Raw genomic sequence first — 103765 nt, 5'->3', positions numbered from 1 at the left:
TCATTAACTAATTTGATTTTCAAAAAGAAAGAAGAAAACCAAATTACAGCATCATAAATGAGAAAGATGAATTTACAACCAATGTAGAAATAAAGGAAATTATTCAGAGCTATTTCAGCCAACTTATATGCCAATAAAACTGATGATCTCAATGAAATGGATGAATATATACAAAATATAAAACTCAGATAAAGAGAACAGGAAGTAGAGTACTTAAATAGCTTTATTTTAGAAAAAGAAATTAATCAAGGCATAACTGAATTCTTAAAGAAAAAAAAAACCACAGCACCACATGGTGCTGTGAATTCTATCATGAATTCTATCAAACATTTAAAAAACCCAATTTATTCCAATACTACATAAACTGTTTGGAAAAAATAGGAAAAGAATTCCTTCTATGACACCTTGATTCTCATATCAAAGAGAGTCAAAAAAAGAAAAAAGAAAACTACAGACCAATACCCTTAATGAATATTGATGAAAAATTTAAAGATAAAATATTAGCAAGGAGACTACAACATATCACAAAATGTATACAATATGACCAAGCTGGAGTTATACCAGGAATGTCAGCCTGGTTCAATATTAGAAAAATCATAGACATAATTGACCATAATAATAGCAAAAGTCATATGACTATGTTAATAGATGCAGAAAAAGCTTTAGAGAAGACACAACACCCATTCCTGTAAAACAGCAACAGCACACACACACATTAGGAAGCATAGGAATAAATGGAGCATTCTTGAAAATAAATAATATCTATCTAAAACCAAGAGTCAGCATAATCTGCAATGGCAATACACTAGAAACCCTTCCATTAAAATCAGAGGTTAATCAAGGATGTCCATTATCACTATTACTATTCAATATAGTTCTAGAAATACTACCTATATCCATAAAACAAACCAAAAAAAGAAATAGAAAGAATAAGCATAATCAAAGAGTAAACAAAATTGCCACTTTTTGCACATAATAGGATGGTTTGCTTCAAGAGCCCTAGAGAGTCAAGTAACTAATTGAAACAATAGCTTCATCAAGTTGAAAGATATAAAGTAAAACTATGTGAATCATTGCCATTGTTGTATGTTACCAATAAAATCCAGCAGGAGGGGATAAAAAGAAATTCTATTTAAAATAATTACAGATAATATATAACACTTGGGACTCTACCTTCCAAAACACACATATGAACATAATTTCAAAACACTCTTTATACAAATAAAGACAAATCTAAATAACTGGATTATTAATAGGGGAAGGTAGCTGGTATAGTGAATGGGCCTGGAGGCAAGAAGACTCCTCTTCCTGAGTTCAAATCTGGCCTCACTCACTAGCTGTGTGACCCTGAACAAGTCACTTAGTTCTGTTTTCCTCAGTTTCCTCATCTGTAAAAAATGATCTGGAGAAGAAATAGAAAACCACTCCAGTATCTTGGCCGAGAAAATGCCAAAAGGGGTCACAAAGAGTTGGATATGACTGAAAAATGACTAAATAGTAATAAAAAAATTAGAGAAATATTAATTGTTCATGGGTAGGCCAACATACATCAAGATGACAGTGCTACCTAAATTAATTTACTTACTCAGTGCCAGAGCAATAAACAACTAAAAGATTACTTTACATAGCTAGAAAAAAATAATAATAAAATTTTTCTGGAAGAAAAAATATCAACATCAAGCAAATATAATTATCAATAATCTAATGTCAAGGAATTAATAAAAACAAAAGTGGGAAGGAAGGGATCTTAATAGTACCAGATCTCAAAAAAATATACCAAAGTCATAGTCATATAAATAATTTGGTACTAGGTAAGAAATAGGGAGGTTGGTCAGTGGAAGAGATTAGGTAGACAATAAACCAAATCAAAAGAGCACAGTAGCTTAGTTTGGTAAACATGAAGATCTCAGTTATTGGGATAAGAGCTCACTATTTGACAAAAACTCTTGGGAAAACTGAAAAGTAGTCTGATAGAAACTAGGTATAGACTAATATTTCAAAACATATACAAAGACTAGCTTCAAATGGGTACATGATTTAGACATCAGGGGTGATAATATAAACAAATTGGAAGATCATGGAAGAAATTACCTGTTAGGTAGAGTTCATGGCTAAACAGAGACAGAAAGGTACACGGGAGATAAAATGGACAAATTTGATTGAATAAAATGTGCACATTTATGCACAAGCAAAACCAATGCAAGAAAAATTAGAAGAAAAGTAGGAAATTGGAAAAAAATCTTTGCAGCAGGTTTCTCTGATAAAAAGTCTCAATTCTAAGATAAATAGGGAACTGATTCAAAATTATAAAATAAGAGCCATTTCCCAATCAATAAAGGGTCAAGGAAATTAATAGGTAGTATTCAGAAAAAAATCCAAGCTATCAATAACCAATATAAAAATGCGATAACGCACTAAAAATTAGAGAAATGTAAATTAAAACAACTCTAAGGTACTACTTAAAACTCATCAGATTGGTAAAATACACACACACACACACACACGAAGACACAAAAAGTGAAAATTATACCTTGTAGAAAGGATATGGGAAAACAGGTACATTAATTCATTGTTGGTAGGGCTATGAACTAGTTCAGATATTTTTGAAAGAAATTTAGAACTATACTGTAAAAGCCATTAAACTGAAACTTTTGACCCAGAAATGCCACTGCTAGGTCTAGATCCCAAAGAGATCAAAGAAAAGGACTCACATGTACAAAAACATTTATGTCATCTCTTTTTTGAGCTGGCAAAGAATTAGAAACCGAGGAGGTGCCCATCAGTTTGGAAATGGATGAACAGATTATGGTATATGAACATGATAAATACTAGTATGCTATAAGAAATCATGAAAGGCATGGTTTTAGAGAACCTGGGAAGATTACTATAAACTGATACAAAGTGAAGTGAGCAGAACCAAGAGAACAATTTATATAGAAACAACAAAATTAGAAATAAAAACAACTTTGAAAGACTTAGGAACCCTGATCAGTACAATAACCCACTATAATTCCAGAGGACTCTTGATGAAACATTTTGTCCACCTCCAAATAGAGAAGTGAGAGACTCAAAGCATAGATTGAGACATATTTTTTTTTGATGTGGGAATTTATTCTAAATAACTATTCATGAATTTTAGTTTTCTTTCTCAATGGGGATAGGAGAAGGTAGGAGGTGGGAATTCAGAACTGAAAATAAAATAAAATAATTTTTTTTAAAAGGAGCCATGTTTCTTTCATACTAGTCCAAAAACAAAATAAGACATAGAAACATCAAAAAGAAGAAAAACTAAGAACCCACACAGAAAAGTAAAAATCAACTGAAAGAAAAATAAATTAGTTCCAATACAATTTTAACAGTACCAGAGAACAATTTAAACACTAAATAAAACTATATATCACACATAATACAATAAATTATCCTAATAAGATAGTCTTTGAAGAACTCAGTTATGCAATTAAAGAGATTCCCTGTAAGAAGATGTGGAGTTCAGATGGTGTCACAAGGCAATCTTGCCAAACTTTAAAGCTACTCTTATGGGATAAAAACAAAGAAAGATGCTGGGCTTCCAAAAGTCCATTTTGGTGGCAAATATGAGTTTGATCCCCAGAAAGGAATAAAGGCAAAGTTAAGTAAAAATAAGACCAATATTGTTAATAAATATTGGTGCAAAAGTATTAAAAATACTTTGAAATGAATGATAAAGAGCCAGCCTCAAAGTTAGGAAGACCTGAGTTCACATCCTGTCTCTGACTCATACTGAGACTATGACCTTGGGTAATTTTAACCTCAGGTTCTCTAAGACTGTAAGTTGCAGAGAAGATGTGAACCTCCACAGGTTCAGGGAATTTCCTCACTTGCTAATTTTCTATGCCAATGAAACCATAAACGTGGTTTCCCATCCCTACTAGGAAATGGAAGATGACAGTACAGTTAAAACGTAACCAAACTACAGATGATCAGGAATAATAGAATTGTAGGAGATGTAAAGACAGTTCTACTGATGTGTTTCTACTTGGTTAAAATGTTTGCTTTAAGTTTTTATGAATACTTCATTCCTCATGTTGTGTTTTTTTAATCTGTTTCTACTGATACCTATTATTTATAATTTTCAAAATTAAAATCAAAACAAACTACAGTTGTATATGCTCAAGGAGATCCTACACAAGGTATTTCATGCACTTGGATACTTTGAAAGAATTTTTTAACCAGCCTTCTCTTTTTCCTATCCAACACTCTAATTAAGAATGAATGAAAAATAGAACATCTGTTACAAACTTGTATAGTCAAGCAAAACAAATTTCTTCACTGGCCATGTCCAAAAGGACATATGTATACATGTATGTATGTGTGTATGTATGTACACATGTGTCTCATTCTGCATTCTGAATCCTTTACCTCTCTATCAGGAGCATGTTTTATAATTAGTCCTCTGGAATCTTCATTGGTTATACCATCAATTTCTAATTCTTTCAGAGTTGTTTGCCATTACAACACTGTTATTACATGAATAATGCTCTTGTTTTTGTTCACTTCACTCTACCCTAATTCATACAAATCTTACCAGGCTTCTTTGAAACCTTTCCCTTTGTCATTTTTTGCAGGACAATGGTATTCTATAATATTTATGTACCATAACCTGTTCAGCCGGATTCCAATTGATGGTCACCTCCTCAAATTCCCATTCTTTGCCACTTCACAAAGAAATACACACACATATTATGTATGTAATGCATTACATGATTATACATATTTTATAATATGTGTAACTATAAATAAATATTTTTGTACATCCTTTGTTTTGCTTGGGACTAATCCCGTTAATCTGCCCTCCCTCTAACTGCCCCCTTTCCCTTCTTCCCTTTCCTTCTTATTTTCCTTTGGAGTGAAATGTATTTCTGCACCCACCTGTGTGTATGTATTCTTGCCCCCTTCAAGCAGTCCAGATGACAGTGAAGTTCAATTGCTGCCTTCTCACCTCCTTATTGGTATAGATGTTTATGTACTCTGATTATGTGAGGTTATTTCCCTAACCTTTCCCTTCTTGCTCCATATATTCCTTCTTCCCTCTCTTTATGATTTCCTAAGAGCAAAACCCCCTCCCTCCTAGAGTGACCTATTCGATTTTTGACAGCCTTTTCTTTTAGTGGATCCTGCATGCCAGGAAACCTTCAGAGACCTGCCTCTCTAGCGAAGTTGTACCAATGCACTGAATAATGAATTATCACTTGGTGTCCCTTCTATAGCCACTAGATGGGAGTAAGATATCAAACTAATTTCAAACTGAGCCAGAACCAAGTATTTTTTTTTATCCTCTGTTTAGAGCAGCTGGTGCCTCTGTGGTGCAATCTTGAAATAAATAGAGTGAGAGAAGAAAAGCATCTTTTGTCCTTTAGTAATGATTATGAGACATCTTGTTTACTGAACTCCAAAAGAAGCTTGCCACTGTCTCAGAATACAAACAAAGGAGTTTCTGGCCCTGGAAGCCAGGAAGGGGGAGCACCCGTAAAACTGTGAAGGTAGCAACTTCTATAACTCTCAGACATGGATCTGCCAAGTCGTTATCCAGGTCACTGAGGTGTCCTACGGGGGTCTTGGTAGAGCTGGAAGAAGTGTACTTATTTAGATCACTTACACTTACTGGTAAAACACCATTCCTTCAGAAATGTTTGTCATATAAATTTTGGGGAAGAAAGAAATGTTTGTTATACTTAAGGATCACTAGGAGCTGAAGGATAGTTAAGACTTTAGATGACAGACTCAGGACTCAACAAAACCTCATTATGACATATGGATCATGATTTAGTGAGTTCCATAAAGGGCTGAAATTGGAGCCCTGGGTTCAGATCCCATCTCTGACACATGCTTTATGACCCTGGAGAAGTCTGAGATTATAAATTTTAGATGCAGAGTGCCTCCAAGTCTGGAAGGCTTGTTGTCAGTCACATTCACATAATTAAATGCAGGAATATGGGTTGAGATGGAAGGTGATTTCTCACAACAGATCTGCTTAGAATTTTGTTTATGTCATTCTTACATCCTTACCCCCCTTTCATTTGTGTGAGAAAGATTTGGGGGGGGGGGTGGTAAGTTGAGGAAAACCCTGGGATCCCAAACCCATATAGACTTTTAGTGGTTTGTTGAATGGCAGCCCCTAAAAATGACTAAGAAGGGAGACAGATTGACAATCAGGAAGTTAAAAGGGACTTTGTAACCCTGAGTCCAATAGAGGCCTGGGATAGAATCATTGCTCACCATAATTAAGAAGAAGAATGTCTAAAGACAAACCATACGTCTGTGCACTTTACTTAGTAGGATGGCTATTCTGTGTTCCAAAAGAACTTGGGTCTCGGAAATAATAACTCTCCATCTGGAGAGAAAAGTCAACAGAGCTGAGACTCTGGAAACTGACTGATTCCCCTCTTAAATGGAGAGTAAGCAACTAAGGGCTTCTTAAGGATCTGATGATCCTTAAGTTGTATCAGTTGTATAAAGGACCTGCCTCCCTCACTGAAAAAAAGAAAAGAAAAAGAAAGCTAAAGCTTAAGCCTCTGGGCTCTAAGCTAAGAGAGAGATGGTAGAGCATATTTCCTATATGGGAGAAGCTGCATATCAGATAAGGGCCAGTTAGGGCCAGCAGAAGTTCCATACGACTTACATGCCCAACAAAGCAACATTCTCATGGGGAAGCCACAATATGATGGGGAAAGAGACATGCATCTGGTGTTACCATCTATGTCACCTTGGGTAATTCACTTCCCTTCTAAAAGGACTTCAGTTTTCTCATCTGTAAAATGATATAAAATGATCTGTAAAATTTTTGCTAGAATGAATGGTCTCTAAGATCACTCTTTACTCTATATCTATAAGCCTTTGAGCCTATGAACACTCAACACTTGAGACTAGCAAGAAGTAAAGCCCTGGAGAGACTGAATGTCTAGCAGAGAGCAGGTTTGGTGGGAGTTCCATTATGACCCCATCAGAAGATGTCAATGGTCCCACAGGATCCCTGGCCCAATGCATTTCCCATGCATGGCTTGGTCATGCACATGTGCCCTTGGCATGTCCACTCTTCACACTGATAGTGCCCCCAATCTGTGGAGTGTTTCATTGCTACTTTTTATTCTTCACACAGAGGGTTTAATAAACGATTTTTTCATTTATTTATTCATTCATTATTGCTTCTATCTCATTAAATGTATTTACTTTGAACTAAATGTGCCCTCCAGCTGACTAGTAAATCAAGGAGAGCCTGTAAGCCATGGTTTTTGAATGACTTGAACCTGGAGTATATTGATAGAGGAGGAAGCACATGCAAGTGAGGGGGGTCACCAGGTGCTACTACCAGTAACAATCAGAGTCTATAGAGTGAGTTCTTACACCTACAAAATCACAAGTCTTTGAATGAAGTCATAGGTCTGTGACACAAGCTAGAATGAAGGGCTGAATGTGACTAAATTTAATAAAAATAAAAATCAAGTCCCACACTTGGGCTAAAAAAATCAACTATAAAAGTATGAAGAAAGAGTTTTAAGGACTTCTAGTTCATGACAAAAATCTAGGGGTTTTGTGGAATGCAGGTTCAATATGTGTCAACACCAAAACATGATAGCCAGTAAAGTTGTTGTGATCTTGAACTACATTTTTAGAAACTTGTTGTCTTTCAGTTGTCTCTGATTCTTCATGATCCCATTTGGGATTTTCTTGGCAAAGATACCAGAGTAGTTTGCCATTTCCTTTTCCAGCTCATTTTACAGTTAAGGAAACTGAGGAAAACAGGATTAAGAAACTTGCCCAGGGTCACACAGCTAGGAGGGGTCTGTGTGTGTTCATCCTTCGTTGCTGAATAAGACCATGCCATCAGAGAAATAATGACAAGACTTGCACTTGACTTTGTTTTGAGTGAGGGAGGGCTGTGCAAGTCATCAGCCTCACTTCTCCTCCAGAACCATCTGAATCCAGTGACCAGATATTCATCAGGATGACTGGAGATGACCCAGGATGAGGCAACTGGGTTAAGTGACTTGCCCAAGGTCACACAGCTAGTGAGTGTCAAGTGTCTGAGGTGAGATTTGAACTCAGGTCTTCCTGACTCCTGTACTGGCGCTCTATCCATTGCACCACCTACCTGCCCCAAGGAGGTGTCTGAAGCTAGATTTGAACTCATGAAGAAGTCTTTCTGATTCTAAGCCCAGGGCTGTAACCACTTTGCTAGATCAAGACAACTGTCAAACTATACTCTGCCATCCAGACAACATTGGCAGTGTTACATTTAGTTTTTGGCACCAGAATTTAGGGAGGACACTGTTAAGCTGGACTTTATCCAGACCACAAGAATGAGGAGGGAATTTATGGTCAAGTGAGACTGTGGGTATAGAGTACTGTATACACTGACAGATTTGGTTGATGTGTTGGTTAGTTTTCTTGAATCGCTTTTTTTCCCATCTCTTTTTTATCCTTTTTTTTTTTTTTACAAGGGATGTCTTTCTGGGAAGAGGAGATGGAGAGGGATATATTTGGAAATGAAGGTGATATAAAAATAAAATAGATGAAAAAAATTTTTTTAAAGGATTGACAAAAGTAAGTTTCTTGAAAGACCAGCCTCTGAAGCACAGACCAAGCCTTAGCAACTTATGAATGCAAAAGTAGTCAGCAGCTTCTTTATCAATAAAATTACATTCTAAACACACATTCACTTTATCTTTACAAACAGTACTAACCACAGACCGTAGCCAGTCTGGGTACACTTACTGAAATAAAATTTTGAAGAAAACAGTTGAGGAAAGAGCATCTTCAGAGAACAGAGCTCCAATACTAAGGCATTTTACCAGAGCACTGACTCTGGGTGGGGGCCCAGAGCTAAAAAGAAAAAGAAACATACATATCCTCTGATACAATTACCCAGAATGTAGAAGAAGCATTAATGCAAGGAATCTAAAGCCATACACTCCACACACACACAAACCCACAAATGTACAGCTGGACCCCTTGGAGCTCAATTATGGAAAGGAGATTATTGTGGAAAGTCAAGGCAAATCCTTACGGAGGCACTGTACATGGGGATGTCTAGAAATTGTAGACCTACTGCTACCCATGCTCAGACACTTTCTCTGACTTCCTCCAGATTCTTTCTCAGTCCTTTCACCATTACAGAAAGAAATTATGGAATTACAAATATGTGTGATCTCAGTCCAGAACCCAAGAATGAATTGCAAGCCCTACTTTGTTGACACTAGCTTCTCAAAGATCAGGCCAGTGGAGGACAAGCTTGGACAGTTTCCATCAAGCTGGAAAGATTTTAAAACTTTTCCTGGTCCTGATGGCAAAATATACCTACTGTCTGTGGTTCAACAGAGATAACTGTAGAGCAGCTCATCACCAGCTCGTTGGTAGAGTATGAGTTCTTTGATCAAATCAATCTGTCAGACAAAGGAAAACACAAAATGGCCTCTTGTCTTGGGCAGCCTTTTTGTGTTTGAAATGACAATGACAGAGTGAATATGAATCACAGTCTTCTACTGTCACTAATCTAACTGCCGGGACACTATACATGAAGACCTTGCCTTATGACCAATGAGTTGTTGTAATGCTGAAGGGTCTTGTCCACACTGAAATTCAATTCAATATGACTAAATACCTAATGTGCACCAGGTGCCATAGTAGGTCCTGAAGATATAGAAAAAATAACAAACCGACCCCAGAGAACTTTCATTCTATTTACAGAAAATAGCATGTAAACACATAAGTAAATTTTAAAAAAGAGTATAGTGGGTGTCCCCCACTCCACACATGTGAAACTAGTTTCAGACCATGTACAATTCATGGACAGAATAAGATTCCTGATTGGCTGCTGAGCCACAGAGCTCTGGATATTCTAAAGAGGTTACTTTCAGTTGTTGTTCAGTCACATCCAACTTTTCATGACCCCATTTGGGGTTTTCTTGGCAAAGACACTGGAGTGGTTTGCCATTTCCTTCTCCAGATCATTTTACAGTCGAGGAAACTGAGGTAAAGAGGATTAAGGGACTTGTTCAGGGCCACACAGCTAGTAAGTATCTTGAACTCAGGGAGATGAGTCTTTCTCACTCCAGGCCTGCTATTCTTCTTTTTTTTTTCAATAGTTTTATTTATTTATTTTTAGATTTTGACATTAATTTCCACAAAAGTTTGAGTTCCGATTTTTCTCCCTAACTCTCTCCTTCCCCCACCCCATAACACCTTGCGTTCTGATGACCCCTTCCCTCAATGTGCCTTCCCTTCTATCACACCCCTCCCTTCCCTTATCCCCATCTTCTCTCTTTTCTTGAAGGGCAAGATAGATTTCTATACCCCATTATCTGTATTTCTTATTTCCCAATTATATGCAATAACAATTCTCAACATTCGTTTCTAATACTTTGAATTCCAACTTCTCTCCCTTCCTCCCTCCCCACCCATCCCCACTGGAAAGGCAAGCAATTCAATACAGTCTATATATGTGTCGTTTTGCACAAGACTTCCATAATAGCCATGTTGTGTAAGACTAACTATATTTCCCTCCATCCTATCCTGCTCCCCATTTATTCCATTCTCTCATTTGACCTTGTCCCTTCCCCAAAGTGTTTACTTCTAATTACTCTCTTCTCCCATTTGCCCTCCCTTCTATTATCCCCCTCACCCCACTTGTCTCTTTCTCCCCTATTTTCCTGTAGTGTAAGCTAGATTTTCATACCAAATTGAGTAAGCATGTTATTCCCTCCTTAAGTCATATGTGATGAGAGTGAGCTTCACTTTTCCCCTCTCATATCCTCTCTTTTCTCCTCCACTGAAAAAGATTTTTCTTATCTCTTTTTTGAGTGGTAGCTTGCTCCATTCCATTTCTCCCTTTCTCCTCCCAATATATTCCTCTCTCACCCCTTAATTTTATTTTTTATAGATTTCATTCCTTCTGATTCAATTCAACCTGTGCTCTCTGTCCATATCAGGCTTGTTATTCTAACCACTGTACCACCCTAACTGCCCCCAAAGAGTTGTTCTCCTTCAAGTTTTGAAGTGTGAAGTCTACTTTACTGTCTGGAGGGTTGGGTAGGGGAATGACTGCCTGATCTTTCACCCAGCCATGAACACATTCTGCCTGGGAACTTAATCCAGTTCCAAGAGAGGAGTCACTTTCATTTTATGTCTTCTTTCCTTTGGTCCAAGACGTTAAAAGAACTTGGAACTCTCCAGCTCCATTGGGCTACTCCTGTCACTGTTGTGCACTCTCTTCTGACTTCAGGTGCTTTTCTTCTGCCATAAACCACCTATGTTCCATGGGACCTTGGTGCCTTGCTGGAGAAGAGGAGGAAAATGGGGGGCTATGTCTGGCTCAGGTGGTGCCAGTGGTCTCTGTAAAAGCAACAGCATGAAATATTTCCCCTCTTTAGGCCCCAAGTAGAAGGACTATGTTAGCAGGATTGGTAGGAAATGAAACCCCCAACTTTTACCGGCTACTTGATGCACCCTTAATACTATTGGGGTGCTAGAACTGCTGAGCTCTTTTGATCTTGGCATATCTGCAAAGCTAAACCTCTGGAGAGATTTAATAGAGATCATCAGAATATAAACCTTATGGGCATTCAGTAATGAATATATCAATCTAGTACAAGTTGAACTTCGAAATACATAGACCATCTGGGGAATTATAAGCTCAGCAACATATGGATGTATCAATAACACTGCCTATAAAATAAAAAAACGGATTCTTAACAATGATCATGGGAACATAAGACACACAATTATTCCTAGAAAGAACAAACCATTCGATCACCTCTCCAAGGTCCAACCAGGCATTTGGGGACATGTATCTATGTGGATGTTCCTAGCAGAGAGAAGAAAGAGGTCACAAAGTCAGGCTTCGGCTACTCGCTTATAGCTTCTGATGAGGCAGGCATGGGACCCTGGGCACAGCACAGAATCTGCCAAACTCATCAAAAGTCAGTATCTCCTTTCCATAGAAAGCAAGAAAGGAGTCAGGAAGAAACTGGGTCACATATTTAGCCATGTATCCTCTCCCTTTCACCTCCTTGGTGGTGATGTGATCAGTGTTGGAAACTTTGCCAGAAAGAAGTCAGTTTTGAAGGAGGGGAGTCTGATCCCCATTAAGTGAATAGAGATCCTCCTCCCTCAGGCTCTGCCGAATTAATAAAAAGTATCACACCCTACATTCAGTTTCATAATCTTTTGTGTTTGTGATAGGAAGCTGCCTCCTTAGTCACATGATGACTGGGAATTATTCTTGTCCTTGAAGGAACTTGGTTGAGGTGAGGTAGGTTATCCTTCACCCACATTGATTCAAATAGCCGAAAGGCACAGTTGCCAGTTCAGTGGGAAGGGAAGAAGTTGAGATCAAACCTATCAGGTTTTTATGTATGACATTACCAAGGAAAGTATGGAGTTAAGGATACCTCACCACAATCCCCTATTGGTGTGTTGATCCCTTTACCAAGCCTACCCCATTACCAAATATGGGAAAGACTAAGAATATTCCATGTATAAGAAAAGTGTAAACATTGATGTGGAAAAATTGCTTTCTAAGTATTGGGGCTTCAATGTCCATCAAGTGGGCAACTTGGTAACATTCCTTTCCCAATCCCTAGAAGATAATATTGTGCTGAAAAGTAGCTTGGGGAGTCAAGTAAACTCAAGAGTTTGGAAAATGGGTGTTGTGAGAGTTCACTCCTTGAGTCAGTGCTGCCATTTACCTTTCCCTCTGTTTTAAGTAAATATCTTTTGTCTTACTATGATGTCATATGTTGTGTTATAGTTTGGTTGCAGAGATACAATGGAAATGGGGGCTCATGAGCTTTGGATTGAGATACATATGTATATAGTATGTGATGTGTGTGTTATATGTATTATGAGCATAACATGTACCCATACATACACATACACATACACAGATATGTATACACACTCATATGATGAATTCGGAGGTAGCCAGTGGAGAGCCTTTAGAGGATTCAATTACTTGACAAATACTCAAGATTCAAAATGACTTTGAAGTTTGAAAAGAAAGATTAAAGCTATCAAGATGAAATTTAACAGCAGTAACAGTAAAGTCTTGCATTTTTGGTTATTTTTAAAAAGCAGTTCCTCAGCTATGGAATAGGGAGAATATGGCTTAATGGAAATTTGCATGAAGAATTCTTAACATTTTAGTTGATGAAAATCTGAACAGGAGCCCAAAGTGTTATATAATTAGTCGATTAGCAAAACTTAGGTCATGTTAATAAAAATAGAGTGTCCAGATTATACTAATCAGCCTACATGTAAAGTATTCCATTCATTTCTGAACACCATATTTTAAAAGGAACATTGATAAAATGGTGTGTATCCAAGACTGGGCAACCAGTGGTAAACAGTCTTGAAACCATATTACATGAGAATTGCTATAGCCTTGACTCTCCCCTGAGACCTGCTCTCCTGATTGATGAATCCCAGGTGGGATTGCCATTTGTTGAGGGTCCCTAGCCATGCTTAACTACCCATTGAATTAACTCTACCTCCTCAGCAGCCTTGCCCAGCTTGGGATGACTCCACCTTGGGCTGTACTCTCTTGTTTGGGAGTCCTGGTTAAGACAATCATTTCTTTTCTGCCCAGGGCAGGGTCATATAGCTAGTGTTTGAGATGAGATTCCAGGATCAGTTGCTGTATCCACTGGGCCACCTAACACAACCATTTCTTGAGAAGCCCAAGTCAGTCTTGACCACTTCACACACACACACACACACACACACACACACACACACACACACCCCCACACACACACCCCACTCATTCTCCAATTGTTCCATCTCATTAGTGGCTTTGCCCATTCACAAATGCTCTCCTCCTGAAATCACTGCCCTCTCTCCAGAACCTTTTATTGTTTAAATTATTATAATAAAACTTCTTGAAATTAGGAAACATCTTGTTTTCTTGTGTTTGTATTGCCAGAGTTTAGCTCACTGTCTCACGTATAGTAAGTACTTAATAAATCTGTCTATTTATCCATCTAGCTATCTGATGAAAAAGAACTAGTATTATTTAGCTGAAAAAAAATAGAAGACTTGGGGGGATATGATAACTGTCACGAAACCTTTGAAAGTCTGTCCTTTGGAGGAAGGGCCGCTAGATGACACATTGTATAGAGTGCCAGGACAGTCCAGAGTCAGGAAGACTCATCTTCCTTAATGCAAATCTGGCTTCAGACATCAGTGTAACCCTGGGCAAGTCACTTAATCCTGTTTGCCTCAGTTTCCTCATCTGCAAAGTGATCTGGAAAAAGAAACGGCAAATCACTCCAGTGTCTTTGCCAAGAGAGCCCTAAATGGGGTCATGAAAAGTCAGGCACGAATGAAACAGTTGAGCAACAAAAATTTCCTGACTACAGGGCCACTGATCTACCCGCTGCTGCACCCAGCTGCCAAATGAGTCAGGCCAGATAATATCAAAGCTCTTCCCTTTAAGCTCTTCAAATCCTCTATGCTTATTTAGATTGGAGCATGGATGGGGAAGGCTTTGAAGGTCCCCTCCAACCTTCTCCTGGGACAATGTGCAAATCAGATTAAATTCCTGTGTGAAGCTAGAGCACCAGTGGTTTAGAGAAAATGTGAATGTGAAGAGCCGTGCTTATCTTGGCTGGCACAGACGTGCGGGTACCAAACAGAGTGTGAAGAGAGGACATGGTTTGGCAGCAGGGAAAGTGGATACTCTCCGCCGAAATGACAAGAAGTGAGAGATTATACAATGTGGAGGCACTCTGTGCTGGCTTGGTTGGAGAGTGATCCCAAACCCAAATGGAGCAAGATCTGAAGGAGGGCATGGGTGGAGAGCATGGCAGAACATCCAGAATCTGTTTCTCTAGGGGAGGTAAGCACTTGCCCACCATTATCGTTATCTTAGTTCACATTTCTGTGTTATTTTATGATTTTTATGGCACTTTACATGTATTATCTCATTTTAGCCACAACCCCTCAAGGGGAAGGGCTGTTATTATTTTTATTTTCTAGCTGGGGAGACCAAGATTGAGGAAGGTGAAGTGACTCAGACACAGTCACCTAGCCAGTAGGCATCTAAGGCAGGATTTGAACTCAAGTCTCTCTGATGCCAAGTACATTACCTTTCTGGGGCCAAATAAGCCTACTTGTATGTGGAGTGGTACCCCTGTCCTTCTCACTTTAGAGAATTAGGAGGGTTCTCTGAATTTAAATCCTGATTATGCCACTTACTATCTGTGTGACTCTAGGTGACTTCTCTGGGACTCACTTTTCTTCTCTGTGAAATGAAGGGGTTACATTAGACTTCCTCTAAAGTCTCTTTCAGTTCTGAGCCGATGAGCCCATGATCTGTAAAGCAAATTGAGAGATTTGGGAAAACAGAAGGTTATTTCCTTCAACTCCACAAGCTGGGACCATTACACTGTCATTTCCTTCTTATGGAGAGCTCATGGTTATGTGACAACCTTGTCTCCTCTCACAGCAAAATAAGGTCAGTTGCCATTCCTTAGAGGCAGGCCCTGTATTCATTACCAGCTAATCATTTCTCAGTCCTTTGGGATTCATGCTATGGGCTGGTTTGCGCCAACCCAGATGACCCTGGGAGTCTGGCTAATTTAAATCCTTTAAATCATTGACAAAGATTCAGAATTTCACTTTGGAAGCACAAAGTATGGAATTCCCTATTCTGAAGGTAGAGAAGCACTTGGGAAAGAAGCTCCCCACTCTTCCCCATTCTGCCTTTTCAGCCCCCCTTGACAGGTTCATGCACATCTGAACAGATTATACCACTGTAGTCTATCTGAGTAGAAAGGCTGCTAGTGAGCTGGCTCAGGATCCATCTGGAGTGGGGCTATTTTCATTTTCATTAGAATATGCAAAATAATTTTCTCTCTGAGTGATGAATTTGCCATGGGGATGCCTAACTTTTAATTACTGAAATTACTACCTGAAGCAGACATTTAAAGCCAAAATCCAATATCCTGAAAGCGTGCATAAATCCACAGAAATGATTGGAATTAACTCATATCCCCTCCCTTCCTATCCCAACAACCCAAGGTTTGGGATTTTATTGCCCTTCACTATTTTTAGCTATTTGAAAATGCTGTGGTTTAGAATTATAGCTGTTAGCACCAGCTGCTTCTCCTTCAGCTCCTTGTTCTATCTAGGCGGATTATATGCCCTAAGAAACAAAAAGACTTAAATAAATTGTACACCAGGTAAGGTGCTCCAGGCTTGGTGTCAGTGGGAACAATCTGGGAGAAGAACAAGATTTATCTTCATCTCACTGATCACCTCAATTAGCTCAGCAGCCCAGGCCCGCCTTGATATTTAATCCCCTACATTTCTCATTTTATTTGGGTAATTCAGATAATGTTCTTTATCAAATCACTGCTAAATGTGCACTTGACTAAGTGGGGTGGGGAGGACATTACTCCATGAAGCCTTGGGCCTAATTAATGGGGAAATCAGGAACAATAGGTTATTGCATCTTTCTAAAAATCAAAATGCACCTCAGAGCCCTTACAATGAAAAGCAACACCCAAGTAAGAGCACCCTGTGGAGAATTTATAGCTCATGGTATGCCTAACATTCTGTTTTTATTTAAAACAAATAAGCTTTTCATTCTGGAAGGGAGCTATGTTGTCATGGCTTAGAGAATTGTTTAATAATATGGTTGCGGAGAGGACATTTATCCCTCCAAATATTTACTGAACACCTAGAATGTACAATCACAGTGCTAGGTCCATTCATGACATCAAGTATTTCTGGAGCATTTTACCATTTTCCACATAATCTCTGGCATATTTTCACACACATTATCTTATTTCATTGTTATCATGACCCCATCAAATTAACATTAATTGTATTATATTGTACTTTTATTTATTTTGTGAACCATTTCCCATCATGATGGTGGAGGTTTTATTATCCCCATCTTACAGAACCTCAGAGAGGTGATGTGATTTGCCATAGTTAGTAGCAGACCAGGGATTTGAACCCAGGTCTTTGGACTCTAAAATCAGTGTGAATAAATGACCTCAGGGTGGACATATATGGTATGAGGGTGGAAATGGAGACGAAGCATGAAAGCATTGGGTACTGAAGGGAGAGGGAGAGAAAGGGTAACAAAACTGGAATACAGAAATATACAAAGAAGAGGTTAAGGGACCAAAAACAAAGTTTTACTGTGGGTAAAGTTGTTTTGGCTTTTGACTTCCTTTGGTATGCCCTTGTATTCACTGTTCATAATACAACTGATAGCGAATGTTACTTGCACATCACAGATCATAACATATAACAGGCCAAGGTAGATGGAGAAGAACTAAGTTGAGCCCAGAATGAGAATACTTACCGGAGGAAAACAAGAATTCCAATTCCCATGAGTCATATGTGCCCATGGAACAAGTTGATTGCACAAGGGCAGAGTTGAGCAAAGAGATAAATAAAATGAAGGACAGTATTTCGTTTGTGCCCATGAAGAGGAAAGGAGACTTTTAAGAATGGGCAGTGACAACTTCCAACCAACATGGCTGTCTGCCACAAAGTCATCTCAGCAAAAAACCTAGAGTTTACACCAGATCAAATAATCAAATAATCCAATGAGAAACCACAATAAGGAACTTTTTTCTTTTTTTTTTAATAAAGAACTTTTTTCATGCCAAAATGTTTCAAAAATATTATCAGAAGCTACTCACTGGGCAATAGGAAAGGAGACTGCTAGAAAAGTCAGTGTAGGTACAAGAAAACTATCCTGAAGTCTCTTGAGATACTGTACCCTGCAATGTATGACTGGAGGCAGCAAGAGTAAAGAGTTTCCCAGAGGAACTTCCAACCCCAGACTTGTTGAAATCCCACAGGGTGGATCTTGGAAGTCAAGGGAAGTGGTAGTGATCAGTCCAAACCAATTCAATCCAATCCAATAAACATTTATTTCATGCCTACTATGTGATAGGAACCATACTAAGCACCCAGGATACATTTAATAAAAAGAAAGACAATCCCTGACCTCAAAGAGGGCAATCTAACCAGAGAAGACAGCTAACAGGAAGGAAATGTGGAGGGAGCCCAAAGGTGTCCAGTGTGAGGGCATCTTGTTCCCTGGAACTAAAACCCAGGCAGAGCAACAGGTACAGAATGGAGAGACCAGGGTGGCAGTCGTCAGGCCAGAACGCTGAGGGTCACAGAGCTTTGCAGTCCCTCACTCTCCCTCCCAAGATGACAGAGAGAGCCCTGAAGAGCCTAGAACTCTGCACCTCAGAGATCCACAGGCGCTTAACACTGGGAGGTAAAGGTCAGCTCAAGAGCCTACGGGATGCAGAGTGAGACGAACCAGGGCCAACTATTCCACTCAAAAGCATTGCAGGGAGAAGAGGCTAGTACTGGCACAAATCTAATTCAGGAACTAAAGCAGTAGAAATGTGGATACCAAATAAAGACATTGATCAGTATTAAACATTATTGTAAATCTAGAGGGCCCTCCAACCTCCATAACAACTGCAAGTAGAAATTCAAAGCAAAAAATCAATTTTCCACAAAGACTACATCAAAATATAGATGAAGTGAAAGATTTTTTTTTTAGAATGAAATAAAACTCTGGAGGAAATAATTGGAAAGAGGATAAATTGCTTAGAAGAAAAAATCGTAAGTCTTACCCAAGTAACAGACTCCCTGAACACTAGGTTAAAACAAACAGAAATCAAAATCTCTATGAGATGGCAAGAAAAGTTAGAAAAAAGCAAAAGATTGAAAAAGTAGGAGAAAATGTAAAATATGTGATAACAAAAACAACTGGCCTAGAAAAGTAGGTCAAGAAGAGAAAATTTAAGAATCATCAAATTCTTTGAAAACCATGATTAAAAAAAAGACTGGAGACTACATTTCAAGAAATCATAAATGAAAACTGCCAGAAGGCAAAGTACAGATAGAAAGAGAAGGAAGGTAGAAGACAAGCAATTATTAAGTAGCTACTGTGAGCCAGACAAAATTCTTTACAATAATCAGTGCCCTTTACAGATATCACCTCATTTGAAAGAATCTCCCTGTCACCTTCCAAAAGAAATTCCAAAAGAAAAAGTCCCGGAAATGTCATAACCAAAATCCTGGAAGCATCCAGAAAGAGGCATTTCAAATACTAAGAAAAGACATTCCAGGTCAATAAGCCCTAGCAGCTTTTCACTATAAATTTAAGGTAGATATTGTTGGATAGGTTTACAAACAAGAATAACTTACCCCGCCAAACTGAGTATGGTCTCAAAGAGGAAAAAAATGACCCCATAATAGAATAGAGCAGTGATGTCAAACTGTAATAGAAAGAATAGCATATTGCTTTAGTAAACTACTAATTGACATTAATCGTGTTATATTTTACTTTTATTTATTTTGGGAAACATTTCCCAATTACATTTTTATATGGTTGAGGCTGCCCTGGAGAGTTCTGTGGTGTTGTAAGGAAGCAGTGAGTTTGACAGTTCTGGAATAGAAGATTTCTAATGATTTCTACTGCAAAGACTAGGGCTGAGCAGGAACTTTGAAGTACAAATACAAGACCCAAGAGAAATCTTTTTGTTGTTGTTCTGTCATTTTCGGTCATAACCAACTCTTTGTGATCCTATTTGGGGTTTTCTTGGCAAAGATACTGGAATGGTTTACCATTTCCTTCTCCAACTCATTTGACAGATGAGGAAACTGAGGCATACAGGGTGAAGTGATTTGCTCAGGGTCACACAGCTATAAAGTGTCTGGGGCCAGCTTTGATCTCAGGTCTTCCTGACTTGGTGCTTGGTGCTCTATCCATTGTGTCACCTACCTGCCTAAAGAACCCTAGTAAGGTAAATATATTTGAGCAATTGGAAGGGACTATATAATGATATAGTGCTAACATTTTCATACAGGGAGTCGAAACATGTGCTCATTAAGAACTTAGTCTTCCAAGAGTATTAAGGGAATCAAATAAGAAAAACATAGAACCTGGGATAGATTAATTTTCTGAAGAGCATAGGGGAAAGAGAAAGGATAAAAGGAATTTCTGGTATAGAAAGGAAAAAGAAGGGTAGAACTTGCTATTTCTCCTAATTGGGATGTTTGAAAAGAAGAGGATACAAAGATAGAGAAAGGAACAGGGGGAGAGGACATCAAATAAACCTCATTCTTACATGAAAGCAACAAAGTCAGGTGAACATATGTATACACACACACACAAACACACACATATACACACAATGGTATAGAAATACAACAAATTCAACAGGTAAACAAGTAGAGAAATGAGGGACAGGTTAAAAGTGAGGCTAATACCTGGGGAGATGCAATCAAAACAAACTTTCTGATCCTGAAAAGACGGTTAAAATGGAAAAAAAGGAAAGGAAAGGAAAGGCAAAGAACTAAAAAATCTAAAGGGGGTTCCAATTGACTGGAAAAGAACTGAACAAATTGTGGTACATCAATGTAATCGAATATTATTGCAACATAAGAAATGACAAAAAAATGATCTCAGGGAATCCTGGGTAGCAAAAACTTAAGTTGAGTAAAATGAGCAGAACTAGGGGGAAATCTGTTTACAATAACAACGTCATAAAGAAAAACAACCTTGAAAAACTTACGAATTCTGATCAATCCAATCGTGACTCCAGCGGACTGATGATGAAGTATGTTACCTCACACCCATCTCCTAACAGTGAGTTGATGAACTCAAGGTGCAGAAAGTGAGACATTTTTGGACATGATCATTTCATGGATTTTTTTCTTGGCTATAGTTACGTGTTACAGGAGGGCTTTTTTCTCCCTTTATTTTTAATTAGGGAGTTGGGGTACCAATAGGGACCCCAAAAAAGAGGATCGTTGAAACATGTTTTAAATGTTCAGAAGAGAACAGAAGGAAATTCAGAAGGAAGTACAGACAAACCAGACAGTTTAGAAGATAGCAAATTACAAACTTTTTAAAATACAAGTGACATAAAATAAAGATTCATATTTTCATATTTTTGTGTTTTACTATGTATAAAAATGCCCTCTTTTGAGTTTAAGTTCAAAATAAAAATTATTTTAAAACAACAAAGCACTAAAACCATATATTACATAACTGAAATGGTCAAGCTTGTCCTCAAAGAAGATATATGAGAATTTACCTCCCTCCCTTCTTTGCAGAGGTGGGGGACCATGGATATGCAACAGTGACTATTCCATCAGATTTGATTGATGTGTTGGTTTTGCTCAACTGATTTTTTTCCTTCTTTTTTAGTTCTTTGTTTTAGAGAATGAATCTCTGGATAGGGGAAAAGAAGACATGTTAGGAAAGGAAGGTGATAAAAAAAAGATATGAATAAATTTTTTAAAAAAGAATGAACAGTGGCAGATTTTTGTTACTCGATCTGACACAGGGCAAGGGGAGGAAGACTTCTTGGCTAACCTGTCAAAAAGATGGTGACCTGGCAAAGAAGTGACCGCCAGTACAGGTGGCATTAGAGAGAGCAAGTGAACTGGAAAGTAAGTGGTCAACTAAACACAAATCCCATCCTTTACAGGGATAGATTGGAGACAGGAAAGCTTAGAGGCAAAAAAGATCAATTACTCCTATTGCAATAGTCCAGCACTTACAGGTGTTGAAGGCTTGAACCACAGTGGCTGCCATATGAATAAAAAGAAGAGGTTGTTGTTCAGTTGTGATCAACTCTCTGTGACCTCATTTGGGGTTTTCTTGGCAAAGATACTGCAGTGGTTTGTCATTTCCTTCTCCAACTCACTTTTCAGATGAAGAAATTGAGACAAATGGGGTTAAATGATTTGCCCAGGGTCATACTGCTAATGTCTGAGGCCAGATTTGAACTCAGGAAAAAGAATCTACCCAGCACTCTACGTACTGTGCCACCTAGTTGTCCCACACAAAAAAATTAGGGGACAGATGTGAAATATGTTACGGAAACAGAATTGATGAAACGTGGCAATCAGTTGTAAACACGAGACCACCAGAGGTAAGAGTAAAAAATGACACTGAGGCAGCAAATGCAGGTAACTGGAGGGTTGGTGGTACTAATGGGGTACAGACTCTGGGAACCTCCTTGAACTCTCCCACTTAATCTGACTTTTCATACCCAAATCTGTTACCCTGAATCTAGCGTGGCCCTCCATTATCTGTTACCTCTAGATTGCCCCACCTGCTTCCCATCCAAACCCTCCATTGTCTGATACCTCTCTGATTGCCTACAGCTGTTTCCCACCCTTGATCAGTCACTCCAATCCCATTAAGATCCTCTTTGGACTCCTCCCCAAGAACCTTCCTAAACCCCTCCTCCCATCACCTTAGACTACTAGACCACCCCCAGATCCCTCCCATGTTCTTTCTGCATATAAATTCCATCTCGCCTACATGAAGGCACTCAGATTCTATCTAGCTTAAATGCAATCTAGCTCAGATTCTATTTAGCCCAACAAGTCTCACAAATGGTGGGACTTCTTAAGAGTCAACCCAATATGGCAAATCTTTAATAAACTTTGTTTTTCTTCAACTGCAAGAAGGCTTGGGTCAAATTCATTCTGGCAGGACTTGGGGTATCAGTAGTTTTGGGTCTCAAGTACCCCAAACCTCAACATTAGGGTTCCCTGACTTCAACAGTACCCTCAACAGAAACAGGGAACTTAGGAAGAGGCATGAGTTTTGAGAGGAAGTAAATGGGTTTCATTTTTTAAATACTGAGTTTAAGATGTTTATGGGACATCCAGTCAGAGATGTCTAGCAGGGAGTTGATGATTCAGTACTGAAATTACAAAAAGAGATGGGCTCTAAGTAAATAGATTTGAGAGTCGTCTACATAAGGATAATCACTTAACCCATGGGAATTGATGAGATCACCGAGAGAAAGAGTATAGAGGGACAGGACATGACTAATATTTCCAAAAAAAAAAAAAAAATGCCAGAGAAGGAGCAGCCAGATGGGTAGGAAGAGAACCAAGAGAAGGCAGTGTATAAAAATCCCAGGGGAAGAGAGGCGAAGATAGATGAGGAGTGAGAAAAGACCATTGGATTTAACAGTTAAGAGAGTGTTGGTAACCTTGGGAAGGGTAGTTTCAGCAACAGGGTTCAAAGTTGGATTGAAAGGGACTGAAAAGTGAGTGAGGGGTGTGAAAATGGAAACAATGAATGTAGCTGACTTTTTCTAAGAGTTTGGCTGTGAAAGGAAGGAAAGATCTAGGACTAAGGGAGAGAGATGGTTAGGAGTCTTGAAGAGAGAAGAAAAAGTTTGGAAGAAACTGTAGGGAGGGTGTTCTCACTGATCAGAGAAGAGTAGAAAGATTGCTACACTGAAGTAGGGGATGAGTTAAGATTGAGCAGCACACATTTTTAGTGGAGCTAATCAGTATGGTTGCATGACTTTTCCTCCAGCAGCATCCAGCAGTGAGGAGGAATAGAGATGTTGGGAGAAGGAGTACACTCCATGGCTGGGGTAGTTAGAGGGCAGGAAGACAAGAGATTTCAAATAGAATTGAATTTGGTTGACTATAAAGACAAGATTTCAAATGCAGGAAAATGAATCTGGTGATGGACTTGGAAAAAAGTGGAATTGAAGTACAGAAAGAAAAAAGATAGAAGAATAAAGTCATAGAGGAATTCCAGAGTCCTAGGCCAAAGGAGGCAGGGTGATGCAGTGGAAAGACAAATAAACTTATAGTAAGAAAATCTGGGTTCAAATCCCAACCTCACAACATGTGTGGTCAACTCTTGTGCATGGCCCATTCATGGTGTCTTTCTGAGTTGACTGTGTCAGTAAAGTTACAATACTTTGTTATGTCTCAGAGATATAAGCAGCCTTGGAAGATTACCTATATCATTAGCACCATGGTAAAATACAATAAATGATCAAAGTTACTTCAAAGAAAAATCCAGGGGTATGTTTTGCTGTCAGAAATATTCAGAAAATGAATGAGGCTGCAACATTCCCACAATGAGGTATAATTTGCCTTTCAATCCTTGCGAAGCAACACATCCTTCTACATGAGCTCTGAGATCTTTTTTCTCTAAGACCACCAGCAGGGTTGCTGGACAAACCAAATATATAACATAAGCATCATGATAGAGCTGGGATGTCACTGCCCAATGGGATGTCAGCAAAACTGTACGGTCCCAGTAATAATAATGCCTACCTGTCAAGTAGAAGAAGTAGGGGTTAGGGAAGACAGAAGAGAGAGTTATTTCTGTACATGTATGGGAGTTGCAAGCCATCTGCTCTGAGGAATTCCCCAGAGCCCACAAATGTTTTGGGGGCCCATACTAGTTCTTCCTAGGAAGGCCTCATGAAGTTCTCTCCCAAAGAAGGGAGAAAGTGTCATTTGACAGAATGTTCAAAGCACCCCAACGGACCTTTTCTTGATGTCAATCACCCCTAAAAAGAAATGAGTCTAGCATTTGTTAGGTACAACTGTATATATAGGTCATAAATTTGAAAAGCTACATAAATGCTTACATGACTCTATCCCTCTCCCTCAATTCCTATCTCCCTGCCAAAGTCTGCTCTTAGATCCTCTCTTTTAGAGTTACAAGTCATAGGTTGAAATCCAAGCTTTCATCTTAATAGCTTTTGTGATCATGGTAATTACTTAATGAAATGAAATGTGTTACACTGGAAAAAAAATATAAACTTCAGTAGCTAGCAATTCTATAATATCTCTATTTCTGCACAGCCATTTAGATAGCACCATGCCACTGAGAGATTTTCTTCAAAGAGAGAACTCTTAGAACAATCTCTTCCACAGCACAAGGAAGTCAGTGAAAGTAAGTTGTGAAACAGATATTTCTTAAGTGCCTGCAACAAGCAAGGCACTCTGCTAAGTTCTGAAGATACAAAAAGAGGAAAAACAGTCTCAGTTCTCAAGGAGCTCATCTTCTACTGGAGGAGATAACTTAGAAATAATTAGATATGTATGCAATATATATGCTGTAAAAGGAAAGTTAGCTCAGAGGGAATGTGTCAGGAAGGACAAAAAGCCTTCAGCAGAAGGTGCACATAATTATTGACATTCTGTCTCCTTCATGAAAAGGGAAGCTCCTTGAGGACTGTCTTTTGCCTTTTTTTGTATCCCCAGCACTTATCATAGTGCCTGGCAAATAGAAGGAATTAATAAATGCCTATTCATTGATCCATTGCTGTATCTTTATCAGGGCATATCCACTAACAGAGAGTATCTCTCAGTACTCCAACCTGGTGCCTCTTCTCCCTTTTATTATTTCATTTGGTGATTTCATCAGCTTACATGGATTCCATGATCATCATTATTCTGATGACTCTCAAATCTGCTTATCCAGCCCTAACTTCTCTCCTAAACTCCAAACTTACACCTTCAACTGTTTATTAGACATCTCAAACTCAATGTCCCTTAGACATGTTAAACTCAACATATCCTAAACTGAACTCATCGTCTTTCCCCAAAATGGAACCCAATCTCTACCCAATTTCTCTATTACTGTCAAAGGTACCACCATCCTTTCAGTCACTCCTCTAGAGCAAAAGCTGTTTTCTGTTTTTGTTTTTGTTTTTGTTTTTTTTGCTTCTCTTTGTATCAGCACTTAGCGCAGAGCCTGGTGCATAGGAGGCATGAAATAAATACTGAGAGTGACAGTGAGGAGTCAAGGAGGGCACCAAGGCAATGAACCTGGGTGACTGGGAGGGCAATTGTACCTTCAATAGTAGTAGGTAAGTTGGGAATAGGAGAGACTCTGAGGAGAAAGATGGTGTTTTATTTAGATATATGTTGAGTTTGAAATGTCTAAAGGACATCCAATTTCAGTTATCCGCAAGACAGCTGTTATGAGATAGGAGCTCAGGAGATAGATTAGGATATATATCTGGCAATCATCTGCAGAAAGGGAGGGATTGAACCCATGGAGCTGTTAAAATCACTAAGCAAGGGTGTACAGGAGAAGAGAAGGGTCCCTCTTCTCCAGATAGAGCCTTGGAGGAAATCCACCATTAGTGGGCATGATCTGGATGAAAATCCAGAAAAAAAAACTGAAAAGGAGTAGTCAGACCTGTAGAAGGAAAAGCAGGAAAGAGCAGTGTCATGAAAACCTGGAAAGAGTGAATAATCAGACAAAGACTGACAGTGTCACTTTGACATCTTCAAAGGCAGCATAAAGGTCAAAAAGGATGACAATTGAGAAGAAGTCATCAGATCTGGCAATTAAGAAATCATTTTTAACTTTGAAAAGAGTGATTTCAGTTGAATGGTGAGGTCAGAAGCCAAACTGTAGAGGGTTGAGAAAAGAGTTAGAGGAAAGGAATTGGAAGCATCTGGTCTAGATAGGTTTCTGAAGAAATTTAGTGGAGAAAGGGAGGAAAGATTTAGAATGATAACTGGCAGGGATGATTGGATCAAATGAGGGTTTTTAAGGATGGTGGAGGCATGTTTGTGCCAGATGCCTATCTGGAAAGGAGCCAGTATGCAAGGAGACATTGAAGAATAAAGAGAGTGGGAATGATATTGGGAGCAATGTACTGGAAAAGGCAGGAGAGGGAGAGATCAAGAGTTCATCCATTCTTGCCTTGGCAAGGAAAAGAGTCACCTCTTCATTCAAGGCAAGGTTGACAGGGATAGTGGAGAAAGACATCTAAATGGTATGGGATGAGAAGAAGAGAAGACAAAGCTCCTGTTGACTGACCTCTTTTTTATTTTCCAGTAAAATATGTGAGGTCTTCATTTGAGAGCATGGGAGAAGGAGCTACTGTGGAAGTCTTGAGGAGGAACATAAAGATTTGGAATTGTGATGAGTGAGAGGTGAACAGAGTAGAGAAGTGTAAAAGGATTACCTTGCCACAGTAAGTTCCCAATTGAGATTATGTAACATAAATTTGTAGTGGACCCAATCAACACAGTTTTGTGATACTCTATACCTATATGAAGAGAAGCAAAGGTGCTAGGAGTAATCTAAGGTTAATGTGATCAATGACAAAAAGAAATACATCGAATATACCCAAATAAGTATGCCAGCAACTTGTTTGTAGTAGCAAAAGAACTGGAAACAAAGTGAATGCTCACTGATCAGGGAATAATTAAACAAATTAAGGTACATGAGTGGAATATAGCTGTGCTATAAGAAACAACAAATAAAAAGACTACTGAGAAGCACAGAAATACTTATATGAACTCATGCAAAGTTAAATAAGCAGAGATTGGAAAATAATATCAATAATAACTCCTGCTGCTGGGGGCAAGGAGAGGGGGAGGCAGGGCTGATCCCTCTGGGTATGGATATCCCCTTTAGCCCAAAACTGGTTAAAATGTCCTAGAAATACTTGTTAGAGTCAATCAGTGAGCAAATATTGATTAAGTACTTATTATGTGCCAGGCAATGTGCTAAGCACTGGAAACAAATATAAGCAAAAAGATAGACAGGAGGTACCTGCCTTTAAGAAACTTACAGTAGAACCTTGATTTACAAATTTAATTCATTCTGAGATTCTGTTCATCATGCAATTTGTTTGTATTGCAAAGTGAATTGTCCCATAGAAAACAATGTAAAGTCAGATGATCGCTACCACATCCCCAAAAATATTCATATAAAAATCATTATTTATAATTTTAAGTAAGCTTTTCCTAATGTGCCTGAAATACAATAGCAATGATTAGTACGCAATATAAACCAAAAATAAAATAAAATAACCTGCACTTTACCTTTGAGAAGAATCATGGCTGCCATGAGGGAGATGAGTTATTGCTTGGAAGGAGAATCTCCTTCTATGAGAACATCGGGGATTTCTATTGGGCGTGTTCTCTCTTATGTTACTTTCACTAACATAAGACTAACACTACTGCCTTCACTTATTTTTGTTTTTTAGAATCACTTTCATGTTTTGACTCACTGATTTTTTTCCTTATGTTCACTTCTGACTAGGAATCTATCTAACGACATTTGGTTTTGATGTTTTTTTTCAGAATGTCACAGAAATGTGACATTGCATTATTGTTAAAAATGTTCGTGGCTCTCATTGCTACAGTCTTATTTGGGTGATTTTTTCAACAAAATTTTGATGTTTGTACTGCAAATTTGTGTTCTTCCTGTGTGGGAAATAAAGTTCTGTTGTCCACATTCCTAGGTGATAGGGGTTGTGACCTAGCATGGACAGGTTAGAGGTCAGAAACTAAGGCGTAGGCCCAAGTTGCTGTGAGGGGAAGGGCCTATCAGAGAGGAGAACATGGAGTCACATGGCCCCAGGACAGTGTCTTGGGACATCCAAAGTTCAGAAAACAGTATGAGAAGCCCCATCTTCCTCCATGTATTGTAGTCTTCCTGTAATCTGTCTGTAACCTTACTGGGGAAGCTACTTGTCCATTCAGGGGGAACGGACATAAAGATTAACAAAGGCCTTCCTGATTTCATGACAGGTATTGTTTTTTATTTAAGGTCAGCACATTTCTCACAGTTGGCGGCTTGTTAAATGGCTTACTTCTAACAATTTGGGGGCTTATCCGGGATCCTTAGCATCAGAAAGGTTAGGATGGAATCTTGCTTGTGGGGAATGGGAGCACGCCTATTGATTTTTCAGTGGCCCAGACACCCATAGGCCTGGTTCCCCTCTTCTGACTGCTAACTTCTCTGAGACTGTTTGGAATTGTTGTAAACTCAGGAATGCAGCTGAAACAATGGATTGAATGGCTGGAGGCAATGTAAGTCAGGGACCTGAGCAACAGCCAGAAAATCAGCAGCTAAGTACTGCCTTATGTGCCCCTTTTATCTTAGGCAGGACCACCCTTTTGGGGGGCTTTCAGAGCCCTAAGTCTTAAGATGGGATGTGAGCACTCGGTATCAGGGAAGGGATGAGTGAATACGTCCTGTGAGTATTCCTTCGGAAGCCCATATGAAGGAATGCTGGAATCCTTCCTCTATCTGCTCTGAAGAGGGGGGAGGATGGAGAATCTAGAAATCTAGATTCTGGGAAGAATCCTTTTGAAACTGGCTTGAAATCAGTCAGAGTAAATTGACATGAATAATTGGATTTTGACTGGTCTAATCTAAAATTAGTTTATTTCCTAAAAAGAGAGGATATGTATTGCTCTGTCTGTCCTGCATTTGTCTGTTTGTGTGTTTGTGAAGTGTTTTGTTAAATTGTAAAGTAAGCCTCAGATGAGTGAATGGGCTAGGGAGAGAGAAAAAAGGAGAAAAAATGCTTTACTGTATGGCTTGAGAATAGTGTTAACAGAAAGTTTGAAAACTTTTAAGAAATTGCTTTTAAAAAAATCTTTCTTTCTGCATTCTGGCCAGGTTGTGAATATGGAAAGAAAGATTTTGGCTCTTTTCAGAGTATTCAACTTAAAAAAAAATGTGACTCTATTAGTGAAATTGCTAAATTAAATTAAATTGTTAGGTTCTTAACCTCTAAGTTTCTTTTTAAGGAATAAAGAAGTTGGAAGAGGTGGTGAGTATTTGGTTACTATAAAAGGAGGGGAAGAATATGGGTGGGATGTGCTTGGACCTTGTACTTCCTTTCCCCTCCCCCATCCCACTTAAGAGAATGTTTAGCTTGATTGGGAAACCAATAGACAAAGTTATGGAAGGTTGTTGGATTTAAAAATTTAAAAATTGTTTACTGTGATTTGTAATTATTACTCTTAGTTACTGAGCTCCCAAGTCTTATGCTTGGAAGTCACTCTTTGTAAGTATTAAATTATTTAGGCCCTTTGCCTGAGCAGGGAAGTTTTTTTGATTAATCTCATTTAAAACTTTGAATCTGGGAAAGTCTTTCTGCCTCAGATAAGGGAGTGGCAGACCATTTTCTACCTAAAGGAGGATCTCTTTTTGTAATGGAAATTAGCAGAATAAAGGACAGGCAGTCTGGAGTGAAAGTTGACTTTTGATTTAATGAAATCTCAAAGCTAAAATCTGTACTTTATGTTTAAATTAAGTAAATATATCTGACCAAGACTATGTATGTAAAATTATAAATTCACTTTAGAACTTCAGTGATTTCTCTTAGAACCATTAACTCTGTCCATGTGCTCAGACCATGTGGACAAGGGGAAGCTTACCCCCACATATGATTTAAAGGCTGGAATGAGACTGGGAAAGCTGGTCTGCTGGGCCTGGGAGGGGGAAGGGGAGCTGGAAGAGGGCTTTTCAGATCTTTAAGGAAGTAGTATAAAAAAGAGATTATTATGGGAAGTTATAAATAAAGTTTTCTTTCAAGTAGCAAGAGTATTTTTTTTTAAAAAAGGAGGGCTAAAATGTTTTTCATTAGTGATTACAAATCCAGGTTTGATATAATTTCAAGTTAAAAATCTGTCCTGAAGGAATAACGAGCAGCATCTAAGAATGTTCTTCCTGTCAGGATTAAGCAGAAAGATATTGTTATTTCTCACTTATGATTGTAAAGTGCTTAACCTAAGGGATGGGTATATGTTAGATGCAACATTAATCTAATGTAATTGTTACAGGATTTTTAAATTTGGAGTTTGTTATAGATTAGGGTTTTAAAAAGGATGTGATGGAAATTTGATAATTTAAACTCATATTTGGTTATAAATAAGCAGTGAAAATGATGATGTTTGCTATATAATGGTAGAGTTAACTTTTGCTTTGCTTAAGCTAGAATGAGAATCCAGTGCAGACAGTTATAGTTAAAATGTGAAGGAAGGTTGGATAGTCTGAGTAATGGAATTGGAAAGATGAATAAAGGTTTTGATTGCAAAGATGAAAGGCAGATTAAAAGGCTTGAATAGTTCCGGATGGTTCTGTTTTCAGATGGTTTCAGTAAGTAGTGAGGATATGAGGAAGTATTTTAAGAAGAAAGAAAGAAAAATCACTTAACTTGATTTAATTAATAGCTCAATCAAAGTTGAGATGACTATTAGATCAGGTGATAGGAAGGGAATTACTGTGCATTCAGCTGAATGGTTAATGGCTTATTTAAAGTTTTAAGTAAACTTAAATAGTTTAAATTTTTAAGTAAATCTAAATGTTATATTAGAAATTACATTGTTAAATTAATGATGAATTGGTTAAAAAAACTGTTATGAATTTTGTGTAAGAGTTTCCTTGTAGAATTCTTATTGAGAAAATGAGAATTCTTTTAAAAATATATACATATATTTATATAAATATATGGGTGTGATTTTCAAGCTTGTTCCATCTAAGGTTGTATTAAGTATGTTAAAAGTTTATTTCTGCTGTTAAGAAGGAAATTTTAACTAAAATTGTTTTTGCTATTAATCAAGCATTTACAAAAGTATGTAAAAGGAAGCTTATGGCTAAATGTGAAAAGGCTTTGGGTTTTAGATCTTGTAATTTTTGCCAATTATGTATATGAGGGTTTTGTGATAAATTGTAAACTGTTTTCAGAGGAAGATATCTGTTGTACGAAAAAATATTTTGTACCTATCAAATTTATATTTGTAAACTAATTTGTCAAAATAACTTCAGGTTTTATGGGGGGGTGGGGGTGGAAGATAAGGGACAAGATTAAGGAGACCAGAAATTTTATGGCTCCAGGAAGCTCTGAGGTAAATTTTAAGAAAGTCTCCTGGCCCCATCCCACTTTCCTTTTGAAGTCCAGTCATTACTGAAGAACTTCTTAAGGTCTAATCTGAACTGGAGTTGCTCAGAGGAGAGATGTTAACTCTTTCTATTGTGGAAGGAGAGGAGTGGTCCCATGCCCACCCAGGGGTGGCTGAGATTTGGAGGGTTTAAATTAATCACCCAAGTGATGTGGCCCTTCACTTTGTTAAAGTTGCAATCTCCATGTAAAATATAAGCTGTATAAGGAGTTCCTGAACCAGTAATTTGTGTTGGTGATAAATAATCTCTAGTGATTGGTTTTTGGGACAAATTTAAGATGTGGGTCTTGGTAAAATTTTTGATTAATGAAACCTGTCATCTAATGTACAAGCCTCAGGGGACAATCCTCTCCTCAGCCTGGGATGGGAACCTTCTGGCTCTGTTTCTCCATTGTGTTCCTTTGAAAAGGAACACTTCTTTTAAAGTTTCCCACTTGACTATTTCTGAGTCTGACTATAAGGTGGAGATGAAACCAAAGTACAAATGTGATTTTGTTTAAACTTAACTGTAATGGTATGGAACCGTTGAGGACCCAAAGACAACAACACGCTGGGCCCTGTTTAAATGAATTCAACCCAAGCCATCATTCAACTAAAAAAGGTCAAAGTTTGTAATCTACAGAGGGACTGAGGAAGAAGTCCAGGGTGACGCCAGGTGGTCTTGATGGGAGTGGCCAGTAACCCAGAGAACTGGATTGATAGGACATAGTGATATGCTTCTGTGGGCATCTAGAGAGCCAGTTCATGTGGGATAAGGTGAGGTTTTCCAGGACCCTTTTAGACAAATGGGACTAAGACTCTTTGGGGGTAATGGACAAAGGTCCCAACTTGGAATAAAGTCTTTACCTGTTACAAAGACTAATTGAGTAAATAAAATTGACTGAATCAAGTTACTGAGACTAAATCAGAGATATCTTTAGTTTGGAGATCTATTAGAGCAATAACTTAAGGTTTTAATGGTAAATTTGATTTTAAGATTGTTATTTAATCAGGAACTAGAAAGAGTTAAGACTTAAGACTTGCTTCAAAAGATGTTCCTTAACCAATGTGAAATTATAGTCATATCTGAAACTTGATTATTGGAGCTTGTTATTTTAAGATTTTATGGGACTATTAACTGACTGTTCTGAGTCTAAGTCCAGGTATGGATAGCAGGAAAGGCGGTCTGAGCCTCTGATCCATGATGACAGTAAGCCTGTGAGATGCTGGTATGAACTGCACATGGGAAGGGTGGGGAAGTGGCTGTTCAGCCTGGGCTGAGGTAGGATTCTCCTGACTCAATTTCCCCACTGACACCTGGCAGACTTTAAGCCTGACTGAATGCCAGTTGACAATCTACTCCTGTCTTTAACTGACATGAAGTTAGGGAGATGTTGTTTCCCTGAAATGTCCCTACTCTTAATGGCAATTCCTACAATCAAAAGTTTTGTAAACTTAATACCAGATCTATTAAATAATAGATTGTTGGTTAATCTGAGGTTAAGTCTAAACTATTAGGCTTAGGATTTTAGACCAACAACAGTAAGCTAGGGCCCTTTAATTCTTAGTAATAGTGTGGAGACAATCAGGTCAAGGGCTTGTGAAGTTACCATATATAGTTATTATTTTCTCTCAGTTGGTTAATGTTAAAAGAAAAATGGTTTGTAGTCTAAATTGCAAATGCTTTAAAAGAAGCATCAAATAACCAAAAGCTGGAATTGTTTTATGATGTGATATGTATTGTGTTAAAAATGTTGTATTTAAGTACTGGAACCTGCTGTTGACTTCTCAGTGAAATCTCATCCTCCTGATGGGGAAATGAATAGTGAATTAATGTAAAATGTAAAAACTGGGTTTTAATGTGAATTTATTAAACATAACAATTGGCCAAAGTTCCAATTTTGATTTTGTAAGAGTGATAAGTGTATAAAGCTTAGGAATAGTCATCTAAAATGATATTAAGGTCAATTTTGTAGGAGAGTGGACATCTGGATTTTTACAAGAAGATAAAGGGAAGAAGAAGCTGAGATGCTGTGCTGAAGACGGCTTGAACGAGCATACAGACCAGGAGACTGCATCAGATGATGTTCCTCCCCAGACTGCTGTATGAGATGGAACCTCTAAATAGACAATTCATTGATTTACCTTTTCCTTTTGAATTTCTGTATCTGTACTTATAACAAGGGAACTGCCACCTTGTAATTTGTCAATGCATCGGTCAATTTTGCTCCCTTCCCATATTCATATAAAGGGAGATAGATGAAGGAAAGAATTCATAGGGGAAAGAATGTGAGTAGGTGTTTGTTGATTGGATTTAGGTGTGGAAACAGAAATTTTAATAAAGAAAGAGGGGGGATTTTGGGGAAGTAAAGTTCTGTTGTCCACATTCCTAGATGACAGGGGTTGTGACCTAGCATGGAGAGGGAAGAGGTCAGAGACAAAAGCTCAGGCCCAAGAAGCTGTGTGAGGCAGGGCCTATCAGGGAGGAGAACATGGAGTCACATGGCCAGGGGACAGTGTCTCGGGACATCCAAACTTCAGAAAACAGTATAAGAAGCCCCATCTTCCTCCACGTGTTATAGTCTTCCTGTAATCTATCTGTAACCTTACTGGGGAAGCTGCTTGTCCATTCAGGGGGAATGGATGTCAAGATTAACAAAGGCCTTCCTGATTTCTCGACAGGTATTGTTCTTTATTTAAGGTGAGCATGTTTCTCACTGTTGGGGGCTTATTAAATGGATGCACTTCTAACATCCTGCAAGACAAATTTTGCAAAAAATTTTTCCTTGTCCAGCAAAGCATTCTTAACCTAGGTTACTCGTAAACCGAGGTACATTCGAGTGAGGGAAGGTGATGCCTAAAATGAGATCCAAAGCTGGAAAGGACTTCAAAGCCCTTCTAGTCTTTTCCCTCCATTTAGATGTGGAAACTTCAGCCGAAAGAGGCTAAATAACATACCCAAGATCATACAGGGGCAGCTTGGTGGTGCCCTAATGCACAGAGTGCTGGGAGTGCAGTCAGGAAGACTCATCTTCTTGGGTTCAAATCTGATGTCAGACACTTATTAGCTATGTGACCTTGAAAAAAGTCACATAACCCTGTTTTCCCCACTTCCTTCAGCTGTAAAATGAGCTAGAGAAGAAAATGGCAAATCAATCTAGTATCTTTGCCAAGAAAACCCCAAATGGGGTCATGAAGAGTTGGACACAACTGAAAAACAACTGACTGAACCAAGATCACACAGATAGTAAATAACAAAGACAGCATTTGAATACTCAAATCAAATCATGTTTTCACTCTTGTGGAATGAATACCGTCATGGATTTAGAGTCAGGTAAAACCTGAGCTCAAATCTTGCTACTCACTCACTAGCTATGGGATCCTGACAAATCTTGTAACCCCTCTCAGCCCGTTTTCTTAGCTACAAAATGGAAATAATAATAGACAATAATAACCTCACAGGGTTGTTGTGATAATCAAATCAGAAGAAATGAGATATTATGTGGAAAATGCTTTATAAACCTTAAAGCACTACATGTTATTGTCATTGTTGCTGAATTTTCTTGGTTATTGTTACAGAGCAGTGGCAGTTCTGAGGTTATGCTGCTTTTCCAGAGACCAGCTATCTCAGGAGTTTTCTTGGAGATTTCTAGAAGTACCTAGAATACTGGTCCCTGGAATAATACAGACCTTTTAGCTCTCCCTCAGGTCTCTTCTGCTACAATCAGAACAGGTCCACCTTTTTTTTTTCTTGACTTATGGTGAGCTCTTGTGCCCTCTAAGGGAACTTTCTCCCACAGTTGCTGTACATATTCCCTTCTAAGAGTGTTGAAACTCAGTTATTTAGATTTGTCAACAGCCCTGAATTCATCTAAATATGTCTCCCCCTACTTAATAGGATACAAAGGTGTACAGGCAAATTGAGTCCAAGGAGCATTCCTGGGTATCCATAATCTCATGACATAAACATGTGAACAACAGTGTGGAGTGAGAGATAGAGTAAAGAAAACCTGGGTTCTAGTCCCACCTCTTATATTGGTAGTATGACCCACAGGCAAGTCATTTAATCTCTCCTTGCCCCTAGGCAGCTCTTTAACACTATAAATTACTGAGCACTGGTAGAGGGAGTTTCCTCTTTTGGAGATCCCTACTCTAACAAAATCGTGTCTCAAAAAAGAAAAGCAAGCTAAAATCTAATAACAATGCAGAGGTACACTGAGATCCTATTATTACAAAGACAGATGCACAGGTAAATTCCCTGTGAAAGATTTCTGGGGAAACATGAATATGAACCCCCCAGGCTGAGGAAGCCATGCTCTACATGGGTTGGAGGGGGCACCCACACCACTGGGACCACCATTTCAATGTATTCAGGTATAAATGAAGCTGCCCATGAGTGGTCACCGAGAGAGGGAAAGAGACAGTATACTGTTACAGCTTGGGCCCAGGACAGGAAAGTGCAGTGACATTTCTAAGATTTATTGCTATTGTCCAGTTTTATGGTACATTAGCATTTAAATAGATTCTTCAATATTTTTTCTTGAACGTCTTAATAACACAAACCTTTCCTATTTGACTTACATAGTGGTTTGTTGCTTAATTTTTCCTTAAGTTTTAGTTAGGTGTTATACTGCTTTGTGGCTAGGCCTTCCCCCCCCAAATTTGAAACTATAAGCCTTGGATTTGTTCTCTCATCTTCTTCCATAAAAATAGACATCTCCCTCTCTTCCCCTGCCCTATAATAGAGAAGTTGTGGAAAATTGTATAGCTACTCCACAGGGACACCTTGTTCTTTCCCTCATGAGTGCCCGTCGTACAATGGGAACCTTCCCAAGTGGCTCAGCCCTTGAGCAAAACAGAAAATGAAAAGTATAAATAAGAGCTGGCAGATGGATGCCACCCAAGCCATTCACTCAGAGCTCTGGGAGGGGCACCACCATTCTTCCAGTTTCCCAGATGAAAAACCTTAGAGTACTCTGACGCCTTCCTTTACCTCATTATCTATACATAGCCTGCTTCTAAGAATGATATAATCCAAAAATACTCCCTTGGTTTTGGGCTACCCATCAGATGATCTCCCTTGCAGCAGGCTTCCTCTGCTCTGGACCTGCCCTTTCCTTTCACCTGCTAACTCTATTTTGCCCTTTTCTGGACATTTCCAGATGCTGTGATATCCATGCTCCTTACTTGGGAATGTTTCCACTCTATATAGAGAAACATGTTCAACATTAGGACAAAATTCCCTTCAGTGGATGCCAGGGCAATGCCTGGGTATTTGGTGCCTATACAAGTATCAGGTGAAATGTGATGGGAGATAGGTGCTCACTGGGCAGCTAGGTGGTGCAGTAGATAGACCACCTGGAATCAGGAAGATCTGGGTTCCAATCTGACCTTAGACACTAACTATGTGACCCTGGGCAAGTTACTTAACCATATTGACCTCAGTTTCTTCATATGTAAAGTGAGCTGGAGAGGGAAATGGCAATCCACTCCCATATCCTTGCCAAAAAAACCCCAAAAGGGGTCATGAAGAGTCTGACATACCTGAAAACAACTGAACAACAACAAAGGTGCTCACCAATTGGTGCTTCCTCCTGTCATATAACAGGGAGGGTATCCAGTACAAAGTAAACAGGGAGAGGGCTTCCCTATATAGTGAGATTTCCCATTGACAAGAGGTATTGTACTGACTAAACCATGTCCTAGAAAATTTCAAAGTCTGCTAAACAAAGTCCATAATCACTCAAAGGAATCTGACCTAACGTCCAAATGTGTGGTCTACCCCTATTACCCAGACTATGGTATGTAGTTGGATAGAAGACCCATTGAGCTGGTCCATCAGGATATATACCCTGGAAAGGCAGCACATACAATGAGCTAGATCCACACTTGAACAGTAGGAGTTTGGAGTAGATTGCATTTAGGAAGTTATGCAGTGATTTTAATAACCTGAAATGCCTCCCTTTTTTTAAAAAAAAATACCAATATTCTTAAGAAAATGCTAATTCAGGAGTGGGGAATCTGTGGCCTTCTAGACCCTTAAATGTGGCCTTTCAACTGATGTAAGAATCTAGAACACCACATGTGGCCTCAAGGATGTGGGTTCCTTATCCCTGAACTATTTGTATATACCAAGCATGGAATACCACATTATGTATAGAATTAAAGTTGTGGATTACTCAAAGGGCCATGGAGAGAAATATGGTAGGCATGAGCAGTCTGCACCATGTTACCAAGAAAGAATTGTACAGGAGAAATAAAGAAAATAATACTATCATGGAAATGTATGAAAAGAAAAAAAGAGAGTGGATAGTCACATAGTGACAATAGGAATAAAAGACGGAAAGCCCTTATGAATATATTGGTGCTCCCACAAGGTCAAGAGCTCTAGGCCTTCAACTTGTTAAGTGGACACCCTTCCTACCCCAAGGAGGAGTATGGTAGAATATGGAAAAGAATTATAAGGAAGGAGAAGGCCCTGATAGGTTTGGGCTCTATACCAATGGGAGTGCCAAAATCAGTGAGGTTGTGGATCCATTGAAATATTTAAGTAATGGAGAAACATTGAAGATTTTTGTATCAGGGAATGACATGATAGAAGTCTTTTAGGTCTTCCTGAAAAGTTGCACTGGAAATGGAATGTTTAAAAAGCATATATGATTGTGATGGTGTACTACTGTGCTATGAAAAATGATGAAGGAGATGGTTTCAGAAAAATCTTGGAGGATGTATATGACTTGATACAAAGTGAAGTAAGCAGAACCAGGAGAACACTGTACATAGTAATAGCAACATTGCTCAATGATCAACTGTGAAAGACTTAGCTACTCTAATCAATACAATGATCCATGACAATTGCAAAGGATTGAAGATAGAAAATGCTTTTCACCTCCAGAAAGAACTGATGAATTCTGAGTACGTATTAAAACATTTTTTCCCTTTTTCTTGCCTTTTTTGGCAACAATTAATATAATAACATCTTTTGCATGACTTAACAATGGGCATCATATTGTTTGCCTTATCAATGAAGGGCTAGGGGAGGGAGGGAGAGAATTTGAAACTCAAAATGTTTTAAAATATAAAAAAAATCCTACTTTCAATGTGCTAGGGAAGAAGATTGGCCAGTTAATTGGGTCCTTGCAGTGAATACCCATATAAATAAAGAATGCTTCTGTAATGTGAAGAGCCAGTCACCCTCATATCAGAGGACTGAGAACCAGAAAGGAGGTTAGAGAACACTTAGTCTCACCCCCTCATTTTACAAAAAAAGAAACTGATGTCTAGAAAATCAAGCCACTTCTCTCTTACCATCCACTTCTTAGAGTCCCTAGATTACTTCAAAGCCCAGCTTTTGCAGCACCTCCAATGCAACACCTCATCTGGAGCCCAAGCTGTTAATGACCTTTCCCTGTTGAAATGATTCTGTAGTCTACTTTGATTATATTTTGTTTTTACTTCTCTGTGTATGTGTTCAATCCTGTGATTAGAGTGTAAACCTTTGAGGTCAGGGACTGTTACACTTTGATCTGTGTAATTCTAGCTGCTAGTACAGTGACTTACATGTAGTAGATGCTTAATAAAAATTTGTTGAGTTAAATTACTCCAAGTCACACAAATAGTCATTAGCAGAAACAAGATTCAGACTCAGGTTCCTAGAAAATCTACTGCTTTTTCCATTACCCAAAGGCTGCTTCTGTAACTGGCTGACTTATTATAATTTTAGAATTCAGATTTTCATGTATAACTAACCTTAGGCCACCAGCATAGTTATAGAAGGGAGTAATCTGGTTAAGGTAGTGTTAATTCATTTATACAGTGAAACTAGTCACAATAAGGACAGTCCTGGAGAGGGTGTATGGAGTTGCCTCTGGATCTCCCTCCTACGGGCCCCATTGTACTGGTGGGTCTGTCCATGGTACATTTTTAGAAACACATTGTACCACCAGTCTTCAATCTGGTAACCAGATCATCAATCATTGTGTCAGTGTAGTTGAAGAAAGCCTTCAGAAAATTCAAAAGTCAAGGTTGTTTCTGAGAATTTAAACCAAACAGGAGAAAATGAAATAGAGAAGGAAACTATTTCCTCCACATTTCATATGGGAAGAAGGCAGAACTCAATACACTTCACAGAAACACAACACCAAATGTGATTCTGAAGAGCAATGAGACATCTACAGAGCCTTTGTTGTAGAAATAATAACTGGTGTACACACACAGCTCTCTATTTATTTGAAGTAGTATTATTTCTCTCTCTTCTCCCCCAGGAATGAGGATAATGCTCATTTAAAGAGAGCTGAAAGGTAACAGGGGTTCTGGAATTGGGTTTCTTCCCTCTCCCCACAAGTTCCCCAGTGAGGAAAACAGAAGGTTTTCCCTAGGGAGACACTAGAGTAGAGGCAGAATCTGAGAATGAGCCCAAAGGCTCTGGGGGTGGGGAAGGGTTCTTTCTTTCTTCCTTCATTTCCTTTTGGAGAGATTTCCTGCCAGTTTTTACTGCTTTCCACTACTTTCCACTACTGCAGGTAGTGGAAAGAGAGACTGTTGGCCCTTTTCCCAGCTGGCCCTTAAAACACAGACCTTAATGCGGAAGAGGGTGCCAAATGCTGGCAGTGTTGCTGATCCAGTCTGCCCCAGGAGCAATGGCCAGGAAGCTGATATTGGAATGGGGACCAGAGCAACCAATCAGAGATGAACAAGGGAAGAGGGTGAGTCCAGGAGAGATGTTGAAAAAGGCAGCTTCTGAAAGTGGCAACAACTGGTGGGAAGACCAGGAGACCAACCCAATTTTCTCAGCATCATCCCAGATTTCTCTTTTGTCGCAGAGTCCATCCATTGCAGATAGGCAATCTCTTCACTCAATTTTTCTCTTGCTTTGGAGCTTTCTTCCAAAGTCCTGATAAGGAACCTGATGAGTTTGGGGAGAGGTGAGTAGGAGAAGTGTTTTGAGAGGGTAACAAAAAATGGTTTTCTTTGCATTTTAGTGTGTTTAATAGAAATACATAACTAAAGGAATGTGGCTGCTAGTTTAATTATAAATACAGAGGATTTCACTGAATTTGGAAACTTCCCAGGTACAGGGAAGAAGAGTCTAGATTGTCCTATTTTTATGATCCTGAGAAATAATTGTGTATCACCCCTAGGCTGCAGTTCAGAACTCACTCAGCAAGGATTTCTTCATGGTGGGAAAACTGCATGTGTGCATAGAGAGAATCTTCTGCCTATGTGTCAAAAAACACCCTGATGGGCCCACTGTCCCGGTGACTGGAGTACAGGGTGTTACCTGATAAGCAAAATATATACCACCTTCCCTCGTTTTAATTAATTAGAAAGTGATGCCTTATCTTCCTGTAGAGTTAAGGAAAGAAGGATATGAGTCTACAAGGACTGCTTGTTTTTGCAAGATTCCACACATCATGTGAGATACCCACCAAGTGTACTTATAGCACCAATGTCACAGAATCACTGGCAAAAATGGAAATCTTAAACTACAATGGGACTCAACTTAACAAATTTAACAAGATGCAAGAGATATTATGACAAGTAGGTGTCACAGTGCCTCTTCCTATTCTCAAAGTTTGTCTTCTATTGGTAATCTCTCCCAACCTTCACCTGAGAGTTTCTTGGTTTCTTTTCTCCTTCTTTCCTCCTATTTTCCCTCCATGTTCATCCCCTCACAGCCAGGCTGCCCTCTCCTGTCAACAGGACCAGCAGCTAATCTGACAAGACCATTCAATATACGAATATACTAATGGGAGAAAACTAGGACTTCCTCAGGGTCCTCCTTCCAGTTCCTAGATCTCTCCAATGTATTTTAAGAAAGGTTCTCTGGAAACAAAAATTATCAATGAGTCTTTCTATTATATTCTGTATATTTCAATGAATTAAGTCCTCAATGTCTTTTTATGCTGATAATCATTTAAGATCATTTGAACCCCAATACGGACCAAAGCCTGAAGTAATCAGCTAGAAGAAGCACCTCTGTCTAATAAACATGCCTTTCCTTGTTCTCTGAGTAAACCCAGAATTCCTCTTCCTGTGTCTAAAACCATAAGGCCAGATGAAACTGACCAAGAGTATTCCTCTGTTTATTACCATTAAGGATGAGGAGCCTTAACCTAAGACACTATCTTGAATAATGGGATTTTTCTTATCTAAATATTTTATGGACATATTCTATGTTATATTATGTTAATGGTAAAGGAAACACAGATATCCTGGGTTGTAATTTCAATTGACACTTTATCAACTCTCTTATCTTATTGTATTTACAACTTACTCAATTAAGAAAATTCCTTAACTATGATTAAACACATATGGAGATCATAAATCTGAGGGACATAGCCATCCTGAGCTGGGATTGCTCTAAAACATGTATAAGGTTTCTCATTCTTTTTATCAGGCAGTCAGAATTAAAGCTCTAGCTCCATGTATAACTTTAAGGGAATAAACAATATGAATTTATATACCAACTAGCCTGTTTGCCTCTTTTCACCAAACTTTCAGGTAGACAATACTGTGTGGTTCTTTTCCATGCCCTCCTGTAAAATGGCCCACTCGATACTCTTAGGCTTTCATCTAGATCTCTTAACATTGCATGGATACTACAGGAGCATGAGTCTTGCTTATACATTAAATCCTCTCTTTGAATTCCATTTATGTAACCAGTTACATCTGCTTTCTAAGGACCAGCTTAGTTAAGAATGGAGAGGTATCACCAACTGGGTGGCCAGTGGTAATACATTCTTTGATCATGGAGACCCAGGAATGAAAGAAAAATACAGCTCCAACAGAATCTATTGAACCTGACATATGTAAGGCACTGTGTTGGGCACTGGGGATAATGAGACGAAAAAAGAAACAGTCCCTACCTTCAATGAGATTAACAAAAAAGAGCTCTTGGTTCTATGTAATCCAATTCCACTTCTACAGTAACAGCAGTAGAGTGACAAAAAGGGGGCAAAGGTGCTAAGAATTATGTTCTATATTCAGAAAGTTACATTCCAAAAATAGTATGTAAGCGTGTAGGCCAAAGCCCCTCCCAGACTTGGCCCTCTGCAGAACTCAAATGGCCTACTTATTCAAAGATTTGTAAAGGGTGTGAAAACATTGAGAACATCTAGAAGGCTGAACTTTGGCAAAGACAATGAGCTTGCTCAGGAATTTTTCTCAGCTCATTCACAGATGTGGGCTGATGGGAGAGACTTGGAGTTTAGAAGCTAAGAAGATGAATCTGCCAGATATTCATCTAGAGGGCCTAGGAGTCAAGAATCTACTGCATGAAACTGGAATCCTATGGAAATTCCTGCTGTCTCTAGGGAAGGGTTCAAGTTCTTTCCAAAAAGTGTTTAGCAGTGCCCAAAGCTGGAGACAATGGTGATTATAGCCAAGCAATTAAGCAGCAGCCATTACAGCAGCATCTGGTAGCATCCAATGTAAGAGTGCATGCTAGAGTCAGAATCCAAAGTTGGTGGTAACAGTAAGGAAGTTAGGAGAGGCCCTGCAGCACTGCTGCATGAGAGGCATGAGAGGCATGTGTTGTCCTCTTCCCATGGGCTTGGCTACATGTATCCCCTATAGGTCTGCCTTTTCCCCTTGTAAACTTGACACATCTCCACTCTCCCAACGGCCATTATGTGTATTTGTGGAAGAGTATGTACCAGGTTTGTGGGGGAGGGGTGTTGTCACTCTTCTGTTCTAGTAAATATCTTTGCTTTGAGTTAATTGTATTCTCTGGTAGACTAGACACAAGCTAAATATACCAGTGGGGGCTCATGAGCAATAGTTTTGGGAGTGACAACCACTCACACCGCCCCCCCCCCCCCCGCCCCCCTACTTAATACCTTGAACCTGGGGTAATTGTCTTTAAGGAATCCCATCTGTTATTATGAATTGGAGACTGGATAATCCAGAGGAGCACTAGGAATATTTTTAAAATGACATTTGCTTTAAAATATTTCCGGACTTGTTATAGTCTTCTGCTTTCATTTCATAGGTGCTACCAAAGATGCACATTCCTGCAGGGCACAAGCTCTGCCTTCCAGGAGTTTATAATCTAGCAGAAAAGAAAAGTAGATAAGTAGCTGTAGTGCTAAGTGTTGCAGGGGGTAGAGTGCTCATCTTCCTGAGTTCAAATCTGGCCTGAGACACTTACCAGCTGTGTGACCCTGGGCAAGTCACTTAACCCTGTTTGCCTCAGTTTCCTCATCCGTAAAATGAGCTGGAGAAGGAAACGGCAAACCACTCCAGGTTCTTTGCCACAAAAACCCCAAACGGGGTCATGAAGAATCAGAATCAGACAACTTAACATCAATCACTGATGCAGTAGCTGGTATGATGTGTTAAATATGAGAGAGTTATAAACAATATGCTGTGGAGGTAGAATTAAGTGATAGATTTGTAGCTTGGTGCAACCAGAGAAAACATTTAGGTTAATCCTATATTTTTTAGAGGAGTAAATTGAAACCCAGAGAAGGGAAGTCATTTGCCCAAGGTCACACAGTTAGTGAGCGTAAAAGCTGATATCTGAACATTGGTTCTCTCATGTCAGAGCTGGTGTTTTTTCTATCACACCAAACAGTTGCCTCAGGACTTGTTGAGAAGATCAGAGAAGAAGGCCTAAGGAAGGAACTGTCACTGAAAATGGACCTTGAAGTACAGGTAGAATTTCAATAGGGATAAAGGCAAAGAGAGGAAGAGAAGGAGAGAAATCTTTCCATAATGATGATGTTTGACTTGAAAGCATGGGAGGAGTGGAAAACAGGGCTGGAAAAGTAAATTTGAGGGTAGATTATATAAAGCCTTGAATGCCAAACCAGGAAGCTTGAATTTAATTCATTTATGAATTAAATTATATGATGTTAAAAGGCTTTGAGCAGCAGAGTGAGTGTAGGGTAAATTTTTTTTCTCCTGAAACAGCAAAACCACAGTGCTAGATGGTAGAAAGCTTTAGATATTCTTGGGGAATGGGTTATCCTGGTTAAATTAAATTTCATCCCTATGTCATACTTCTGCTGGATTCACCCTGTGATTGCTGAAGGTTCAGATAGCAGGTTTCCCCTAGCTAATATTTCAAAATATCAGAAAGGTTCAGATGCCTAAAAATACATTTCTTCCGCCTCCCCCCACCTACGTGTCAACTGCACCTGAAATTCCATCATTAGAAAGCTATTACTTTGGATTCACCCACCCCTATATATTCTCTTTCAAAATGCAAATATTCCTAGAATAGAGTAATTGGTGGAACACTATAGTGTTCATAATTTTTTAAATGTTTTTCTTCTGAAAGGAGTGAGTTTGTCAGTCAAAAAGTGTTTTTTAAGCATGTGGTATTTGTAAGGTACTGTGCTAAACTCTAGGGATACAAAGAAAGGCAAAAAATTGGTCCCTGCCCTTAGAAAGGAGCTGTTTTTGAAAGCTAGGAAAACAAACAGAAAGTACAATTAAAGGGTATTGAAAACAACACCCTCAACTTCACCATGTCACCTAAGGCTACTCTGGTCCTCACTTGGGCTCACCTCGCTCTGTGACCCTGCATTCAGGTCTATAAAATCTTTCCAAATGACTTAGAAAAGTCTTTCCTCTTTTGTTCAGCAGTCAGTCTTGGAGGAAGAGGGCTTCTAAATGTGGCCTCTCTTGGGTCCAAATGTTTCCAAAGCTTACCAAAGTGCCAGTGCCAAGGCCTCTGGCTAACAGAGGACTTATCCCAACAGGTCTACTGAAATAGTATGTTATCAACATACTAAAGATCATGAGATGTTATGGGATAATATTCACAGCAAGTAAAATAGCCAAAAGATTAATCATAGTATTAACTTTATAACATTTTGAAGTTAGTTTCAAAGTGCTTTCCATAGATTACTTCATGATATCATACTATCACATGATTCACTGAAATCAATCAGTGAGTATTTATTAAGTACCACTACATATGTGTTCATCCTTCGTTGCTGAATAAGACCATGCCATCAGAGAAATAATGACATGAGTTGCACTTGACTTTATTTTGAGTGAGGGAGGGCTGTGCACGTCACCAGCCTCACTTCTCCTCCAGAGCCATCTGAATCCAGTGACCAGATATTCATCAGGATGACTGGAGATGACCCAGGATGAGGCAATTGGGGTTAAGTGACTTGCCCAAGATCACACAGCTAGTGAGTATCAAGTGTCTGAAGTGAGATTTGAACTCGGGTCCTCCTGACTCCTGCACTGGTGCTCCATCCACTGCATCACCTAGCTGCCCCTACCTACTATATACCAGGTACTACATGTGGAGAATACAAGATTCCAATGCACACGGTGTTTTTCTGCACACAGTGACTACCCTTCCCACAGTGTCTCCCAAGAATACGTCAAAATCATTAGACTCTTATAAGATATAACAACAGAGATAACCCTGTCTGAAGACTTCATGATGAACCTCAGTACCAGAATAGTGCAAAGACACTTATGCTTGCCAATGGCATTCATTGCTTACATGGAGATTCAAGAGTGTAAATGGAAGTTGTTGTTCTGTCATTTTTTTCAGTCATGTCCGACTTTTTGTGACCCCATTTGGAGGCTTTCTTGGCAGAGATACTGGATTGGTTTCCTTCTTCCTTTTTCAGTTCATTTTACAGACAAGGAAACTGAAGTCAACAGGATTAAGTGATGTGCCCAGGGTCACACAGCTAGTAAGTGTCTGAGACCAGATTGGAACTCAGGTATTTCTGACTCCAGATCCAGCATTCTATCCACTGAATCACCCAGCTGAGGGATGTCCTATTGTTGACAATGTCCTCCAGATGCTTCTTTTTGCAGATATCCTTGTGCTGGTTGCACCAAACCCCAGAATGGTCAGTTGACAAGCATTTTTAAGTAACCACTATGTGCTGTACTAAGCCCTGGGGATACAAGGAAAAAACAGTCATGGTTCTCAAAGAGTTCATAGCCTAACTGAAGTAGCCTCTCAGAAGAGATCTATAACCATGCAAAAGGGTTTGGCCCAACCATCTCACAAAAGAAAAGCCAAGTAGATGAAGAGTATCTATTGCCTAAATTGTGGCACACTATTAGATAACTTTCAGTTTGTCAATCAATGTCTATTGAACAGACATTGAAAATGGATAGTTTGGAACAAGATGTGATCCATGATTGTGATGGAGTACCATTGTGCTGTGAGAAATGATGAGAGGGATGGTTTCAGAAAACATGGGAAGACCTATATGCACTGATACAAAGTGAAATAAGCAGAATCAGGAGATCATTGTACACAGTAACTGCAATATTGTAAAGACTGTCAACTGTGAAAGGCTTATCAATACTGATAAGACTTATCAAAAACTGATCAATACAATGATCCAAGACAATTTCAAAGGACACATGATGAAAAACAATGTTATCTACTTTCAGAGGGAGAACCAATGAACTTTAAGTGCAAATTGAAGTATAATTTTTATCTCTTTATTTTTCCTGCTTTTTGTTATATGGCTAATATGGAAATATGTTTTGCATCATTTCACATGTATAATTGATATCCTATTGCTTGCCTTCTCATTGAGTGCAGGAAGGTCAGGAAGAAGGGAAAGAATTTGAAACAAAAAAATTTTAAAGGAATGTTAAAAATAAATAACATATTTAGTTTTAAAAAGAAAAACAAAAGAAAAAAAAAGGACAAGTTGAGTCCAGAATTAAACAGAAGGGGGGAAACAGACTAGATTATCTTCGGACAACTGCAAAATTCTACAGTCCCAAACTCTTCCCAGAAAAAAAAAACCTACCTTTTAATACAAATATTCTACCAGTCAATTTCAGTTATCATGAAGATAAGCAGGAGTGTGCTGAAACAAGGCTGAAATTCTTATTAAATTTTCAGTTTAAGCATTTACACCTGGGAGATGAGCAAACTCTACAAACCAGGGTTCGTCATTGTTTTGTTGCATGTTAAGACTTGAGAAAATGATAGAGAAAATGCTTTTATCCAAGAGCAAATTGTTAACCCTTTTTAAACACAACCCTGAAGATGCAGTTTTCGTAATACTGTCACCCAGACTGAGGAGTGAGCCCTTTGGATAACACTTTAAAGAAATCAGTTTGTATTAGAAAGATGAACTGATAACTACCTGGTTTTTTTCCTCTCTCTCCTTCTTACAGCTTCCCAACGTGAGTATGTCCTGGATAGAAGAAGGATTTTGTCTCCTTCTTTCCATATGTTTGCTTCTTTTATGTTTTTTTAATTTTCTCAAAGTCACACACCCTGTTTCAGGCATGATCCCCATCCCAGCATACTGGGCAGTCGGGCATTCTGACTAGGAATCCCTGGCAGGGATACAGATTATTTAGATAAGAGCTAATGCCAATACAACTACCAGTGGATAAGGGACCATCACTATGAAATTACCAGGTGCTGGAAATCTGGTCAATTTGGGAGAAATGGTCATGATGAAAAATTGGTTGGGGTTGCCTCCTTTTCTGACAGATTTTGGGTCTCAGTTTCCTCATCTTAATATGAAGTATAACACAAACTTCAATGACCTCTCCTACAAAAAACATAAATGCTGTGCCCATAGGGCTAAGGAAAGGCAATGTGCGAGAAAGACTTGAGTTCCAGTCCCATCTCTAACAGAAGGCTATGTGACCCTGGGCAAGTCATTTCATCCCTTACTGCTTCATGAAACTAAGACTTTAAACTGCAAAGAAGGTTCTGATTTGCATTGAGGGAGTTCCCTCACTTGGGAGTTCCAGATACCAATGAAATCCCAGGTTCTGTCCCTGGTCCTGTTTTAAAGAACTAGTGTCTTGAGGAATTGTCATTAAACTGTTATTCTGAAAAATCTAGTTTTTTATTATGGAAGAAGTAAGACTGAGAAAGGTAAAGGGAGAAAGAGGCTGAAGACAATTGATTTCCTAACAACACTGCTTTAATTTTATTATGCAAAGAAACATTATGAAGAGAGTTCTTGAAAGACTTTGTCAGCTATCCTGAGAAAGCTGAATGATAGGATTATGTGTCCAAAATTGAGAAGTCAGCAGTTTTTAATAATAGTTAAAGGTGATTTTGGCTGTGGTCTTTTTGCAGCTGATATATTATAAGTACTTATTTATGTCTTAGCTTGGTTTTTAATCATACTTTTAATAAATAGTATAGCCAGCAACCTTTATTTAAACCTAGAAAATTAGGGGGGTTGATATATAGAGAATTTTCTCTGGTTTATAAAATAAATAAGAGGGAGATACACAGAATTTATATAACAGAAATGACATAAAGTTTGGAGTCAGAGAACCTAAGATGAAATACCAGCTCCACCATTTATTATATGTATAACCTTGTTCCCTTAACATTTCTGGTCCTGTTTCCTCATCTATAAAATGAGGGAGTAAGCCTTACAATTAGATACACCCATATACACACATATTCATGAATACATACATACATACATACATATATATACATATATACAAAATAAGATTTGATAACTTCTAACAACCTTTCTATCCCTAAACCTATAAGCACATGAGCTTATAATATTTAATAAACTGAGATAGGGTGTCAGAGCTAACTGTTTAGTTAATGAGAAAGATGTTATAAACATTGTAATTAATTTAGAAATATAGGTGAATGCCATAGAACTATGGATAGGAATGAATAAGGTTAGTAGGCCAGTAGCAGACAAAGAAAAAGATGACCACCTTCCTTAGGCTACATGTGGAGTAATCTACTTTAAACCTTGATACTGATTTTTGTTGTTGTTCAGTGATTTTAGGCTTGTATGACTTCTTGTGACCCTATCTGGGGTTTTCTTGGCAAAGATACTGGAGTGGTTTGCCATTTCCTTCTCCAGCTCGTTTTACAGATGAGGGAACTGAGGCAAACAGAGTTAAGTGACTTCATTGATTGCCTTGGAATTGTGGATGGGAATGAAGAAGGATGACAGTTCAGTAAAAGGCAGAAAGAAAGATAATCATCCCCCTTTCAGCTACACATGGACTTTAAACCTTGATACTGATAGTATCCCTTCCTGGACCAAAATTCTATGACTTGTGATGTGGTGCAAAAAGCACTAACTCTGGGGTCAGAGGATCAATCCCCATTCACTTAGCCTTGTGAGCCTGTTTTGCATCTATAGAATGAGGACATCGAATCACATGGCTTCTAGGGTTCTTTCCAGTCCTAGATCTAAGATTCCATTATCTTACCAGCAATGTGACCATAAGCAAATCATTTTACCTCAGAGCTTGTTTATGCTTCTGCAACAGTCAGGATAGGACAGTAAAACTCCTGCTACCTACTTCAAAGGGCTATGGTAAGGACCAAAGGACATAATACATATAAAAGTGCTTTGCATTGATAACGAGTCATATGGATGTGAGCCACAATTCTGCAATTTAGATCAGAAAGAAAAGATAGAGCTATGTGAAGCACATGTGGAGCTCCTGGGCACAAGGAGATTTTTTAAAAGATGCACACTAAGAACTCCAGACAACATAGGTGCTCTTCTCTGGAGAAATGGCTGAACAATTGGTGGCATGTGGCCATGACAAATTATTTTGAGATAAAAAATAACAAATATGAGGAATACAGAGAAACATTGGCAGATTTGTATGAACTGATGCAGCAGAAGTCAGCAGAACCAACAAAATGATATACACTGGTTATTTTATCTGGTCACTGGATTCAGACGGCTCTGGAGGAGACGTGAGGCTGTGACCAGCACAGCCCTCTCTCACTCAAAACATAGTCAAGTGCAAGTCACATCTGATGGCATGGTCTTCTTGGGCAATGGACAAACACACAAATTGTGGGAATTGGTATTATTGTATGAGCCTTCCTGCCTCTCAGTTTAATTCAAATCAATAAACATTCATTAAATACCTTCCATAGGCCAGGCATAGTGCTATGCTCTGGGGATACAAAAAGGGGCAAAAGAGAGCCCCTGACCTTCAGGAGCTTACAATCTAATGGGGGAGACGATATACAAACAAACATATGCAAAGAAAGCTACATACAGGATAAGTAGAAAATTAAAAGAGGGAAGGCACTGGAATTAAAAGGGATTGCACCAGAGGGCTGCAGTGTCAGAGGAGAGCAGGGGGCATGTTCAGGAGATGTTGCAGCAGTGAAATTGACAAGCCTTGGCAACAGCTGGCATGTGGGGTGAGAGAAAGTGAGGAGGCCAGGGTGACTCCTAGGTTGAGAGACTGAGGATTGGAAGGATGGTGTAATACAGAAAGTAAGAGTGAGGAGAATGTAGAGGGAAAGACAATGAGTCTTGTTTTGGACATGTTGAGTTTAAAATGTTTACTGGACATTGAAACTACTTTTATGTTTTTTCCTGTCATGCATTCTACAGGCCAACCAAACTGGCTGTTCCTCACGCACAATATTCCATCTTTCTTGCCTTTAGCTTCCTTCAAACCCAGCTCCAGTGCAGCCTTTCCCAAGAAATCTTCCCCAAGCCTCCAGTTTTTATGCCCCAAATTACTGAGTATTTTGTATACACTTGTATATACATGTACTTTTCCATGCCATCACCACCTCCAATACAAAATAAGCTCCTTGAAGTCAGGAACTACTTAATTTTATCTTTGTATTCACAATGTCCAGCACAGGACCCGACATATTTAACAGTAGCAATTTAATAAATGCTCATTGATTGCTTGACTGGGTAAATAAAAGAAAAATAAAACAAAGCCAAAGGCTATGTAATGACCATCATCAATCTTGCCTCAGAAGAAAACATGAGGTAATGCAGTTTTTTTCATTGGAGAGATGGGGGAATGTGGGTGTATGTAATATTGTCTCTTGGTTTTGTTCACCTCTTTTACTGTTACAAGAGAAGGCTCGTGGGGTTGTGGAAGAAGGAAAATCTAGAAGTGACCTTGATATAAAAACAGAAATCATCAATAAAACTTAATAAAAAGAAATGTGATGTTTTAGGCTAGGTGCATGAAGGTTCTGAAAACAAGGTCAGGGTTTGGAGATATTGAGTTGGTGAGCCAAATGGTTTTTAAAAAGCCTTGTACTACAAATACTCAACAAGGTTAGATGCTAACAGGTGTAGTTCTCCAGGTCCCCAACTACCAGGATAATTACAACAATCCACAGGAAAATAAAAAGTCCACTAGGTCTAAAGAGCTTCCCCTCCCCCCTCCTCAGTTTATATAGTATTCACTGAAAAGTAGACCTGAGTGCATTATTATAGCCCTGTAAGAAATCAACTTGGAGTGGAAAAAACTCTGTATTTGGAGGCAGTGGACACATGCATTCAAACCTTGTGTAACCTTGAGTAAATCACTTGACTACGAGTCTCAGTTTCCTCATCTATAAAAAGGATAGGGTAGGACTAGATCATTTCTAGGAGCCCTTTCAACTCCAGGTCAGAATAATGTCAGAAAAAACAAATCTAGAATGAACTAATTCTCCTAATGAATGACAAGAACAACAATGAGACTTTTTAGCTACAGAGAGCAAGAGAAAAACACAAAAAACATAGGACCACATTTCAGACAGGAATACAGTCACTTACATATGGTAGGCTCTCCATAAATCTTTAATGGAACTCTCGGATAAGCCAGGAGAAAAAACAGAGCATTTCACTGCTCTTAATTAGTTCTTATCACCATGCATGGACATACTACATCTTAGGGCAATGGTCCTGTAGGCTGACTCCAAGTCATATGTGATCAACTGATCAAAGTGTGGGAAGATGGGCCACATCCTACCCTACCTGAAATAGCTGATCCTGGGATTTGTCTCCAGCATAAGTACATCAACCCTGGTCTCCCACTCTGTTCCTCTATCTGCTATGCAAGTCTATACCACTTGCCCTCAAGTCCTCCCCATTGGTCTTTTGGGGCAATGATATCCTAACATGGCATCCACGGCAGTAGCCATGCAGATGTCATTGAGGAAACCACCCCCTCCAACCCAGCATACCTATCCACCATGACCTCACAATTCTACCAGGTAACCCACAGAGACCAGGATCTCTGCTCGACTACAGTGACTGGTAAGAGCCCCAACCCACCTTCTTGTTTTGAGTGGGTTGGAGTGAGTTGCACAGGATGAGTAAGTATGGATTTTTTGCAGTACTCATCATGAACCTGTTTACTCATTCCCCACAAATCTACCCATTTCAGAATTCTCTTCTTCCCGAGTACAAACCATCGTTCTAGTCTCCCGGGTTTACAACCTTAGGATCGTCTTCAAACACTCACTCTGCCTTATTCCTTATATCCCATTAGTTCCCAAACTTATCACTTCTCCCTCTACAACATCTTTTGCATTCATCCCCTTCTTTCTACTCACACAGTTAATATCCCAGTACATTTTCATCATCTCTCTCCTGGACTGGAGACAATTGTCTCCTAATTGGTCTCTCTGCCTCAAGTCTCTCCCTCTCTAATCCATCCTTCACACAGCTCTCAAAGGAGTTTTTTTAAAGAAAAGTTCTTACCATGTCATCCTGCCCTCCTCCCACAACAGTAAGCTCCTCACTCACCTACCCAATAAACTCTGCTGCTTCCCTATTACCTCTAGGGTCAGCTGGTACTTAGTCTCTGTCTCATCTTTTTTAGATTTGTATTTTTGTGTACACTCTATAATGTACACAATTATTAGCAAACTAGTATACACATGAAAAATTTATAAATAAGGAAATATGTACATTTTACATGCACATATGTATGTTCAAACATCTTTTACTGATGAGGGTGTACAATCAAAACTTGGGAACAAATGTTCTTGTTTGCTCATTTCAGTTGTGTCTGACTCTTCACGACCCCATGTGGGTTTTTCTTGGCATAGATACTGGAGTGGTTTGCCATTTCCTTCTCCAGTTCATTTTACAGATGAGGAAACTGAGGCAAGCAAGGCTAAGTGACATAGCTGGTAAGTGTCTAAGGTCAGATTTGAACTTGCCGACTCCAGGCCTAGTACTATATTCACTGTGCTATCTAGCTGCCTTAAATGTCCTATGGTACTGAAAAGACTTGTGAGTGTATTTGCTAAACAGATGTTTTAAATCCTTTGAAGTATAAACCAGTAAATATGAGGTTAATTCCTGGCACAAGTCCAGAACACATTATCAAAGGGATATGGCTTCATTATGTACAACTTTAAAGTCCATAGAAATGCCTCTTATCGTTAGTATCATATATTATTCTTATCAGCATCACTTCTTTTTTTAACAAGATAACTAGAGTGGTAGATCAGGAAAATGGCAGGGACATTATACACTTGGATTTCACCAAGGTGCTTAATGAAGTTTCTTATCATTGTGGACAAGGACATAGGCTTGTAAAATAATAGGTACAGGGCTGGAAGGAGGAAGAGAGGAGGGGAATCAGAGTTTATATGGTGCAGAAGCTAAGCAGGTGTTGTTATTACCCTTATTTTGCAGCTGAGGAAACTGAGGCAGAGAGGTTAAGTGACTTGTCTAGGGTCATACAGCTAATAAGTGTATGAGCATAGATTTATCTTCCAGTCTTTCCTGACTCTGGGCTCAGCCATCCATCTACTGTGTCTCCTAGCTCCCTCTAGAGTTGGAATGGATCTTAAAGGCCATGAAGTCCAACTCCCTCATCTTACAAATGAGGAAATTAAGTCACAGAGATGTTAAATGTTAAACAGCATTCACATCTTTCTGACTTCAAATTTAGCACTCCATCCACTCTGCCAGGATACTCCTCGATAAAGAAATCTGGATCGACTGTATAGCAGTCCCACTAGGTAGTTGAATTTGGATTTGGTTCAGACCAAAGAGTGAGATTAATAAACAGAATCAGTGTTGGCCTGGAAGAAGGTCTCCAGTGGAGTGCCCCAGGGATCAGAACATGTTCTAGTCAATGCTTTTAGTAATGACTTGGATGAAAACAGAGTTGGCAAAGTTACCAAATTTGCAAACGATACAAAGCTAACAGCTGAAGTGCTGGCTAATATAATTAGGACCCTAAATGATCTTGTCAGGTTCCAAGGGTGAGACAAATATAATATGAAATTTAATGGATATACTTCATTGCAGAAGTGGGGGTACTATAAGGGTGGAATATCATATATCCTGTGAGGCTCTGTTGATATATTGGTTAATTTTAAAGCTCACCTAAATTACTACATTCCACATGAAGCCTTCCCCAATCCCACTCTCTCTGTCCCTCTCCCTCTCCCTCTCTCTATCCCTCTCTCTGTTCCTCTCCATTTCCCTGTCTCTCAACTTGCTGAGTAGCAGAGGGGGCAGAGATATATTTTGAAGTAAAGGTGAAATAAAAAACAAAACACATCAAGAAAAAGAAGATAAAATGTTTTCAAAAAAATTTGAAAGGAATAAATTTAAAATTCTACAAGTGGGTTCAAAAAACCATCTGCACAGATGTAGAATCTAGAAGATGTGACCGAAAAAGAATTGGGTGGAAAAATCTTTAAGGATTTTCAGGAGCCAAAAGTTCACTATAAACCAACAGTGTGACATGGAAGTCAAAAATGCTTTCATTGCATAGTGACCTGAATTTAGGAAGGGTTAGTCCTCATCCAGAATATTATGTTTAATTAGACCCCATCTAGAATTTTATGCTTAGCTATGGATACCACATTTGAACTTCCTGAGTTCAAACAGAGCCTCAGACACTTACAAACTATGTGACCCTGGGGCTCAGTTTCCTTGTCTGTAAAACAAGCTGAAGAAGGAAATGGCAAACCACTCCAGTATCTTTGCCAAGAAAAACTCAAATGGGGTCATGAAGAGCCAGACCCTATGGAAACAAACCAACAACAACTGGATGCCATAGTTGAACAGTACTGACAAGCTTGAATGTGGTCAGAGAAGGAGGACTCGAATGACAAAAGGACTAGAAACCATATTATATGAAGTCTGGTTGAAAGAGAACGGGGAATTTTTAGCCTAAAGAAAAGAATACTTGATAGTTGTCTACAAATATTTGAAGGGTTCAAGTGTAGCAGCAGGAATAGATTGGTTTCCCTTGGCCTCTGAGGACCACGGGTAGAAATGACAAAGATTCAGATTTCAATTCAATAAAAGGAAAAACTTGCAGGCCAGGCCGGGAGAAGTGAGTTGCATGGAAGCTGGGGAGGGGAATGAAGGGAAGCGGGAAAATAATGAATTCTCTTCATCCAGAGATCTTCCCACAAAGGTCAGATGACCACTTGTCAAGATATTGGAGAGGGAATTCTTACTTCAGGCACAGGTTGAGTTGGACCTCTGAGATCCTCTGGATTTTTATGATTTGATCATTATTATTACCACCATACCATGCTTTCCTTTACAATAATCTCTGTACCTTGCTGAGGTGGAAGCTGGTACCAGCTTTTGAGAAATAACTTCCTTGATAAGTTTTTCAAAGGGCACTCCCATTGGAAACTTAATGTGGTAACTTGGCAGTGACCTCCTCTGATGAAGGCCACATTGCCTCTGCGTTTATTTTACTTCATTAGCTAATGCTGTAATGTGGACTATATAATCATCTCAAGTTTTATGGATTCATTTGTTTTCTAAAGTGGAATTTCCATGGATGAGTAAACTTCTTGCATCTGGGGCAGGATAGAAATAGTTGCTTCTTAGAAGCTGACAAGGTAACAAATAGATAGACTCTCTAATATTGTGCTGTACTGCTCATCAGCTTGGTTTTTTTATTTTTAATTAGCTGGAGAGTGATTAGTAAGATTATTTTTTTCCCTTGAGGTATAGATTTCTAAAGGACAGAACAGGGAGAAAAATTTAAGCAATGCAATGATGTGCTTCCATCATTAGTCTCAGTAGGTTGACTTTGCTCCATCTTGCTCTGTCAACAAGTAACTGTTCACTCTGGAAGTGTCAACACGGCAAACCTGTCCTCTGATACCTCCATTGTGGAATCTTCCCAGGCTGCCAGAAGGTTCCAGTAGGGTGATAATGACACAGTTTCAATACAAGGTTCAAAATGGTGGTATACATTCTTGTTGATAACCACTCAAGGAGAAAATCAGTATTTGGGATAATAAAATCAGAGCCAAGCTCCATAACTCTACAACACTTAATTAACAAGGGCTGAGTCAGGGTGGCCCAGAATAAAGAGCAAATGAAAGAAGACAGCTAAGCAACTATATGGAATGATCTGTGTTGAAATCATTTTATAAAGACATTACCAGTTAGATTGAGTTTCTAAGGATTCCAGGTGGGTGAGATGAGTTGGAATGACCAACCTCCCCACCCAATCAAAATCTAAAATAAAGTAAATAAATAGGCAAAGACATAAAGGCATTAGGCAGAGAGAAATCCTCTTCTGACAATCATGGAAGGAGTTATTTAGAGATGCACTATGTGACTGCTGATGCAGATGTAAACTCGATAATTATAATTTTGTTTTCGTCTTTTAGCAGCCATAGAGCTGATTGAAGGTATTAGAAAAGCAAACTAAGGGCTTCCTTAACACACCATGAGACTAAGGAGACTGGTAAACTAGATAAGGCAAGAAAAAAAAATATCACGAGTAGCCACAGAGTCAAAGACAAACTGAAGGAGGGCCTTTGGATGTTAAGCTGGTCTACAACCCAGTACAGTAACTATGCTCTATGAACAGCTTTTAATTGTCCATTAAGAGTCCTGGATACATTAGCAGAAAAAAAATTTTTCTTCATGCTCTAGAAGAGAAATCAGAGTTGCCCTAAACAATGGTCATAATAGTCAAGAATTCTTGGGAAAGGTACTTAAATATATATAAATGCCTTGTTTTCTTAAGTAAGATCAATAGTAGATGTGGCTCATTAAGTGGAATGAATGCTATGACTAGCACTATATACAGCAATGTAAAAGGGCAGCTCATTCAACCAAGATATGTGTAATATAACCTAGGACTGTCGAATTAATTAATTTCCGTCTTTTGGCCCTACAGATCTTCCTATTGTTAACCTGTTGCTTCAAACCAGGACCTAGGTTTCATTCAAGCTCTTCTATAATGTTGTTTACTCTCTCTTGAACAAACCTCAGTGTCCTTCCCCTAAGTTCATTCATTGCTCTCTGACAATTTTGACCCATGACTCAATGTCACAACAAATCTTTTACCTCTGCCCTTTAGTATTGTTGACAGAACCCCCCACACACTTTTCCTTACACCTCACCTCCAAGTCAAATTTGCCAAGAGGCGCAGTTTGGCAGCCCCAGGGGCCTCTGTCCCAGTCCTTGGCAGAGGCAGAAGCATATGGGAGAGGACATTTAGACATGTTCCCTTCAGAACTGCTTGTTTAATTTGTTCATTCAACGAATGCTTATTAAATATCTTTATGTGCAAAGCACTAATCTAGATGCTGGAGATATAAAGATGAAAAACAACATAATCCTTGATTCTCAAGGAGCTTGGAATCCATTATAGTAGATATGAAATAGACACAGATAAGTATGGGATAAAGTCAGAAATAAGAGCCAATGAAAGATTTGGACAAAGAAAACTTGGGGATATGGGGTGGAGAGCACTTTCATCAGTCATCCAGGGAAGGTTTTATGAAGGAGGTAATGCCTAAGCTGACCCTTGAAGGACAGGGAGGATTCCAACATGGAAGGAATGTATTCGAGGAGTGAGGGGCTGCCTAAGTGCATATATGGTGGTAAGAAAGATTGGGGAAAAGTGAGTATTCCCATTTGGCAAGAACATAGATCATATGGAAGGCAGTTGTATAAAATAAAGCTAGAAAGATATCATCCAAGTTGGGGATTTGGGTATTTGCCCTAGTTTATAATTTATCCTAGAAATAATAAGTGATCTTTGTACAAGGGAGTGGCTTGTGGTCAAAATAATATGAAGGATGGATTGGAGAGACAAGATAAAGGGAAATCAGTTAGGACTATGATAGGAGCAATATCCTAACCCTTCCCCCCATACAAGTTAGGCTATTTTTCCATTAAAAGTATCGAGACCATACTCAAGTCTGGGTTTGCTCATTGTATTAAAGGCTCAGGCTATTAATACTGCTTCCTGGTCACCTGACTACAAAATAGCCATCATGAGCTCCAGGTGTTCCGAGGCTTGGCTGGTAGATGTTGCTGGGCCACCCAGGGAAGGAAGCGTTGCTCACTTGAATCAGCTCCAAGTGTCCTCAGATGCCTATTTTTGTTGAATAGCATTCTCCTGCTGTGGGCTATGAAAACTTTTCATGTCAACAGTTGAATAACCTATGAATGTCTCATTTTGTTCCAATATAAGTTAAACTTGCAAGGGACTGGCTTGAGTGAGGCTCAGGACAGAACAGAAAGCTATTACAATTATCGATGTAAATGGGGAATGAAGGTCTCAATTAGTTAGGGTGGTATCAATGTAATTAGAGAAGAGTGAGCTTTTAAAAAACAATTATTTAATGATTAAATAAAGGCCTTTTAATGGAGAATTTAAAATGTGGAGGATTTTTTTTTGAAGGAATGGAAAATGATGGTTAAGTATGGTGAGCTTGTGCAAAGAATTGCCCTAGAAATCTATCAGACATACTTGTAGCATATGACAAGCTCATCTGTACCTAAATACGAGAGCATCTTTTTAGAGACACATGTAATTCTTTGGTAGTTTAAAGCTCAGAGAGGTTGAATGATATTGTTTAAAGGTTGCTGTTGTTATTTGTGGTTATTGTTCATCTTTCATTCCTGAAGAGAGGGCCAATGACATCAGGAGGGTGATGTTATGACAAACAAGTGAATTGGATTTAAGTGAGTCAGGGCTGTGCAAAGTCACCAGCCTCATTCTCGCCTCCAGAGTCATCTGAGTCCAGTGGCAAGACACAAGTCCAGATAACTGGAGACAGCCTCAGATGCAATGGGAGACCTTGGCCTTTTTAAGCTAAGGTCTTTCCCAGGTTTCAATTTGTCTGAGGCAACACCCATTAAGTGATTTAAGACTAGGTTAAGACATGAGGCAAAAGATGGTCTAGTTTGCCTACTCCAAAAGAAAAAAACCGATCTAGGAAGGAAAATCCCTCAGGGTTTCTGGCCAGAACAGAAACAATTGTTATTTACACTCATTCTAAGCCACTAAAACCCAAACAATGACCATGTGAGGCTTGAGATGGGACCAGATTGGCCAGTCAGTGAGAGCCAGAGAGATTTGGGTTTAAGGCATAGCCAAAGAGCTCTACAGCTGTCATTGTTGTTTATCTTTCATTCTGGAAGAGGACAATGACATCAGGAAGGAGATACCATGACTTTCAAGTGAATTGGATTTAAGTGATGCAGGGCTATGCAAAGTCACCAGTCTTACTCTCTTCTCCAGAGACATCTGGGTTCAGTAGCAAGATATAGATCTGGAAAGAAGACCTTGGTTCAAATGTTATCCCTAACATTTACTAGATATGTGACTGGGGCAAATGAACTTGATCTTTGGGGTGATAATGTACCAATTACACCTACCCTCTAAAAGTCCATATGGCATTGGATAGTGAACCAGCCTCAGAATGTAGGAGTCAAAGACTCCTAAATCAAATGTCTTAAGTCCTGTTTCTGATATATACCATCTAGGTGACCTTGAGCAAAGAAGTTAACCTTTCAATGCCCTGGACAACTCTCTAAGTTTTAAAACAGGTACACATCTGCATTGGTAGAGGGTTTTCCTCGCTCAGAGTTCTCTACATGAATGATATCTCAGGTCTGGTCCAAAAAACCCTACTTCTTAGGGCTATTGATGAACTGAGTCACTGTACATAAAGTACTGAACAAATAGTTACTATTATTAAAGACATGAAGAGACTGAATGTTACATTGTTTCCATATTGATTTTCTTTTTGTTAAGTAATTTTTCATTGATGTCTTTTGGTTTTTTAAATCACCGTATTTCCTCCCTGGGACATCTAGGTGATGCAATGGATAGAACAATGGACCTGGTGTCAAAAGGACCTGAGTTCAAATGCAGCCTCAGACACTAATCATATGACCCTGGACAAGTCACTTAACCCTGTTTGCCTTAGTTTCTTCCTCTGCAAAATGGACTAGGGATGGAAATGGCAAAGCACTCCAGTACCTTTGCCAAGAAAATTCCAAATGGGGTCATGAACTATTAATTGACAGCCCAAAAAAATTCCTCCCTTTTCCTCCCCCTGCCAATTATCCAATATAATCAATAATATTCTTTAAAGACAAATAAGGGAAAAAGGAAAGGAAAGGGGAAGAGAAGGGAAAGAAGAAAGTAAGGGAAGGGAAGGAAAGAGAAAGGAAGGAAAAGGGAAGGGAAGGGGAAATAAATCAGCCTAAAGTCTGATAATATCTGCAATGTACCACACTCGAATCTCCCACCTCTGCAAAGAGGCATGATGGGTGTGTCTTTCTCACATCTTTCCTTTCAAGCCAGCCATGTTCTTTGTAATTTTGTCAAATTCACTTTTGATTCTTCAGGTGTGACTATTCTTTCCATGTACATTGTTAAAGTCCGTTGGCATGTTGTTTTCTTGGCTCTGCTTACTCCATCCTATATCAATTCACATAGATCTTTCCATTCTTCTCTGTACTCATCATACTCATTATTTCTTACAGTAATGCAGTATTATTCCATTACCTTCAAGTATCACAATTTGTTTAATCATTCCTCATTTGATGGTATTTACTTTGTTTCCAATTCTTTGGAAACCCCAAAAGTGTTGCTATAAATATTAATTATTACAATTATATAATATTATATGTATTAAGTATTATATTAATATAACATATAATATTGTTAATGTCTGCCTTAGGAAAGAAACCTAGTAGTAGAATATATAAGTCAAAGGGCATGAGCATTTTAGTCACTATTTGCGTCATTCCAAAATGCTTTCCAAATGTTTGTACTGATTCACAGTTCCACCAACAATTTACTAATGTGCTTATCTTCCCACAACCTCTCTGACATTGACTGTTCCCATCTTTTGCCACCTTTGCAATATTCAGGGTGTAAAGTGAAACCTTAGAGTTGTTTTGATTTGTATATCTACTATTAGTAGTGATTTGGGGCATTCTTTTCTATAGTCTTTTGAGAACTGTTCAGTTGTACACAGCAATAGCAACATTGTGTGATGACCAGCTTTGAGAGACTTCACTCTTCTCAGCAATGTAATGATCTAAGACAATTCCAAAAGATTCATGATGAAAAATGCTATCCACATCCAAAGAAAGAACTATGGAGTCTGAATGAAAATCAAAGCATACTATTTTCTTTTTTTCTTCCTTGTGCTTTTTCCCTTTTGTTTTGATTCTTCTTCACAATATGACTAAAGTGGAAATGACTTTAATATGATTGTATATTATATAGACTATATCAGATTGCATGTTGTGTGGGGGTGAGGGGGAAATTTAGAACTCAAAATCTTACAAAAGTGAATGCTGAAAACTAAAAATAAATAAATTATTTCTTTTAAAAAGAACTGTTCATATCCTTTAACCACTTATCTGTTAGGGAAAGGCTTTTGGTCACATACATATGTACATGTATTTATACACACATACATATGTGTACCTGTGTGTATGTATGTATATGTATATATGATTTCTCTTGGATACCAAATGCTTAACAGAGAAATTTGATACAAAGATTTTTTTTTTCATTTGACTACTTTCCTTCTTATTGTAGGTATATAAATTTCATCTATGCTTCTGTGCAGAAGTTTTTCTGTTTCCTCTAATCTGTTTTTATTTTGTCTTTTGTAATTATCTCTCTCCCTTGTTTACCTAAGAATACGTTTCCTACTCATAGCTGTGAGTGGTACATGATCTGCTTCTCTTCTAATTTCTTTTTATGGTACTCTCGTTAATAATAAGGTAGTCCATCTTTTTAGAATGTATCATGGAATGTGGTATAAGATATTGGTCTAAGCCTAACTTCTGCCAGACTCCTTTCCAGTTTTCCCAGCACTTTTTGTTGGATAGGAAGTTTTTTCTTAAGTAGTATCTGTTTTCTGATTTATCAAACAATAGATTTTTGAGTTCCATTGTTTCTGATTTTCCCTTGTCTAAATATACTTCTCTCTTTTTTTAACCTATAACAGATGGTTTTTATGATCCATGTTAATTTTTCAATGCTATTTCATGTAGTTAGCACTGAATACAATTTAGTGGAAGAATATTACAATTTCTGATAAGCCAAATATATTGTCACTGGGTTCAATTATCTTTGATTTTTTTTTTTTGTAGTTGTTTACCTAAACTGCTTTGGGTTTATTTGGTCCAGACATATACTTTCATCAGCGTAAGAAACTCCAAGTGCAGAAGCTTCCCTCCCACAATATAGATGGGCAACTCATCTCTGACCTTTAGCCTTAGAGAATAACCAAGGGCACTGAGAGGTGTGTCTTGGCCAGGGTGCTACAACTTGTCTATGGTAGGACTTGAATCCAAGTCTTCCTGACTGAGGCCAGCTGGCTATCCAATCTACAACACAGTTCTTTATTTTGTTGCCCAGATTCCTGAGCAACCTGCATTATTTTCTGCTAATGGCAATGAAGTTCAAACTTAGATTACTCATTACCTTGTCCAAGACAATTCCAAAGGACTCATGACAAAAAGCATTACCTCCAGAGAAAGAAATGAGAGAGTCTGAGTGCAGATGGAAACATACTGTTTTTACTTCCCTTATTTTTGTTTGTGTGTGTGTTTTTAATCTGTCTTCTTTCACAACATGACGACTATGGAAACATGTTTTGCATGACTGCACATGTATAACCTATATTAAATTGTTTGCCTTCTCAATGAGGGGAGAGGGGAAAGAAGGAGGAAGAGAATTTGGAATTCAAAATTGAAAAAAAAAAACAAATGTTAAAAAGTGTTTTTACATGTAACTGGGGAAGAAAAAATCAAAAAATTACTCCTATCTTAGCCAAGAAGTTTCATTCATCAGTGTCAGTCAGCCAGCCAAAACTCACTGAGTCTTCATTTTGGCCATTGTTATCACTATTAATAGCTAGTATTTATACAGCTCTTTAAAGTTTGCAAAGTCCTTTATACATATTATATCATTTGTTCCTGTGCACGATGCTTTGGTAGATATCAGAGGAAAACAATACATGATCCCTGTGGCTAATACTGAGCATTTTAAGATAACAGTTGGTGGTTCTGGATCACTTCCAACATCTGATTCAAAAAATGTGTTTTTTCTTTGGATGTAGCCAGGAGTAGGAGGTGGTCAGACTTGCTGGCCACTCCAAACATCACCAGCAGTAGCAATAACAGCAGCCAAAGAACTGATATGGTGTATGAAAGTAAGAATCAGAGGTCAGGGAGGCTCCCAGACATGTAGCTGTCCAAGCAGGACCCTATAACATTATCAGTGGCTGGAACAAAATTCTGGATTAGAGACCACCTGGCACCTGGATTTTTGCCCTCATGGTGATGGGGCTCTACTCTTCCACACCTCCCTTCATCTTTGGTCCTCCTCTCTCTTTTTTGACTCTGTGGATCCATTCGTGTCCCTGCATCGGCTGATCCGAAGGAATACAATATGGTTCCTTTAATTTATAGCAAATTACTAATACCATCTGTTAGAAAGGAATATAACCAGCATACATTTAGAATTACAGTCCCTAAAGACTTGGTATAACTGATATTATATTTTGAAATGCCTTTGGAAAATCATTTCAAAACAAGGTTCAATGAGCTTTCAAGTTTTTAGGAAAAAATGGCAAATAAATCCAATGTGTCCTCCACTAAAATCCTACTCTGATGTCTCATTGTGATCTGGAGGTTGCCCTGGGTTCTAAGTCAGTAAAAGAAAAGTAGAGGCAGCTGAAGAAGGGGCAGAAATAGAACTGAGGATATACTATATGTCCTTTATTCAAGAACCAGACTCAATAAATAGGAATAGTCTCATCACCAGTAGTTTAGCCACTGAGCGATGCTTTGGGCAGGGTGGTCAATGAAACATTTTAGTCATTACATATACGTGTGTGCGTATGCATATATGTATACACATATTATATATTCACATAGATGCACATGTATATACATATGTGTGCTTGTATATATGTGTGTGCTTATGTGTGTGTATTTAGTCATTCTATAAATATGTATGCATATAACTATATAAAACTATATACATATGTAACTAAAATGTAATAATAGTTAACAATATGAGCACTGAACAATAATACAAAATGTGAAATTGACTACATCTTACAAGTTAGGAAATCATTGGTTATCTTCTGGACCCTTGCTTTTATTAAGGAAGGAAAATCCCTGAGCCAAAACAGATTGGCAGCTTGACTACAGTCTTTAGTGTTGGAGACCTTGCACTGAAAGTAAAGCCTTTTACTTTGAAAGTTTAAGTAACCTGCCTGTGGTTACTATAGGTATATATACTATAGGTATATAATACTATAGGTATTAGGAACCACTTCTGAATGACTATCTTGAGCAAAGTTCAGAATTGGTACCCAATTAGAAGAAAAGGAAAAGATACAGCTATGGTTTGCAATTAAAATACTTGAAACACTTGAACCTGACCAAGAGGAAGCAAGTTGACACCAAAAAAAGGAGAGGGGGATTTATGTAAAGAAGCATACTATCACTGTTTCCTATGGAAAGTTAACCAATCACCACAATATTGGGCCAAAGGTGCCTAGGGTCAAAAATCTCCCTCAGCTAGGCAACATTTGATGTTTTCTTTGAGCAGTGTGACATAGCAGCCAAGTGAAATATAATTTTTAATATAAACTAGCTCATAAAACTTCAGAGAGAAAGATGGGTGTTCAAGTATGAAAAACATCACCTCAAAACACTGAATGTTAAAGGGGAAATGAGTTTGCAGAAAGCTTGGAATGAGACGCAATTAAGCCAGATCATACCATGAGAATTTTAGGAAAAAATTGGAAAGAGAACAAAAAACAGATGAAAAACAGAAAACATTTTAACATTACTATAATCAACCAGAACTACTGTGGATGGGAGTAAAGGTTTATCACATAATCCTCTTCTTTGTGGCTGAGTTAGATTTACAACAGAGGCGCTGTGAGTTGAGATATTTGAGGAACTGGGAGGCTAACTATTCAAAGGGAATAAATAGACCTTAGGGTAGAGAAGATGTCCTGACTTTAGTACCTGAGCCAGGTACTGAATTTACTGGGGAAGATGAAGAGTGACATAGATGAGAGCAACAAGGATCTGAATATGATGGAGTGAACTTTCAAGGAGGAGAGGTGACTGCTGAGAGAGAATTACAGAAGGAGCATCTGAAAGGAAAGCAAGGGCATGCCAAGTCTTCCTTTTCCTCTTCCTCTCCATGTGGGAGAGAAGCGGCACCCAGTCTTAGAGAAAGTGCCAGGAGACACATTGCCTGCAGAAGAAAGCTCCATTTCATCAAACATCAGAAGATGAAAGGTTTATAAGAGGAAGTCTAAGATGAATAGGGGAGTTTTAACAATACAGAAGCTTTCCAGAAGACCCAGTGAAAACAGAGAGAAGAATCAGGACCTAGGGCTAAGGTTACTGTTAGGATATAGGAGGAAGGGCACAGAGGACCTTCATTTCTGATCCTACCTGCCTGTCCCAGAGATTAAGTATGGTGCAGATCTCTGGGGTAGGCAGCATACTGGAGGCATTATGCATTGGTGGGAAGGGGAGAGTGATGGTTTGGGGACTCTGGGTGTAAGCCCAAAGACAGGTCAAAAGAATGGGTCAGCTAGGCAGCCAGGACCTTGTTATGGAGATGGAGAAGAAAGCATCCCCTGATCATGTTTTACTTTGCCTCATCCCAATTCTACTTCTGGAACAAACTATTATGTTCATCAGTGGGGGCAGAACAACCATATCTGGACTGTAACATCTCCATCCCCAATGTGCTGTATGATAGAGGAATGTCACAAAATAGAATGAAATGGGAAAAGCAATTGGAATGGACCAGGTATACACAGATGAGATCCATCCTGAAGGGGACACCATTTTCAGGATACTGAGGGAGCAGTTTATAAGATCTGAAGGGAAGGGAAGATACTAAATGACTGATAAAAAGCTATTACTACTGGAAAAAAGGTAATGAAGAAAAATATCAGTAAGTGCCGACCCATATGTCGACTTTCTCATCTCTACAAAATCTTTATGAAAATGTTATACATATGCATCAAGGACATTGCTGAAAATATGAGAGGGAAGCAGGCAGGCTTTTAAGATGATATTCTACAGTCTTTACACTTGCTCAATCAACTAAAAGGCACAGAGAATACAAGATTTCGCTGTGCTCATTATTTGTTGGCTATTAGAAAAGCATTTGATTTAGCGGAACAAAATACTTCCTTAAAGGGACTCAAACAGGGTGTTTGCCATGCATATGTTAATGTTACACAAGATTCTATGATAGATGCAATCACTGAGATAACTTTGATCATCAAATTATTATTATCAAGAAAAACCTAAAACTGGAAGATGGAGACTCCCCAAAAGCATTTGCTGGTATCTACAGAGGATATCTGGAACATTTACTATACATGATGAGGTCTTCCAGATGCTCATTTTCACATGTCATTATGCCGATTACATTAAGTCCCAGAACACTACAAAGTCTCTTAAATGAGATTCACAAGCACTCAAAAGATAATGCGTACAGGGAAAATGAGTTGGACCAAGAATGCGCATTGTCCAGAGGTGCTGATTAAGCCCACTAAAAGTGACATTATCTAATCTCAACTGGACCCCCATGACAGCAAGGCAGTCCTTGCACTCCTCTCTGATTCTCTATCCCACTCACTCACCACTTGAGCTGTTTTAAAATTTCTTGTTTCTGTTCAAACCTCCCAGGGTACCTCCTCCCCTCAACCTCTCAGCTTATGCTGTTGTCTCATGGTTCACCAAAAAACAAAAATTGAGGCCCTCCATTTAGGGATTCCTCTTCATTTTTCCACATCTCATATTGCTCTGGCATTATCTCCAACTCTCTGCTCTTTCATTCTGCTTTCTCCCTTTTGCTTTTAATTGTGCCATTTGCCACCTGCTAAAGCTAACCCCCCTACATGCATTCCTTTCTATAATAATATCTTATTTTCTCCCCAATTACATGTAAAAACAATTTTTAACATTAGGGGGTTTTGTTGTTCTTGTTACAAATTCTACCCTTCCCTTCCTCCCCTTCCCTCTCCCTGAGATAGTAAGCAATCTGATATAGATTATACATCTGCATGCATTCTTGATACCATCCCCTTCAATCTTCACTGGCAGATTGGCCCCACCATCATCCTCACTCTCTCTAATCTTCAATCCCTACCTACTTGCTTCTTTTCTATTACCTACAAGTTTTCATGTGTCCCCATGTGCCAAAAACAAATACAAAAACCAGCTCTCACTTCAGGTGACCATTTGCTCTAGCTATTGTCCTACACTTCCCTCCTTCCCATTTTGAAAAAGTTCTTTATACTCAGTGTCTGCTTTTTTTGTTTTCTTCTAAACCCATTGCAATCTGATTTCTGACTTCATCATTCAACTGAAAGTTGTTAATGACCTCTGTTGTTTTTGATGTTGTTCAGTTGTTTCAATAATATCTGGTTCTTTGTGACCCCATTTGCGGTTTTCTTGGCAAAGATACTGGAGTGGTTTGCCATTTCCTTTTACAGCTCATTTTACAGATGAGGGAACTGAGGCAAATAGGGTTAGGTGACTTGCCTAGGGTCACACAGCTCACAAAGATGAGTCTTCCTGACTCCAGGCCCAGTGCTTTATCCACTGTGCTACCTCGCTGCCCATAAAATCTCTCTTAATTGTCAAATCTAATGGCATTTTCTTAATCCTCATCCTTCAAAATTCCTCTGCAGCATTTGTCACTACTGCTCCTGCACATGCTCTGCTCTCTTGATTTTTGTGACACTGGTCTTTCTTGGTCCTCCTCCTACTTGTCTGACTCCTAATTCTCAGTCTCCTTTGTCAGGTCTTCATTCTATTCTCACCCTCAATTGTTTGTGTCCTTTAAGGATCTGTTCTAGCCCTTCTTTTCCATCCTATTTCATATGGTGATCTCATCAGCTCCCATGGGCTCAGCTATCACCTTGATGCAATCAGATCAGATTCCTGAGCTCCAATCCCATGTATCCCTCTGTCTATGGGAATTTCAAAGTAGATGTCCTTCGACATTTCAAATTCAGCGTGCCTAGAATTTAACTCACTACCTTTCTCCAAAAACCTTCCTTTCTTCTCAACTTCCTGTTATTGTTGAGGCCACACAATTTCTCAAACTTGCTAACTCAGTATGGTCCTTGACTGCTCACCCTTACTCAACCCACATATTCAGTGTATTGTCACCTCGTGTTGTTTCTACCTTCCCAACATTTCTTGTATATTTCCTCTTCTCTCTACTCACAAAGCCGTCACCGTAGTTTCATCCCTCATCGTCTCTCACGAGTTACCGTAATAACCTTCTAATTGATCTCCTTGCCTAGTTTCTCCCCACTCCAGTCTACCTTCCACACTGCTGCCAAAGGGACTGCATCACTCCTCTGCTCAGACAAGTTCTACTGTCCCCTTCATATATCCAGGATCAAATATGAAGTCCTCTACCTGTTGTTGAAGACTTCATGAGCTGTGTCTGCACTGCATTCCAGTTTTCTCACACTCTAGTCTCCTCTATTCACTCTAGAGTAATATCAACTTGTGTCATTTCTCCTACATGACACCCCATGACCTACCTCCATGCCTTGGTATTGGTAGTCCCCATGTTTGGAATGGTCTCCTTTCTCATTTCTACATCCTGATATCCCCCACTTTTTTCAAGATTTCATTCAATAAAATTGAGACATTAATACACTGCTGGTGAAGTTGTGAACTGATTCTACCATTATGTAGAACAATTTGGAACTATGCCCAAAGGGCTATAAAACAATGCATACCATTTGGCCCAGAAATACTACTGCTAGATCTGTATCCCAAAGAGATAAAAAACAAAGAAGAAAAGGACTTACATACACAAAAATATTTATAGCAGCTCTTTTCTGATGGCAAAGAACTGGAAATTGAGGAGATACCCATCAATGGAGGAATGACTAAATAAGTGATTGTGACGGAATAGTACTGTGCTATAACAAATGATGAACAGGATGCTCTTAGAAAAACCCAGGAAAACTTACATGAACTGATGCAAAGTGAAATGAATGGAACCAAGAGAATATTGTACAGAGTAACAGCAATATTGGAAAGTGATCAACTGTGAGTGACTTCGCTATCCTTAGCAATGACCCAAGATAACTCCAGAGGACTTATAATGAAAAATACTGTCTGTCTCCAGAGAAAGGACTGATGGAGTCTGACTAGAGATCAAAGAATACTGTTTTAAACAATTTTATTTTTCATGGGGTTCTTTTAGTTTATATTTTCTTTTATAAGATGGCTAATATGGAAATACGTTTTGGATGACTGTATGTGTATAACCCATATCAAATTGCTTGTCTCCTCAAAGAGGGAAATGGGGAGGGAAGGACAGAATTGGAATTCAAAATTTTTAAGAACAAATGTTTAAAATGTAATTTTATTATACGTAATTGGGGAAAAATAAAATACTAAACAAATAATTTTTTTTAAAATATTTCATTTATGGAGAGGATGTGGGAGAGTTGGAACACTAATTCATTGTTGGTGGAGCTGTGAGCGCATCCAACCATTCTGGAGAGCAATTTGGAACTATGCCCAAAGGGCTACAAAAATGTGCATACCCTTTGACCCAGCAATATCCTAGGACTATATCCCCAAGAGATCATAAAAATGGGAAAGGGTCCCACATGTACAAAAATATTTATAGCAGCACTCTATGTAGTTGCCAAAAACTGGAAGTCAAGGGGATGTCCATCAATTGGGGAATGGCTGAATAAATTATGGTATATGAATGTAATGGAGTACTATTGTGCCATAAGAAATGATGAACAAGAAGACTTCAGAGAGGCCTGGAAGGACTTATATGACCTGATGCTGAGTGAAAGGAGCAGAACCAGGAGAACTTTATGCACAGCAACAACCACAGTGTGTGAGAGTTTTTTCTGGTAGACTTAGATTTTTGTAATAACACAAGAACTTCTGAAAAAAAAAAAAATCCCAATGGTGGTTCTCAAGGCAAAATGCCTTCCACACTCAGAGAGAGAAATATGGAAGTCACTCACATAATGTAGCAGATCATGTTTGTGTATGTGTATCTGTTTGTGTATCATGTTCTGATTTGTTATACGGATTCTTTCATTTATCTTATTCTGACTACATAGCATGACTATAGTGAAAATATACTCAATAGGAAAGTATATGTAGAATCTATACAGAATTGTATGCAGTCGTGGGGAGGGAGGGAGGTAGTGGGGGGTGGGTGGGGAGGGATAAAATCGCAATTGTATGGCAGTGATTGTTAAACATTAAAAAAATAAAAAAATTAATAAAAAAAAAAGAAAAAAAAAAGAAAATATTTCATTTAATAAGTCATATGTCATACCACCAACCTCTGGGTGAAACTGATTTTTCAGAGATTGTAGTGTTCCATGACTGGCATCCATGCAGCATCATCAGAAAAGTAGTGGCATTGAAAAGATTGGTTTTTCTTTCAAGGAGAAGCTTGGGGTTGTTGAAATGCTATTCAACTTCCCAAATATGAACCAGCCCACTTTCTTCTTCCCATTCAATTATGGGTCCGGATCATTGATAGACCAGCTCAATGAATTGTCTATTCAAAAGCAAATCATCAAACCATAATCATTTTTATACAAGTCAGAAATAGGCAATCACTATAAATCAGAACAGCAAGAGGGTGCCATATTGTGCACAGAGTACTAAGACTGAAGTCAGGAATACTCATCTTCCTGAGTTCAAATCTGGCCTCAGACACTTACTAACTGTGTGATGTTGGGCAAGTCACTTAACCCTGTTTATCTCAGTTTCCCCATCTGTAAAATTATCTGGAGAAGGAAATGACAAACCATTCCAGTATCTTTGCCAAGAAAACCCCAAATGGGGTCACAAAAAATCAAATATGACTGAAAAAAAGGACTGAGCACAAATTAGGGCTTGATTTGTTTTATTGATAGCCTAATTTAACAAAGTGTTAATAATGCAGATTAACCCTAATACTATGTGTACACAAACCCCTGCCCTTCTCTATAAATATTGCTTGGGTTCAGCAAGGCTGCAGTTGAAGACTCAGGGAAAGAAGTCATTTCTAGGCTAGAGGCCTGGCCACTGGAAGCTAATATCAACAGTGGCTAATATTTGCATAATGTTTTATGTTTTTTGCAAAGTGCTTTACATATTTTATCTCCTTTAAGCCTCTCAGCCTCCCTGCTTGCCACCTACCTCTTGACAGAGATGTGAAGATCTCATTATAAAGAATAAGAAATACGTTTTGTGGGACATGACCCTGCATAGGACTTTATTTTGTTAGACTAGGCATATTTGTTAAAAGGACTTGGCTGTTTCTTATTGTTTTCCAGTTTGAGGAGGGATGAGAAAGTAAAGGCGAATAGTGTTAGGGAGCAAACAAAAGGAAAAAGGAAAGGATGAAAAGTGCCATAGAGGCATCTCTTTTTAAAAATTAAGAGACCTCAGAAGGCCAGAAATAAGCACAAATAGGGCAGATTTGAAAGCTAAAAAAGGATACTTAAAAAGAAAAGCAACCTATTCACAACAGAGAGCTGCAGCTTCAGGTACAATCCTCTTGTTCTGTTCCATTACTTTTTTAGAAATTCCCATTTTATTTAGTGTTTGCTAAGTTTGGAATAAAAATAAATAAAAAGTTCCAAAAGACAGCTCAAGTGCCGCATCATGCCAGTCACTTAAGCCACGCCCTCTAAGGTTACTTTCTTTCTACCATATCTGTTATTTATATACTCATTTATTTACATATTTTTCTCCCCCATCAGTATGTAGTAAGCTTCTTTTTTTTTCTTATGCCACAGGTACTTTTATTTTTTTTTTAATTTATTTATTTATTTAACTTTTAACATTCATTTTCACAAAATTTTAGGTTCCAAATTTTCTCCCCCCTTGTCCCCTCCCCCCACCCCAAAACACCGAGCATTCCAATTGACCCCATCACCAATCTGCTCTCTCCTCTATCATCCCTCTCTGCCCTTGTCTCCGTCTTCTCTTTTGTCTTGTAGGGCCAAATAACTTTCTATACCCCTTTACCTGTATTTCTTATTTCCTAGCGGCAAGAACAGTACCTGACAGTTGTTCCTAAAACTTTGAGTTCCAACTTCTTTTCCTCCCTCCCTCCCCACCCCCTCCCTTTGGAAGGCAAGCAATTCAATATAGGCCAAATCTGTAGAGTTTTGCAAATGACTTCCATAATCGTCATGTTGTATAAGACTAACTATATTTCCCTCCATCCTATCCCGCCCCCAATTACTTCTATTCTCTCTTTTGATCCTGTCCCTCCCCATGAGTGTCGACCTCAAATTGCTCCCTCCTCCCCATGCCCTCCCTTCCATCATCCCCCCCACCCTGTTTATCCCCTTATCCCCACTTTCCTGTATTGTAAGATAGGTTTTCATACCAAAATGAGTGTACATATTATTCCTTCCTTTAGTGGAATGTGATGAGAGTAAACTTCATGTTTTTCTCTCACCTCCCCTCTTTTTCCCTAAACTAAAAAAGTCTTTTGCTTGCCTCTTTCATGAGAGATAATCTGCCCCATTCCATTTCTCCCTTTCTCCTCCCATATATTTCTCTCTCACTGCTTGATTTCATTTTTTTTTAAGATATGATCACATCCTCTTCAATTCACTCTGCACACTCTGTCTCTATGTGTCTGTGCGTGTGCATGTGTGTGTGTGTAATCCCACCCAGTACCCAGATACTGAATAGTTTCAAGAGTTACAAATATTGTCTTTCCATGTAGGAATGTAAACAGTTCAACTTTTATAAGTCCCTTATGACTTCTCTGTGCTGTTTACCTTTTCATGCTTCTCTTCATTCTTGTGTTTGAAAGTCAAATTTTCTTTTCAGCTCTGATCTTTTCATCAAGAATGCTTGAAAGTCCTCAATTTCATTGAAAGCCCAATTTTTCCCCTGAAGTATTATACTCAGTTTTGCTGGGTAGGTGATTCTTGGTTTTAGTCCTAGTTCCTTTGACTTCTGGAATATCCTATTTCATGCCCTTCGATCCCTTAATGTAGAAGCTGCTAGATCTTGTGTTATCCTGATTGTATTTCCACAATACTTGAATTGTTTCTTTCTAGCTGCTTGCAACATTTTCTCCTTGACCTGGGAACTTTGGAATTTGGCCACAATATTCCTAGGAGTTTCTCTTTTTGGATCTTTTTCAGGTGGTGATCGGTGGATTCTTTCAATATTTATTTTGCCCTCTGGTTCTAGAATATTAGGGCAGTTTTCCTTGATAATTTCATGAAAGATGATATCTAGGCTCTTTTTTTGATCAAGGCTTTCAGGTAGTCCCATAATTTTTAAATTGTCTCTCCTGGATCTATTTTCCAGGTCAGTTGTTTTTCCAATGAGATATTTCACATTATCTTCCATTTTTTCATTCTTTTGGTTTTGTTTTGTGATTTCTTGGTTTCTCACAAAGTCATTAGCCTCCATCTGTTCCATTCTCATTTTGAAAGAACTATTTTCTTCAGTGAGCTTTTGAATCTCCTTTTCCATTTGGCTAATTCTGCTCTTGAAAGCATTCTTCTCCTCATTGGCTTTTTGAACCTCTTTTGCCAATTGAGCTAGCCTATTTTTCAGGGTGTTATTTTCTTCAGCATTTTTTGGGGTCTCCTTTAGCAGGGTACTGACCTGCTGTTCATACTTTGCTTGCTTGTCTCTTATTGCTCTTCCCAGTTTTTCCTCCACCTCTCTAACTTGATTTTCAAAATTTTTTGAGCTCTTTTTGAGCTCTTCCATGGTCTGAGCCCATTGAGTGGGCTGGGATACAGAAGCCTTGACTTCTGTATCTTTCCCTGATGGTGAGCATTGTTCTTCCTCATCAGAAAGGAAGGGAGGAAATGCCTGTTCACCAAGAAAGTAACCTTCTATAGTCTTGGTTTTTTTCCCTTTTCTGGGCATTTTCCCAGCCAGTGACTTGACTTCTGAATATTCTCTTCACACCCACTTCGCCTCCAGATCTGCCCAGCCAGCACTTGGGGTCTGAAATTCAAATGCTGCTCCCCAGCCTCAGGGCTTCCGTGGGGGTGGGGCTGCTATTCAGTGTGAGATCAAGTTCAGGTGCTCAGGTGGGGGCAGGGCCACCTCACGGGCTCAGTTCCCTCAGGGGGGTTATGCAGAAACCTTCAACAATGGATCCGGGCTCCTGCCTGCTTGCGGAGCCCCAGTCTGCTCCCACCTCCGCTGCTGCCTCCCAAGGGGGCCTGAGTTATGGGGGCACCCCACTCCCCTCTCGACCTGCCAAAGAGACCCTCTCACCGACCCTTGTCACCTGTGGGTGGAGGGACCCACGCAGCTGCTGGAGATTCTGTCCCTAAAGCCTGCTCAGATCTGCTCCTCTCGGTGCTGGGCGGCCAACGCAGGGCTGGGCTCTGCTCCGCATCCCCAGCATGAAGAACCTTTTGCGAGAGGTTTTCAGGCTCTCTGGAACAGAAATCTCGTCCGCTCCGCTGTTCTGTGGCTTCTGCTGCTCCAGAATTTATTGGCAGTTCTTTTTTACAGATATTTTATGGGCTGTGGGTTTGGAACTAGTGTATGTGTGTGTTTCTACTCCACAATCTTGGCTCCACCCCCCAGTATGTAGTAAGCTTCTTGAGGGTAGGAACTGTCTTCTTGCTTTTCTGCACATGCACAATACAGTTTGGCTACATATTTAATGCTTTAAAATGTTTATTGATTGGTGATATAGGGTTGGATGGACAGCATAATGAACTATCCTATCAATACATATGTTTTGAATAGACATTACACATGGATAATGATCTGGAAGCAGAACTGAACAAAGAGAAGAAGAAAGTGGGCTAGTTCATATTTGGGAAACTGAATAGCATTTCAAGCTTTCCCCTGAAATAAAAAAAATCTTTTTGATGCCATTATCTTTCTGGTGATGAGGCATGAATGCATGTGGAACACCACAACCTCTCAAAAATTAAAGATCAGCCAGAGGGTGATGGAGAGACATAGAGCAGACGTAAATAGGCTGTGACCCATTACCATTGATGACATGCGCAAGAAGAGGAAAAGATGTCATGGGAGAAAGAAATAATTGTAAAGGAAGGTGGATCAATCAAGGCTAGAGCAAGGCATAAGACAGCTTATGTGGTGCATTAATGCCCCCATTGTGTTAAAAAACTTAGAGAAAGGCCTTTTAGCACATTGAATAAACCTAAGTATGGAGGATTTATGGGCAAATATGTCCATAGAAGAGGCAGGGTGGTTTAGTGAAAAGAGGGCTGACTCCCTCTAAAAAACAAACCAGGCTGAGGGCAGGCAGCACAGCCCAGGAAACACAGAGTGCACTCAGTGCAGTTCAGGAAGCATGGAGTGCAGTCCAATGTGGCAGGGACAGGACCCTGAACAGACTTCAGGGGGCCAACAGCTGCACCATTTCCCAGATTGCTCAACCCACAAACAGTTTCAAAGATCAGTGGGAGGGCTCCTTCACCCAGGAGAGGGGAGCATGGTCTGGACCCCCATCAGCAGCCACTGCAGTGGCAGCTTCCATTTTTGGAGCCCTCTGCATAAATCCCCTGGGGGAATTGAGCAGCTGATCTGAATCTCAGCCCTGAGTGGCAGCCCTGGGACACCTCCACCTGAAGCCCCTGGGGGACGTGAGCTGCTGATCTGAATCTCAGCCCTGACAAAGAACTCAAAAGTCAAGTAACTTGGCTGGGAAAATGCCCAAAAAAGGAAAAAAAATAAGACAATAGAAGGTTACTTTCTTGGTGAGCAGGTATTTTCTTCCATCCTTTCAGATGAGGAGGAACAACTTAGGCCTTCAGAGGAAGGCCTAAAAGTCAAGACTTCTGCTTGCAAAACCTCCAGAATAAATATGCAATGATCTCAGGCCATAGAGGACCTCAAAAAGGATTTTGAGAATCAAGTAAGAGAGGTGGAGGAAAAATTGGGAAGAAAGATAAGAGAAATGCAAGAAAGCCATGAAAAGCAAGCCAACAGCTTGCTAAAGGAGACCCCCCCCCCCCAAAAAAAACCTGAAGAAATTAACACCTTAAAAAATAGCCTAACTCAAATGGCAAAAGAGGCCCAAAAAACCAATAAGGAGAAGAATGCTTTAAAGAGCAGAATTAGCCAAAGGGAAAAGGAGGTTCAAAAGCTCACTGAAGAAAATAGTTCTTTCAAAATTAGAATGGAGCAGATGGAAGCTAATGACTTTATGAGAAACTAAGGAATTACAAAACAAAACAAAAAGAATGAAAAAATAGAAGATAATGTGAAATATTTCATTGGAAAAAACAACTGACCTGGAAAATAGATCCAGGAGAGACAATTTAAAAATTATGGAATTATCTGAAGCCATGATCAAAAAAAGAGCCTAGACATCATCTTTCATGAAATTATCAAGGAAAACTGCCCTGAGATTCTAGAACCAGACAGTAAAATAAATATTGAAAGAATCCACCAATCACCTCCTGAAAGAGATCCAAAAAGAGAAACTCCTAGGAATATTGTGGCCAAATTCCAGAGTTCCCAGGTCAAGGAGAAAACATTGCAAGCAGCTAGGAAGAAACAATTCGAGTATTGTGGAAATGCAATCAGGATAACACAGGATCTGGAAGCTCCTACATTAAGGGATCAAAGGGCTTGGAAAATGATATTCCAGAAGTCAAAGGAACTAGTATTAAAACCAAGAATCACCTACCCAGCAAAATTGAGTGTAATAGTTCAGGGGGGAAAATGGTCATTCAATGATATAGAGGACTTTCAAGCATTCTTGATAAAAAGACCAAACCTGAAAAAGAAAGTTTGACTTTCAAACACAAGAATCAAGAGAAGTATGAAAAGGTAAACAGGAAAAAAAAAATCATAAAGGACTTTCTAAAGCTGAACTGTTTACATTCCTACATGGAAAGACAATATGTAACTCTTGAGACTTTTCTCGGTATTTAGGTAGTTGGAGGGATCACACATACACACACACACACACACACACATACACACACACACAAACACAGAGAGCACAGGGTGAGTTGATTAAGAAGGGATGATATCTAAAAAAATAAAATTAAGGGGTGAAAGGAGAATATATTGGGAGGAGAAAGGGAGAAATGGAATGGGGCAAATTATCTCTCATAAAAGAGGCAAGAATAAGCTTATTCAATGGAGGAGAATAGGGAGGAGGCGAGAGGGAAAAAATGAAGCTTACTTTCTTCACATTTGGCTTAAAGAGACAATAATATGCTCACTCAATTTGGTATGAAAATCTATGTTACACTACAGGAAAGTAGGGGAGAATGGGACAAGTGAGGTGAGGGGGATGATAGAAGGGAAGGCAAATGAGAGAAGGGAGCAATTAGAAGTAAACACTTTAGGGGAGGGACAAGGTCAAAAGAGAGAATAGAATAAATGGGGGGCAGGATAGGATGGAGGGAAATATAGTTGGTCTTACACAATATGACTATTATGGAAGACTTGCAAAACTACACATGTATAGCCTATGTTGAATTGCTTGCCTTCTCAGTGGGTATGGGTGGGAAGGGAGGAAGGGAGAGTTTAGAGTTCAAAGTATTAGGAACGGATGTTGAGAAATGTTTTTGTATACAACTGCGAAATAAGAAATACAGGTAATGGGGTATAGAAATCTATCTTACCCTGCAAGAAAAGAGAGAAGATGGGGACAAGGGAAGGGAGGGGTGTTATAGAAGGGAGGGCATATGGAGGGAAAGGGGTAATCAGAATACAAGATGTTATGGGGGAGGGGAGGGGAGAGATGGGGAAAAAATTTGGAACTCAAAATTTTGTGGAAATGAATGTTGAAAACTAAAAATTAATAAATAAACATTTAAAATAGAAGAAAAACAAAGCAAAAATCCAGGGTGGGTTTTGTTCAAAATGTGAAACAACAGGTAATGTAGTTGCTAAATGAGTTAACAAAATCCTAAATTGGATTTATAGAATTATAGCATCTAACTCACTAAAAGTATCAGTCCCATCCAATATACTCCAGGCTCATCACATCACATCTGGACTGCTGTGCTCATTTGAATATATTTTGCATTTGAAGAAGGGGAATGACAAGTCTGAGCACATGTTGAGGGAAGAGAGAGGTCTTCCAAGAACTGAAAATGTTTCATTTAGGAAAAGTGCTAGTTAGAGGAGATATGATAGCAATCTTCAAATGTACAAAGGACTGTCACATACAAAGGGGGGTAGATTTGTTCTTTGTGGCTCTAGGGGAAAAAATTAACGGGTGGAAGTTAACTAGATTTTGGTTTAAGATATGAACCTTTTCAATTTAATTCAATTCAATAAGTGATTATTGCGTATTCTGTGCAAGGTAGAGTGCCAGATGTTGAGACTTCAAAGACAACAACAAAAGAGCCCCTGTCCTCAAGGGACAGTCTACTTTTAGCAATATTTTTTAAAAAGTTGGATGTTATGGGTAACACAGATTACCTCACTACCTAGAAGGGCAGATAGATTTCACTCTTACCTCACAGGGTTCCCTGGTTCCCTTAAGGGGATTGGGGGAATGTTTAGGCTCACTACAAATGCTTCCAGGCCCTACTGATGTTGTTCCCTCAATTATAGGGCCTTCTCTCTTTATGCTGTATTAGCTTTTTGAGGTCAGAAATGGTCTTTTACTTCTTTTTATATCTCCGGTGCTTAGCATAGGCCTTGGCACACAGTAGGTATTTAATAAATGCTTATTAAATTGAATTATAGGAGTGGTCCCCTGCATTCTAGTTCCATTTGCCCCAATTAGATTAGCTTTCATATAGAAATATTTACATAAAACAATATATAATCACTGTCAAGTAGAGGCTGAATATCAGTAATGCTATAGAGTGAATTCTTATATCAGTGGAAGGTTAGATAAGATGGCCTCCAAGGTCACTACCAATTCTAAGATTCTATCAATACTTTTGAGAGAGCAGCTGGGTGGCACAGTGAATAGAGCACTAGGCCTCAAGTCAGAAAGACCTGAATTCAAATCTAGGGTCAGATACTTATTAACAGTTTGACTCTGTCACTTAACCCTATTCGTCTCGGTTTCCTCATCTGTAAAATGAATTGGAGAAGGAAACAACTACAGTATTTCTGCCAAGCCCAAATGGGGTCATGAAGAGTCAGAAATAACTGAACATGAATACTTTCCATATATAGCTAATTTCTTCTCCTTTAGAAACAATTATTTAGCCATAGAAGCAAAGATCATAGAATTAGAGCTAGAAGAGACTTCAGACATCATCTAGTCCAAACTCTCATCTTACAGATGAGGAAACTGAGGTCCAGAGATGATAAATGACTTATCCAAGCTCATACAGGTGCTTAGTGGGAGAACTAGAATTTGAACCCTTGACTCCAAAGCCAGCATTTTTTCCACTGTCCCCAGCTGCCTCTAAAAACAACAACAACAACAAAATATAAATCTTATTTAAATGTACATGTAACCCAGGCTTGTGTGGGCATGCCTAGATAAGCTAACATGGAGCATGTCCACACTGCCTAACATAGAGGTTTCTTCACCCCCTAGCACATGGGTGGAGCTAGCCTTCCTTGATGAGCTAGATAAAGGAAGGGTCTTTGACATTGGTGAGACTGAGCCAATCCATCTTTTTGCTGCTGTTGCTGCTGCTTCCTCCTTCATCCAGATGGGGAAGCTCCCCTATTGTCCGACCCCCATGAATTGAGCTTTGAGAGAAGAAAGCCTTCTTTCCTCTTCTCTTCCTCTTTTACCCCAACTTTCTAAGAAATGGGGGGAGGGGGGGAACACGAAGAGGATGTACCATTTTGCATTGTTCATCCTGCTTGGTTTCAAGTGTTGAAGGTGACTCCCATAGACCATAGTACAGCCCATCAGCCTGAGTTGGAAACCTTAAGAAGCAAGAGTGCCGGGGACTCACACAGAGGGAGGTTTTGGACTTGGAACTGAAACTGAGCTAAATTATGACCCCAGCCCCTCCCCAGAAATGGAGGTGGGGGTAATGTTGGGGGTGGGGAGAGGATGATGGCTCTCACATATTTAAGCAGGAAATTTGTATATTCACGATTATAATGTTTTATGTAAATATTTCTGTGTAAAGGCTAATTGGACAGCTAGTGACTAAATGGAGCTAGAGTCTAGGGAACTATCCCCTATAATTCAATTCCGTAGACATTTATTAAACACCTACTACTGACCAGGCACTGTGCAAGAGCTGTCTATCATTTGTTCTGGAAAAGGACCATGACCTCAGGGAGGTGAGGCCATGACATGCAAGTGAATTGGACTAAAGCGAGGGAGAGCTGTGCTAAATCACCAGCCCCACTTTCTCCTCCAGGGTCATCTGGGTCCAATGGCAAGATGTAGATCAGGATGACTGGAGGTGGCCTTGGAAGCAGTGGGAGACCTTGGCCTTTTTAAGCCAAGGTCTTTCCCAGGTCTCGGTTTGACTGAGGCAACACCCATTCAGTGATTAAGACTAGGTGGCTGTTGCTGCTGCTGCTGCTGCTTATCCTTTTCCACAGGAAAAGTCACCAGCCTCGCTTTCTACTCCAGAGCCATCTGGGTCCGCAATCAACATGACTGGAGATGGCCCCCTTAAGGCTAGGTAAGAAATGAGGCAAAGAACAGCTTCCTTTACCTAGTCAAAAAAATAACCAAACAAACATCACTCTGGGAGGGAAAGCCCCTCAGAGTTTCTGGCCAAAACAGAAACAATTGCTGTTTACATTCATTCTGAGCCAATCAGGGCCCAAACAGTGACCAAGCAGGGCTTGGCCTGGGACCTATTGTTGAAGACAGTCAAGGTTTAGAGCCCAGTATTTGGGTTTAGAGTATGACCCTTAAAGGGATACAAAAGAGACAAAAGACCATCCTTGCTATCAGGCGCTTACTATCTAAGGGGGAGGAGGGAAAAATAACATGCAAACAAATATATGCAAAGCAAGTTATATATGGGAAAATAGGAAATAATTAGAAAAGGAGGGCCTTGCAATTGAGGGAAGAACATCAGCTGGGGACTGGAGCCTTTTGTAGAGGAACTCACAGTTCCCTTAACGGTACAGAGAACCCTGTGAGGGAGGGCGGTATCTAACCTATCTGATCTTCCAGGTAGTGGGGGCTCCCATGGTGGTCTGCGCTGCATAAAACATTCAATTTTTTTTTAAATATTGCTTTTTCTCCACCTTGTGAGAAACATAACTCAAAGTTATTGCACACCCTATGTGTCTAATTTTGTTGCATTGTTATTAGGGCTTTAGTGTCAAACACTGTACTATTTGTCCCTGGGAGTCTTTCAGTCTTGTGGCATTTGATGTGGAAATCCTTTATGCACAGGCGAAAACAAATGACACAATTACAATCACGATTCTACTTCTTCCAAAAGTTCAAGGTTATCAATAACTTTGAAGTTAGTTACCAGTGTCATTTATGTAGACCCAGTTGGCATTTGACTGAAAATTGTTGCATCATATATGTGAACACGGACTTCAGCTAAAGGTCACATTTTATGCAAATTATCTTTTTATCCAATAAGTGATTTGGTTGAAGATTAATGATAGCACAGGGAAAATTATACACTGTCACATGGCCACGAATAAAAGCTGCCATCAGAAATTCATGAAAATGCAAGTTATTTATATTTTTACTTTGGGGTGAATGCAATTTTAATTAGTGTGATTAACGTGTGACTTTAGTCAACTTAATTATAGAGTAAATAGCTATACTTTTTATCATGTTATTTTAGAGTGATTAAAATTTACTGGAGAAAAATTGTATAGGAAAGGCAATTTACCTTTGTTTGGATTCCACTCTGGTGACATTTGTTGCAGTTAAATGTACCATATTTTGCATCTTCAGTTGGGCAGTAGTTCTTTATCCTGAACTGAGCAAGATTTAATCGAATTCTGACTGTATTATATGTCAGCCATTGCTGCATCGATTCATCAGAATACATCAAAGTCACTGTAAAAATACTGTAGGTGATGAACTAGAATTGCTTCTTGGTTGCTAACTCACCATTATTTCACAAGCTCATTTCTTTCAACTACTTTCTTTGTCATGGAAAAATAGAGTTTCTCTAACATTTCATCAATGTGGGTCAAACACTAGCTTATGCCAGTTTGACACTACGAAGAAAATTAGGTTTTATAGCTGTTCAAAAAATGGTTTTGCTATGTTAAATTAGGCTAGGACATTCAGCAGTATGGTATGATGAAGGGAGTCTTAGATATGATGTTGGAAAACCTGAGTTCAGATCTCTGTTCTATTCGGGGTAAGTTTCTTTGTTTCTTTGAACCTTGTTTTCCCATTTGTAAAATCATAATCCTTTGATTAATTGATCCCTAGACTCCTTTTCCTGCTCTAAATCCTCTGATCTTGTGTGCTGATTTTCAAGAAAAAGTAGTCACCATTTCAAGAGATCTCTAAGAAACAAGCTAGGGTGACAAAACAGGAAAATGATAAATGCTGGAGAAGATGTGGGAAAATTGGAACACTAATGCATTGTTGGTGGAGTTGTGAACTGATCCAACTATTTTGAGGAGCAATTTGGAACTATGCCCAAACATACCCTTTGATTCAGCAATACACCTTTTAGGGCTATATCCCAAAAAGATCATAAAAATGGGAAAAGGATCCACATGTACAAAAGTATTTACAGCAGCTTTTTTGTGGTAGCCAATAATTAGAAATTGAGGGGATGCCCATTAGTTGGGGAATGGCTGAACAAGTTGTGGTATATGAATTCAGTGGAATACTAATTATTGTGCTATAAGAAATGATGAACAGGCAGACTTCAAATAACTTGGAAAGACATATGAACTGATGCTGAGTGAGGTGAGCAGAACCAGAACATTGTAGCCCCACTGTGAGATGACTGATTTTGTTACACTTAGCTCTTCTTAGCAATGCAAGGTTCTAAGACCACTCCAAAAGGCTCATGATGAAAAATGCTATCCACATCCAGAAAAAGAACTACGAAGTCTGAATGCAGATGAAAGCATACCATTTGCGATCTCTCTCTTTTTAGTTTTGTTTTGTTTCTTCTTTCTTGTGGTTGATCCCATTGGTTATAATTCTTCTTTGCAATATGAGTAATGTGAAAATATGTTTAATATGAATGTATATGTAGAGACTATATCAGATTGTATGGTGTCTTGAAGGGGGGGAAGGGAAGGAAGACAGAGAAAATTTAAAACTCAAAAGCTTGTGGAACTGATTGTTGAAAACTAAAAATAAATAATTTTTAAAAAGAAAAGAAACAAGTGAGGGCAAAAATGCAATCCTCAAAAAAGACAATGTACTACATGGAATATTTTGTAAAATTGCTGTTGTTCAGTCATGTCTGACTCTTCATGATCCCATGGGGTTTTCTTGGCAAAGATACTGCAGTGGTTTGCCATTTCCTTCTCCAGTTTTATTCAGGCAGGGGTTAAGTGTCCAGGATCACACAGCTAGTAAGTATCTGAAGCTAGATTTAAATTCTGGTCTTGGTGACTCCAGGTCCAATATTCTATGCACTGTGCCATCTAGCTGTCCTGTTTTATAAAAGACATAGTATGTGTGTGTGTGTGTGTGTGTGTGTGTGTGTGTGTGTATACATACACATGTATACACATACAGAGAGAGAGAGAAATGTAGTTCCATAGCTATACATAGATATATAGTTTATATATGAAATATTAAAATAGTTTATATGTAAATTATTATTATTTAAAAAACAAACAAACCTTGCCAAGAGCTACTACTGCCTTTCCTTTTAGGTAAAATTTGAACAATTTAGAAGGTCATCTTTTATCTTAATGTCTAATTCGCTTTCTACTATACCAATGCTGTTTCAAAACGAGCAGAGGATAGCCTCACTAAAATCATCAGTGCCCAGGAGTAAAGGAAAATGTATTTGAATTTCAATGTAAGTTTGATTTTCACAGATTTGTCATTTGACCTAGTACAACCGACACTTTCCCATGTCCTTGAAATATAAAAGTCTCTTATTCAATCTAATTAACAATCATTCTTCAAAATACAAGAATAAATCCTGAGTCATGAATTTGTGAGCTGTCTTTTCTTGCTATAGACTTTAGCTGTCGAATCCTCTTTTCAGACACCTTTAAAATTAAAATGTTTTTGTTCTCCTTAGGAATAGAGTTTCCTCAACTGTGGGCATTCTGTCACATGCTCTATCATCTGTTCCCTATCTTTGCCCCAATTTCTGAACTTGGAAGATTTAGAAGAGAACAGGAAGATATCAATCAAGGAAAAGGTGAAGGAAGGTTATGAGAGACATCAGAAATCTTCATTGCATCCAATTTGAACAAGAGGTCTGTACCTAAAGTTGTAGGTTCAGCAAAACTACAACTTGGCATTCATTTCTTTTTTACTTATATAGCTTGTTTTTATATCATCTTCCCAAATCATCCAAGATATCCTTCAACCAACCTTTATAACAAAAACTTTTAAAGACAGAAAAAACAGTTCAACAAAACAAACAATCCTTCAACCAAGGATGACAACCTATGCAGTGTTCCATAGACAAGAGAGGGAAGTGTATGCTCTCATCTTGACTTCAGGGTCAAGCGAAGACTTCTTAATTTCACAGCATTCAATGTCAATTTTGTTGTTAGTCTTTCCATGAACATTACGTATATAGTTTTCCTGGTTCCTTTTTCTTCAGTTCAGTTAAGTTTTCCTGTGTTTCCCTATGTTCTTCATATATATAATTTCTTATAGAAAGTACTTCCATTATGTCCATGTACCACAAATTGTTTAGGCATTCCCTGACCTATCAATATCACTTCTGTTCTTCGCAATCTTGAAAATTATTGCTACATATTGTTGTTCAGTCATTTCAGTTATGTCCAACTCTTTGTGGACTCATCTGGAGTTTTCTTGGCAAAGATACTAGAGTAGTTTGTCATTTTCTTCTCTAGTTGATTTTACAGATGAGGAAACTGAGGCAAACAGGGAGAAGTGACTTGCCCGGCGTCACACAGTTCATAAGTATCTGAGGCCAGATTTGAACTCAGGAAGACAATTCCAGGTCTGGCGCTCTATCCACTGTGCCACATAGATGCCCTTACATTGTTATATGTATGTTGACATATAAATGCAGTAGAATGGGAAGGCATGGGCAGCACACTGGCATGGCACTTGGGCCAGGACAGCCAAAGCCCATTGGGATCTAACATTCCTAATACTCTCCTGAGATACCAAAGAAGGTCCTGAAGATCCAGCAATCTGAATTTCCAAGATCCAAGACAGCCTAGTCAGAAAGGCAGGAGGGGACAGAGCCTGGCTCTGCTACGAAGCCCTGGTCTAGCAACTAAAACAGAACTGACAAATATAAAAATGATCCCAAACCTAGGAAATCCCCCCAGAAGGAGAGAATCATTCTGTAAAGACAGCAAGCAGAGATTAAACAGGGAACAAATGGATTTTCCACAATTACTACATGAATATCTAGATGAATGGAATAGATTGTTACTTGTTGCTGTTTTTCTATAGAGTGAGATAAAGGTTCAGCAGAAACACAACTGGTAATAAATTATTCTTGCCTCTCTGGATCCCCACAGCTCCTTCCCCTAGGGTTAGTCCTTGGTGCCTTTTTGCCCTAACTTAGTTTCCAAGTTCCAACCTTATCAGAAACCACTTGATTCACCCATATGTCCCCTGAAGTCAATTCTCAAAATCAAATCTTTAAGTCAATTCTGACACCAATGGACTGTATGTTGTTATTATAATTACAAATATTTCAAGGGCATACCAAAATCTCAAGGCAGCCTCAGCACTTCCATCTCTACACCCCACCCCCTAATGTTGGGCAGTGCCATTTCAACCCAGAGAATTAACAGCTATGGCACTTGTGACCCAGAGTGAACTGAATCCTTTGTTCCAAGACACCCAAATGCCTAAGTTAGAACCTTCCCCTAACTCCTCTATGGAAAAAATGGCAGCAAGTAACAAGTGAATTCCTGGAATGGATTTATCAGGTGTATTTCTCTCTGACCAAAAAGAGCTTTCTACTTATGTGATAGAAAACTTCACGTCCACAAACATTCTCAATGTGGGGATTTGTTTTTATTTAAAAATGTCTATTTGTTAGAAAGGCTTGATCTTTATGTCTTCTTTTTTCCAAGGAGGAGAACAGGGAGATGAGAGGTTGAGGGGATACAGGGAGAGGGTGGCAAGAAACAGGAATGAGTTCACCAAGGAATGTTTTCTTAAAAATTCAGAGAACAGAAGTAAAGGCAGAAAGAAGCACAGACAAACAAGATAGCTTTGAAAGCTACAGGTTGAATTTAGTCTATATTTTAAAAGAAAATTAAGCTGTAGATAACAGAAATCTGCATTTCACATACAGTGTTCTACTCTATTCTGTCTATGGAAATACCTATTTTATTCATTTTTGGCTAAATTCAGAATAAAAATTAAAATTTTAACTATCTAGGTTCTCCTCTTTTAACTGTTTAAGCTCTAAGTTCCATTATTGAAAATATTTTGGGGAGGAATGTCCTGGATGTAGTCATCCCTTCTTTCTAACTGGAGTTATTCTTACTAGAATGCCCACAAGGAAACAAATGATGATCAGAGACCATCAGGATTGGGGGGTGTGGAGGAGTTAGAGTGATGGAAAAGAAAGGACAATAGTTAATGAAAACATTAGCACTGTTAAGTTTTGCCATTTTTTGATCCCTTCTGACCCATAGAATTAAGCAGCTGGAATTTCTTAACCTCTTATTTTCCTAGTAGAGGTCCCAAGACATTGTTTCCAGAAAGTGGGAAAAAACTGTATGGAAAGAAAACATAGTGAAACATAAGGAGAAAGATAGGTCTATTGTTGTGACTTTTGGGAGGACTCAACTTTGAAATCCTTCACTGAATTTAATTAAGTTAAAAGCAGCATAATGGATTTAGATAAATTTCTAAAAAGAAATGAGGAGCATAATATTCTAGAAGTAGTCAACCGTCACTTCCCAGCACAGAAATGGAGTATTTCTACAGGCCTAGAGAGCTTATCAACACATTTTTAAAAAGAGGCATTAAACACATTGTGCTAATTTTAAAACAATTCTTCTAGACAAGCTCCATTGACCTCTCTGTTAACTGACGTGGTCAATGAGTAGGATGTTCTGGCTAATGTAATTTTCTAACCATATGAAGGCTAAGCCATTTACATTTCCCAATGATTTTTAAGGCTTTCCGCTTTCTGTCTCTGTATTTTCAACCTAAAAGGCCTACAAAGGTGGGGAATCTGAGGCCACATGTGGCCTCAAGGCCTCCGGTTCCCCATCCCTGGCTACCATTTTGATCCAAAGGGGTGGAAATGATTCTCTCTTTAAACTAGCCATCTCTAACTGGCATCCAACAATGGTAGGTACTTGACATATGTTTGTCAAGTTGTGCTAAATTTAGATCCAGGGATGGCTTCAGATTTTCATTTTCATGACTATCTCTTTAAACTGATTACTTCAAAAAATATTTTCCACTTGCCCCACTGTTTTTCAGAACTATCACCACCTTCTTACATTTTCCGTTGTGTTTTATTTCTGAAAAAGCTGTTATTTTTCATGGGCTTTCGAAGCTTCCTGCCTTTGTGAAGTTTCAGGGAACGATTTTGTTATTCCTGCCTGGTTTATTTTATAAAACTAAAATCATCAGGAAGAAAGAGCCTTAACTGTATTTTTATGAGGCCCTTTTTCAAAGGGCATTGACACTGTGGTTGATGGTCTACTTACTAGACTGAAGATTTGTGGTCAGCAACACATTGTATTTCTAAAAATTCATAATGAGCTGTTGAAGTATATGACGATGCACACCTGAAAGCCAGTTTGGAAGTAAGACAAAGATCCCTTCAGCCTGAGTAGAAGGCCCACTACCCCAGGCTATTTTTCCATATAAATGTGTTATTGAAAGTCCTAGAATTTGGTAGCTCAGTTTCCCCTTGGACCCTTTTCTTGTCTATCCTTGACTCCATCAGCTTTTGCCTTTTAACCCCTCCTTGGCCTCTATCCTGCTCCACCCTGGCCAATTGATCTAGAATAATTCCACCAGAGAGTATACCATGAAAGTTGACCCTCATTAGAATCAAATTACCTTGCATTTATTTATATGTATACATTTCATAAAGGGAAATGCTTATTTTATTTTCATCTTTCTATCCCCAGCACCTCACACATTCAATAATTAATAAATATTGCCAAATTGAATTAAATCCAATTAGACAATCATAATTCAGCACCACCCAATTCTCCTAGGCCTTTCTCCTTACACATTTAATAATAATAAGCATTTATTAGAGTCCTTTGAAGTCTGCAGTGTTTTCTACATATATTATATCTCATTAGAGTCTCGTAACAATGCTATGAGGTTGGTAGGTAATACAGGGACAATTTCCCTGATTTGATGAATGAGGAAATTGAAGGTCAGAGAAGCTAAGAACTTTTTTCCTATGGCCACACAGCTAGCAACTGTCAGAGGTAGGTTTTGAATCCAAGTCTTCTTAACTGCAAGTCCAGCACTCTATTGATTTTGCCAGGTTGTCTGGCATAGTCACTGGATAGAAAAACAGCCTAAAAGTTTTGTTGTGAACCTGAAATATAACCTGTAAGTCAGAGTAGCTGGGTTTTGAAAGATCTGGTGTTCTCCTGCAGCCATAAATGCGGATCCTGTCAACTAAATGGCCCTGGCCAGCTTCAGGAAGAGATCTGCTGGTGGGGTGCCATTAGCCACAGCTTGACTTAGGAAGAGAGGTCTCTGGTGGACAATGCCCAGAGCTTTCTGGATAACAGTCAAAACCAGCTTGCCTTCAATATGTGTTGTGCTGTTATCTGGCCCTACAGGACAAAAGAGTTTTCTGGCCCTACAGGACAAAAAAAAAGATGGGGACAAAGGAAGGGAGGGATGATAGAAGAGAGGGCAGATTGGTAATAGGGGCAATTAGAATGCTCAGTGTTTTGGGGTGGGGGGAGGGGACAAATGGGGAGAAAATTTGGAACCCAAAATTTTGTGAAAATGAATATTAAAAGTTAAATAAATAAATTTAAAAAAAACAAAAATAAAAAGATTGCATGCTGTCTTAGGGAGGGAAGAGTAGATTTGAAACTTATGGAAGTGATTGTTGAAAACTGAAAACAAATAAATTAATAAATCTGGCGAAAAAAATGTCACCTAGAAAAAAATTAATACAGAAAACAATACATGGGTTCTTACCTGAGATGTTTCAACTAAATAGTACACTTAAATGATTAAAAAAAAAAAAATGTGTTGTGCTTCAGCCACCTACCAAGCTGAGCAGTCTGTCCCTGCCCTGAGCACATGTATTCTGAATTAGCTTAACAGACCCACATATCAAACTCCAAGAAGGTGAAGACTTCAAGCTGTGCATAAGTAGCACACTGCAGGTTTCCCCGGCCCTATTCCAAGTCCAAAATGCATTCCCTTTTCGATAAAAGCATAGAAGTAGGCAAAAGTCTTCACCAAAATTGGGGGGGATGGAAGGATTTTTAAAAATGTTTATTATCTTTTCTTTAACCACCTTCACGTCCCAGTATGTCTCCTCCACTCCCACCTCCCTCTCTGAGAACTATCCCTTATCACAAAGAATTTTTTATAAGGAGAAAAAAATAATAACAAAAATAAACAAGTTCAGCATTATAGGTAGTCTTCCATAGTCACGGTCTGTATTGGTCGTTATTCTTTTCCAGTATTTACTTTTGCATGTGTGTGTGTGCACGTGTGTGTGTGTTCTTTCCATTTTCATTGTTGCAATCATTGTATATACTCTTTTCCTGGTATACTTTTCAAAAAGAAAGCATTCATTGGGTGAGGAGTCTGAGCTGCTGATTTGCCCAGACTTACACCTCACTGTTTATAAAGTGCTTTAAGGCCTCCGAAGCATTTTCTTCACAACAGCAGGATAAAGTAGGAAATGTAAGCGATATTACGCTTCTTTACAGGAAACTGAATCCCAGATAGAGTAAGTGAAATGACAGTGAGAACCTGCTTCAAGTCCTAGTTGATGACCCAGATATCCAGCACTCTGGTTATCTGGTTACAAGAAATTCAATTAAACAAAATAGCAGAATCATTTGGACAAGTCATATTACTAAGTTTCTGTCTAGCCATAAAATAATTCTAACAAAAATACTGATGCTTTGGTTCTACAACGACGTTTTCCACTGCAACTAGACTGGTAAGCCAAAATTCCCATGGGATGCAGTTTATAGGATGGGCAGTGGGTTACAGAGGAAAGACCATGGAAGTTCAGAGAGATCTGGGTATGGATCCCACTCCTGACACTAGTCAGATTATAGGCATGTGCCTTAACATCCCTCATGTTTGATTTCCTCACCTAAGGAATGTATTGTCTATCCCACAGGTTTATTGTAACGCTGATATGAGATAATGCAAGTGAAGTGGGTGATGAACCTCAAAAGGCAATGCACATGTCGTTTGTTATTAATATGAGCAGGGAATTGGCAGAAACTTGCCAAGGTGAGGGAATGTAGAAAAGGGGACCCAGAGAGCCAGAGACCCCTTGAGCGAAGCTGGAAGTTAATGATCTTTGCTTCATCTTCCCCAGTTCTGTGATTTCTATAACCCCTCCCTTATCTTTTGATGCTCTGTCTCTGGGTACCTGCTCTGGGCCTCCCATGGACTGGAATCTCTCCCTGACCCAATCACAACCCAATCACCCAAGCCACACCCCAACCCTGACCAGCTTCCCCAGGTCTTGTTCCTATCATGCTCCTTCCTCAGGGGAAACTTTTCTGTCCTGCTTTTCATCCTCCCAGATTCTAGTCTTATGTTCTCCAGTGTGGCAATTAGCTGATAGAATCAATTAATCCTAACTAATGCATGAATAAAAAAGTGAGACCCCCTCTCACTTCACAAGTAACACATACATTTTAACAGTTGCCCTTTGAAGCAGATAATGCCACGTTCACTATTTGGGACATTAGTCATGGTAGCACTTTCAGTCTTTGTAAGGGAGACACTTGGTCCCTTTAAACATAAATACATTTAGGGTTGACCCTGGAGGCTTAATTTGACCTTAAACCCTAATGTAGAATTACAAGGTCAGAGGTTCTAGAATGAGAGGGGTCTTTAAAGTCATCCAGTCCAACACTTGTATTTGAGTTGATAAACAAACAGGCCCAGAGATCGGAAGCAACTTTCTCAGGGTCACACAGTTACGACCCCTGGGCACATCCATTGTTACAAAAAAATTATCTTCATTTACATCTCCTCAAAAAGTACCCACCACATATACAGAGTCCAAGGTCTCCTGCATTGCTTACATACTCTGAATCCTATGAGGAGCTGCTCTGATGAGCCAGGTGCAAGCTTCTCTAGTGATTACATGCTTGAAGCTTTCCCCTGCAGTGCTGTGGAGAACCCATGCTCGGGAAATGCCTAGACCCCTTCCGTTTTCTGTGAAGTGATTTAAAGCAGATATGATGTTTGCTGTCCCTTACCGCATATTTAGGTTTGTAGACATAGCTTTTATGGGTTATGTATCAAAGGATCTGAACTTGAAATGTGGAAGCAGTGCCAGCAGGCAGTAGTGTTTTATTTGTAAACTCTAAGGATTAACCCATATCTATGTTTTACTGAAGGAGAAATTAGCACACTTTCCTTCTTATCAAATAGCTCTTCAAGTATTTGAGAACCTCTGAAAGCAGTTTTTCAATTGTAGGGCTTAGCCTGGAGCTAACTCCCCAATTCCTAAAAGTATTTGCTGTTCTGTCCTTACAGCAGCGTCTGACTCTTTGTGATCCTACTTGGGGTCTTCTTGACAAAGATACTGGAATGACTTGCCATTTCCTTCTCCAGCTTATTTTATAGATGAAGAAACTGAGGCAAACAGGTGAAGTGACTTGCCCAGGGTGACAGCTGGTATGTGCCTGAGGCCAGATTCGAATTCAGAAATAATCACATACCTTCAATAGTTGACCAGTAGACACAATTAGCTCAAGCAAAGGCATTTAGTAAGATGGCATAAGAAGGAGAGTAGCTATTAAATATTTCCCCTCATAAACCTGGGGCACACTCTCCCATAAATACACAGTGGATAGAATGAGAAGCTCTGTAGAGTTGACTGATGAGACACATCAGACCAAGGCAATGCAGAGCCCCAGCACTGGAGGGCTTCAAGGGCTCTTATCTTCTTGCAAGATCCTCCTGCTGCTCCACGTGGGTGCAGGAGCTAACGTCATTCCTGGGGGCTCCTGGGCTGCTTCCCTGCACAGCTAGACTCCAGACTACCAGGTCCAGCTGTCTCTTGAATCCATAGCTGACTTTCTCCTCCATTGCCCAAAAGTTCCTCTCTTCAGATCCGCCTCCACTGATTTGCTGTCTCTGACTTTCTAAGCCTGCAAGGTCTTCTACTAAACCATTAACCTACCTGCAAGTACTTCTGTGATCACTGGGGAAAGGGATGGGAGAGAAATTCCCTTCCCTCTGCTGTTTTGGTTGATAATATCCCCTCTTAAGAGGTGAGTTCTTCCTCCATAGCCATTCTTCTCCAGATAATCCTGTCTTGGCTGTCTTTAGGAAATGTATTTTGGAGGTTTTTTTAAGCCATCAGAAGTGTGGCTGGTCTTCTAGCAACCAAAAGTTAGCTACTCTTTTTATTCCATCAAGAAAAATATCCTCACACCTCACAAAGCAGTGACAAAATGAAAAGCATTTCTTGTATTTTGTTAAAGACATTAACACTTTGTTGTCTCTGTTACCTGATCCTTTGGGATTTCATCAGTTGAGGGAGGGAATTAATGATCATATTATCCTGACCTCTTCTCTTCACTCCACATAAAGATGACAAAGAATAAAATTTAAAGAAATTGGTACCTTTCTTTCTCAATCATCCTTAACTATAACTAATTAGACCTTAATCTAACACAGACTTTTATCTCCAGACAACCATATTAGAATATTCCTTTCTAATACCCTCAATTCTTCAAATAACCACTTTACTGAGATTAACTAGTGGCTTCTGGACATTAGGCCAGCTACTCATCAGAGGCCCTTGTAATTTCTCCAAGCATCTAGTCATCTATATTCCACCTCAGTCCTACACTGGCTAGGCACCTGTTGAAGCTGTTAGACCTAAGCTGGGGAAACCCTTCATTTGTTCCCCAGTCCCTTTTACTAAGCTAATAACTTCTGCTTCTCTTGTTGCCTATCTAGTCACATAATCAAATGAAAGAGAGAAACAGTCATGATTTTGTGTCTACATAGGAACAGCACGAACGAAATCCATACTTTTTTTTCCAGTCAGGAGCAATTTTCCAATCTCTCTTAAAGAAGAGAGAAAACGTCATCCTCTTGACAGGAATCTCCAGTGGTAGATGCCCTACTTCCTGCAGCCTGAAATTTCTGATAGCACTTCTTTTCACAGTTCAAATTGTTCCCTGCAGAATATGACTCTCCCAGTCCGCTTCCTGAAACAAGCTGCCTTCCTGTTACAGATCGTAGCTCAGGAAGAATGTTTTTAAACCAAAGATTTAGCAAAGTTTTGTTGTTTTTTTTTTTGAAGAATGAAGTGGCTTCATTACCACTTGGCCCCCTCTTCTATGTCAGAGACAAAACAGTAATTCAAAGGACTCACTAAGTTAGGGCAGATGCTCAACGATTAGGTTTTGACAGTCCCCTTTTGGAAGCATGTCTATTGTACATTGCCTCTTGTCCAGGAAGAGGTTAAATATTTCTCAGGAAGCCCTGAAACACCACAAACACTTCTCTGCAGCTTTCTCTAACAGTCTTTTTAAGTCATGACTTGCCATCCAAACCACAAAGTCAACACCAGATCTAGTACGTGTGGCCTGATTTGATCCAAAACCTAAGCTTTTGATGGCTAGTTATTCTGAAAAGAATAAAAATTGATTTCTTTTGGCAATAACTTTGTAATATATGTAAGAAGCCGCATGGCTCAGTGGATAGAGAGATGACCTTGGAGTTAGGAAGACCCAGGTTCCATTCCTGCCTCTGATTGGTTGGTTGTTGTCCTTTGTTCTCAAAGAGGACCAAAATGACATCACCATGTGAATTCACCAAGTGAAGTTTCAGTGTGACCACTGTGACTATCAGACCAATATGACCTCGCAATGCTCTACCATAGGTTGGGCACAGATAGTCTGTGTGAACATTTGGGGTGGTAACTCCAAATTTGCACATCCTACGTTTCCTTTGTGCTGTTTCAATTCTGCTTTGTTCATAGAGCACAGCACCTTTTCTGATGTGGGCACACCATGCTGAGTGGTCCTGTGCCAGTGTTTCCCGTGTGTTACAGTCAAATCCAAAGTTCTTGAGAGAGACCTTAAGAATGTCCTTGTATTGCTTCTCCTGACCAGCTTGTGATTGCCTGCCCCATATGAGTTCTCCATAAAATAGTCTTTTTGGCAAGCATACATTTTGCATTAGAACAAGTGGTCAACCCATCAGAGTTGCGCTCTCTGAAGCATAGATTGAATGCTTGGCCTCTGATACATATGGACTGGACACACACTTATACACACAGTGGGCTGGACACACGCTCATATACACACACACACTGTGTGTGTGTGTGTGTGTGTGTGTGTGTGTCCAAGTCACTTACCCCCAAAATACTCTAAGACTAGGAGTAACAGAGAACACTTGCCACTTTGCATGTGTAGAAGGGATTTCTTCTTTGAGAGAGAATGCATGAATGAATTTTTAGGGAATATAGTAATAATTATTATTATAGCTAGCGTTTATGTAGTACATTAAGGTTTGTAAAGTGCTTTATAAATATCTAATATTTTCCTCATAACAATTCTGGGAGGCAAGTGCTACTATTTTACAGCTGGTTGTTGTTCAGTCATTTTTCAGTACTGTCTGACTCTTCATGACCCCATTTGGGGTTTTCTTGGCAAAGGTACTGGAATGGTTTGCCATTTCCTTCTCCAGATTGTTTTATAGATAAGAAAACTGAGGCACACAGGGGTAAATGACTTGCCCAGGGTCACACAGCTAGTAAATGCCTGTGGCCAGATTTGAACTCAGGAAGACGTCTCTATGATTCCAAGACCACTGTGCCACCTGGCTTCCCCAAGCCCAACAAACATTACGTTATGCTACATATATACATTCATAAGTCACTTACTCTAACTATATAAAAGACCAACATGAGACCCAATAGTTGCCACAGTGAATGATTTTGAAAAGCCTGAGGATTTCTAATCTATTAAGCAAAGCAGAGCGTTTCAAATTTCCAAAAAGCATTCTGATATATTGAGGGCAAAGTAACCTTTTTGAGTTTGCCCTTCTAGGTCAAATCAGACAAGAGATGGACTGAAATTCTAGAGTATCTTATTGTAACCTCTCAGAGGAGAAGGGAAACCTGGGAAGGAAAGCACCCTTTCTGTCACTGGTCATCACGCTCTGCATGAAGACCCTTGGGGTACAGGGAATTGGACTACCTTTTGAGGCTGCCCATTTACCTCTAGGAAGCTCAAAGGGAGTCAGGAAATTTTGTTAAAAAGTCTGAATTCTGCAACTGGTCCCCAGTTCTGCAATGTCCCCTTGCCATCTTGGTCATCCCTCTTTGAAGATTCTCTGACTTATCAACATGCTTCCTAAAATGTGGTACCCAGAAGGGAACACAATAGACCAGATGTGATCTGACCAGAGCAGAGGACAACAAGATGACCATCTGCATTCTGAACCTTGTTTCCTTTTTGAGGTATCCTTAGCTTGCTTCTTTCTTTTTTGGCTTCCACTACTGGCTCACATTGTGTTTAAATGCCAACAAGATGATATGGTACAAGGGAACCAAACAACAGGGGCCTGGGTATTCTCACTATACAATAAACAAAATCAGAATCATACGTTCAAGAAGCAACTTAAAGAATATCATCAAGGATGTGTTAACCAGAAAAAAGGGGTAAAATAAAAGGTCACATATTTGGAGCAAAGGATAAGAGGTGAACAATCTGGAATTGCTCTGGTATTCAACTAATCAACGCGTATTAACTGAACACCATTGTGCGCTAAGCACTGAGGATATAAAGACAAAAGTTAAACAGTCCTGCTCTCAGAAAGTTTATATTCTAACAAAGGGCTAGATGATGGTATATAGATATAATGTATGTATTGGGGCAGTTACTGCTTACATCTTAACAGAACAGAAAGATTATGCATGTCAGTAAATAATATGTGTGTGTATGTGTGTATGTACTTAACAAATGTCCTTCCTTCTGTTCATTTTTCATTTTTCAAATTCCACTGAAATAAGTTAAAATAAGTTAGGCTGAACCTACTGTAACTTTAAGAGAAAACCTTTTCACCTTCATCCTTTCCTCTAACTGGGCATTTACTTTGACTTTAATTCTAATCAACCTATGATCTGATTCTACCCAGAGACATTCTTCCTCTCAACATTTCTTGGAAACATATAACGGACATGAAAGTCACCACAATGAGGAAACTGATAGAGCCCCCAAAACTGCCTCAGCCCACAAACACTTGATCTCTGAAAAGGCATGGCATCCCAAGATGATTCTAGCTTAGAGTTCAAAATCATTTGTAGAATGCTTTACAACAGTGATGTGAAACTCAATAGAAATGGATTCATGAGTCCCACGTTTATGTAGAAAACCACAAGTTAATATGATCTATGTTGTACTTTTAACCATTTTGTTAAACATTTCCCAATTGTGTCTTAATCTGGTTGGACCACACTTGAGAGTTTTGTTGGCAGGAATCTGACACCTGTGACGGAGATGACAGCAAAATATTTAGAGCATCCTTGTCTTACCACACAGTGAAATGCAAGTGAGGAGAAAATAGAACTGTTAAAAGATTGATTGGCATTAGGGTTAGGTAAGACAGATTATATGCAGATCATTTATGGATGATGCTGGAAGGAGGACAACAAATGGACCAGATTGACCAGTATTTTTATAATAGTCTAGTCTTGTGAATAATGATACTGGAACTATTCAATGTAGACTGGACCACCTCAGCAGACTCTTTATGCCAATGTGCTTAAGAAAATCTTAGGAAGCTGAGCTAGATCTCACCACAAATATATAGAAGATATTTGTACTTCAGGCAATACAGTTTTTTTCCAAATATTTTATTTTTTCCCAATTACAAGTAAAAAATTTTAATGTTCTTTTTTTTAAATTTTGAGGTCCAAATTCTCTTCCTCCCTTCTTCTCCTCCCCCCTCATTGAGAAGGCAAACAGTTTGATACAGGTTATACATGTATAGCCATGCAAAAATATTTCCATATTACTCATGTTGTAAAAGAAAACACAGACAAAAAGAAAGAAAAGAAGAACAAAATTTTGCTCTGCATTCAGACTCTATCAATTCTTTCTCTAGAGGTGGATAGCATCCTTTACCATAAGTCCTTTAGAATGGTCTTAAATCACTATACTGTTGAGAAGAGCTAAGTCATTCACAGCAGGCAACACAGTTTTGAAGCCCTTTAGTGATAAGTTTTCCAGTTATCTCAAAGAAAGAGAGAATGTGTTTCTATAACATTCCTGGAAAAGTCAAATGGTCTCATTACTATTTGGGGGGCACAAGCCAGAAGGGGCCTAGAAAGTTATCTATTGTGACTCTCCCCATTTTCTAGAGACCCAGAGAAGTGACTTGTGAAGGTCATACATTGTAATAGGTAATTTGTAATAGGATTTGAACTCGGATTTTGTGACTTCAAATGGGGAGTACTACCTACTAAATATATATGTATATGTGCACACACACACACATATATACACATGTACATATAATAGGGATAATCAGGAGATATTGGGGCACTTCTACAGAGACAGGTTGCTTTGGCTTAGCAATGGAGGAATATTTTGTTTGGCTTAAGCAAGCAGTTTTGTTTGATTCCTTGGACCCTGTGATGATAAGTCTGGGGAGGGGGAGCTATGCATCAAAGAGCCACTGAACCAGGAGGAACTGCTCACTCAGTACACTTTAAAAGGAGTGATAACTTCCTCTATTGCAATCTCTCTTTCTCTCTGTCTCTCCCTCTCTCTGTATCTCTCTCTGTCTCTGCCTTTCTTCCCATCTCTCTGTCTCTCTCTATTTCTGTCTCTCTCTGCCTCAGTCTCTATCTCTCCATCTCTCTGTCTCTCCCTCTCTTTGTCTCTCCATGTATCTCTGTCTTTTTGTCTCTCTCTCTGTATGTGTGTGTCTCTTTCTGTCTCTGTCGCTTTTTTTGTCTCTCAAGCATATTCATGTTCTCACTTGGATTTCCATGATAGAGGAAGAGATTTCTCTTCTACACCCCTACTATGTTCCCCTTCTCCCCAACCAGAGAGCAAGAGTAACTTCTCAAACATGACAGCAAAAACCAAACACTGGCTGGGGAAGTCATCTACTGGATCTCAAGTCTCTAGTGTCCTCTTCCACTTTCTGTCTCTTTCCCTGAGCAAAGAAAGGCTCTGGACTTTTCCAGTATCTGAAGGCTTCTAGCCCTGGAAAAAGGCACTTCTTCTACTCCTTTTTGGATTTCTTGATCTATATCCAGTCTGATGCCTTTTCTTGTTCCTTCCTATTGTGGTTATATAAGAGCTGAATTGTTCAGCTTCCATCCTTTCCACCATCTTAGATATTCCACTGCACTTTCTCCCGTACCATGCAGCCTCAGTTTCCTCATCTGTAAAATGGCAGTTAAACTAGATTACCTATAGTCTTTAGAGGACACGCCCCCGATTGAGCTCACCAGACTTGGTTGCCTTCTCTCAGTCTCTTTCCCTCTGGAATGTCTCTGATATTACTGGGCCATTTCGGTAGGTCTAGGCTTGGACCAAGTCTTGGTTACCTCCCTATCCCTTGTCACTTGTCACAGTCAGTGCCCCAAATGAGACCTCTGCTGCGACATAAGAGCCCATCATTTTTTATCCACATACATTAACTAGTTTATCTTCAGAGGCAAAGTTAGCAAAAAATCAGCTTGGGCAGAGGCTATCAAACTAGAAAGCCATCAGGTACAGTGCCAGGACAGTGTGTCTGTCACCCAAGAACAGTCCAGCTAAGCTCACAGAGGCTCATCACCAGGAAGAGTGACTATCAGGGGAGTTGTTTTAACCAGAACAATTTAGGAAGACTGTCTCCTGAGGCACAGAGGGGTCACCTGGAGAGAGAACTCATAAATCCCAGGGAAAAAATCATGGTGCTTTCAGAATACAGAAGTAGCTACATCTCTGAAGGAAGGACAGATCATCTTTTCTGCAGACTGCTGAATTCTCACTTCTGTGAGAGCCAAGCCACTCAGTGCAGTGCAGGAGGCCCAAGGGCCAATTCCCTTTTACTATTAATGGAAAATATACAGCAGGATCCCTGCAGACATTGTTAAAACTAGCCCTTTTCCCTAGCCACCTTTTTTCCCCCATTAACATAAAAGAATGTTTTTTTCTCCACCCCCAAAGGTACAGTCTGCCATTTAATCAGATCTTGTTCAAATAAAGAGGTGTAACAATGGGATGAGTGAAAAACAATGAATGCTGCTGATTTCATGAAAAAGAAAAATAAATAAACCCTGGGGAAGGTACTCACAATATTTACACTTTAAATAACTTTTAACAGGAAATTTGTAATACTTGGTCTCTTTTGGGGTAGCATTTTTTAAAAAATTCTTTCACATGGAGAAGAAGCAATTTTGTACTCATGAGTCATAGAATCACAGAATTTCAAAGCAGGAAAGAACCTGAGTGCCCATCCGTGCTGTATTCCCCCAGAAAAAATCCCCACTAAAACATCATGGTACAATAGAAAGAGCATTGGCCCTAGATTCAGTGCTCTTTCTGACTCCTTTAGTGTGACCTGGGGCAAATCATTTAATCTCCCCGGGCCTCTCTTACTTCAACTGTAAGATGCAAGGGGAGGGAGTGCATCAAGTGCTAGGCCTGGAGTCAGGAAGACTTGGGTTCAAATGCAGCCTCAGGCACTTACCAAATCCCTTCATCTCTATCTACTTCAGTTTCCCTTTGGGAAAATGAGAATAATAATAGTATCTATGTAGGGTTGTTTTCAGATAATATATTTAATTTATTATATATTATATATAGATAATACATTTAATATATTTGAGATAATATTCAGACAATACATATTTGAGATAATATATTTAAAAGCACTTTGTAAACCTTCAAACATTATATAAATGGTAGCTATTGTTTTTTCAGTTATCATCATTACTAATAAAATGTGGGGTTTGAACTACTTGGCTTCTGAGGTACTTTCCAGCTGTAGATCTATGATCCCAACGAGTGGGTAACTCAGTTTTTGCTTGAAGACCTCCAATAAAGGGGAATTCACTACTTCTTAAAGCAAACCATTCCACCTTTGGCTGATTGTGAGAAAGTTTTCATTTATTCGATCATGGAATTTCTATTGCCTTTCGTTCTCATCTTCTGCTTTACTTGGCTTTATTTCAAGTGTATCTTTCATAATGATTGGAGTCAGAGGATTTGAGCTCCAGGCTCAGTTCTGACACTTCCTATTTATATGACCCCAGGCAAGTCACTAACCATCTTGGGCCTCAGTTTCCTCATTTGTAAAATGGGGATAATAATCCTTGCACTACTTACCTCACAAGGTTGTCGTGAGGAAAGTCCTTGGTATTCCAGTCCTATAATTTCATTGGTGTAGTGAACTCCCTTTGAGAGACCAACAGTAACAAAGCACATGGCCACTGCTTTGTAATTTATAACCTTAGAGAGTTGGTCATGGCATTGTAAGACTGTTGTCTATTGGCCTGCAAGGAATGGAATGCAAGACCACAAGTGCTAGTTAGTCCAGCTCACCACAGGATTTAGGGGTGGAAAGGACTTTAGAAGTATTGGAATAGCCTAGGTAAAAACTGAGATGTGATTCATAATCAGTAACATTTATCCCATACTTCCTTTGGGACAAACTCAGTTGTAGGCATTCACAAAAAATGAAACATCCTCAAGAGAGGAGTTTGCATTCTCTAAAGAGAGATAGTTTTTACATAGATAATTATGGATGAAATAGATGCAAGGTATTGGGGTTGGAAGGGAAGGCTCTAGAAGCTGGGAGAATCAGGAAAGGCTTCATGTAGGACATGGTGTCAAACTCAAACAGAAGTGGGCCCACTAATCAGTACATATGGATTCCTACAGGTCACATATTGACTGAGTTCTAAAATGTCATATTATGTAAGTTTTATTGTATTTTTATTTGTTTTGTTAAATATTTCCCAGTTACATTTTAATCTGGCTAAGGTTTCTCTCAGAAATGTTGCTGCTTCCTGGGCCCCATATCTGACACTTCTGATGTCAATGTCACTTGAGCTGAGTTTTGAAGGAAATGAAGTATTTTAGAGGGAAAGTGGGAAGAGAATGCATTCCAGGCATGAGAGAGAACAAGTCTAAAAATTCAGAGATCAGTGATAGTCCTCTGTATTTTGTTGTTTGGTCTCTTCAGACTCTCAGGGACACCATTTGGGGTTTTCTTGGCAAAGATACTGGAGAGGTTTGCCATTTCCTTCTCCTGTTCATTTTACAGAAGAGGAAACTGAGGCAAATGGGGTTAAGTGACTTGCTCAGGGTCACACAGCTAGTAAGTATCTAAGGTTAGATTTGAACTAAGATCTTCCTGACTCCACATTCAGGGGTATTCTATCCATTGCTCCATCTGGCTACCCCAAGACATCAGATGCTTCAGTATTCCAAATGCTCCATGATTTCTCACTACCTTTGGGATATGAATGAGAATGTGGATCATGATCCCTGTTTGCCTCATTTAAAAGTAAGTACCCCAGCATACACAGGAGGGTCTGCTCTCACAGATTCTTTGATCTACTTCTCTAAAATGAAAGGCAATTTTTGAGGGGGTCAATAATCACTTTAATCAAGCACATATATCATTCACTTAGTTCAAGGGAAAAAGTTAGCACCTTGAACTTCAGAGAAATAAAGATCAACAGACAGTGCTTCCAGTTGCCTGACCATAAGCAATACATACATCACAGATCAACAGTCTGACCATTACATACATACATAGCTACCAGAGAGAGAAACACCAACATCTGGGTTTTCAAAGCTGAGGGGCTCCTTAGTGGTTGCCCAGAGCCTCCTCTGGCCACACATTTCCAATGAGCAAGCCCCAAAGTAAAACCTCACCTCAAAGTATTTATACATTTTTCAGAGCCAAAGGGCATCACAACCCTTGAGAACTAGTGCCTCATTAACAAAAGGTGTGGGCCTTCCAACAAATCTCCCCTAATCAAACTCCCCTTAATGGACAAGCCCATTAATGGGTGGGGAAGATCTTTAATCTCATTAGTATTACATCTCAATAGACAGGTCATTTCTGGTTTTAAACAACCATTCTCTGTACAACAAACACAAGATAATAACACTTTGACTTCGAGTAGATGCTCAGTAATAAAGAAACAGCTAAACAAACTTTAGTACAGGAATATAATGAAATATTGTTGTATTTTTGAGAAACAATGAATATAAAGAATTCAGGGAAGCATGAGAGGAATTATATGAACTCATGCAAAGCAGAGTAAGCAGAACCAGGAAAACAATATTCATAATCACAACTATGTAAATGGGAAGGAAAAATACAAATTAAAGAAAAAAATACAAAACTGAACACTGTATAGTTATAATGACCAACGTTGGCCCCAGAGAAGAAATGAGAAAATGCACCTCCTTCATTTCTTTGCAAAAATGCGAGGCTATGGCTACAGAACACTTTGCATAGTGTCAGATTCAGTTGATGTATTAATTAGTTTTGCTGAACTTTATTTTTTCCTTTTTTTATTCTGGGTTACAAGGATTAGCTCTCTGGAAATGAAGATGACATAAATGCAAAAGATAGCACTGATATGTTTTTAATAACGGTGTTATTACTAGAATCTAGTCCTGCAATTTAATCTCTCTGGGTCCTAGTCTCCTCATCAACAGGGAAGAATCAGATATTTCTAAGTTCTCTTCCATTTCTAGAGTCCTATGATGCTCATTGTCAGATAATCTAGGCAACACAAAGCTAAATACATCATCCTCGGTTAGTCCATTGTTAGCAGTTTGGATAGAGTCACTAAGGAAAAAAATATTCATTAGTAGTTTTGACATGCAAACTTTCCTCTACACTATACGCAAAGAAAGGAAGGGAAATGTATCCATTGTTTTTGCATTTTCTAAAGAAAAGAGTCACAGTGCCTGCCATCCTTCTTTCACCAGGGAATAGATTAAATGATGCCTTATAATAAGCTCCCACTATCTTGGTTCAAAGGAGTCACGGCTTGAATAGCTCAATCGCCTCCATCTCGCATTGT

General features: G+C 39.1%; 1 long non-coding RNA gene across 2 annotated transcripts; it reads right to left on the bottom strand.

Annotated features, from left to right (window-relative positions):
- Window positions 1-11039: 11039 nt before the first annotated feature.
- LOC140501531 (uncharacterized) lies at window positions 11040-52374 on the bottom strand. 2 transcript variants are annotated; one of them, XR_011966219.1, is made up of 5 exons: window positions 52218-52374; window positions 19231-19301; window positions 15232-15348; window positions 11778-11839; window positions 11040-11310 (listed from the first exon to the last, which is right to left on the bottom strand). It is a non-coding gene; the product is annotated as an uncharacterized lncRNA (long non-coding RNA). The 2 variants fall into 2 exon arrangements; XR_011966220.1 differs by lacking the exon at window positions 19231-19301.
- Between the last annotated feature and the right edge of the window lie 51391 nt (window positions 52375-103765).

This window comes from Notamacropus eugenii, chromosome 4 (assembly GCF_028372415.1).
Source record: "Notamacropus eugenii isolate mMacEug1 chromosome 4, mMacEug1.pri_v2, whole genome shotgun sequence".
Classification (NCBI taxonomy): Eukaryota; Metazoa; Chordata; class Mammalia; order Diprotodontia; family Macropodidae; genus Notamacropus; species Notamacropus eugenii.
This window is presented reverse-complemented; position numbering and strand designations above follow the sequence as displayed.